The sequence below is a fragment of the Felis catus genome, chromosome A1, assembly GCF_018350175.1.
Source record: "Felis catus isolate Fca126 chromosome A1, F.catus_Fca126_mat1.0, whole genome shotgun sequence".
NCBI classification, from domain to species: Eukaryota; Metazoa; Chordata; class Mammalia; order Carnivora; family Felidae; genus Felis; species Felis catus.
Window position 1 is genome coordinate 175,318,325 of NC_058368.1, and position 139,683 is coordinate 175,458,007.

General features: G+C 48.1%; 1 protein-coding gene and 1 long non-coding RNA gene across 2 annotated transcripts; one reads left to right on the forward strand and one right to left on the reverse strand.

The window, feature by feature from the left end:
* Positions 1-55,582: 55,582 nt before the first annotated feature.
* LOC123385109 lies at positions 55,583-57,005 on the forward strand. Its single transcript, XR_006597213.1, has 2 exons — positions 55,583-56,008; positions 56,693-57,005. It is a non-coding gene; the product is annotated as an uncharacterized LOC123385109 (long non-coding RNA).
* An 8,878-nt stretch (positions 57,006-65,883) lies between these two features.
* Positions 65,884-121,081, reverse strand: NSG2 (neuronal vesicle trafficking associated 2). Its single transcript, XM_003981254.6, has 5 exons — positions 120,922-121,081; positions 119,869-120,019; positions 103,097-103,180; positions 67,107-67,217; positions 65,884-66,187 (listed from the first exon to the last, which is right to left on the reverse strand). Exons 2-5 carry the CDS (start codon positions 119,995-119,997, stop codon positions 65,996-65,998), a joined length of 516 nt encoding a protein of 171 aa, XP_003981303.1. The 5' UTR covers positions 119,998-120,019; positions 120,922-121,081; the 3' UTR covers positions 65,884-65,995.
* Positions 121,082-139,683: the final 18,602 nt, after the last annotated feature.

The window sequence follows — 139,683 nt, forward strand, 5'->3', positions numbered from 1 at the left end:
CTGGCAGCTGATACTTTCGGGCTCTGCGAGTGAATCGTGGGCACGAGGGACAACGGCGTGGCGGGGCCCACGGTGTGGTAGGCTTGGGGGCTTCAGGGAGCTAATCCACTCGCCCCCCACACACCCGGCCCTCCAGGTTGCATGCAGATAAGACGGGGCGACATGTGGAAGCATTTCATGACCCGCAAGGCCCTGTGCAAACGGCGGAGACCTGTGGAACCTGGGGCTTCCTCCCCCACCCGTGGGCCCACGGTCCCTCTTCTTCGCTCTGGTTTCCATCGGTGCAACAGAGGCGATAATCTTGAAGTGACCTCAGGAGGTTGGTGAGGGACAGAGGAAGCAAAGTGATAGGGCTGTGGAAAAAAAAAAAATTCGTTAAATGCCAACACGTCATCTCATGGTCACTCTCCAGGTTAAAAGCCTCCGGTCGCTGCATCGCTCTACAACAGAAGCCAAAATCCCTTCTGCGGGGACCCCGGGACCCAGCTCAGGCCCTTGCCACTCGGCTGGAGCTGACTCCTCCAACTCCCTTCCTCACCACCCCCCAAGGCCTCCTTCTCACATGCCCCCCTTCTCTCTGTTCCCTCAATACCCCAACACGCCCGCCTTAGGCTAGAATTTATAAAGATTTCCAGTACACACGACCTCATTGTTTCTTTCCGTGGTGCCCCCACGTGTGAGCTGACATTTCCTCATTTTATTTTATTTTTTTATTTAAATTTTTTTTTTAACGTTTATTTATTTTTGAGACAGAGAGAGACAGAGCATGAACGGGGGAGGGGCAGAGAGAGAGGGAGACACAGAATCGGAAACAGGCTCCAGGCTCTGAGCTGTCAGCACAGGGCCCGACGCGGGGCTCGAACTCACGGACCGCGAGATCGTGACCTGAGCCGCAGTCGGACGCACAACCGACTGAGCCACCCAGGCGCCCCTGATATTTCCTCATTTTCACGGAGGCACAGAGAGGCTCAGACTTGCCTGAAGGCACACAGCTCAGTCATGGTGGCCCCAAGCTCCTAGGGAAAACTATGTAAATACCCTACTCCGGGCCCCTGTCTCTAAGAACACTGATATCGGTCTTTTGTTCCGCAAAAAGTTTCTTATTAACACACTCCCTTGGTCCTTCCACATTCGGTGGAACCAAATCCTGTGCTTGGTGCCTAGGCTCAGGCACAGCCTCATTCACGGCTGGACGGGGGAAGCGAACTCTGAGGGGCACCTCGTTGTCACGGTTGCTACTGGTGTTCCGTTCTGTTCTAGCAAACCCACCCTCCTTCCTTTGGTCACTGCCCTCGATTTCCCGTTGAGAAATCTCCCTGGGGTCGGCATGTGTCCTTTGCCTGGCCGGTTCGAGGCATGGTGACTGAGTCCGCTGAGGCACCTGACCCAAGCCAGGACAGCAAGCACACAGTGCTTGGGAATTTTCTGGAAGGTTTAGGAAAAAGAGTTTTCTTTTCCCAAAGGCACTGCTTATCTGATGAAATATAAGCTGAAGGTCACTGATGGTTAGGTGAGAATGGGCCCAACACGATGAAGCGATTTCTCATCCGTTTCCCATCAGTACCTGGATCGAGCCATGCCTGAAGGTACAACTTTCTTGTTAAGGCCAGTCAGAGCTGGGCTTCTGATGCCGGCAACGGAAAGAATCCTGGCGAATACAAGATGTGTGAATCATTACCATCCCATGCAGGAGGAACACACAGCACCAAGGCTCACCATTTGGTGGCCAGGGAAAGTCTCTTGAAGAGGGGACATTTGAGATGGAACTTGAAGGAAGGGTAGGCGTTCTTGGGCAGAGCTCTAGGTGATGGGAATAGTATACACAACATTATGGTCATGGGATCAGGCAGGCCCAGTGTTGCTGGACCACAGAACGAGAGGGTAGTGTGGGGAAGGGCAGAGCGGGGATCTGGAGCCCCCCTCACAAAGGGCTTGGAATGCCACCCCAGAGTTTGAACTTGATTCTGGGGGCAGTAAGTTCTCATCTAAGAACGTTCAAAAGGGGAGGCTGGGTTTCTGAATGAGCAGACTGTTCAGAAACGCTCCCGGAACAGGGGACCCCGGCCTCCTCCTTCCCAGAATCCTGTCTTCTCTTCTGTGGGTGGATTAGCCACCCCCGGGCCCACTGCACTTCAACAGCTGAACGGCGTAATTAAGCCATGCTGGGCATAATTCCAGAAGGGACCCAGCCAAGGCCAACGAAAGCTGTGATTCTCTTAGAGTCTCAGATTTCTTTCAGACTCAGAAATTCTGCTTTTTCTCATGTTCGCCTCAGAAACAAACCACAGTCAGCCTGTAAGTGCGCTGGGCGTGTCGTGGGGTGTGGGGTTCTCAGGGGCTACAATGACTTCTCCGGTAGCTTCCTTGCAGGATGCCGCCTGAATGCTTTAAAGAGAGGGTGCCTCCCCCCTCCCCCAGCTGTCCCCTCTTTCCAAAGGAAGACTCTGGACAGAGGACGAAGTAGGCAGTGGGCAGGAATGGGGAGGAGGGCTCAGGCCAGATTCCCCTCAAGGCAAACGATGTCTTCCTTAGCATCTTAATGGTGCATGATGGGCAGAGAGAATGAGGGTTCAGCCTCCTGATCTGCCCTTGGGTCAAAGGCCTGGGCTAGCCTTGGCTTCTGCGGGTGGAGGAGACTACCAGTGGGGAGAGTCCCCCTGGATCCTCTGAGGGTGTCAGGATAACCTCAGCCTCTTTGAGCATGATGTCCGCAAAGAGATGCCTGGGAGTTACTTGGCGGGGTCATGATGGCAAAGCCGGAAGCAGGGTGATAATGCGATGCTACCCGGATCCCCCACCTACCTGCTGTTGCCCACCCTTGCTCCCACCGTGCAGGTCCACTGCCCCCTTCACCACCTCTCTGTGCTGCTCTCTGCACCTGCCAGGGCCCACAGGCTGGCTGGGGGCCCAAGCAGCCACTGAGCTTGCGAAGGAAATTACCCAGGATGCTGGGGCTGGATGTAGCCCCGGGGGCTTGGAGACGGTGCAGGAGGGTCCGGGGAAGATTCCAATCCAATCTGTCAAACCTGGCTACACTACCGTTTCTCAGCTTACTGTTCTCTCTGCCCCAGACCATTCCCTCCCAGAAATCCACACACTTCCTCCTCCTCTCCTCCCCCTCTCCTTCCCCATTCCCCATCCTCCCCATTCCTTCCCCTTCTCATTCTTCTTCCCTCCCCTCCTCCTCCTCCTCCTCCCCTTCATTCCTCCTGCTCCACTTCCTCTACTCTCCTTCTCTTTCAGATCATGACGCAAATGTTCCCTGATAAAATGACCACCCTACTCAAAAATGAACACCCCCCCCCACCAAAAAAATGGACACCCCCTTCACTCACACACACACACACGCACACACAAGCATGCACACGCTCCCAAGAACTCTCTATCACTGCCTTTCCTGCTTTAGTTTTCTTCTTGTTCTTGGCACTTATTGGCAATATATAGACACACATATATCATGTATATTTCGTGACAAGTATCATGTATATTTCTAGCCCCTTTAGGGAGCACTCTGTGTGCAGATTGTCCCCCTAACAACCTCAAGAGGTAGCTACCGTGACTGCATTAGCTGTCCACTGCTACATCCCGAATTATTTACAAGTCTGTAGGGCAGAGGTCGGGCCCAGCCTAGCTGGAGATTCTGCTCGGGGTCTCCGTGTAAGCTGGGGTCTGATCAGAGGCCTGTGGCTGTTAAGGCAATTCATTTCCTTGTGACCGTGGGACCAAGGTCCCCATTTCCTTGCTGGCCATTGGCTGGAGGCTGCTCTCAGCTCCTAGGGGCCATTCTCACATCCTTGCCACATGACCCTCCACAGACGCTCTCACAACACGAACATAAACATTGTCAAATGCACTCATGAATGCTACCCACTCCCCCCAACTCCCAGGACACAGATTCTGTGGGGGCAAAGATTTGTGTTGGTTTTGCTCGCTGCCATATTCCCTAGCACTTAATACAGCACCTGATACAAGCTTAACGCATGTTGATTGAATAAATGGCCGCAGGGATAAAGAATGTAGGCTCTAGTGACAGGCGGGGTTCAAGTTCTAGCCAAAGTGTTTACTAGTTGCCTGGCGAGGGTCAGCATGCTTAACCTCTCTGGGCTCAGCTTTCCCATCTATAGAACAGGGGCAGTTGTAATAACAGTCCTTTCCCCCCAGAATTGGTGAGAGGATTTGAGCACACGACAGGTGCCTTACCCCAAGTGAGCATGGAGTAAGTGTTAACCACTTACTTGTTGTTATGATTTCCTTCTAGAGTGTTGGATAACTGGCCGTTCTCTTATCGGAGCTCTCAACATGTAGACAAGGAAAGCAGTACTTCAGAAAGGTCCAGAAGTTTGCTGAAGGTGGGCGAGTGCCCCAAAGAACTTGAACCCAGGACTGTGTTGCTCAGGGAAAGACACCAAGAAGTAGGGACAGTAGGGAGGTAGGGTGTGAGGGACAATGGGAAACAGTGAGGCTGTCGCAAGAGACTGGGGAGGAGAGGCGACCTTGGTCCCACAGGCATGGTTCAGGGGATCATGTGGGACCCAAGCTTGGAAGGTGGGCTCTTCCCTCACATCCTCAGTGGGAGAAAGTACACTCCAGAATGTTCTTGCACAATTGTCTACACGTGTAACTAACTGCACCAATTCTGCTTCCATGCACTGTGTGAACGTCCTTCTCTGCCTGCCCAGTGTCCACTCCCTTCTCCTCCAGTCCCAGGGCCCTGATTTTACTTTGGAAACCAGCCCTGCCCCGTCCTCAGTCCATGTGGTTCTTGTGACACTGACCACACCTCTCTGCTCTAAGAGTGGACCTTGACAGTGATTGGGTCAAAGACAGGTATGTGATCCAGCCAGTGCAGTGAAAGTCAGTCCTGGGGCTTTTGGCTTGGAGTTTTGAAAAACAGGCTCTCTTAGGGTTGCTAAGCCAACAGGATGTGAGCAGGAGATGTGCAGGGTCCCCATATGGAAAGAATGTAAATGGGAAACCAAAAAAAGCTAAGACAGAAGAAAAACAATAGGGAGACAAGAAGAGAAAGGACAAGTAGGAGAAAGGAAACAACTTGGTGATAGCATTTGAGTCCCTGGATCCAGCTGTGCCTGAAGCTAGCCCTACCCCTGTGCTTTTCATTGCATAAGTCAATACATTTCTTCTTTGCTACATCCGTCGGCATTGAGCTGCTATCCCTTACTGCCAAGAACCTTCTGATGAATGCACCTTCTCCTCACCCTGACTTAGCTATTGAGCAGCTTGTAGTGTTTCAGAGGTTTAAGAAGACTAGGGAGAAGAAAACTACCATCTCACCTTTCCCAAACCCTAGGAGCGAGAAATTATCATCCCAACATTACCGACGGAGGGACTGAGGCTCAGGACAGTGATTTCCAGAGCCAGGCTGCAAAGCAGAGCTTCAAATCTTGCACTTTTCCTCTTTCCAATGCAGGCTTCCATGGATCAGGGAGGAAGAGCCTTTAAAAGATGGACTTTAAAGGCTGGTCATAAAGAATGAACGTGGTCCTATTAGGCCAAGACTGAGTAGGAAGGGAGATCTAAGCAGAGGGAGCAACATAAGCCAAGCTCAGAAGCAGGGCCACTGAGAGATGTTTTAGAAAACAGCATGGAGTCCAAATGGAGCTGGAGCTCACCTAGGGACCAGGCGGGAGAAGAGATCTGAGAGACGGGCAGTGACCTCATTGTAGAGGCCTGGAATGTTACCTTAGAGCATTTGATTGTAAGATTGTAAAGAAAAACACATCCAGGGGCGCCTGGGTGGCACAGTTGGTTAAGCGTCCGACTTCAGCCAGGTCACGATCTCGTGGTCCGTGAGTTCGAGCCCCGCGTCAGGCTCTAGGCTGATGGCTCGGAGCCTGGAGCCTGTTTCCGATTCTGTGTCTCCCTCTCTCTCTGCCCCTCCCCCGTTCATGCTCTGTCTCTCTCTGTCCCCCAAAAAATAAAATAAAATAAAACGTTGAAGAAAAACACATCCATACATCTGACAACTGATGGGCTGGAAAGAGGAAACAGAGAGACCTCAAGTTTGGAGTTATTTACAGGAAACACAATGAGGTTTTTTCAGACATCAGGAAGTCAGGTACGATCAGGCAGCAAAGACGGTGATCTCCGTACCCCCCACCCCCACCCGCCGGCAGGGCTAAGAGTCTGGGAGTCAGACTGTCAGGCTAGTCGTGGGATGGGTAGCTGGTGAACAGCTGGACCCAGGAAGGAAGGTCAAGGGCCATGGAGACAGTCCCGGGAGACCAATGACATAAACGTGCTCTCATGTCCCCTCCCCCATCCCACGTCACTGGCAGACTGAAGAAGACAGGGTCGAGAGAGGAACCCGGGGGTACCCTGTCCTCAGGGTCAGGTAGCAGGGAAAGGCTCCAGCCCTCCCACTAGTGAGCACATCTCAATTCCGGTCCTACTGTGTGGTGTCCTCCCAGCTGTAGGATTCTGGACAAGTCACTTCCCCTCTGTGAGTCTCAGTTTCCTCCTCTGCAAAATGGGAATCGGAGCCGCCACCTCCAAGGGTTGCTCTAAAAAGAGACGAGCACCGAGTGCCTTCACAGCTCTTCGAAGAGAGTTGCTCTTTCACCATTGTCCCTGAGGAAGGAAGGGATGTTTATTCAGGGTCTGAAATTTACCTGCAGACTTAGTCTGTCCGGAACAGCATTTTTATGGCCTCATTCCTCTTGCCGCCGGGACAGGAAAGGCGTTTTATGGTGCAAGAACATTTTTGCTCAGTTCTTTTAAATCTTCCTTGCAACGCTCTGCACAAAATCACTCAGACCGTAAACAGAACGGGACAAATGACTGAGGTGATTTCCTCTGACACCCTGGGCCTCCCACCTACCTCTGCACGGCGTTCACATTTCTCTGACAGCCCATGGAGTACTGTTTCTGGAAGCCCGAGGTCCTGGATGGTCCATCCCGTGGGGACTGATGCATATCTGGTAAGAAAAAAAAAAATCACCAATAATTTGCACAGGGTTTGTTTCTTTTGTCTTTTATTTTATTTTAAGATTTATTTATTTTTGAGAGACAGAGAGAGGCAGAGCACAAGCAGGGGAGGGGCAGAGAGAGAGGGAGACACGGAATCCGAAGCCGGCTCCAGGCTCCGAGCTGTCAGCACAGAGCCCGACGAGGGGCTCGAACCCATGAACCGCAAGATCATGACCTGAGCTGAAGTCAGACACTTCACCCAGGCCCCCCGCACAGGGTTTGTTTCTGACCAAATAGTTATCGGTCAGTGTGGCTTTAACCTTCCAAGGAGCTGCTGTATGTGGCCAGCTCTGCCCACTTAATATGTCAATTTCAAAATACGTTTCTTATTGTCGTTGCGATTTAAGCCCTGAAACAGGAGTCATAAATTCCAATTTCCGTGGCGACCACGCGGGGAAGTGAATAGTGAAGCTTGCTGGGTGTGAGACGATAGGGCAGAGTGGGGCCTCTGGTGAAGTACTGAGCCCAGGCCTCCCTAAAGGGCCCGGCTGCCCTTTGGCATCACCTTATCACCACGTGCAAAAGTACTTCCAGTGTCGCCAGGGGGTTCCAGTTTTCCAGAGAAACTGGAAACGGGTGTTTTCAGTTGACTGTGTGCGGCTCGGTTCTGTGTCAGGTTAAATTCATGCTTATAACAGCCCTAGGAAGTGACTGCTATCATTAAGCCCATTGGACAGGTAAGGAAACTGAGGCTTAAGGAAGTGAAGTGACTGGACTCGCCCACCGGGAAGCAGAGGGACCAGGATTCAAACCTAGGATGTCTGGTTAAAGGGTGGGGGGGTGCTCTCAGCCACCACATTTGACAGACTCCCAGGACCAAGGCCTAAGCCAGAGGAGACCGGAATAGTCCTGGGAGGCCTGCAGAAGAGCAACAGTGTGGCTCTGATGTCAGCAGATCTGTGTTTGAGTCCCCGGGGTGGGGCCTCGCGCCGGTCACTACACCTCTCTGATGTTCAGGGGTCTCCTCTAAGAGATGGGAAAACGCTGTCAATGCTGTTTGAGAGATTCAGCCAGTCAGGGCGCACCTAGTCCCATTTCTGGAACACAGGACGCCCCCAGAAAAGGGCAGCCGTCGTCACACATCGTGAGAATGTAGCCATTCAGCCTGTGTGACTTGAGTAAGTCCTTCCTTCCCAGGTAGGAAGTCGGCCTTCAGATCTTTCACTGAGAGCCACCCCGATCTTTTAGAGCCTTGGAAGGACGTTAGATAGATCCTCTGCCGCGCGGGGGTCGTCTGTCAGCCGTGAAAGGTCTTTCTTTCCTCCTGACTTTGTGCTTGCAGGACGGACAGCTGGCGAGGAGCTGGGTCTGTCAGATGTAAGCCGTTCAAGTGAAAGCCTTGTCTACCCTAAACCCGAATCCCTGTCCTCATCCGGGGATGCCTGCGCCAGGGAGCTACCGAAAGTAAATTCGCAGAACGCGTTTTCTTTTCATCCTATAGCTGTTTCCTTTTGGCTTCCGTCGGAGTTGGCAGCATCGCCTCGGGTTTCCGGGCCAGAATCGTAGAGCAGTTATCACGCACGAGCATACACATATACGGCTTTAGCTGCTGGATCGTTTTAACCACTCTGCTTATAAGTGTCCCCTCCTCTTAACTCTGTACCGCCTGCTCCCTTCCCACCCACAAGTAAGCTCTGAGTCCAGTTGAGTTCAATGGACGCTCCGAGCACCTATCCAAACGTGGTCTCTGGGTGGCACAGGCAATTTCGGGGGCGTCTCTCAACAAGCCCGCCCTTGAGGAGTGACCAGTTCTGGGGGGAGGGGGACAGGTCAGATCCGGTCACTCCTCTGCTTGAAACCTCCCAGGGTGTAATGGAGGCAGCTGACTGTGGACCAAGCCAGTTTCTTGGTTTTGCGGGCACACAACTGAACCACATTTCCCAGCCTCCTTTGCAATTAGGTATTACTTTGTGCTAAGTGCTGAACTGCATCCCAGAAAAATTCATATGTGGAAGTCTTAACTCCCAGTATCTCGGAGTGTGACCTTATTTGGAAATAGGGTCTTTACAGGGGCGCCTGGGTGGCTCAGTCGGTTGAGCGTCTGACTTCAGCTCAGGTCATGATCTCGTGGTTTGTGAGTTCGAGCCCCGCGTCGGGTGCTGTGCTGACAGCTCAGGGCCTGGAGCCTGTTTTGGATTCTGTGTCTCCCTCTGTCTCTGCCCCTCCCCCGTTCATGTGGCGTCTCTCCCTTTCTCTCTCTCTTAAAACAAAATAAACATTAAAAAAAAATTTTTTTTTAGGAAATAGGGTCCTTACTGATGTAAGTAGTTAAAATGATGAAGTCAGATTGAAGTAGGGGGGGTCCCTAACCCAATCTGACAGACGTCCTTATGAAAAGGGGAAATTTGGACACATCACGCTTGGGGAGAAGGCCACATAGAGATGAGGGCAGGGACTGGGTGGTGCTTCCACAGGGAAGGCAATGTCAAGGATGCCGGTGAACCACCGGAAGCTACGAAATAGGAGCTGTGGCCCACAAATCATGGAACATGGACAGGGGCATGGAAGACATCCTCCACGAGAGCCTGAGGAAGACCCAACATGCCAGCCCCTTGGCCTTGGACTTCCAGGCTCTGCGAGACAGTACTCTTCCTCCTCCTCCTCCTCCTTCTTCTTCTTCTTCTTTTAATTTTTTAATGTTTATTTTTGAGAGAGAGAGACAGATAGACAGAGCGTGAGTGGGGAAGGGGCAGAGAGAGAGGGAGACACCGAATCCGAAGCAGGCTCCAGGCTCCGAGCTGTCAGCACAGAGCCTGACGCGGGGCTCGAGCTCATGAACCGCGAGGTCACGACCTGAGCTGAAGTCAGGTGCTTAACCGACTGAGCCACCCAGGCGCCCCCAAAATATCTTGTACTTTCGATTCTATCCCATACTACGTGTTTTTAAATGTGGATCTCAGGACACCTGGCTGGCTTAATCGGTTGGGCCTCCTACTTCGGCTCAGATCATGATCTCCCCCTTCGTCGATTCCAGCCCCGTGGCGGGCTCTGTGCTGACAGCTGGGAGCCGGGAGCCTGCTTCGGATTCTGTGTCTCCCTCTGTCTCTGCCCCTCCCCTGCTCACGCTCTGTCTCTCTCTCTCTTTCAAAAATGAATAAACATTTAAAAACATAAAAATAAACTGCTGATCTCTTATGCTAAATGGATTTCATAGTAACTGTTGGGTTGTGACCTAGAACTTGAACATCTCTGCTGCAGGGCATGCCATTCAGAGCCAGGGAGGGGGCCGTCGAGAGGACGGAGCAGGAGAGGGAGGGCAGGGCAGCCAGCGTCACAGCAGAGGGCAGCGGCCCAGGCCAGGGGGGCTCTGCACAGGGCAGTGGTTATAGCAGGTGGGATGGCGGGTGAGATCCCATAAGCAGCTGGGTGCTTGGGTATTGGCAGGAACCCAAGTACAGGAGACGGCACTAACTCTTTCCAAGGGCTTGGCGGAGCACTGAGGAGTGAGTCCCAGCCCAGGGTGGGGGCCTTGCTGGCTGATGCTTGGACGGCTTATTTGGAGGGGAGGGTCTTCAGAGGGGCTGGGAGTTAGAGCCAGAGGGGCACGGAGAAAGGAGGGTGTCCGGGGGGTGTGGGCGCATACGAACCTCAAGAGTGGCCGGGAGGCCTCAGTGCCACCGTCAGCACCACGGGCAACCCAAACAGGGCTGCGTGTGTGAGTGGGTGAGCGAGGTGTGCATGAGCGTGAGTATGTATGTGCAAGAGCGCTGTGAGAGTTGTATGTGAGCGTGTAGGAGTGCACACGTATGAACGTGTGTGTGTGTGCGTGTGCGTGCATGAGAGAGCATGAGAGTGTATGAGAGTGTGCGTGAGAGACAGAGTGCTGGCGTGCAGGGGTCCCCTCCGGTCACAGGGTGTCAGCCTCGGGTCTCCCCTCTTTGTCCCTCGGGTGGAGGCCTAACCCAGGGTGTAGAGTCAGACAGAACCCTCAGTCACATCCGGACTGCTCCTGCTCCCAGGTTCCGTGAGCCAAATTGCTTCTCTGGGCCTCAGTTCCCACCCCTGTAAAGTGGGTATAGAAAACCCATCCCTGGGGCTCCTGGGTGGCTCAGTCGGTTAAGCGTCCGACTTCGGCTCAGGTCACGATCTCGCGGTCCGTGAGTTCGAGCCCCGCGTCGGGCTCTGGGCTGACGGCTCAGAGCCTGGAGCCTGTTTCCGATTCTGTGTCTCCCTCTCTCTCTGCCCCTCCCCCGTTCATGCTCTGTCTCTCTCTGTCTCAAAAATAAATAAACGTTAAAAAAAAAAAAAGAAAGAAAGAATACCCATCCCTGCCAGGTGGTTTTGTGAGGCCTTTCAAGGTGACATATGGAGACTTCCCGGCACGGGACTCGCATCCTAGATGCAAAGCATAATCGCTCATTTCAGGTGGCGGAGCGTTCCGGGCTTTACTTCATCTCCCCTGGGAACTTCTGGTCAAATACCCGAGGCAATTTGCCTCCTTCTGAACCTCTCTCACTGTGGAGGCTGCTGCGTTATTTGCTACCTTATAAGCCTCTCTCCGCTCTCCCTGTGGCCCCCACCTCCCTACCCTGGAGACTGATGGATCCCTGAGCGACCGGGACTAAGGGCTCACCTCTGCGTTCCTGAGCAAGGCTTCTCTAAGCCTTCCCGTCTATCTGTGCAATGGGCGCACGACTCAACCCTCCCTTTGCGGGGCTGTTTTGAAAAGCTGATGAATTACACATTTGAAAGGGCTTTGTCAACTGCGAAGACGCTTAGGTGGTGATGAGATAATCGGCGATCGTGGGGATGTTGGCATCTCAGACAAGCCCCTGGCAAAGTCCCCGTGGAGAGCTGGGAGCCCAGAACAATCCGGGTCTGCTCAGGATGCCGGGTGTGGGTGCAGGCTGCCAGAGGCTGTACAGAGAATTCCCTCCTTCCTCCCCTCCTCCCTGCTCCTCCCCCATCTCCTGCTTATATTTGGGTTTGGATGTGATTCAAAGGAAGGGGAGCAGAGATGGCTCCGAAGAGGGTCCTGGGTCCTCCCAGACTACAGCTTGGGCCTCCTAGTACCTCCTCTGCCCCCCGGGGGCCCTGTGGAAAGACCTAAAGCATCATCTCCACCGCCCCCACCCCCGATCTTCGCAGCCAGCCCTGCTTCCTGGGCAACAGGGATAAATGTGCAGCCTTCAAGGGCTGGAATTCTCGGGTTCTCGCTGGCACCCGGTTCCCATGGCAACCCGAAGCTCTCCTTTGCCACCCTCAGGAATGCGATGAGGCTGCGAGGGGGAGCAGCAAACAAAGGGAGACGTGTCAGGCTTCCACTGCGTCTGCGAGGGCCCTGCTGCTGAGCACAAGCCCTTTGTGTAACAGGGGCGTTTTCTTCCCTCGCAAATAAAACACACACACCGTTTCGTGACATCAAATCCACGAAGGCTTTGCTTTTCTAAGGGGAAAAGGCAACAAAACTAATAAAACGGCCCTCACGGCCTAGGCGGAGAATTGGAAGATGGATACCGATGCTCGAACCACAACGCCAGCGCGGTAACAGTAAGGACTTCACGTTCAACCCACCGAACCGCCTCTTGGCAGATGGGGAAACTGAGCTCAAGACAGGCAAACAGCCCCGTAAGGGGAGGGAGGGGCAGGGATGCAGGCCCCGTCTGGGGAGGGGCCCTGCTCAGCACTACGCGACTCGCCCGAGCAAGCCCTCCTGGGCCACAGCGATTATGTCATCAGCATCTGTTTTAGGAGCCAGGGGGCTGTGGCGGAAGGGAAGGGTTGGAGGATGCCTTCTTTGCTCTCCACCCCCAGGGGTGCTGATGCAAACCTGGCATTAGCCCAGATTCCAGATGTCTCTGGAGTCCACTTTCCTGCCCTCTTCCAGCTGGGCCACTTGAGTGCTTTGGTCAACCTAACTTCCGCCTCTTCATCCCGATCCCCCCTTCCCCGAGGCCTCAGAATCTATGCAAACACGCTCGGGCCTTGTCCTCCCACCTCTGCCCAGACAGCACAAGATGAAATCCAATCTCCTTAGCGTCAGCCTGTGGGTCCAGTATCAGCCCTCTGAAATGAGCCCAATGCTCCAGCCAGACTGACTCCGTCTGGCTGACCAAACAGTCCCTGTTCCTTTTGACCTCTTTTCCCCTACGTACGTTGACTCCTCTGCCTGGAACAGTATCCTTCCCTGTGAACCGCATGAACTCCTGTTTGAATATGCAGTTTCAGCCTGTGTCATCTCCCCCTCCCCCGGAAGGTCTTTCCTAATTTCTGGTCTCCTCCCCCTCCATGAAGACTGAAGTCCATCCCCTCCACTGAGCCCTTAAAATATTTAGACTTCTAGCACTTTCTTCGTTTGCTGAGATTACCTACTCAGATATCTACCCCCTTCCCCCTGGACTGTGAACACTTCGAGGACAGGGACTATAGCCGGTGCGTGACTGTGATCTCAGCACGCGGGACCTGCTCAGGGATTTTTAAGTGGCTCACTGGCTCGTGCACACACAAACACACAGACGGACGGTGGAAAGAGGCGAGTGTGCAGGTGTGACTAAAACGTGTTTTGAACTAAACCAGCAAGAGGCGGTCCTGGAATGAGCTACTTTCCCGTATGAAACTCTCTTTGGAGTTGTTGGAACACGATTTGCGTGACATAAACAAGTCTGATCTAATGTTGGACCAATGATCAGGCTCCCGGCATGGTTATCCAGTCAGGCTCAAAAATTAACAGGATTAGTCTTATCTTGTTTGGGATCATTGACATCTCTGGCCAGTCCACCCACTTAAAGAAAAATCTATGGCTAAAGCACTTTTATTAAGAACCACAAATGATGGGGCGCCTGGGTGGCTCGGTCGGTTGGGCGGCCGACTTCGGCTCAGGTCACGATCTCGCGGTCTGTGAGTTCGAGCCCCGCGTCGGGCTCTGGGCTGACGGCTCAGAGCCTGGAGCCTGCTTCAGATTCTGTGTCTCCCTCTCTCTGTCTCTGCCCCACTCATGCTCTCTCTCTCTCTCTCTCTCTCTCTTTCAAAAATAAACATTAAAAAAAATGAATACTAGGAAAACTTCATGGCAATGAAGGTAAGTATCTCCATGAAATGAATGACTTTTTAGGAAAATATAGATTATTAAAATTGATTCAAGAAGAGTTAGAAACCCTAAATAGATCAATAAACAGAAGAAACTTTTAATGTAACCAAAGATCTGTCCCTTAAAAAGAAAATAAACTCAAGTGGTTTATGATGAGTATTGCCAAATTTTCAAAAAAACAAAAATTATCTATGATATATAAACTGTTCCAAAACATAGACTAAGATAGAAATTATTTCTCCTTAGTCTCTGAGCAAATCCTGACAATATTAAAAAAAGAAATAGTAGGCCGTGCTGAATACATATAGACGTGCTGAATGAAATATTAACAAATCAAAACTAGTATATTAGTATCATAATTCCAAGGATACTTTTACTGTTCGATACTTACTCAATGCTAGAAAAATCTGTTAATATATTTTACCAGTTTAACAGATAAGAGAAGAAAAGCATTTATGACTATTTTAATAGGTGCCACAAAAGCACGACAAAATTAAATACCTGTTTCTGCTGAAATAAAACAATAACGGAATAGTTGATATTTAACAAACATCAAAATTCTAAACAAAGAAAATTGTCATCATCTGTAGGCAATATTATTATCTCCCTAGAAAATTAGCTAACAAAATGAGAGAACTAACAAGACGCATCAATGAAGGAGGAGTAGGTAGAGATTAGGCAACACTTAAAAATTAAGAATTTCCTTTACTTACATAAAAATCAACTCTAAAATGGAACTAAGGTTTCCAATCGTAACGAAAAAGCCAAAAAAATATACATACAACATCTAAGAATAAACCTGACAAGACTGTGCAAAACCTACATGAAGAAAATTATTAACCCTACTTAAATGAATGCCAGCAACTGCGAAATGTCCTATATGATGGAGATTCATGCCATAATCCTGGACAGCAGACAAATGATAAGATGTCTTTTGTCTCCACATAATCTTCGGATGTAATGTAATCTCAATCATAAATTCAGCCTGATGTTTAATGAAACTTGGGAAGTAGATTCTGAACTTGACATCAAAACTGTCATAAGAATTCTAAGGAACCTTTCAAAAAGAACAATGAGATAGAACTTTTGCCAAACCACACATTAAAACATACTGTAAAGCTGCAGTAGTTAAAACAATGAGTTCGGCACCTCTGAAATAGACAACCCATTACTACAACAAAATAGAGAATATGAAAACCAACAAATAGAGCCTCTAGAATTTATTTCATGATAACACGTGGACGACTCAATAAAAAAGAGGTCTTTCTCTGTAGGTGAAAGGGAGGATGGTATTTAAAAATTTATGGAAATAAATTATTATGAATATAATATATATTCATAATTATATGAATTATAAATAATTTATAAATATATATATATAAATTATAAATAATTTATGAAAAAATTATTTCATTAAAAAATAATGAAAAACATACTCACAAACATGGAGGATTTCCGATACATATTGTAAAGTGAAACAAGGTAAGTCATGGAACAATATGCCTAGTGTAATTCCATTTCTGATTTAAGGTGCAGGACATTTTGGAACATAAAGGCACAGCAGAGTTCAGAAGATGGATGTGAGCCTGTTCACAGTGGATACTCCAGGGGAGGAAATTAGAACGGGGAGGGCGGGTGAGAAATTTTCCCATTTTGTTCTGTATTCTAGATTACTTTAATCTTTCTTTTTTTTTTTTATTTTTTAAAAAATTTTTTTTCAACGTTTATTTTTTGGGGGGACGGAGAGAGACAGAGCATGAACGGGGGAGGGGCAGCGAGAGAGGGAGACACAGAATCGGAAACAGGCTCCAGGCTCTGAGCCATCAGCCCAGAGCCTGACGTGAGGCTCAAACTCCCGGACCGCGAGATCGTGACCTGGCTGAAGTCGGACGCGTAACCGACTGCGCCACCCAGGCGCCCCAAGATTACTTTAATCTTTCATGCTGAAAATGTGTTTGTGCGTTTCTTGATTTTACGCATTCAATAATAATTGTTCAGGAAAAAAAAAAAAAGGAAGAATTCCATCGTCCACCATAGAAAAGACCTTGGATGCCAGCAAAATAGATGTGGAGCTATGGGGAGTTAAACAAGCTGTCCCCACCCCTGCCTGTCTGTTGTCCCCAGGCACAGTCCACTCCCTCAGGAGACAGTTCCAAGTCTCTGTCTGGCCCCCTTGAACTTGGTCCTCACTCCGATGACCCCCGTCTCTGGGATAGCCTTCACCTCTGGGCTCTAGTCTTCTGATATTCCTTAGCTGTATTTACCACTGCTTCTGATTCATCCAGCCCAACTGGGGAATCAGAACACCCCCCCATCTAAAGTGTGTGCAAAGTGCATACCGAGGCCACCATCCCCCCCAAGGAAAAGCAAAAAGGCACACAGCAAGCTCTGAGCACCCATTTACTGTGTCCTTCCCGCTCCTCGGTTCTTATGGCGTTATTTTATACACCAAACTCTCTGTCTGCTGCTGGAATGGGGGAGGGCAAGGACCACACTTTGTTCCCTGTCGGTCCTGTCCGCAGCACCCAGAAGCCTGCCTGGCCCCACAGGCACTCAGTAGTCACCGGATAACTATTCCTGGCAAGATGTCAGTTGTGGACACTTCCTTCTGATCTGTGACCTCCCAGGGTCAGGGGCAGACTCCCTTCTCCCTCCTGTGAGACAAAGTCTCATTTCTTCTCCCCGGAAGTTTTCAACAATTCAACCACCTTGCTGGTGGGCCTTGGGCCGTTTTTCTCCTCTGGGCCTTCAGTTGGCATTTCCTGAATAATGTAATCCGCCAATTGCCATGTCAAGGACAAGTCAGGCCTCTTCCGCCAGCACCGTTTGTGGCTTCTGGGACAGCAGTCACGGAATTTGCATTTTTTTCCGCAAGCTTGATCTCATAAATTCCCCCTGCCCACCCTTGGCCGAAGATCCGTCAGACTAAAGATTTTCTCTATCTCCGTTCCACAACCAAACTCAAGGAGAATTTCTAATTTCCTGCAGAGTTCCAGGGCTCAGGGAGTTTCTTCCCCGGGGTTTGGTCTCACCAAAAGTATTGATTTTGATTTCTTGAGGAAAAGCCACGGTTGCTCCAGCCTTCCCAAAGGTGCTAATGAGAAACGCTTCTGCCAACCTGAGTCACTGTCATTCTGTGTCCCAGCAGGAATTTTGGAGAACTTTGTCACAGGATCTGACCAAATACAGTCGCCCAGGAGGGAGACTGATTAATTGGCCCCCTTTGCACTGAGGTGACAACTCTGGTCAAGGCGGCTTTGAAGCATGGAAAACAAAGTGTGTGTAAGAAGAAGAAAGTAAAGCAGTCCCTGCGTGATCCGTGGGATCCAGGGAACAAGAACTAACTTTCCCGGGCCTCGGTCTCCTCATCTTTGAAATGGCCATAACCACGCTCTGCGGCTGCACTTCTGGGATGGTGAGGAGACATGAGCCAGCATGCCCAGCAGAGCCCGGGTGCCCATCAACCGTCCTTTCCCTCTGGACTTCTAGAACCCTGTAACTAATCCCTCCACGAAGGAAACAAGCCTCGCCGACAGTTTTTGGTAATTGTGTGGAAACATCAATGCAAAGGCTCGTTTTGAGCATGGGTTTTGTGCTTAGTACTAGGTCAAAGCAGCTTGGGGATGATAAAGACGTGCTTGGGAGAGTCTATCATTTGCCTGATGATTTAAAAAGGGGAATATTTGCTGGAGATGGACGCCCCAGTCGAGGCCCCAGTTTGGCTTTCAGGCCAAAGCCCTGGGGACAGAGACCCGGGGAGACCAGCACCCAGGCCCACGGCCACCAGCTGTGCCACGTGGACCCTTACTTAGTGCCACGGAGCCTCCTCCTATATCTGTACAATTGGCTCTTTAACATCCACCTTCTGAGGTTGTTGTGGGATTTTACAAAAGCAGACATTTTTTTAACATTTTTTTTTTTTTTTTGAGACAGAGAGAGACAGAGCATGAACAGGGGAGGGTCAGAGAGAGGGAGACACAGAATCGGAAACAGGCTCCAGGCTCTGAGCCATCAGCCCAGAGCCCGACGCGGGGCTCGAACTCACGGACCGCGAGATCATGACCTGAGCCGAGGTCGGCCGCTTAACCGACGGAGCCACCCAGGCGCCCCCTAAAGCAGACGTTAAACGAGGTAGGTAAAACGTTTAGTATCGTGCCAGGCGTGTCGCCGACACTCCGAAAATGCTTTTTGAATTTTACAACCGGCTAATCAGGGAATAATGAAGTGCGATGCAGCCGACATCCGGTGGAGCTGCCGGAGATGAAAGGGAATGGAAAACGGTTGAGTCACTATGGACAGCGGTTCCCATGTCTTGATTCGCTGTGGCTGTGACTGTGGCCCTAGATTCCTTCCCAGCCGGGAGGCAGGGTGCATGGGTAAGCAGGTGGATGTGTGCTGGGGGCAGGACAGGTTCAAAGTCACCTGCTGGGCAACCCTGGCTACGTCTTCCTAGAAATAGATCTCCTAGATCTCAGTCTTCCATGTCTGTAGGCTGGCAGTGATGTCCGTCCCTCCCGCACAGGGTGGAACAGGATGAAACAGTGCAGGCTGCACGGGACTGGACCATGGTGAGGGACAGCAGATGTGAGCCAGTCCCAATCCCAGGAGAGGCTCCGATCCTGTCTCTCTTTGGGGTTGGGGCTTCCTGGGGTGCTGGGGAGGAGCAGGGGAGAAAGGCAGGGAGGGAAGGAAGGGAGAGAGATACAGGACCCTTGCACATGCAGTATGAAAGGGTCTGGGAAGGGAGTCAGCATCACACCAGGAAGAGGGAGAAGGGGAATGAGGTCCTGTGAGCCCCAGAGACCCCTCAGTCCCAGATAAGCCAGGGCAGTTGGTCACCCTAAAAGTGTGACTGAAGGAGTGGCACAGGGAGAAGCTGGGCCCAGCCAAGAGGATGGTACAGGAGAAAAAGGGGAGCCCTCCGGGGGTCCAGGCATGAGGGCTAAGCCCCAAGGAGAGCGTTTCGCAGATGCCCCAGCCACGGCTCAGAGCAGGAGCTCAACAGAGGAATATTCACCTGTAAGGACACCTTGTCAAGTACCTCCCTTGCCCTACACACCCCCCAGCACCCCACCTGCTGGCCGGCTTGCATGGACATTGTTTCCCCAAATGGTGGACGCCCTTCATGGCACTGTCAGCACGAGAGGAGGACGCTGGAAAAGCCACTGGCCTTTTAGCCCAACTTGTGAGAGGCTGAAGGAAAACGGACACGGAGAAGAAGGCCAGGCGCTACGATTAGAGGACAGAATGAGGAGGCTGAGGCATGCACCCAGCCCCCAGGCAAGGAGCACTGATGGCTGAAATCTTCCGAGGGGTTCGTAAGAACCTACGTGCGTCTAACAGTTTCACGAATAGGCCTTAATTTCATAAACCGTGATGAGCGGTAATAATCACGATCATAGCTACCATTTCTGAGCATTTGCTGCATGCCGGACGTTGACGGGTTTTATCATTCTTAGCCCTCCCAGTAGTTCTGCTGTGCGGGCATGATGACCTTGCCCACTGCACGGAGTCAGAACCTGAGGCCAGCTTGCTTGCCCAGATCACCTGCTATGTCCCAGGCTCTTCACACGCAAAGAACTTTGAGTAGGGGAGGGGTGTGCCCCCACACGAAGCTCTATTACCTGAAGAAGGTGGGGCACCTGCGGGGGAGAGCAGCACCCGGGTCCCCGAGCCACAGTGTAACCCAACGCCTGCCTTTAGCACCAACTGGATTCGGTGAAATCCAATCTAAAATTAAGCCTCGCCCAAGCCTTTTTGTGTTTCAGTTATAGTCACTAAACGTGAAAAAAACCAAACCAAAAAAACCCCAGCAACGACACAGAAAACCACCTTCTAGATGTAAAATCATTAGCCACACGCTCCCGGTACTCCAGCCCTCGAAGGCATATTTTCACATTTTGCATCTTCCCAGTTTGGTTAAAATAGTTGTTTCTGACAATGGGTGAAGGGCTTTCCCTCAGCCTAAGAGACCCATTTTTTCCCCTTTGTATCTCCGTGAAAACAGGGTGTGTAATTACAGCAACGTAATTATCAGCTCTTTTCAAAAAGTGGGGCTGCTTGGGCTGTGTTTATGGTGTCGGACTTGACGGCCCTGAAAACTTAACTTGCACAATATTATAATTATCATAATCAATACTCTCGAAGCACTAAGTGGGGAGGGACCTCTTTCTGGAAGAAAACAAAGCAAAGTCTTTCTCAGCCACAAATATGTTGCAGGACCAGAGGCAGCAGCCTAGAGGTCTGGGTCACCCAGATGACAGTTCCAGTCCAGTCCTGTCCTGCCCAGCTTTGTGTGACCTCGGACAAGTCACCTAGCATCTGAGTCTCAGTTTCCTCATCTGTAGGATGGGGATGAAATGGCTTCCCTCCCGCCATCCGATGAGGTTAACGACCACAACAAAATAAAAATGCCCGGCAAAGCAGGTCCCAGAGAGTGTGGCACAAAATAGACAGTCACTAAATGGTAGCATGATTTCAATTTCATGCCTTTGTATTTGTATTATTTCATCAAATTAAGATGATAAATTATGCATGCTCTTAGTCCATTGTCAACTCCTCTCCGTGTGTTCTTTCGCTCATTGTCCAGATAGGAAGGTCACCCCCTCAGGCCTGGAAGTCACTCCCCTTGCCTGGGAGAAGCCCAGATCAGAAAGCTCAAAGAGATACGAAAAGACCATCAGCCTAGGCTCCCGGGCCTCAGTTTTCCATCCGTAAAATTGGCCGGTCGTCTCTACCTCACTGGTTTGTCGTGCCTATTGAGGAAAGTATATGAAATGTCCTCCCCGATGCCCAGCACATGGTAACTGCTCCATAAATGAATTTTCTCCCTTCCGGTCCCCACTAAGCCACGCACTGTGCACTTCTAGGAGGGAAGCAGGGGAAGGATCTGCGTTCCCACTGGAGCAGAGAGAGAAACTGGCCTGTGTGAGGTCATTCGGCCAGAGAAGGCTGGAGTCTCTGGTTCCACTCCGGTGCTCTTTCCAATGTTCCACATTGAGCCATCGCATTCATTCACCCAATAAAAGTCTGCTGAGAGCTTCCCCTGGGCCAGGCCGTGGGCTGGGCTACTGCACCAGTCCAGGCTTGACGTAAACAGGGCCTGCCCGAGGCCAGAGCAGGAGAGAAGGATGGGGGGGATGGGCCACTTCTGTGCCTCTCCACTTCTCTTTTCCTCGTTTATTCCCCTCTTATTTTCTTCTCTCCAGGGATTCGCCACCCACACAGGCAGCCACATTCTGATGAAGTTAATAATCAGGGTGTCAGCTTTAAATACCAGTTAACTCAAGGGAGAGAGCCTACTTGCCAGAAAAAAAAAAAAAATCCAAAAACTTAACAAGAGGAAAATTCCGGTTAAGCTAACCCATTACCACAGTCCATGGTGCCCAAGCTATAGGATATGGTTATATTGCATTCATTCATTCATTCTTTTTTTTTTATTTTTTTAGTGTTTATTTATTTCTGAGACAGAGAGAGACAGAGCATGAGTGGGGGAGGGGCAGAGAGAGAGGGAGACACAGATTCAGAAGCAGGCTCCAGGCTCTGAGCCATCAGCCCAGAGCCTGACGCGGGGCTCGAACTCATGAACCGCGAGATCGTGACCTGAGCCGAAGTCGGCCGCTCAACCGACTGAGCCACCCAGGCGCCCCCATTAATTCTTTTTTTTAATATTTTTTATGTTGATTTTTATTTTTGGGAGAGAGAGAGAGAGAGAGAGAGAGGGAAGTGGGGAGAGAGGGGAAGAGAGAGGGAGACACAGAATCCGAAGCAGGCTCCAGGCTCTGAGCCGTCAGCGCAGAGCCCGACGCGGGGCTCGAACCCACGGAATGCGAGATCATGACCCGAGCCAAAAAGTAGGACGCCCAGCCAACTGAGCCACCCAGGCGCCCCCATTTATTCATTCTTGAAAAGTATTTACGAGCACCTAGCTATTAGGTGTTAGCATTGTTCTGGGACAGAAGTCAGCAAACTTTTCCCGTAAATGGCAAGACCGTGAATAATATTTAAGGCTTTGTGGGTCGTACGGTTTCTGCTGCAACTACTCAATGCTGCTGTTGTGGCAGAGACAACACATACACAAACGGGGGTGGCCGTGTTCCGGTGAAACTTTATTTGTAGAAACCGGAGGCAGGCTGGAGAGTGTTCCCTCCTGCTCCGGACATTGGGCCACGATGCAGAAGACCCAGGTACCCTCATGGGGGCCCGGGTGTGGACGTGAAGACCGAAGGTGGTAACACACCGTGGGAAGAAGGAGCCCAAAGGAGGCGATCGTAATAACGAGGACCGGTCCATTACATATGGAGCACCTACCGTGTGCCAGAAACTTTGCCCACCTTATATCATTTCTTTCCCAACAGCCCCGAGAAGGAGGCGTTTGTGCGTGGTCAGCCGCACAAAACGAGGCTCTGATGGGCGGGACCACAGGGCGCTGACCAAGCAGGGGGCCAAGAATTGAAGGCAAACCCACCTGACTCCCAAGCTGGCACTCCTGGGTGCTGCCTTTCTGTGGAGGGTCCAAGGAGAGAGGAAGCTGCTTGATTTGGGGAGGTCATGGGAAGCTCAGCCAGAGAGGTGATGCTTCACATTTTCAAGGACTTGTTGAATGTCCCCAGACAGGAGGGCACAGTGGGTAGGGAGAGTGGACAGGGCCTCCAATACTGAGGTATTTTTCTCAATGTCACCTACACGTACCAGGCATTGTTCAAAGGACAATACAGCAGTGAGCCAGACAAAGTCCCTGCCCTCGTGGAGCTAATGCTCTTGTGGGGAGAGACATACAATGACCAAATAAAAATAAAATAGGTCACAGGTTGACAAGCGCTTGGAAGGCGAAACAAAACTGGGAAGGAGGGAGAAAGTAGTCAGGAGAGGGCCTCCATGAAGAGCTGACACTGGAGAGATGAGATGAGAGGATGAGACTCCTAATCCAAGGCAGTGAAAACAGCATGTGCAAATGTCCTGAGGTAGAAGCATGCTTGGGTACTTGCGTGGCCAAGAAGCGTCAGAGATGAGCCTGACCTTCACAGCCCAGAGTGTTACCACTAAACAATGCCGCATCCACCTCACAGACCCGGGGACACGCTGGCTGAAATGGACACAGCCAGGAACGGCACGTGGCCCCAACACCTCCATGCCCATCCCTCCACTGCCCACAGGGTGCCGAGAGGGGAGCAGCCTCCACGGAAGCCCACGGAGTACCCTGTGTACCCTGCCTTCAGGGCCGAAGGCCACATGCTGGGCTCCTGTTGAGAGAGAGAGGCCAGGAGCCGGGCACGCAACCTATGTAGGTCTCTGCAGTCTTAGCACCAGCTGTCATAGGAAGAGGTTAGGGAGGGAAAGGAGACACACACACACACACACACACACACACGCACGCACACCCCACTCATCTCCTAGTAAATCCTAACTGGTGAAAGCAAAGTGAGCCAACACTTCCATAAATAAAACATCCCGTTCGTCTTCTGTGAAGCCATTCTGACTTCACTCGTCCCCGATACTACAGGCGGATGTGTGTGGAGTGGAAACAACCCGCTAGGTTTACTTCTTCCTTTACTTTAAAAAAAATGAGCAGAAAGAGTAACCCATTTTTTTTTCCTTAGCCATTAAAAATTTAGCCTTCAGAAGTATTTTCACGAAGGTCAGAAATGCATGAGTCAGGTGAAATTAACTGGTTTTTTTTATTTCTGCTTTTCACTCTGCCGTGGCACGTTGGCGAGCTTTCTGGGGATGAAATATAACAGCCTCTGGTCACATTTCCAGCCCACGGCATCGATTACGGGGGAGACCGCTTTCCCGAGGCGGGTGCCAGGTTGGGGTGGGTGGAGAGATGTGGGGGGGGGGTGGTCCAAAGAGGGCCGCATTTTCATCTCAATCATTGACTTTGAGCTTGCCGCCATCCTGTTTCTGGATAAACGCGTGTATATGTCACGGAAGTCTGCAAGGAATTTTATTTTATTTTTTTTATTTTTATTTTTTTTTTAAATTTTTTTTTCAACGTTTATTTATTTTTTGGAACAGAGAGAGACAGAGCATGAACGGGGGAGGGGCAGAGAGAGAGGGAGACACAGAATCGGAAACAGGCTCCAGGCTCTGAGCCATCAGCCCAGAGCCTGACGCGGGGCTCGAACTCACGGACCGCGAGATCGTGACCTGGCTGAAGTCGGCCGCTTAACCGACTGCGCCACCCAGGCGCCCCAGCAAGGAATTTTAAAGAGACAGAAAACGATGTATTCCTTTTGATAGTATCCGGGTGCCAGAAATAAATTTCTGGACCTTGTCTCAAGCGATGGGCCCGGAACGTGTCATTACCCTGCAGGGCTCCCGGCTAACGGACTGTGCCCAAGAGCGTGCGTGCGATGGAATGCGGAAGAATTTAATGCATTCATTATCTCAATTCTTCTTTCTAGGGGAAAAGCAGGCTGTAGTGATGCCAAAACCTAGCTGTATCTGCTTGGGAGCCTTTTCTCTCGTATGCGGATCCAAGGAAAGCTGTTGTAGGGGAGACCTGAGCCCGTCACATTTGCTACCTCCGTCCCTTTGTACCCGCGGACGCTTTTCCCTTCGATGTCCTTTCCCTCTACTTGTCCATAAGGAACTTTTTCTTTCCCTTTAAAACGCAGCTCATTAGTCTGTTTAGAGTATGGTGAGTTAATTGCTAGCGGACATCAGTCCTCTGGCTCAGTCGGTTAAGCGTCCAACTTCGGCTCAGGTCACGAACTTGCGGTTCAGGAGTTCGAGCCCCACGTCGGGCTCTGTGCTGACAGCTCGGAGCCTGGAGCCTGCTGCGGGTTCTGTGTCTCCCTCGCTCTGTTCCTCCCCCCGCTCGCACTCTGTCTCTCTCTGTCTAAAAAATAAATAAAGAACGGGGCGCCTGGGTGGCGCAGTCGGTTAAGCGTCCGACTTCAGCCAGGTCACGATCTCGCGGTCTGTGAGTTCGAGCCCCGCGTCGGGCTCTGGGCTGATGGCTCGGAGCCTGGAGCCTGTTTCCGATTCTGTGTCTCCCTCTCTCTCTGCCCCTCCCCCGTTCATGCTCTGTCTCTCTCTGTCCCAAAAAATAAATAAAAACGTTGAAAAAAAATTAAAAAAAAAATAAAGATTTAAAAAAAATTAAAAAGAAAAGAAACAACAAGGGACACAAGGCAAAAGGGACTCTCCGCTGAAGGTATAGCCCCTCCCAGGACTCTGGAGGTGGGGCGGGGGGGGGGGGGTCAAGGCAGCCAGTTTGGGAGGGAGCCAAACCGTAGAAAGGACTAGCACCCCGTGAAATCCTCACGTCTGCAGCTTTGGTCTGAAGACGGGCTGTGAACTTGGAGTGGTCTGAGGTAACCATAGCTCTGATTCAAAGAAGCAAACAAATAAAAAACACCGTCTTCATGGCCTGAGGAACAAGAGGGCAGAACCCAGGGCAGCCACAGCCACCAGGAAGTGAGGGGAAAAGGCTAGGAATGCAGGGAGCCAGGGAAGGGGGGTGGGTCCCAGGTTCCGTGTGTAACTGGAATCAACCAAGTGCCCACCCAACCCCGTGGGAGCACAGGGAAGAGTTGAAGCAGCCCAGATGAGGATCGAATCCTAACCCGAGGATCCAGCAACCGCTGCCCCAGACAAGCCCCCCTCCGAATCTCCCCCACACCCCCGTGTGTGTGTGTGTGTGTGTGTGTGTGTGCGCGCGCACATGTATGCACAGGTCAGAGGCCTTGCCTCAGCTTGGCAAGACCAGAGGCACGAGCTGGTGAGGACACCTGCAGCTGCCTGGGCTGGAATCTTCCAGACTCACCAGGGCTGGATGCGTAGACCACAAGCCACTCCTGTCGTTCCCTGAGGCAGAGGGGCTGGGCCACTTGTGAGGAGACTCTTGGGGGCCATCAGAAGCCCACTTAAGGCAGAGCAGGGCCAGGGAACGGACCTATCTCAGCCACAGAGCAAGGGGAGCGAAGGGACGAGAAGAGTGGACGGGCGCTGAAGCCGTCCCGTGGCCGGAGCGCGCTGCATAGACTTTCTCGTTGTACCCTCACTACGACTGCGGGAGGCGATGCTGTTTTTGTCAATGTCCCCGTGCACAGGTGAGGAGTCCGGGGCTCCGAGAGCTATGTCATGCTTCCCACCAAGTGGCCCAGGTGGGGTCGGGGTGTGCCGAGACGGCACCCACGCCCTCAGTGCTGGCGATAGCCCGAGTCCGTGACCGGCCGCAAACTCATCTGTCCTCTCCAGGATGACAGACACATCGGAGCTTTCTCTGCGTGGCCTCGCTGCGGAAACGGTGGGAAGAGGCAGTTTGCTCATCCGAGGCCGCTCACTGGGCAGTGGTGGAGGGGATTCAAACCCTGCAGCTGGGCTCCCAGGTCCCCCCTCCAGGTGCACACCCCCAACCCCGGGCTCTCCCCCCACGACCACCCAAGTCTCCTCGCCTCCCACAGGATACGGTCAGCCACGACCCCCTCAACCCTCCCACAGGCAGCAGATATGAGCCCCCCAACTTCACAGACAAGGAAACTGGGGTGAGGGCATCCCCTCTTTCCACATGTAGAACCTTGTCCTGTGCCTTCTCTGCCTCCCTGGGGCAGGGGCGGTGGGGTTGGGTAGCGGATGCTTGGTTCCAGAACTTTCTGGGGCCTTCAGGCAGCAGCTCCTTTGTCGTCGGTGACCACCTCCTCACCCAGTCTTCCAGGTGAGGCTCAAATGTCACCCCTTTGTCCCACCCCAGAAAGAGCTAGTCAGTCTCTCCTCATGCCCACAGGCCCCCTCCCAGCAGCTCCTCCTGGAGTCACAGCTGGCTCACCCCCTCGAAGGAACTTTGGAGGGAAAGGCCTGCAGGACGGGGGCCGTGCGCAGGGCTGGGCTTTACTGGGAGGCAGAGTGCCCAGAATGTGGAGACGGAGTAGACGCAGGACGCTGGAGGAAGGAGGCGTGAATGCTCCCAGCTCTCTGCTCTCTTCCAAGGTGCAAGATGCTGCCATTTGCTCAGATGAGATGGAAGAAGGCAGCTGGGACGTCATGGAGGGAGGGGATGATTAGAAGTCCCCTGAAAGCAGGAGCCTAGCATCAGTGCCGACAATCTCACCGCAGAGAGAACCTCACGAGTCCTTGTAGCCTTTGGAGGCAGAGTCACGTAACTGTCCTCTTTCTCTTAAGTGCCAGCTCTTACCTTTGGAGGACCCTTATGTAAATGGTGGAAACCCCTGGAAAGAAATGGAAACAGGGCTTATGAGAGCCCTCAGCAGGGCTCAAATCGCTGGAAAATCACCCCCCTTTTGATCCCCGCCGATGTCTGATGAGGGCCCAGGAGGGTGGGGAGATGCATATTTAAAGCACCCGGGGTCCTGGGCGAAGCAAACGGCCGGCCTGGACGTCTAATGATGGTCACTTCTAATGATGGTCACTACCCCGGAGCTAACTTCTCCAGGCCCGTCCCCTGGGGGGCCACCAGCTCACCTGGAGGCTCTGCTCGTTTTGAGGCCATTTTCTGCCACTCTTGTCCTACTCTGGGCAGAGGTGGACATTTTCCTGGTCGCTCCTCAGCTTGTTCCTCGGTTACAGCAACTGCCACGGTTAATTGTGCTCACTTCCGGTCAGCACCACAAAGGAGGAGGAAGTAGGAGATCAGACAATCTGGGGCTCCCTTTCCTAATGCTACCGCTCACTATGCATGACCTTGGGCAAGTCCCCTTCCCTCTTTGGGTCTCTGTCCCCAGTGCCGTGAGGTTTCAAGCATGAGAAGAAAATGCACATCCGCTGCCGCCTGTCATCATGATGGGCACGTGCAAACTCCACAGTCAAGATTAGTCCCCCCCCCCCCCCCGAGACGATGGCGAGCTCTGTGAGGACAGTGACCCTCTAGCTTGTGCGTTTCGAAGGACCAGGACTGCCACCAGATTGAAGTCTGTTCGTGTCCTGGCTCTGTCCTTTATTAGACAGCTGGCCTTTTTTTTTTTTTTAATCCTTTATTTATTTATTTATTTAAATATAATTTATTGTCAAGTTGGCTAACATACAGTGTGTAAAGCATGCTCTTGGTTTTTGGGGTAGATTTCCGTGGCTCATCGCTTACAGACATCACCCAGTGCTCATCCCGACAAGCTCCCCCCTCAATGCCCATCACCCCTGGTCCCCTCTCCCCCACCCCTCACCAACCCTCAGTTTGTTCTCCGTATTTAAGCGTCTCTTATGGTTTGCCTCCCTCCCTCTCTGTTTGTGACTATTTTTTCCCTTTCCCCTCCCCCACGGTCTCCTGTTAAGTTTCCCAAGTTCCACATATGAATGATAGGTGACCTTAAAGCGGACCATCTGACTTCTCTGAGCCTCAGTTTCTTAATCTGTAAGGCAGTGGATTCTGTTAAGAAAAATGTGGTTTATAAATGTGAACTGTCTGTTAGTGACCGGCACTTACTATTATAAAAGGCTCTGCTTGTTGAAATCGGCCCCTTAAACTGGAGGGTCTTTGAGATCGGGAACTATTTCTTTCTTGTTCACTAGCATATATCCCCAGGGCTGCCAAATACAATTGCCTAAGTTGTGCACTGCACTATTCCAGAGCATCCTTCCTATAGACTGTGATGGGACTCATGCTCCCTGAGGTTATAGAGTACATCAGCCTTGCCAGCATAGTGCCTGACGTTGTCCTAGGTGCTGTAACCAGGACCTATTCCTACTCTCAGAGAGCTTATATCATAGTTGGGAGGGGGGACAGTAAAGACAATAAGGAAGATTCTAATAAATAGGGAAAGTCCTCACGGCTACCATGACACGCGTTGAGGCATGAATGTCACCTGTGCAAAGACTGGGTGGGGTGTTACAGGAAGAATCCAAAAGCAAGGGCCCTGGGGCAGGCATGAGTGTGCCAAGAAGTACCTGGAAGGCAAACCATCGTGGACAGACAGCCCCTCTAAGTGCTCTGCCTCAGAGCCCTCCGGATGCTTCGCCAGGCTCCAGGCAGCTCCTGCTCCACATTCTGAGAATGCCTGCTGCAGCCCAGGGCTGGCTGAGGCCCCTTCTCGGCCGGGGAGGCCCTGCCCCGCTGCTAGGGTGGCAGGGTCGGAGTGCCCGGAGCCGCTGAGGGTGCAGAGGCAAGGACAGCGGCACCAGGCCCATTGACCCATCGTTGCTCAGCGCGTTTTGGTTGGGATCCCGCTGAGCACGGTGGGTGGGAGGCGCAGGGTGTTCCCGGTGTCCCCGGGGAGGGCCGGGCCGGATGCGGGGCAAGGCTGCCCTCGCTGTGTTTTGCCCGTAGGCCCTCACCCCGCTATTCTCCACGCTCCTCTGCTCCCACCCTCCGTTGGCCTTTTCATTCTCTGGCAGGTGTCGTCTCCGAACGGAAGATGTCCGCGAGCACCGTGGATGTGTGGAAACGTCAGGGCTCATCTTTCTGTGCCGCTTCTTCAGGGACCCGGAACCTCACAGCAGAGCTGTGAGACCAGATCAACTCGAGCTGGGATCCCGGCGCTGCGAGTTCCAAGCTGTGCTGTCTTGGGCAAGTTGCTTCCTGTCTCTGAGCCTCTGGTTCCTTATCTGCAAAACGGGCCACTCGTGAGGCGTGAGTGTTTACCTAGGGACGGAGTCTGGCGCAAAACAGAGGCAGATTAACGTCAATGCTCTGCTTTCCCCCAAATGAACGTGAGACCAAAGACCCCAGGAATGTGGCTTCACAGATTCAAGTCTACCTTTCAGATATTCATTCATTCGGAACCTACGTAGTCGAGTCAGGTGTTAGAGTCGCCAAAGTGGGGAGGAAGCTAGGAAATCCCAGGGCCTGCTGGAGAAGAGTCACGCGAGTGGCAGAGAGGGGTAAGCAGGGTGACCTGGGAGCAAAAGGGCCCTGCACTTGGCCGTGGGGAAGGCCGCTGGGGAGGGGAGAGGGTTCAAGCTAACACCCGAAGGAGGAAGAACTCCCGAGGTCTGGAGGGGGGATGTCACCTGCTCTGAGGCAACAGAACATGAAGCTTCGAGAAGAGGCACGCACAAAGAAGAAGGAGCAGGAGGCGTGAGTGGGCAGGGGAAGCGATGCCGTGGGAGGGCTGGGCCACGTGAGGCCACACACAGCAATACTATTTCATGTCAGGGGTGTGGTGGGGGCCCTGGGCAGCACGGGGGGACCGTAGCAGGAGCACTTGTGATTTCTGGCTGCTTCGCAGAGAAGGAATTGCAGGGACGGTGGATGAAGCAGGGAGTGCTGAAAATAAGTCAGGTGAGAAATCAAAGCTGAATCTCACGTCCTCTCTTGAGCGCTGGAATCAGACGGACCCGGGTTCAAATCTCAGCCCCGCCGCTGAGCATTTGGGTGGATTCGAGCAAGCCGCTCTCCCTCTCTAACTTTTGGGTTTCTCATCTGTAAAGTGGGACTGGTTAGAACCTGCATCCTGGGGCTGTTATACAAATTAAATGAGCTACTTCGTGGACAGAGGCGAGCATAGGACAAGCATTCGATAAACGGAAACTGTTTCCCGTCGCTGCCTTTTTTGTCCCTACCGTGCACATAAACACCCACTGCGCTGACATACCCTTGGACTTGCGGGTGAGCCCCTCCCCGTCCTTACAGCCAGTTGCAAATTAGCCACCGTCAGCAGCTCTGGGTTGAGGGGTGAGGGGCACAGCGGCCTCAGAGGATTTGCGCCGCAGCTCGGTTGCCTAGCGACAGCATCAGCATCTGCATCATTGCATCGCAAGGGATACGCCCAGAATCTGGCTCTAGGCGGGGCCCAGCCCCCAATTCTAGCTCCCTCCTTCTCTCCGCGGAGACCTGCCCCCTCACAATCCCCCCCGGGGCCTTCCGGAGCAAGGAGGGGGCTTGGAGTTGGCTGTGTGCCAACCGTATGCCAGAACACTCTGCCGTGCGATGCGTGTTCACAGTCTTGAGGGCAGTGTTTGTCCCCCACTCACGGCTGAGGACACAGAGGCCCCGAGAGGACTACCATCCAAAGTTCAAGCCTGTGTCCTCAAGATCGTGCCCTTGGCTATGTCACAGAGGGACTCCTAGATCCTGCGCGCCACCCTCCCCTCACCTTTCCACAGGGCTCCAGAGCCAAATGGGCAAGCGTTCCTGGCCCACCCGTAGGTGAGCTGTGGGCCCCTCACTCGGGATGATCAGGGCTGGCCTCCTCATTCTCTCTCATCCAGCTCTTTTTCCTCCTGGGCCTTCTTCTCAGTGATGACACAGATGCCCCCAGGGAGTGTCTAATAAAGTAACTGCCATCCTGGGCCCTTCCCATCCCGCCCCCTCCTCCGACCTCCAGGCCAACGGGTCACAAAATCCCAGCAACCTTTCCCTTCCCTTGCTGTCCTCCCAACTCTTCTGTCCAGCCCAGTCCTGGCCATGGCTTCCTCACCCCAGCGTAGCCCACACTCCCCCACGCAGTTCCTTCCAAAGGCCCCATGGGACCTCGGCACGGCACTCTTGGCTTTGACCCCTATATGGCTCCACCTACCAAAGCCGAAGCCCAAACTCAGCCAGGGCCTGCAAGGCCTCACACAATCTAGTCCCCGTGTTTGCTGCTCGTCACATGCACGCACACACACACACACACACACATACACTACACCCTCACCCCCAAAGACACATGCACGCACACAGGCACACCCTTCCCTCTTGACTGAGGGTGACGGAGCTTCTCCCCACTCGCTGGTGACAGATGAGCCGAGCACAGCTGGGCACCTTAGTGACTGCAACCCAGCAGTCTTCCAGGAAAAACACGTCCTGGGTTTTAGGTCAGAGGCAGCCCTTCCCTGATTCTGGACCCTCCAGTCACGTTCAGATCACTCAGTCCTCAATTATCCCAGTGACCCCGACCACCAGCGTCACGTTAGTCCTGAAGGGGTGGACGTGACCCGAAGAGGAAGAAAGACCCCAGGCTTGCGGACCGTGATGACTTAGGCTCGCGTCCCAGTGAAGCAACTTAGCCAGTGAGGTGACTGCGGTGGTTTTAAGGCATGGGCACAAATTCTTTGACGGTCCCTCTCAAGCTGGAACCAAATGCCCCTTTTCCAGCACGTGGGCGGTACCTGGTGACTTGCTCTAAGAAATAGGGGAATAAAAATAAAGGGGAAATGACAAGGCGTGGCTTCTGAGACCAGGTCCTAAGAGGTGCCCCAGCTTTGCCTTGTCCTCTGTCTTGGGTCACTCATTCTGGAGAAAGACCGCTGTCACGTGATGAGGATGCTCGCGTGTCCTAGCACAGGTCCTGTGACGAGGCAATGAGGCCACCTACCAGCAGCCATGTGAGTGAGCCATCGTGGAAGTGGGTCCCCTGCTCCGCCGTTCCCTCAGATGCTGGAAGCACCTGCCAACACCTTGATCATGGCCTCGGGAGAGACCCGACCTAGAACCAGCCAGCTAATCCAGTCTGGGCTTCCTGCCCCACAGACACTGAGATAGTAGACATTTGTTTTCAGCCATCAAGTCGGGACAAGGGGAGGCAATTTGTCACACAGCGATGGATAACTAATCCAGTATCCTGGAGGCAATCTCTCCACCTCACTCTGCCGCCGTTTCCTCGGCTAGAAGATGGTTCGATCCCAACAGGTGCATGGTGTCGTTGAAAAGATGAAATGAGTTCATGATTAAAAACTGTTTAGCACAAGGCCTGGCATGTACTAAGCATTCAGTACATAGCAGCTATTTATTATTATTATTATTATATTATTATTTTATTTATCATAAAAGGTTTCCTTTTCATTTCCAAAACCTTGAAGTGAGACCCAAACATCAAAGGCTTGCCCCGTACCCAGCTGATTACGCCTACCACAAGAAGCTGGATGCTGGGATCACTGAAAGTCAATGCCATTGCTTTGTTAGGGAGGCTTTTCAGCCTAGTGATCCCCAGCCTTTTCCTTCTAAGTGATACGGTCCGGAATCACAATAATCATAAAGAACGTCAGTAATAATAACAGGCAGCCCCTCTCAGGACCAAGCTTTTATTCTGCTGAGTGCCTAACGTACACAGATCCTCACGTGTAGGAATGCTGGGTCCGGTGACAGATAAGGAACCGAAGCCCAGAGGGCAGAGTGCTATGGCCAAGGTCCCCAGTGAGCCAGCAGTGGGGTCAGGACACAAACCCGCTCTGTCTGACGTAACAGCCGCTGCGACGAGGAGCTTTGAGAGTGGACACCCTCCTCCCACCTCCCACCTCAGAAGCTTCCAGAAGGGCGAACGCTGGCTGTGGCAGGAACTGAACGCCTGCCCTAAAGTCGGAGGCACTCCTTTTGGACATCTTGAGAACACTCTCCTACCTGCACTTCAGGGACATGGGGACTCAAGGATCCCGCAGAAGCCAGGGGTCCCGTTTTGCTGTGGGATGCTAGCACATGGGGCGGCTGACAAGCTCCCCGATCCCCACACCGTCCACTGCCCTGTATTTGTGGTAAGGCCTCCCGATCAGAGCAAGGTCAAAGACCCCGGAGTGAGAGAGAGTGCCACTCAGTTATCTCGGGGGGCACTGGTGCCCACCTCGCTGAGATGTCACCTCACTGAGATGTCACGATGGTCCGCGGTACTGGGAAGCCAAAGAGGGGCCGCCTCCGTGGCTCTGCTTTCCCGATTCAAAGTACCGCCCCCAACACCCTCCTTGGACACGTCTGTTTGACCAGTTCCTGCGCCAACACCATTCCAGATGTCCCAAGAGGTGGCCGTCTGTGGCTGGGACCCAAATAGTGGCCTCTCAAATGGTCACCAAGACACCCGTCTCTTCTGGCCCTTTGTCCTGGGTCTTATCAGTGCAACATTCCATTATCTGTGTGAGGCACATCAAACTGGAAAATTCAAAGGGTTCAGCTGCCAAAATGTGGGCTACTTTTCACAGACGTTCCTCCTAACCCCACAGAGGGCTCAAGTACCCCTCAGTTAGGGCAGGCTTGCTTTTTGGTTGATCTCCAGGAGGCAAGGAAGGGGGGCTATGCTTTAAGTGCCTGGTGATACATTCTCGGTGCTGTCTTAGGCTGAAAAGATCAGCATCTGAGCAGGGGCACAGGAAGCCACATGTCCCACCTCTTCTGTCTCCTCGCCGAGGAGCTCAGCCTCTCTTTGCATACCTCTCCTGGCGGAGAGCTTACCACTTCCCAAGACGGCCCTTTCTGGAACCCAGATTTTGGGATTAGAGCCCTGGGTTGGACATCCAGTTCAGCATATGACCCTGGGAAGGTTGCTTCCCTCCTCTGGGTTTCAGCTTCCTTTTCCATAAATAGGGCTTGTGATCTCACAGGTCTGCGGAGAGATCCAAATATGATATCGGCTGTGGATGTAATTTTGAAATGGCAAGCTGCATGTGGATGGTGAGGGTTATTTTTATCATAATTGCCATTATGATGAGGATGTCACGCTAACCGTTCCGGAGCTTTCTCTGAAATTGAGCCCACATTTGCTCCCCTCCAGCACCTGTGCCTCGGTCTTCCCACCCGGGGGTTAATCACAGTGGTTATGGTGAGAAAGAGAAGGTTCCGTCAGCTTTATTACGACTCAGGTCCAACCTGAGAATTTTCTTTTTCTTTTTTTTTTTTTTTCAACGTTTATTTATTGTTGGGACAGAGAGAGACAGAGCACGAACGGGGGAGGGGCAGAGAGAGAGGGAGACACAGAATCGGAAACAGGCTCCAGGCTCTGAGCCATCAGCCCAGAGCCCGACGCGGGGCTCGAACCCACGGACCGCGAGATCGTGACCTGGCTGAAGTCGGACGCTTAACCGACTGCGCCACCCAGGCGCCCCGAGAATTTTCATTCTGGAAAAATATTGAGCAGGAGCACACTTGGAGCCCATGACTCCCCACTAAGGAACTTGCCACTAGTCACGAGGCCACGTGCATCAGAAAGAGGGACGTGCTCCCATCCTCCCTCCCCATTCTCCTTGTGTCTGTCAACAAGCATTCCAGTGCCTTCTATGAGGGATACTGAGGAACAACCAGGTCTCTCAACACACCCCACCCCTCTACTCTGTCTCCTGCCGAAATATTTCTTTCTCCAGTGCGTATCACCATCAGACGCTTCTCACTCACCCACTTGTCTACTATCCGTCCTTTCCTGCTAGAACGGGCACCTTGTCGGTCTTGTTCCCACCCGGTTCTCGGTGCCAGCCTGGGGCCTGGGCTATGAGAGATTGAATACACGTCTATTGACTGAATTTATAAATAAATGGTGAGTAAGTGCAGCTTCTTATTTATTTATTTTTTAATTTTTTTTTTTAATGTTTACTTATTTCTGAGACAGAGAGAGACAGAGCATGAACAGGGGAGGGGCAGAGGGAGAGGGAGACACAGAATCCGAAGCAGGCTCCAGGCTCTGAGCTGTCAGCACGGAACCCGACGCGGGGCTCGAACGCACGGGCTGTGAGATCGTGACCTGGGCCAAAGTCGGTCACTCAACCGACTGAGCCACCCAGGCACCCCGCGTGCAGCTTCCTATTGGTGGGGAACAACAGACGAGTCTGGGCGTGGTCCCAGTTCAGTGCTCTCAGTGCCGTGACAACAGGTGAACAGGGAATAGTAAGGACAAAACAAGAGGAGGTAAGAATGCTGCTTCAGTGGTGTCGAGGAAGGCTTCCCTCGGGAGAGATTTGAAATGGGCTTTGAGGGATGAGTAGGAGTTAGCCAGGTGGACGAGGAAGCTGTGGGTACAAAGGACCCGAGTGTTGAATGACAGGTTGCCTTTGTAGTAGGATACGTTCTAGAGCACGGGGTTCCCGGGGTTCCACCGGGAGAGGCAGGTGGGGCTGGGGAGGGAGAGCGGTATCTGAAATCAGGTCAGGACCCGTGTATTTCATTGTCAGAGCAGTGGGGAGCCCTGAGAGCTTCTGGGTGGAAGGGTGAAGGGGTCGGATGGCAGGAAGGCCACTTCTGTGAAACATCTATAGAAGTTTTCACATGTAAGGCAAAGCCAGGAATCAATCCCGGTCCTTCTGACATCAAAAGCCAATTTCCTTGCCTTATATCACCGACCTCCCAGAAGCCTCAAGGGGAACAGGTACTCAGAGGAGGGGAAGAGCAGAAAATAGCAAAGGGCAAAATCATGCTGCCTGCTGTGGTCTGAATGTGTTCCCCCAAATTCATACGTTGAATTCCTGACCCCCCCAAAACAATAGCATTAGAAAGTGAGGCCTTTTGCCTACGTCAAGTGGGTGGAGCCCTCAGGAACGAGACAGGTGCCTTATAAAAGCTCCAGAAAGATCCCTGTCTCTTCCACCGCATGAGAACATAACAAAAAGGCACACGCTATGCACCTTTGCCAAAAAGTGACCATACCAGCACCTTGAACTTGGCCTTCTAGCCTTCAGAACTGTCAGTAGTAAGTCACTGTTGCTAATAAGCCACCCCCGCTCAGTGATATTTCAGTAGTGCAACTCAGAAGGACCAAGCTTGGAGCTCACCTTCTGGCTCAGAAGGACCAAGACACTGCCCTTGGAGCTCACCTTCTGGGGTTCTTTTTTCTCATGGCCAAATCCAATTTTGCCTACATGTCAATAGTAAAGAGAACAAGGCGTCCTTTTTCTTCCATACTGATTATGTTAACATCAAAGATCTTAAATCCTTCTTCAGTCCTAGGTTCAGACACTGTTTCCCTTTTTGTGAATGCAAAATGAGTTTGTGGACACCTAAACTCTGACCCGCTTTGCTCCCTCTCTTGTGGTTTGCTGCAAAACCTTGGGATTTCAAACGAGAATTCCAGAGCAGATAGTCTAAACTCTTAAATGAAAGGGAAAGCCCAGGAACTGAACACCCAAGAGACAGATACTACTCTAGGGGCCTTTGCGTGCAAGATTGCTGAATCGTGACGTATGATTATCTTCATTTTACAGATGAGAGAGCTGAGAGTCAGAGGGGACGTTTTCACACAAGCGTCACGCTAGGAAGTGAAGACTGAGCTTATCGTATCCATCGTTTGGGCTCATGCCACCATGTGGGTGGCCCGTGGCCATTTCTTCATCACTGGGCGCAGCATGGATACCCAACAAATGTTCGCAAGACGCATGTTGGTAGATGGGATCCTGTTCACTGTGACGTCAACTTCTAGACTTGTATTTTCATTCCAAGTTTAGTGTCTGATTACCTCATGTTTGTTCCGTCTCAGTTTGTTGACCAATCATGCCCTCACAGTGAGCCCCGTGCTTGCATTCAAAAATATACCCAGAAAACAGAGTTGTCCCCACCCAGCAGGACACAGAGGGTCAACGCTGTGAAGGTGGGTTGGCATAAGGCCACCATGAAGAAGACAGGCTCGTATGCTCACCAGACCCTCCCCGGGCACATACGGAGATTCTATTTGCACCGAGGCAGGGTCATGTGACTGGACGAGAGGGCGACAGGGACAAAGATCTTGAGGCAGACATTAGCAAGAGGTCTGAGGTACAACAAGATGGAAAGTGTGGCCGGAGTCTGCCATGTAGACGTGATTTTTTTTTTTTTGCCTGACCAGGCTTTTGTGAGGGTCATACAGAGGCAGAAAAGAGAAAAACTAGCAGGTTTCTCTTTGCTTCCTTCTTGGACCTTGGAAGGATGGGCTGGCTATAAGGACGGACAAGAACTTGAGCCTAATGAGAAGTTGAAGATGATGCCACTCAAGATCACTCACAACGAGCGTGCAACTGGGTGGCCTTCAGCCGAAGTGACAGAAAAGCCCATTGGCTGTGACTCCCACACAAAGACCATTTATTTCTGTCGCATTGGAAGACGTCAGGAGGTAAGTGGCTCAGGGTTGGTGTATCAACTCCACAACGTGAGCGAGCTACATCACTCTCCTGTCCTTCTTTGACTCTCTTGTCCTTCTCATGGTTGCAAGATGGCTGCCACAGCACCAGGCATCATGGCCTCACTTGACCACGTTCATAGACAGAGGGCAGAGAGCAGCGGTGGGAGGGAGCAAAGAGTTTACCGCCACATGCCTCCTTCTTACCGTGGAAAATACACTTCCCAGGAACTCCCCAGCAGATTGAAAAGGTCTGGACCACCGGTCAGACACAGGGAAGGGGTAAGGCGAAGCTGCAGTGGTCACCATGCCCATGAGGTCACTGCTCAGCCTCTAAAGTAATTGGTTGATCCAGGAGAAGCAAACAAATGAACACATCGAACTAATCAATCCGTTCTCAGGAGCAATGACTCACCTTTGAATGGCACCTTCCAATTACAAAGGGTTGCAAGCATTGGCTCATTATACCCTCACAGCTGACTTTTCAAGGAGAGAGTTTTATCCCCATTTTACAGGTGAGAATACAGAGGCTCATAGAGACAGAGTGACTAGCATGTGGCAGGGCTAGGTTAGTCTGTTTCCCAATTCCCCCACAGAATCTCCCCTTCCTGGGGCCAAGCCAACTTGGCCCTGATTGACTAAAGGAAGCTCACGTTCCCCAGAAATCTCCTTTGGAAAGAAGGGGAAGGGGAAGGGATCACCGGCTGGCGGTGTGCAGGCAGCAGGTACGCTAGGATCAGAGTGACATGTCTAAATGGTCATTTGGGGGGTAGCACAGACTCGGGTCTCTACTGACCCTCCCCTAGACAGGGAGACGCCTCCACGTTGCTCCAGGGGAATCGGGATTGTAGAGGAGGACACAGCTGGCATGCACTTGTCTGACTCCCAAAATAGGCTCCGGGGAACCAACCGGGTGGCCCTTTCAGGAAGCTTGGTGCAGAGTTTACGGACCGAGATTGGGGGCAGAGAAAGGAGAGACAGCTAAGCCTCTGGTGCCTCTGCCTGCGCCCCAAGCACAGAGGGAAGGCGGCCGGGGTGTGGAAGTCAAGGTCAAGGGAGGTATTAAAAGGCTCCAAAAGAGGGAAGATACCGAGGCTCGTCTGTTAAGTTTTCTTCCCTCAAAAAGCCTGTTCTCAGATCATCCATTTTACACATTTACCATTGTTTCCATCAATTATATATTATTGCTACTACAGCCTTTTCACTTTACAGAGTATCATTCTTCCCGCAGGAATTCGGATACTCCAAAAAAGGAAAGATACGAGGGACAATGAACCAGCCTGCCTGCCTTCACCCTAAATAAGCTCTCAATCCTCAGCCCCGTAGACCTCTGTCTACGGCCGCCTCACCATTTGATTCCTGCCCTTTTCAACCTCTTCCTCCAAGGCAGCGGCATGAACAGTCTATTTTCTTCCAAAACAGAAAAGCACAACAGCCTCGTGGCAAAACGCTGGAGGGTATTTTATCCAATAACCAAGTGGATGAGCATAGCCGCTTCAGAACGTGCGTGCTCAGATCCAAACCAGACTCCTCCTCTTGCTTCCGAGCGGGATAAGCTTTGGAAACTCTGTAGCTGATATCCGCCCCTCCACCCCCACCTCCCTCCACCCCCCACCCCTGTCACTTTCCCTGCTCCCCGCCCTCCCCTCCCCTCCCCCGCCTCAAGAACAGAACAGCGTGCCTAAAGCAGAGAAAAGGGGCTTTCTGCTGGTTTTTAGCTTCCAACTTTTGACAACCTAAACCCTCAGGAGAAGGAAGTGTCACCCACCGACGAAATATTTAGGAGGAAACATGAGGCTGCAGGAACAAGGTCTCCCCTTCCTTTGCAGCTTGCTACCCCTCGGATCAGAACCGATTTCCTCAGACTGGGCATGTGTCTCCCTGGTGAGAGGATCTGAGAGGAGAAACAAGATACCTTGGCTGGGTCCTAAAGAAAGAGCCCTGATCTCTCTCCAGGCTGAGCCCGCCCCCCTCCCCCCCATAAGGATGACAAAATCCCTAAGAGGTTTGTGGATCCCAGAGATAGAACACCCACCCCTGGCTTCCCACAGGGAGCCCAGGAAAGGGATGCATGTGTCCTGGAAACAAGGCTGTGGACAGCCTCACACGGACGTGCTGGTGAACCGGGGGCTGCGGAAGCAATGAAATAATTTTTAGGCATCCGATGAGGAGACACCAAATGAAGGGTCTGGCAGATTCATCACAACTGAAAGAAAGCAGCCTTAACTCCCTCTTTCTCCCTCCCTTATCTCTCCCTTCCTCTCTCTCTCTCTCTCTCTCTCTTATACACACACACACACACACACACACACACACACACGCCCCATCAGTAAATCTTGCATTGATCTTTCAAAACATGAGTACGAAAGGGATTGCCTCACCTGGATTCCTATTTCTGTTACTTCTCTCACCCTCCTCACACCCTGGATCCAACCACTCCCATCTCTTACCTGACCTACTACAATAGTCTCCTAACTGACTTCCATCCTTACCCCACCATAGTTCTTTCTGCCCACGGCGGCCAGGGTGATCCCTTAAAAACACAGTCCCCTTCTACTCACAATCCTAAAGCAAGCGCTCAGTTCACCTGGTGCCGAATGCAGATTCCCTCTGTGACCTGCAAGGTCTTACCTGTGCCCCTCTTGGACCTCATCCCCCCATCATTTCCTTCTGGCTGTTCCTCCGACCTCACAGGCCACCTCAAAGCCTTTGCGCATGACTGGGAATGTTTCCAGCTGACATGGGACCTACTCCTTTCATTCATTCCAGCTCCAACACTATCTGAGTACCTGATGTGAGAGTATGACTTTGTTTCTTTCATGTCTGTATCTCCAGTACTTAGGACAGCACCTGACATTTCACGTATGATGGCTGGATATTTATTGAATAAATAAATTTCCCATGCTGGCAGCTAACCAAGGGTCCATTGAGGGGAATCCTGAGTCCTGATGGCTGTTAGCAAAGACCAGACGAGTATCTCCTTTATCCTTGTGCAATATCTGAGTTCTCCAGACCTTCGGTACCGCCCTAGGAAAACGTGAGGGAAGATTGATTGCGCCTACCACTCTAGAAAGGAGTCTCAAAATAGGATTGATACAAACGACAAAGCGAGGCTGTATTTTTTTGCACCAGGTTTGTGGACTGGGATTCACAGTAGGCACACGGTCCTGAAAGCAGAAACCCCCGCTCGTCGGAGGTGACCTTTCAATGGCTTTACTGCTGGCCCAGCTTGCCTGCTTCCTTCGTTCCTGGGCATTCTTAAACGGCATTTCATCCTTTGTCTGTGTCGCACCTGGGCGGGCAGACGCTTGGTTACCATCCATAATAACAACTAACTTTCATTGAGCATTTACGAGTTCCAGACACTGTGCTACAGGCTTCATATGGATGATATCCTTAATCTCCCCAACGACCCTGTGTGGTTTGTAAGGCTTGCAACTATTACCAAGCCCATGTTACAGATGGTCCCTGACCTAGAGGCACTCCGAGGGCCGTGGGGCGGGAGGGTGGGGGGAGCGGACAGAGACACGAAAGAGACCTGAGTCAATAATTACCATATGGCACAAACTCGAACCGAAGCAAGCACAATGCTGTGGGAACACAGATGGAGAGCTGGTTAATTCTCTTTCGGCTGGGGGCGGGGGGGGGGGTCAATGAATTCTGCCTTCTGCAGCTACCAGAACCCTCTCAGCCTCTTCTTGTTGGGGACCTCCAAACCTGTGGTTCCCCTGTCTGAAACGCCCTGCCCTTAGCTCTTCACATGGCTGGTCCCTCCTCCTCCAGCTCCAGGCACCCTCTAATACCTCCTCCAAAAGTCGAGTCCCCTTTCCCCCTGCTAGAATGTAAGCTCCCTGAGGGCAGGAACCCAGTCTGTCTTGTTCATGGCTGCATGCCCAAACGTGGGTGAACCTTGACGCAGCAGAGGTGCTCGGTAGATCTTTATTGAACAAATGCCTGTATGAGCGTGTGAGCGAATTAAGTAACTGAAATTGAAAGAGGCTCAGGCTGGAAGGGAGGAAGGGAGAAAAAGAGCATTCCAGACAGAAGACATGTCACGGGCAAAGCCGGAGGGGGGTTGCCGGAACCCGTGGCAGGGAGGAGCACAGAGACCATCAGAGACGTCCTCTGCCTCACTCTGCTTAGGGAAGCTCATGGTCAGGATCTCTTGAACCCTTTCCTGCACCCCCCCCATATCACCCCCGCCCCAGCAGAGTTCTTCGAGCACACTGGGAATCACCCCCGCTGTGCAAATATGTAGCTGTGCCTGCGGTACTGCCTCTCCCTGCTGTCCCATCCTCAGAGGGCTGGGGCCAGGTCACCGTTTATCTCAAGGGCCCATTCATTGAAAGTGCTCATGTCAAGCAGACCTGGATTGGAACCCCACCTCCACCACCCTGGATGAGCTTCTAAGCCCCCGAACCCTCGCGTCTGCACCTGTAAATGGAGATACCGATGCCTACCAGCGGGCTGTGAGGACTGCACGAGATGACGTCTCCAAAGCCCTCTGTATGACGGCCGGTACACAGTAAGTGCTCAATAAATAACCGATCGACGAGCGAGTGACTTAGCGGATGAGTGAATGAATGAATGACTGACAGAACAAACAGGTATGTTTGGTGAGATCTTGGAACTTCATAAATTTCGTGAATTGGAGACAGCTGGGTGCAAGAGAGGCTGAAAATTCTCTTCTCCAAACATCCAGAGAATTCACGACGCGAGCCCTGCTGGAGCCTGACTCCTTTCACCCACCCCAGCAGTGGCTTGGAGGGTGTGGACCAGAGATGCTTGTGTGATGGTCTCCATTGACCTGTCCTGTCCTGTCCCATGCCCAGGCAGGAATAGCCAATACAGCCGGAGGGCTTCCCCTGGTACGTGGAGAAAGGGCCCCCACAGAGGGGGCTGGGGGCTTGAGACAGGTCCCAGACAGCTTGTTACACCTTTGCAAACACAGCTCAGTAGCTTCGAGCGTGGGCTCTGGAACCCAACTGTCCGGGTTCAAAAGTCAACCCTGCTTCTCATTAATCGAGTGGCCCTAGGCAAGTCCCATGGCCTCTGCATGGCTCGGTTTCTGAATCCACAAGCCGAAAATGGTAACAGCACCTGCCTCCCTGGGCTGTGGCGAGGGTGACAGAGTTCCAACTGGAACAGTCCTGGTCAGACAGAGGCAGTTGGCCATCCTGCTTTCTAGCTGTGTCGCGCTGGGGGCGTGGTTTCCCTTTTCTGAGCCTTGTCTCAAAACCCTTTCCTGAGCCACTATCTGAGTCACCCCTCCCTGACCACTTGCCACCATACTAGACTTTTTTTTTGGTTTCTAGCCTAGCACTCACCCCTAGCACGCGTTTCCTCGTTCATTTGTTTGTATACTCACTGCCCGTCTTCCCCCACCAGAATGCAGGATGGGTGCCTTACACTTTCTTCCCTTAGAAAGTGAGCCGTAGCCCTATACGCTCTGCCTTACGGATACGTGACGAGCAATCCAAGGAGGTCGTGACAAGGAAAGTCTTCGTAAAGGACGGCGCACATGGGAGTGAATTTTGGACACAGCTGTAGCCCGCAGAAGATTGGGGTACAGCAGAAAGGGCTGGAGTCAAGTGTTGAACAGGCTCATCCCGTATATGAGGCAACATGAGACTCAGGGACAGTAGGTGGGAGGTGCCTGGCCCCAGGCCCCCCCGGGGGTTTGTGGCAGAACTGGAACCTGGGCCTCTTAGCAGCGAGCTCAGCCCCCTTCCCCTCCTTCTCACGCAACTTCCTCTCTGCTACCCGCCAACATCTAGCAAGACCCTTGTGGAGTCCAGGATATCACCCAAGGATGAATCCTCCTCAAAGCCATTCTTGCGGGGGGGGGGGGGGGGATTCCTTGCAAACGGTCAAATTCATGTCCCCCCCGAGCCCTCATCCCCAGCTGCTGCCAACTTCCTCATGGCTTGGGAATTTGGGAACTGAACTTTTGATCACCGGCATGAGCATTTATTTCCTTCAGTAAACTCAGGCATTACACTATGAAAGCTCTAAAATATTATTCTTCACGATTTGGAGTCCGCGGGGAATGAAATATTTTGCACAAGTCTCAAACCCTGAGATTTAAAAATGAGCCCTGGCATTTTGGTTTCAACTTCAAATGAAAATCTCCTATTCGGTCTGGGCCTGTCCAATTTCCAACCTTCACCGGAGTATAAATATTATTTTCTTTCTTCTCGAGTCCAGAAATTTGTTTTACTAAGTCATCCTAAACATTTTTTTTTTTTAAGGCTAATTTAGTACGGCAACATGTGTAGTATTAGGCAGGGAATCTGTTCAAATGTGCTGCCCAAATGTTTAGCCATAATAAAACATTTAGACACTTCGTCGTGGACCATCATGTATTGACAACCAGAAAGGAACTCGTTATTTTCACTCCAAACCTGGTTCGCCTTCTGGTTTCCCTGTCCTAGTAAGGCCAGGGTAGTTCACTTAGGTGTCTGGAAACAAAGAACTATTCTAGACTCTTCCCTCTCTCTCATCCCCCACGTCCAATTTGTCACACGCCCCATCATTTCTGCCTCCTCCCATATCTCTCTTAAATCAGTTGCCATAAATGAGAAAGAGTGAAATCATGCCACTTGCAACAACGTGGATGGAACTGGAAGGTATTATGCTGAGTGAAATAAGTCAGCCAGAGAAGGACAGATATCATATGTTTCCGCTCCTGTGTGGATCTTGAGAAACTTAACAGAAGACCATGGGGGAGGGGAAGAGGGAAAAATAGTTACAAACAGAGAGGGAGGAAGGCAAACCACAGGAGACTCTTAAATACAGAGAACTGAGGGTGGATGGGGGGGTGGGGGAGAGGGGAAAGTGAGGGATGGGCATTGGGGAGGGCACTTGTTGGGATGAGCACTGGGTTTTGTATGGAACCCAACTTGACAATAAATTAAACTTTTTTTTTTTTTAACGTTTATTTATTTTTGGGACAGAGAGAGACAGAGCATGAACAGGGGAGGGGCAGAGAGAGAGGGAGACACAGAATCTGAAACAGGCTCCAGGCTCTGAGCCATCAGCCTAGAGCCCGACGCGGGGCTGGAACTCACGGACCGCGAGATTGTGACCTGAGCCGAAGTCGGACGCTCAACCGACTGAGCCACCCAGGTGCCCCTCATCAGTTTTTTTTTTTTTCAACGTTTATTTATTTTTTTGGACAGAGAGAGACAGAGCATGAACGGGGGAGGGGCAGAGAGAGAAGGAGACACAGAATCGGAAACAGGCTCCAGGCTCTGAGCCATCAGCCCAGAGCCTGACGTGGGGCTCGAACCCACGGACCACGAGATCGTGACCTGGCTGAAGTCGGACGCTTAACCGACTGCGCCACCCAGGCGCCCCGACAATAAATTACATTCATAAAAAGTCAGTTGCCATTGCTCCAGCCTTAGTATTTACTTAGTTCAAGGCTTCTTTTCCTTCATCTGGACTATTATCATGGTGCCCTAACTGGGTCCTCTGTCCCAGCCGTCTCCCATACACCACCTAACTTAAACACCACCCAGGCCAGTGGTCAGACATCTTGCTGATTTACTTTTTCTTTATTTTACATTTCTCTCTTTCCTCCCGATTCTTTGTTAACATTACTCCTCTTGGCCCCCAGTCTGATGTGTCTCATATGGCCTTAACTGTGGATTGATTCTTGCCAGCCAAGTCATGTTGCTTTGGAGGGAACGTGTTTCAACTTAAATTAATAGTATTGTGCTGGGGCGCCTGGGTGGCTCAGTCGGTTAAGCGGCTGACCTTGGCTCAGGACATGATCTCGCGGTCCGTGAGGTCGAGCCCCACGTCGGGCTCTGTGCTGACAGCTCGGAGCCTGGAGCCTGTTTCAGATTCTGTGTCTCCCTGTCTCTGACCCTCCCCCATTCATGCTCTGTCTCTCTCTGTCTCAAAAATAAATAAACGTTAAAAAAAATAGTATTGTGCTGTGAACCCCATCGGGTTTCCCTTCTCTCTCTCTCAGTTTCACTGCAGGGAGATCTTTCCATGCAGTGGGATATGCACCTGTCGTGCGGCACCTGGCTCCTGTGTAGTATTTCGCAGTGTGCGCCCACCGCACTTCTGACTTGTGTTTGCCCCTAATGGGCACCCAGGTTGCCTTAGATCCTCGCCTCCCCTTCCACACAGATCCTAGCAAATGACTATCCTAGTACATGTTTCCCCTGCAGACCTTGGAAAGAAGCAAGCTGAGCTATATACCCAGCTCAATTAGCCAACACATGGCACATGCATCCTTAACTTTGCCACGTGCTACAGATCACTCTCCGGGACTCCGCCCGAGCTGGGCTCTTGTTTCTAAGCCCATGTGCTCTGGTCGCCCACATCCTCACCAGCACTTGGAATTATTCGCTCACCGATGTTCGCCGCACTAATTCATACAAATTGATCGTCATAGTGTTGTTCTCACTTCCGTTTCCCCCATTGATGGTGAGACTGAGCCCTTCTTCGCATATGGCTCGGCCATTGGGATTCCCCGTGTATGAAGAAAATGTTCATCTCATTGCCCTATATCCTGAGTTCTGTATTTTCTTTAATTGGTTTGTAGGATTTCTTTACATAGCACATGTTCCAGTGATTGGTTGAAATGGAATACGGCAAAAAATCTTTACTCAGCCTGTCGTTTGTTTGTTTTTTATTGTTTGTTTTTTAATGTTTTATTCATTTTTAAGAGAGAGAGAGACAGACAGAGTACAAGCGGGAAGGGCAGAGAGAGAGAGAGGGAAATACAGAACTCAAAGCAGGCTCCAGGCTCTGAGATGTCAGCACAGAGCCCAATGAGGGGCTCGAACTCATGAACCATAAGATGATAACCTGAACCGAAGTCGGACACTCAACCGACAGAGCCACCCAGGCACCCCAAGACTTCCTGATTAATGTAATCAGGATTTATAGAGATATACAAAAACAGTAACCTTTTCTTAGTGTGATTCAATGTTATTTAATACCTTTTCTCCAATCTCCTAAAACACCTCCCTGTATCAGCGGTATTTTTAAAAGCCAGAGTTCTAATGAATCCCTTCTCTGTCCCCTGATAGGCTTTTTATGTTCTTTCCCCTTCACCTATGTCTGATAATAGGTTTCTGATCATTGCAACTAAAAGCATCATAACAAAGTGAAGTACCTGCAAGTTAAGGGACAGTTGTTCTAATTTATTAAGAACTGAGCTTACACTGATGGACATAGGGAAAGGGAAGAAAAATAGGACAAAGCCAGAGAGGGAGGCAAACCATAAGAGACTCTTCAATACGGAGAACAAACAATGTTGCTGGTAGGGAGGCGGGTGGGGGGATGGGCTAAATGGGTGATGGGTGTTAAGGAGGTTACTTGGTGGGATCAGCACTGGGTGTTTTTTTTTTTAATTTTTTTTTCAACGTTTATTTATTTTTGGGACACAGAGAGACAGAGCATGAACGGGAGAGGGGCAGAGAGAGAGGGAGACACAGAATCGGAAACAGGCTCCAGGTTCTGAGCCATCAGCCCAGAGCCTGACGCGGGGCTCGAACTCCCGGACCACGAGATCGTGACCTGGCTGAAGTCGGATGCTTAACCGACTGCGCCACCCAGGCGCCCCATTGCTGGGTGTTTTTGTAAGTGATGGATCACTAAACTCTACTCCTGAAACCAATACTACACCACATATTAACTAACTTAAATTTAAATAAAATAAAATAAAATAAAATAAATAAAATACAATAAAATACAATAAAATAAATAAAATAAAATAAAATAAAATAAAATAAATAAAATAAATAAAATAAATAAAATAAAATAAATAAAATAAAATAAAATAAAATAAAATAAAATAAAATAAAATTAGAACCGAGCTCACAGGAAATTGGCATACATCACTTCCTCCCATATTCTGGTGTCCAGAACTCAATCATATGAACCCTTCCTAGAAACAAGGGGGTCTGGGAAATGTAGTCCAGAGCTCAATGCCTGCTTTCTTGCACCAGGGAATGGATACATGAATCTTGTGTGGACAGTCTTCCATATACCGTCACGAGCAGCTAGCACAGGGCTGGACATGTTAGAGGAGCTGGGCTGAGGAAGGGAAAGAAGGAAGCAAAAGAGGACAGAGGAAAAGAATGTGACTTATCCTTTCCCTTTAGGTGGGGGGGAAAAATGCCATTCACCCTTTAAGCCTCACTCTTTTAAATGAGCATGAACTACTTTTTCCACAGACATGTTGATATGTAGCATAATGTAGAGATACTTTTGTAGTTTTATTAAGCAGCTTCATTTTCAGTCCCAGCAACTTTCTGGGAGGACATGATATACAGATGGATGCCTGAAAGGTCACCTGGAAAATACATCTCCATAAATGAAATCTGGTCTTCCCTTGGCCCTCATTATGCTATCAGTCAAGTTTCTCCGGGAGCATATTTCTAAGCCATATCGTCTTTTTTTTTTATTTAATTTTTTTAACGTTTATTTATTTTTGAGATAGGGAGAGACAGAGCATGAACAGGGGAGGGGCAGAGAGAGAGAGGGAGGCACAGAATCTGAAACGGGCTCCAGGCTCTGAGCTGTCAGCACAGAGCCCGAAGCGGGGCTTGAACTCACGAACTGTGAGATCATGACCTGAGCCGAAGTCGGACGCCTAACCGACTGAGCCACCCAGGGGCCCCTAAGCCATATCGTCTTTAAGGACTCAGCTAAACGTACAGTATTGCACCCTGGAGTGCGTGTGAGAGATGGCTCTCAAAACAAGTCACAGAATAAAATGGCCTGGGACTAAGAATGCGATGTGAGTTTGCTAAGGCTGCTGTAACCGCATACCACAGGAGGGTGGCTTAAACCACAGAAATTTATTGTCTTGTAGTTCCGGAGGCCAGAAGTCTGAGGTCAAGGCGGGTGGGTTCCCTCTGTCGACACTGAGGAAGAACGTATTCCCCGCCTCTCTCCCGGCTTCTGGGCGATTTGCCGGTGATCTTCGGCATTCCTATACTTGTAGGTGCATCTTTCTGATCTCTGTTGCACGTTCACGTGGCGATCTTCCTGTGGCCATGTCTGTCTCTGTGTCCGCATTTCCCACTTTTACTGGGAAACCAGTCACCTTGGATTAGAGCCCACCTTAATGACCTCCTTGTAAGTTGGTCATTGGTAAAGACCCTATTTCCCAATAAGGTCCCATTCTGAGATTCTCAGCGTTAGGACTTAAACCCATGAACTCGTGGGGGACACGAGTCAATCCGTTAGAGTCACTGTCTGAAAGTCAAAATGTTTAGGAGAGAAAGAGCAGGTGGCAGGTCAGGGCGCAAAGCATACTACACCAAAGTCAGCCAGCCTCTGTGAAGTCCTCGTGGTCTGTGGCTGCAGAACAGGAAACACTTTTGGACGTGGCCAGCAGAACTTAAAATAGCTACTGCCCTCTGAAAGAATGGGCTCGGGGAGATGATTAGAATATGCATGCTGGGGGCGGAGCCCCGGGCTGCAACCCAGGCTTACCTCTAACCAACGATCTGACTTGACAGGTGAAACTTTGTTTTCTCATCTGTAACCTCGGGTGACCCATGCCTCATCAGATTGTTATGGTGACCCAATGAGCAAAATGCCTGAGAAGCCGCTCAAAGCAGGCGCTGTGCTGAGCCCTGGGCATAGAATGTGACGTTGGAGACAAACCTACCTTAAAGGACCCATACAGGGAGGAGCCACGCCCACCACCCAGACGTAACCAGCGCTTGGCTGCGTTTCCTTAATCACGTATCTCTCCACCCTTCATCCGGTCCCTATCCTACCTCAGCTTTCATGCATTTCAAAGTACACTCCCTCCCAAACGTTTCAGCATGCGTGTCATCAACCAGTGTTCAATATCCATTTACAGTTCTTTTATGTATTGCGAGGTAGAATTTCATATGGCGAAATGCACAAATCTTCCAAGTACCTGCTGACGGGTTTTGACAAATGACGCCCCTGTGAAACGCAAGCAGGCGTCAAGACAGAACACTCACATCACTCCAGAACCTTCCTCGTGCTCCTTGCCCCTCGATCTCCACACCCACCCACCCTCAGGGGCAGCCACTGTCTTTTTGTTTTGTTTTGTTTTTTCACTATTTGTATATTTATTAATATATTGCCCATTAATTGATATAAATAGAAAAATCACATGTTTATTTCTATGAGTGCTGTAAAGGGTTTTTTTTCTTTTCTTTTCTTTTCTTCCTCCCCCCCCCCCCCCCCCCCCCACTGTCTTAACTTCTATCGTTACAGATTAGTTTGGGCTGTTGAAAAACTTTATGTAAATGAATCTGATAGTCTGCACCCTTTTTTTTTTTTTTTGAGGGAGAGAGAGGGCACAGGTGAGTGGGGGGACAGGCAGAGAGAGCGAGAATCCCAAACAGGCTATGTGCTAATGGTGTTGGAACTCGCAAACTGTGAGATCATGACTTGAGCCAACATCAAGAGCGGGACACTTAACTGACTGAGCCACCCAGGTGCCCCATATAGCCTGTACTCTCGGAGGCAAGCTACTTTCACACACTATCATGCTTCCAGTTTCCATCGACGTTATTGTATAGACCAGCGTTCCTTCCTTTGGTTTCCTAGTGGTGTTCCATCATGGGGAGACGTCACGGTTCCGCTACCCAGTCTCCCACTGACGCACACCTGGGCTCTTTCCCGTGTTTTGGCCATTGTGGAAAATGCTGCTATGGAGAGTCTTACACGAGTCTTTGTGTAGACATGTGCCTTCATATTGAAGAGTGCCATTGCTGACCGCGCAGTAGGGTTATGTTTCGTGTCATTAAAAAAAAAAAAAACAAAAAAAAAAAACTCCCATAACTTTTTCCAAAGTAGTTGCATCAGTGTATATTCCCCCCAACAATTTCTTAAGATTCCAAAAAAGGAAGATCGCTCTGGTGGCCTCTGAGGAAGACCCGCTGGAAGAAGAAAACGAGACCGACCGGAGGCAGGTGACTGACTGGGAGGACTTTGCAATATTCTGGGGCAGGGCGACAGAGGCTGGACAATTACCTCCCAAATCACAAACATATCTCTTCTAAGAAAAATTATAATGCAGCCTAAACTTGATCCTCCGTGTCTGTCTCGAATAACCCGAAACTCTGACCAGGACACAAGACGGAGCTCGGAGAGAGAGGGCTCCATTCTTTAGACAGTCATTTCTTGGAACCAAAAAGACTTACAAATGTGGACTATTTTAACGGTCATGCCAGTGCATTCTTTTCTTAACTCTGAAAATGTCTGAACTCTTTCATACCGGGGTGGGGGTGGGGGGGATAGCACGGGCTGAGAGAGGAGACTCTTACAACACTGCTTCTCCGTTCCTTCCCTGCCCTACAGCTGTTGCCGTGAATGGAGTCCTTGCATTTGGCCTCCTTATCGGGACTCCCTTCAACATGGTTTTGAGCGCTGGCCAGGGAGCTAAGCCCGGAGTTGGGGTCTCCAGCCCTCTCCATGCGTCTGTGAACCTCTTCGCAAATTGTCATCAATCCCTTTTTCTCCTTATACTATCTGGGAATCTTCCAACTGGGGGAGCGGAGCCCTGGGAGTGCACAAAGACTTGGATGTGCTTTAGGGAACCGGTTGCCAGATTTTCGGCTTGCAAAAGCACAACCTTCCAAAATGCGCTCCCCACCAGCTTGTAGGGTCTCTGTTCTCCTTTCCCACCTCCCCTTTTACAAAACCCTGTCCTGCACCTAACAGAAGAAAGGCTTGCTTCCCTTCCATCATAATTAGTACTCTAATGCTTTGCCACAGGGGGCCAAGGTTGCCAGGCCCAAATAGAGGGAAAGATTTGAGACAACAGCTCTAGGGGGAGAGTCCCTTAGCAAAGCAAAGACCTTCAGTGAAGAAATTCCTTGCGGGGCTTCCTTCTGGCTTTATTCAACTGTGTATTGGTCTATTTCCGTCTGTATATCTACCTGTCTGTCTTTCTCTCTGTGTGTCTGTCTGTCCAACTTAGAACTGGAGTTCAGAAGGGCGATCGTGTCAGGGTTCAGTTTTTTCAACCAAGCGGTGAAGTCAGATGCTTCCTGACCGTTTGATTTGGCTGATAGTTTAAATAAATGGCCTTGCCATTTAGACAAGGCAGCAGACGGGTTTTCAAAACTGAAAAAGCTTAAATGTGCAGCTTCAACGTTCCAAAGGAAATGTATTTAAAGCAGGTACTTAGCATACAATAAATAGTAAGCAGCATCTCTTACGACTATTTAAACTTGTGATTTACATATCAACCTGAAAAGGTACAGGGGAAAACGAAGCTGTTTAAATGATTGTTGTTTTCAGGGGACTTGGAGTGAAATATTTTGAAGCCCTGTGTCTTGGAATGTCACCTGTCATCCATCCAAACTGCTTTCTCAAGGTGTTTCTTCCACATAAACACCATGCCCTTCTGAGAAGGAAATCTGGCGTGTTGACTTCTCCCTGCTTCATTGTTGCAGGGAAAAAAAAAAATGAAATAAAACTAACAAAACTGTCCCTTCGCTTTGGGAAAAAGAAATGTATTTGCAAAAGACTCAATCGGCCACAGTAAAGCAGTCTAATAGGCCTGGATCAAAGACAGACCTATCACAGAGGAGCAGACTCTCAGGCCCACCTCTCGGGCATACAAAACTTCCAGGCCTCAGTTGAAAGAGGCTTTCTTCCCAGAGCTGTAAGAAGGTGCTGCAGGCCGAAGCCCAAGCCAGTGGCAAATGCTGAGTCCCCAACGCCCTTGTCGTCCTTCCCTTGGAAGGCCTGCTCTCCCCCTACGGCAGCAGCCAGCCGGGCATCGCCGGGCAAGGGCGGAGGAGACCGGCCCGGCCTAGGGCTGGCCTGAACCGGGCCCCCACCGGGCTTCCCCCGGGGTTGCTGAGAAAGGGGTCAGAGAACAACTAATGAAAAGCACCACCTCTCACTCAGGAGAAAATGACAACAATGACTTCTTTAAAAGCTTTCCTTCCATGTCCCTTCCAAAGGCAATTACGTGCCAAGTACCTTTGCTGATGCCAAGCCCAAATTGCTGATGCCAAGCCCAAATTGCTGATGCTATTCTATCTAGCTCCTGATTGCAAAGGCGTTGGAGAGCTAACAGCAAAGTCGTGAGCGAGAGAGTTTGTTTCCAGCTCATCCAGTCCAAATGAAGTTTCGTTTCGCTCCTAGGTTCTCTCTCCTGGCCAGTTCAGGGCTGGCGGCCGTGGATGTGTGCCTGTGGACGCGAGGGGGTCGTTAGTATCTGGGGGTGCTTGTCCCCACCACCACGCTGTGAAACCCCTGACACCAGAGGCTGTGGCGGAGGCCGGGGGCTCCCCTCTGCAAGTCCCCAGCAGCCACTCCAGGCCTGGGCACTGCCCCAGTGGTTGCGGGAAATTTAAAAGAATGGAGGGCATCGCTTTGGAGCTGTGCTTGGCATCCGTCGCCATCACCTTGAAGGTGGTAGGGGTCTGCATTTCGGGAGTCACTGGCTCCCCAGTTCCTAGCAGAGACCTGGCACGTGGCTCAGGGGACTGACGCTGAATCGGATAGATTTACTCAAACCCGTGTTCGTTTATTAGAACAAGCACACAGCGAACGGTTGTGGCGTGCAGCTTAGAGAAAGAGCACAGCCTCCGGGGCTTCGATGAGTCGGCCAGGGCCGCTGTTGACCCAAACCGCAGGCCGAGGGGCTGAAAATCACCGCTCTGGAGCTAGAAGTCTAAGGTCAAGGAGCTGGCGAGGTCGTTGCCTTCTGAGGGCCATGAGAGAGAAGGTGCCCAGGCCTCTCTCTGGCTTCTGCCGCTTTGCGGGCAGCTTTGGTTTCCAGATGCATGACTCTGTTCCTCTGTCTTCACCAGGTGTTTTCCCGGCGCCCATGTTTCTGCATCTAAATTTCCCCCTTTTTAGAAGGACACCAGTCATACAGGATCAGGGCCCGCTTTTTTCTATTTTTAATATTTATTTATTTTTGAGACAGAGACAGAGACAGAGACAGAGCATGAGTGGGGGGAGGGGAAGAGAGCGAGGGAGACACAGAATCCGAAGCAGGTTCCAGGCTCTGAGCTGTCAGCACAGAGCCCCACGCGGGACTCGAACTCACAGACCGCGAGATCATGACCTGAGCTGAAGTCAGACGCTTAACCGACGGAGCTACCCAGGCACCCCCTAATGACCTCATTTGAACTTGATTACCTCTGTACGGACCCTATTTCCTAATAAGGCATCCTGAGGTGCCAAGGGCTGAGATTTCAGCATACCTTTTTGGTGGCGGACACACTTCAGCCGCAGCAGAGTCTACGAGACCTGAGTATAGTCATGACTCCCTGAGTTTCCGGCGGTGTTGACTGTGTGCTCTACAGACTTGAAGAGAATGCAAAGACCCCTGACGGGCTTTTCTGCAATTGCATGTCAAGAACTTTTCCCTCCCTGGGGCGCCTGGGTGGCGCAGTCGGTTAAGCGTCCAACTTCAGCCAGGTCACGATCTCGCGGTCCGGGAGTTCGAGCCCCACGTCGGGCTCTGGGCTGATGGCTCAGAGCCTGGAGCCTGTTTCCGATTCTGTGTCTCCCTCTCTCTCTGCCCCTCCCCTGTTCATGCTCTGTCTCTCTCTGTCCCAAAAATAAATAAACGTTGAAAAAAAAATTGAAAAAAAAAATTAAAAAAAAAATTAAAAAAATAAAAAATAAAAAAATAAATTAAAAAAAAGAACTTTTACCCCCCATACTGCTCCTTCTGTAGCATCTTGGAGTTCCCAAACCATTTGGATACTTTCTTAAATGACCTTCCCAGCAGCCCTGTGAAGTAGGGACCAGCACGCTCCCTTCCTAGATGAGGAAAGTGAGACTCAGACTGGCGATATGACCTGCCCGAGGTCCCAAGAGCAGAAGCCAGTGGAGCTGGGATTCAGACTCAAGCCCAGGACTATTTGGATGCCACTGATTTGCTCTTTCATTTTCTCTTTCAAAAGCTCACTGGTCCGAATTGCATTGTTTTTTCTTTATCAATTAGTTGGACAATTTGCATAGAAGGGAATAAATTGCCAACATGAAGAGATACATCCTCCTAATCACATGTGTTTGTTTAAAGCTGCAGGGGGAGGGATGCCTGGGTGGCTCTGTCCGTTAAGTGTCTGATTCCCGGTCTCAGCTCAGGTCTTGATCTCACAGTCGCGAGGTCAAACCCCGTGTTGCGCTCCGAGCTGGACGTGACGTCTATTTAAAAACATAAAAATAAAAAATAAAAAAAAGCTGCCAGGGAAAAAGCTCAGCCCCACAGACAGTCAGCAGATGCTCTCTGTCCTGCAGGAGAGGAGGACCCGGGAGCCTCCAAGCCAGAGGGCAGAGGCTGTGAGGAGGGGGGAGGACGGCGGATGGCGAGGGCAGACACAAACGACAGCACACAGCGGTTCAAAGGTCCGAACCCAGGAGCTGGAGCAGCAGGGCAGGTTCAAACCCCATCTTTACCTCTCTGAGCCTCCATTTCTTCATCCGTAAACTGAAATGATAATGATAACACCTAGCACATATTCTACGGAGTGAATCAATAAGTCTAAAATAAGTAATACACTAGAAGGATAGACGAGAGGCAGTGAGGGCCCAGGAGACGGGCTAACTCGGAGACAATCTCCTGCAGAGTGAGCACATAAACACTGAAGAGATGGAAATGGTGAGAAGGGCAGAAGGAGCGCGAACCTTGGGGCACCTGAGTGGCTCAGCTGGTTTAGCGTCTGGCTCCTGATTTCGGCTCAGGTCATGATCTCATGGTTCGTGGGTACAAGCCCCACGCTGGGCTCTGTGCTGGCAGCATGGGGCCTGCTTGAGATTCTCTCTCTCTCTCTCTCTCTCTCTCTCTCTCTCTGTGTCTTCCCTGCTTGCTGTCTTTCAAAATAAATCAATAACTATTTTTAAAAATTGTTTAAAAAGAGTGTGAACCTCACTCTGTAAATTCAAGTGGACAAGATCTCCCTCTTTTTTTCCCCCAAACTCAGTTACATTCTTATCTGAGCCCCCAGTCTGCTAGGCTAGCAAGAGACATAACCTCAGTCCTTTGAGGCATTTGGTTCTGGAATCTTAGGCATCTCTTAGCAACAAGTGTGCCTGTCTCCATGGCCTCTTTCAGGCGTCTTCTGAGCTGCCTCCAGTCTTTGGAGGCCCATCCATCCTCTTGGACATGCCACCATAGCCATTCCTCTGGGAGGGGGTCACCCTTGGTGGGGGTAAGCGGTATGCAGGGCTCCCTCCTCTCCATGACCCACAGAACTATCTCTTCTATCGTGTGCTCCCTTCAGCTCAGAGGATCCTTTTTTCTGGACTAAGACAAATCTCTCTCCATGTTTCTTCAAGACACTTCATCTGTATGCAGGAACTATCTCCCCTCGGTGGTATAGATTTTGCAAACAAAAGCAAGAAGGTCAGGAAGGCACTTTCTGCTTTACTCCCTGCCATATCCCTTTCCCACACAATGAACACAAAGACATTTGCCTATTTCACTCAGGCGCGGTGAGGAGGATGGAGAAAGGGGAACAAATCAAATCAAAACATCATCCCAGATGAAAGGGCATTTGAGGCTGTGGGTGCCATCCATGAAGGGCCAGTTTGGTGGGATTGAGTGTGGGTAGGAAGGGCGGGTCATCCACAGAAGACACGAGGGGGTAGGAGGAGCCAGGGTTAAGACTGCGATGGGCTTTCGGAGCCTGGATTTGATCCTGAGGACCAGGAAGAGCCCAAAAGAGACTGGAGGCAGGTGAACGATAGGGTCAAGGCAAGCTCTTGAGAGGGTGGAGGGAGACAGTGAGGCTGTGCGACAAGAGGTGAAGTTCTGGCAGGTGAAGGGGCATACTCGAGCCATACTTTGAAAGTGGAATGGGCAGAACTTAGCAGCTGACCAAATGTTGGTTGATTTGGGCGGCGGCGGAGGCGGGGTGGGGAGGACGCATCTAAAGTGATACCTCGGTTTCCATGTGCACCGGGGACGGACACTTAGAGGAGTTATTGACACAGAGACTTTTTCAATCCATTGATTTAATCATCCGCCCAGGAGTTCACAGACAAGTCATTTGATCATAAAAATAGATTGTGTACCTCTGTGATGCAGGGGAGGATTCAACCCAGTTTGGGAGAGATGGGAAGACTTCACAGAACAAGTGATGCCTGAACTGCATCCTGACGCATGAACTAGAATGTGCGTGATGGGTGAGAGAGGTCGGAGGCTGAGGAGTTTTCTGGAGACTGCTCATCTGAAGGATCACGGAGCTGGTCATGAGCCCAGCCCCGTGTAAGGCCTCACCACTGTTACAATCAACCTGAAACAAGAGATGGGGTCCAGATGGAAAATGGACTTCTTTGGGTATTGGTCTGGACAATGCTGTCTATAATGAAACCTAAAATTCCATTAATAACATCGTAAAAGTTGTTTTTCGTTCATGTAATAACCCGGTAGAGGCAGGTGGCTCTCCTCCCCATGGAGATTCAGGAATCCAGGCTCCTTCCATTATTCCAAAGCCCGAGAGTCCTTGGCTTCAAGATGTTGCAGAGGAGGGGGGAACGGGAGGGAAGAGAGTAGAGAAGCCCCATCACCTGCTTCTACGTGCCAACCTAGAAGTGGCACACATCGCTTTCACTCACATTTGAATGGTGAACACTAGTCTGCCATCAAGCTTGGAAACCAGGTGGGCTGGGACAGACGATCCCTCATCAGTCCGTCAGGGCCCTCTTAGGGATAACTCCATGCTCTACCATGGGGTCAGGGCATGTTTTAGAGAGCCCAGCAATGTCCGTCACCAACAATAACAAATTGAGCAATAGAGGAAGTATGGAAAACTGGTATAAGGAGAGATTCCTTGGCTGCAACAGGATCCAGGGAGAAAGAGAGATGCAATTGATTGACAGCCTGCCATAGGTGCAGATAGGAGGAGTTAGGGTGGCGGTCATCTCCTTCCCACCCAAGCATGTTACTCCCATTTGTCTTTCAGTGCAATCCCTGTGGATTCACACGGTGGTCCCATGTAAGGCACAGAGGAGGTAGGAATGCTGAGGGTACAATAAAGGAATAAAGAAAGCTCTATAGGGCTCTAGAGGCACAAGCAGTCGTGCGCTGGGCCCCTGGTAATAGAGAGAAATTCAAAGGAACACTGTCTTCCCTTACTTCACCAGAGCCTGAGGAAACGAAACCACATGGACTCTAAGGTATCTGTGACATTGTCCAGCAGTGTCTAAGAACGTCTGGGGCATCCGTGGGGCTCAGCAGACCAGCAGAACCCAGCAGGTTCACATCTGGTCTCAAGCACATGTGAGACTCCACCTGGGCCAGGGAGGAAGGTCTTTAAGAGGAGCTGGAATCCTCCATGAGCAGATGGAGGCATGTGTTCAGGACATTTAATGTATTGTCGTTAATAAGACCCCATCGTTACTCTCACTGATGAGGCCTTGGGAAACCGAGCTTCACTATAACACAAGGCATTGACCTCCAAAAGTGTTAACGTTCAGAAAACAAATGGCTCTATCTGTGAGTCTCTACAATTAAACACAAAGGAAAGTGACAGACTCTCAAACACAAAGTTAACGATTCAAAAACTCTCTAGTGATGTTAGAAATGCTAAGTGTCAAAAAAAATGCATGTATCTAAAATGAATTTACCTGTATACTAGAGACAAATAAATAAGTAAATACATAGGAGATAATGACATCATATTTTCCACGGTCAGAGATAGCGAGCAAGCAAGCGGCGGGGGGGGGGGGGGGGGGTGCGGGGGGGCATGCTAGAATGAACCCTTTGGTTCTGCATGAGAAACAGAGTTAGCAAAATAAATTTATGCGTGTTTGATTTTTATAGATGGACAAATGGTAGGCGATAGATAGACAAAAAGAGAGACAGAGGTGTATACATGATTTATGATACATTTATGATTTCCAAACCCTGCCTGCTGAGAAGGTCTGGAAACAATGACACCCCTCTAGCAATAAGCTCACACAATACCCAGATCTTGGTTTCTAAACACCGTACCAAAAAAAAAATGTTTTTTTTTAATTTTTTTTCAACGTTTATTTATTTTTGGGGACAGAGAGAGACAGAGCATGAACGGGGGAGGGGCAGAGAGAGAGGGAGACACAGAATCGGAAACAGGCTCCAGGCTCTGAGCCATCAGCCCAGAGCCCGACGCGGGGCTCGAACTCCCGGACCGCGAGATCGCGACCTGGCTGAAGTCGGACGCTTAACCGACTGCGCCACCCAGGCGCCCCCAAAAAAATGTATTTAAAGAACATGGGAGCTAACCTGAAAGCACTCCCAAAGACAAACCTGAAACAATTTGAGCGGTAAAATAAATAATGATAGTATTTGATGATAACCCAAAGTATAAATAAATATCTGAGTCCATAATAATATAAATAAATGATGGAATCAGCAAATCAATGAGAAGAAGGGACAACAACCCTTTCTTACAGAAGAATCCCAATTCATAAATGTAGAAGAAATGAGGGAAATAAAAAATGACTATTAGAACACTCCAGTAGCAATTGCTGCAGGCGGGATCTACTGATGAATGCTAAAAATAGTTCGTGCAAGTTTAAGGAGATACGGGGTATTTGTATATTCTCCAAGTGCCTTCCCCAAATTTTTACTAATTAAAGAGAAAAATAGTAACATCACAATGGAGAAACCTGCCCAACAAATACCACCTAAACTTGAAGATCAAGGTTAACATCACCAGGAGTGAGATCACTATCACCCACCCCCTGAGGTGATGCTCTGAAAACAGGAGATTTCGTCTGTGTCATCCTTCCCCCAAATCCGTATTCTCCATGTAACCATGGAAAACATCAGACAAACCCAAACTGAAGGACAATCTACAAAATACCTGACCCGCAGTCTTCAAAGTATCAAGGTTGTGAAAGACAGTAAGATTGAGGAACTGTCACAAATCGACGGAGGCTAAGGTACAACTAAATACCACATGGGGTCCTGGAACATATCCTGGCACAGAAAAAGAATTTTAGTAGAAAACTTGTGAAATCTGAATAAAATCTGTAGGATGGTTATTTTTTTTTTTTTTGATACATGTAAAGAGTTTGATCAAAATTGCCTAAATTGGGGCGCCTGGGTGGCGCAGTCGGTTAAGCGTCCGACTTCAGCCAGGTCACGATCTCGTGGTCCGGGAGTTCGAGCCCCGCGTCGGGCTCTGGGCTGATGGCTCGGAGCCTGGAGCCTGTTTCCGATTCTGTGTCTCCCTCTCTCTCTGCCTGTCCCCCGTTCATGCTCTGTCTCTCTCTGTCCCAAAAATAAATAAATAAATAAATAAATAAATAAATAAATAAATAAAAACGTTGAAAAAAATTTAAAAAAATTGCCTAAATTAATGTTATCATTAAAATGATATATTTGTGTAACTGAATTTATAAATTAAAAGTTATCGGAGGGGCACCTGGGTGGCTCATTCGGTTAAGCATCAGCTCAGGTCATGGTCTCACGGTTCATGAGTTCAAGCCCTGCATCAGGCTCTGTGCTGACATTTTAGAGCCTGGAGGCTGTTTGGGATTCTGTGTCTCCCTTTCTCTCTGCTCCTCCCCCACTTGCTCTCTCTCTCTCTCTCTCTCTCTCCCTCTCTCTCAAAAATAAACATTAAAAATCATTTTAATAAGGGGCGCCTGGGTGGCGCAGTCGGTTAAGCGTCCGACTTCAGCCAGGTCGCGATCTTGCGGTCCGTGAGTTCGAGCCCCGCGTCGGGCTCTGGGCTGATGGCTCAGAGCCTGGAGCCTGTTTCCGATTCTGTGTCTCCCTCTCTCTCTGCCCCTCCCCCGTTCATGCTCTGTCTCTCTCTGTCCCAAAAATAAATAAACGTTGAAAAAAAATTTTTTTTAAATAAATAAATAAAAATCATTTTAATAAAAAAAAATTATTGGAAGACATGAGGAAAATGAGGACATGTGGTCTGTGTTAAGGCATCTGGGGTGATCATGTAAAGGATGCCTGGAAGGAGGGGGCGGTGCCCATGAACTTCCTAAGGCAGGTGGGAGGTAACCAATTTCTGTGTTACGGGCACTTTACAGAACTGCCTTATTTTAAGCCATAGCAATCTTATTAGGGGGAGGGGTTATTTATAAATATTTCCAATTTACAAATGAGGGAACTGAGGCTGAGTGGGGAGGTTATTCCAGATAAAGTAGCTATAATTTGTTGAATGCAAATAGGTAAATCTTTAAATATTTCATTGAGTTCTGGCAAAGTAAGTTAGGTACCATTATTGTCTCCATTTTAAAGGTGGGGAGGCTGAAGCTGAGAGGGAGGAAGGCCACAGATCCAGGAAGTGCAGCGCCCCTCCCAGGGACTCCATTTCCCCTCTGCCACACGCCCACCCACACCCAACACAGCACTCACCAGGGGCCTTGAGTTGAAATATAAATTACAGCAATTCAGTCCACAGCCTCTGGACATCCTTCCCTTGGAAGGAGACAGAGAGGCAGAGACAGAGAAAGACAAAGAGAGAAGAGAGAGAGAGGTAGAGAGTGTCTGGAGAGGGGGTGGCCATCTTTGAGGGCAACTTTGACTAATGAACTCTGGGTCTGGATTCTCAGAAACAGACCATTTCTGACAAAAGGGCAGAATCAGATAAACACCCGGCTGTGCCAGATCTGAGTCTGATCTATGGGGAACAACACTGATGTTGCCATGGAAACCAGTCTTTTTTTTTTTTTTTTTTTTCCGCCTCAACTGTTCAGGAGCTCTATTTTTCTAAAGAGATGGTGATGTGTGCTTCTTGGAAAAATTGTCAGGGATTTCTTTCTTCTTCTTCTCCTTCCCTTTCTCCTCCTCCTCCTTTTTCTTCTTCTTCTTCTTTTTTCTCTCTTCCTCCTCCTCCTCCTCCTCCTCCTCCTCCTCCTCCTTTTCCTTCCACGTGATGCCCCAGTCAGATTAGAACACAATGTAGGGGTGAGGGGAGCAGGATAAGTTGATCAACAGCAGTTCTGACAGGTAGTCTTTCGATTTTCCAGAAAAATGTATGTCTCCCTAAATGTCTCCTGAAGTGACTGACAGCTGGGAATATCCTGGTGCCATCACTGCCTCTCCCCAAGGTGCGGCAATTGTCTCTTCATGCCTGTCCCTTCCCCTCCCCCCCCCACCCCCCGCCCCAGCCTGGGTCGGGAGCCCCAGGGGAGCAGCCCCTACTTCCTGTGCGTGTTTAATCTTTGCATCCGGCACAGGCAAGGAGGAGACATCCCAGGAGCATTTGTGAGGAGCAGCCCAGAGCTGTCTCTCCCCTACACCTCTGTGGTGCTCTTCCTGCTACTGGGGAGCACTCTGCTCAGTGGTGTCTTCTCTCCACGCTCATAAATTCTCACCATCAAAATGCAACTCGTCCTTCAAGGCTTACTTCTAAAGCCAGTTCCCCCAGGGACCCCTGACTGACGCCCACACTGTCACGCTCTCCCCTCCACCCTTCCTTCACACCTTCCCTTCTGTCTCATCTCCCTGTCAACTGTGTGCCTCTCCAGGGAGCGGTTCCCAATGTCGGGGAGTAGGTTAAAAAGTGTGCAAAAGCCGCAAACGGAGCCTATTCTGTGAACCAAGGTGCTGTTTTATCACGACTTCCTGTCTTCCCCTAACTCTCCATCAGCTAGCAGTGCTCAAAACCCCCTCCTCCAAAACCCAGAGCTCCTTTTCCCTGACAAACCCCTCTGGTTAACTGTTCTAGAACTAATCTCCCCATTCCTTAGGTATTGTGGGAGGAGTTAGGTAGCCTCCTTTTTGTTCTGCTGGGGAAGCTGTGACTCCACCAAGAATAGCACATGGCCCCAGGGTTGCCCCTAAAACCAGAAGTGTCCGTCCCCCGTCTCCTATCTCTCATCCTCTCCCTTCTTTCCGGTCACCCACTCACAGGCTCTTCATTCCAGAGAAAAGATGACTTTGGCTGATTTTTTGAGGCGATGGAGTGGCAAATCCATTTATGACAGACTGTTTGAACGTGCGTTCGTTAAGTCTTCGGTTGACTTTGTGTAATTGAAGAAAATAGCCGGGGGGTTACACGTTGGCCACATGGTCAGCCTGCCTCGATGAGTGGGATGCCAGCCCAGATCCCTGCCCTGGCTTCACGGTGCCCTGAACAGAGGCTGAATTCCAGGGCTCTGTGGGTGCGGGCAGGGTTGTCTAATGCCGGAGCTCAGCAGCCTGTGCAACCCCAAAGGCAGGAGGCCTGCTATCTTCCTTCTCCTTCCCACCAGGCGTGCATGAATGGCCCCAATCCCCCGTGTTAGCAATGGGCTTGGAGCCTCAGCTTCCAGCTCTGCCCAGAGTCAATCCCGGTCTCTCCCTCCAATATCTGGCCATCCAAGTTTGAGAAGAGCCGTGAACACAAACCACGAACCACCAAGCAAAGTACAGGGATGAGCAGTTACTGCCGAGGGGCACCGTGGTTAAGACCCCGGTGCAGGGGCGCCTGGGTGGCGCAGTCGGTTAAGCGTCCGACTTCAGCCAGGTCACGATCTCGCGGTCCGGGAGTTCGAGCCCCGCGTCAGGCTCTGGGCTGATGGCTCGGAGCTTGGAGCCTGTTTCCCATTCTGTGTCTCCCTCTCTCTCTGCCCCTCCCCCGTTCATGCTCTGTCTCTCTCTGTCCCAAAAATAAAATAAAAACGTTGAAAAAAAAATAAAAATAATAAAAAAGACCCCGGTACCAAAACCTGTGGGTCAGAAGCGTGGCCCGGCCATTTCTTAACCGCATGGCCTGGCACAGGGTGCGGCACGGCTCCGTGCCTCCACATTCCTCCATCCCAAAGTGGGGAGGACGATGTCAGCATGGCGACAGTGACGTCAACGATGGGGGGGGGGGTCCTTACCTCATGGAGCTGGTGGAGGGTTATATGACATGCTTAGCACCCGGCACGCAGCAAGGGGCATCCATGTGCTGGCTATTCTTTTGTTTTTCCTTAAGATTCTTCGTTTTTAAGTAATCTCGACACCCTACGTGGGGCTCCAACTGACAGCCCTGACTCCAAGATTTGCATGTTCTACCAGGTGAACCAGCCGGACGCCCCACGTGTTGGCTGTTCTTAACCTTACCCACTGATGCCAAGCCCCAGCGGAGAATTGCTTTTGTGATAGCTGTGACTCGACTTGGGGGGGAATGAACTATAACCTTGACAGGGCTGCTCAAGGTCTTACAAAAGCGGGCTGGGGGGGGGGGGGGCGGACAAAGGAATCACACGCACCTGGGTTCGGATCCCAGCTCATCTGCTATGGCCCCAGGGTCTTTATCCCTCTGAGCGAGCCTCAGTCGCTTTCTCTGTAAAATAGGGGGTCACCAGCTCCTCCCTGCCGTGGTTATAATAAACCCTACAGCTAATTAGGCAAAGGACCCCAGTGATCACCCATCACCTCCTTCCTCAAGCTGTTGGCTCACAGCCAATGGTATTATCTCAGTGCATCCTCAAACTTGCCTTGTGCCATATCTGTGCCCATATCCGGGTCTGTCTCCAGATTGAATGCCCCGTGCCCGGCACAGCCTGGCCCTCCACGGGTGCTCAGCTGATACTGAAGGGGTGAAGGACGCTGCACTGTAAGACAAGGGACCAGGTGTATCTCTTAGCCCCAGCTTCTGACCATAGCATCATTTCCGGGCCCGCCTGCCCGAGATTTCCCCCCACAGCCCATTTCCAGCCCCAGCCTAACAGGATACTCTGCCCCCAGAGCCCACTCTGGCCCCAGCATCTTCCCTCCCCCACCAGGCTCACCGAGCCAGAGGACAAAGAAAGTTGCAAAGGGAGGTCAAGACTTTTCAGACACATCTATCTTTATTTGTTTCCTGTCAGAAAAGTTCAAGAGTTAACACCAAAAAATACTTCAGCCTCTGCTGCCTACTGACAAAAATACGCCACAAAATTATAAAGCGCTCAGCGGTGTTGCTAGGGACAATTTGCTATTCCGCTTCGATGACAAATGAATTTACAGGTGACTGGAGGGGATGTGGTGGGAGGAGGAACGTCAGATGATCGCGTTTGGCAGGATAGTTTGAGCTATGCCAGTCTTATTACCCGGCTGTTGGGCACGAAGATTTCGGCAACATAGCAAGCCAGGAGAAAATGCCCCTTAAACGGCCTGTCACCGCTTCATGGGGAAACGGCACTGCATCTCGAATAACCAACTCTCCCAGCCCGTTCTGGCCCCGGAGCCACCTCCCACAGCAGGGGCCTCTCGGAACCCTTTGCAAGGAGAGCTGGGTGGGAGTAGGCACAGGCTGATGTGGTCCCAGGCAGCAGGAGGCCCGGCCAATGCCGGATGCTGCCCCCCTAGCCAGGAGCTTCTGAAACTAGATTGGGGACTTTGGGTGCTTGTCCAACGGCTGTCAGTGCAACAGGTGGGCAAAAGACGGTCCACAGTTTTCAGCTTCTCTGAGGACTGATTTGGCATTGCTGCAGCCCCTATCTTTAAGTCTCCCTGGCTGTCACCTGAGGCTCCTGGTTATGACCCTTATCATAAGAAGAACAAACACGAATTTTAAAATGTGGTCTAGCTTGGCCGAATGTTATATCTGCCTGTCCTGTGCCTTCCTTCTTCCCGCAGCCTCGCCTCGCCTCTCCTCTCCTCTCCTCTCCTCTCCTCTCCTCTCCTCTCCTCTCTCTCCACCCTTGCTGTCTCTTAAACATAGGCAGTACCCACGTGTAGATCTAGAAACACCAGAAAAAGACAGAGAACGTCTGCCTGCTGCTCAGAGTTTGCTTGTATCCATCCCCGGGCTCCCTGGGTCAGCCCGAGCCCTAGCTTAGATTCCCATATGGACAGTTTGTGCTAATTTGGCCAAACACACCGGTGGTGGGAGCTCCTCACTTTGGGTCGTGTGTGTTCCGGGCTTACCAATGCCGAAATCAGCCCTTCTCTCCAGCTAGGCCGGTCCTAACTTCCCATAGTCCTCTCCTGCAGACCAGAGGCCAGCCACACAGCCCCAGCCTGCATCACTCACATTTTCGGTACCTTCCAAACCCCATGCTGAAACTACAGTTTCTCTGCTAAGAAGCCCAGAGGCTGTGCTCTTTACGGCCCGTCAGCGTCTTCCAGATCCAGCCAGTTGACTCTTTTTCTGTTCATTTTGTTTCCCTTCCTGTTTTTAAATTTTCCTAACAAGTAATAAGCAGTGGCTTTGAAAATATCTTACATGGGAACAATCAACACGAAACATGCCTTTGTACATAATCCTGACTTGGGGACGAATCAACAATACCAAAAGACAAAAAGAAATATCGATTCAGACAACTCCAGTGCACGATATTTTCGGTGAGTTCCCTCCCCCTACCCACCCCGGCCCCGCCCCCACCCCCATATCCCAGGAGTACAGTGGTGTCTTGGAACTGGAGCTTGGCTTAGCCAATGAGGGGGTCCCCCTCCGCACCCCCCATTCTGGCTGGGGGTGGGCCTCTAATGGCCCTGGGTCTTGGGCGGCTTGGGCTCATGGATGACAGCAGCCGCCGACAGCCACGGCCCGATGGCCCGAGCAGTGCTCTGCTTGGCCACACTGTAGTGGCTGATGACCGTGTAGAAGCGGCTTCTGGAATTGGGGTCCTGGGATGAGTAGTAAGCATCCAGAGAGGCCGGGATACAGCGCTTGTGCTGAGGACGAGAGACACAGAGTCAGGGGGAGCTCAGCAGACTGCTTCCAACCCAACCTACGCCGGGGCCCCGCCGTCTGGGGGCCACCGCCACATAGGGTTCTCAGCCAGAGGCCAGGCGATGTCACCTGGCCTGGGCCAGGCCACATTACAACTCAGGTAATGTTTATGCAAATAGCTAAGAAAGGGTGTGACTTATAATAGGTACTCGGTAAATGGCAATTTATAAATTTTTCTATCACCTGATTTTGCTGTAAAGCAGATTCTGTCTTTAGCGCAACTAATATTGGTCGAGAGCCCATCATCTAACAGGTCCTTTGCTAACTGGTTTTAGCTAAGTTCTCTCCTTTAAGGCCTCACAAAAATCCTGGGGGCAGGTATTCCCGGAGCCCATTTTGCAGGCAAGAGAACTGAGGCTCAGAGGGGCGAGGAGATGCCCTGAAGCCACGTAGCTGGTTCGGTTTTTCAAGGGAAGGAGCCCAGAGCGGGGTGCAGGGCAAAGGGCCCACGAGTAGGACTCAGGGAGACCTCAAAAGCACCCGCCCCCTGTGCTCACATCTCTACGGGGCCACCACAGGACCTGGGAATCAGACATCAAACCGGGAAGACTGGTGCCCAGGGCCGAGCTTTCTGTAGAGGGACCAGCCTATCTCAAGCAAGAGTGAGCTCTCCCTGACCGCCGGCCTGCACCCCAAAGTGGGACCACCTCCGGACTCCTGACTCTGGAGAGCACTATCTGGGAGGAAGAACTCTACGGCCTGCCGGAAGGAAGCCAAGTCCTTCGTGAAACTCCTTGCGTGACGCAGCTTCCATTTTAAACAGTCTGCAGGGAGGTTGCCTGAATTTGGGTGAGCTTGATTAACCCTCTGACTGAGGCTGGCAGTCACCTGGGGGCCACTCACCTGCCAGAAGTCCCTTACCTTATACACAAATCCCTCTGGGCAGCTGTGGTCATAGGTGAAGGCTTTGTAAACCACCAGGAACACGATGCAGGCGAGGAAAGCGAGGGCCAGGCTGACGAGAATGGTGACCTGGAGGAACACAAAACTGGGAGTCATCCAGCCTCAGCCCACCCTGCCTTCCGTCCGCCGCACAGCCGCCTTCGAATTCCGGAGCTGTAGGCCACGTGGTGCGTCAGAAAGAGCGGGGGCCTGGGGCCCAGAGAACGCGCTCTGTCTCACTCCGTCACTAACCTGCAGGGTGACCTGGAGAAAAGCGCCTGTACTCTTTGGGCCTCAGTTTCCCCCATCTGCTAGATACTCTCTCCGAAGCCCCTTCTCGGCCCAGGCGTGATTCTCCCCGTTTACGTTTCCTGTTAATCGTGTGCAGGTGCACGGAGGGTAGGGGGGTGGTGATCCTTAAGCCACCTGTCCCTTCCGGCGCTCCCGCCTTCCTCCACCACCACCCACCCTACCACTACTGAATTCCCACCCCAGACACAACGGCCTCTTCCGCCTCCACTTGGACATGCCATAGGCACCGCAGACACACCGTGGACGCGTTACCAAACCAACCCCCTGCTCCTCCTGCCTTTTTTCCCCAGCTCCACCCAGGCCAAAACCCTGGGAGTCATCCTTGACTCCTTTTCTCATATTCGACATCCAATCTACAGCGGAACTTACTGTTTCTCCCTTCCGACATATCCGTAATCCGACAGCTTCTTACCACCCCGGCCATCTCCAACCCGGCCAAGCCAGCAACAATTCTCTTGTGTGCAGTTCCGAAGCAGCCCCTGACTAGCAGCCTCCTCGACCCAGGCAACGCAGTCACGCACAGCAGCCTGAGAGGTCCTTTCAAAATCTAAGTCAGGGCACGTCCCTTCTCTGCTCAGAAGCATCTAATGGTCTCTAAATTACTCACGCTGAAAGCCCAGCTCCTAACCATTATCTACAAGCAAGCTTTAAAAAAATAACACAACGCTCAACAGACTGAGGGCACCATGAGGGTTTATCAGAAAGGAGTAAATGTCTACTTTCGGGGTTCCCTCCAGGCTTGCGCTGACCCCATCCCACTCCGTGTACAAAGTGGTAGGGTAACCCCCACGACATTGGGTGCCTCGGGTCACAAGCAGAATGTTTTTTCATGTTATTTTTAAAAGCTGGTGGCCTTTTGAGTCGGTTGGCCCAGAAATAGGGCAGAATTCCTCTCACGGAGAGAAGATTTCTTTGATTCAGGATAAAAATCAAATCAACCTAGGGGGTCCCCAAGCCTATCTTCTTCCCAAACCAGGAAGGACAGAGGGGATGGAAGTCTATGTGGCTGCATGTGTATATAAAGTTTTAGGACAGTGTGCTACGATGATATAAGAAAAATATATAGTTGGGTCTTGTTCCCAGTTTCTGGCACAGAACTCCTAAAACCCTTGTAATTTCCTAAATGATAGAGTACTAGAAGCATCTTTTGTTCCAATATTTGGGTTTTGTGCCCAGTTCCTGAAATAGCCCAGATCCATAAAGATGAAAGGAGTGTTTTTTAGGATTCATAACAAGTCCCTTTTGACCACACCTGAGTTTATGTTAATGACGGGACTTTTGGAAAATCCCGACGGATAGGGGTCAGTTGCCAGGGAGTCAACCAAGTGATTAGAGGGTTGGAACTTTTGACCCCATCCCCTCGCCCCCCGGGGGAGGGGAGAGATTGAGTTCAATCGCTGATGGCCAGTGATTTCATCAATCACGCCTATGTAACGAAACCTCTATAAAAGTCTCAACTGAAGAGATTCAGAGAACGTCCATGTTGGTGAACAAGAACGCGTCCAAATGGGGGGAGTGCGACTCATCCTGTACTCCACGCGGGGACAGATGCCCTGTGCTCAGGACCCTTCCAGACTTTGCCCTGTGTATCTCCTCTGGGGGCTGTTCGTTTGTATCCTTCGTAACAAATCAGTAATACTAAGTAAAGCACTTTACTGAGTTCTGGAAGCCGTTCTAGCAAATTATCAAAACCGGAGAGGAGGTTGTAGGAGCCCCCAGTGAACGGCGAGTCGGTGAGGAGTACAGATGCAACCTGGGACTTGGGACCCGCATCTGAATTGGGGCAGGCTTGTGGGACTGAGCCCTTAACCTTGGGGGGGGGCGGTTTGCACTAACTCCAGCGGCCAGCGTCAGAGTCCAGCTAAATTCTAGGACGTCTACTCAGCGTCCACCGAGAATTGGAGGATTACTTGGTGTGGGAACACCACCGCACATCTGATGTCAGAAGTGGCGAAAGGATGGAGGAAAAGGTAGCCCTAGATGGTGACATGTGAAAGTCACTTCTAAACTCTTGTCAGCACAGTGCACTGTGCACCCCCTCCGGGTGCACGCTGAACCCTCAGCAGCCTCCTGCCCAAGGTTGGCGTGGGGGAGCGCAGAGATCAGACCAGAATCACTCGGGTAAGATGTGGAGAGAGCTGGAGATACCAGCAGAGGCTGGAACCTGGAGCAAGGGAGAGATGCCCCAAACCCGCATACACCCCCTTATACACTCTGAAGATAGTACTTGATGAGTACAAGGCCACTAGCTAATGTTAAGGACCTAGGAATACCTGGTCAGCGGATGTGTGAAGTAGACGGAAAGAATTTTCAATGCCCAGATTTCCCAATAGCCAAAGGCAGAAACAGCCCCAATGTCCATCAAGTGATGGATGAAGAAGCACATCGTCTGTCCATACGCATAGAGACGGAATGCAGATCGGTGGTTGCCAGGGCCTGGGGGTAAGGGGAGTGGCAAGTGACAGCTCATGGGAACCGAGTTTCCTTCTGGGGTGACGAAAATGTTTTGGAACTAGGGAGAGGTGGTAGTTTGCCCAATACTGTGAATGCGTTGAATGGCCCCGAGTTCTTTGCTTCAGTTAATATTGTATGCGAATTTTACCCCGATTGAAAGACACGTGCCCAGAGTTCAGGTTGATTCTGTCCCTCAAAAGGACCTTAAGGTCCTGTTAGCATCCCCTCACCAGAGCTGCGCGTGAGACAGACCCAGACATGCTTGCAGACGCAGCCACCCACAAAGGGCAACTGTAGATCTCATGCATGGCAAGGTGCAGCACCCCCCCCCACCACCACTGCTGACCCGATGCGGGGTCTTAGGGAGCCCCCAGAAAGCCCCCATCCTAACGTGACCATGTGCGATCCCAAGCCCTGACTGGGCAGAGACAGTCTCTTTGCCTAGCCCAGCATGCGCGTCCCCAAGTCAGCAGCAGGTCGGTGAGGAGGAGGAAGCACCGGGAGCTGGAGCAGGGCCCAGCACACCTGCCCATGGGACACGTTCCCCTTAAGGGGACGGAGGCCCTTCCCTTCCTAATGTCCCTGAGTGAACAGCCCCCATCTAGGAGGGGCAGGGTGTGATTTACCATAGCGGTCCCAGAGCTGGACCGGTTAAGCACAAGTGTTTCTAGAACAAGAAGAGAGAAGGAGAGAGGGGAGGAGGGCGGGAGGGAAGGTCCTGTAGGAATCAGTGCTGAGGCCAGGATTCTGATGTTTTGGGTCAGGGACGGTGGGTCCAGGACATGGGCAATCTTATGAACTCTCTGGGTGATTGTAACGCACAACCAGGGACGAGGACCGCCACCGTAGCATGACTAGGTGTGAGTGGTTCTCAAGCTGGCTACCCATTCTTAGAATCACTTGGGCAGTGTTTGAAATAATGCTGATGCTCTGGACCTGCCCCAGACCAATCACCCCAGCATCTCTGATGGTCGAGTCCAAGCCCCAAGGTGGCTGTCGTGCACAAGAAGTGTAGGGAAGAGTGTGGCACGTGGGCGCTGGGCAAGGTGCCCTATGTCACTGCCAGAGACAAGGGTCTGGCGCTGAGAAGGACGCCAGAAGTGCCACCCGCCCGAGGGGCTTTGCTGAGCGAGTCTAACTCCTTCCACATGTTCCGTAGCCCCGGAACTAGGGTGAGAAGAGGTCATTTGAACCAAAGAAGAGTGTGTGTCCCTGTCCTGAATCTTGGTAACTTCTGCAGCTGGAAGCCAGTCATTTCCTAAAAGCCTGTCAGGGAACACAGGGCTGTGAATGAAGCACAGGCCCTCCCTCAGAGCCTCACAGCCTACTGGGTGAGGGAGAGGTGGACAGATGGGGGCGGGCACGTGCAACACAAGGGCTGGCACCGTGAGGGCAGCAGCACAGGGGACTCCTGGGCCTAACCAGTCTGGGAGTGGGGGGCCGGGGAGTGGATCAGGGAAGGCCTCCTGGAGGAGGCAACATTGGAAGTGACTCCGGGGAGGAACGCCAGGATAGGGAAGGAAGAAGGTTCTGAGCAGAGAAGTCGTATCTGCCACGGGGTGGAAGCTGGGACTGTTCTGGAAGCATCACATGGTTCACCGTGGCTGGCCCAGAGGATGCAAATGAGGGAGAGAGGGGTCTGGCGCAACGGGGTGGCGGCCAGAGAACAGATAAGGAAGGGCCAGGCTACAACTTGGGCTTTATCTCCAGGGGAACAGGGAGCCCCTGAAGGTCTTAAGGAGGGAAGTGACAGGATACAAATTATGTTTTGGAACGATGCCTCTGTGAGCAACACGGAGGCAGGTTTGCAGGGGCAGGAGGCAGAGAGGCCAGCGAGAGCTGATGCGTGAGGCCATGCCCCCAGCGCTGAGACCGGGCCTGGGGCCATGAGGGTGGAGGGGTGGATATTTTGAGAAGCTCCTGGGAGGTAAGCAGAGTGAGGTGAAAGGGAAGGAGGGAGGGGACTCTGGGGACGAAGGGTGACATTTGGGCTGGTCTGGATTCGTGTGAGCTGAGCAGCATTGGTTGTCGGAAGGGAAATGGGGAGGAGGAGTAGACCAAGGTTCCCGTTGTGGTACTTGGATGAGCTACTCCCTGAGGAGGGGTCTCCACGGGGCATCCGGGGGAGCCGGCCGTCCTCAGCTGGCCTATCCCTTTCTGGCAGATTCGTTAGTGCTTTGGTCCCTACAGTAAAACTCCCAGCACAGAGGCGGATCCCCAGAGAGGACTCCAGAGAGAAGCTCCCACCTCCCCACGAGCACCTCGGAATGTGAAGACCTAACTACACGCCAGGAATCACTGACTCGATCATCTAGCCTCAGAGAGGCCCCAAAGCCCTCGGCCCCACTTCTCAATGCAACAACCTAGGACTAGAAATAAATCCAGGCTAGATTTGGGTTTCTGCAGGGATGGCATCCTCACCGCTGGGAATACCCGCCGCTCCCCGTCTCCGGGCCCGCCCCTCGCGCGTTCATCCGAGCATCCGCTCAACACACATTGATGCAGGGCCCACAGCGGGCCAGCTGCTGCCATACGGTCATCGCCTCCAGAGCTTACGGCAGAGACGGGATCAGATGCTGAACAAGCGAATCACAAAGAAACAATTATGAAACGAGCCCTGGGCAGGACCCGGAACTGTGCGGACCAGGGATAGGGTGGGCCAGGGTGGGAGAAGGGGCTCCACCTAAGAGAGTGGCCCAGGATGAGGTGCCAGCCCAAAGACCCACAGAGAGAGTCTAGGGTCCCAGTGGGCCTGGAAGAAGCAGTGTAGCTGACACAGGGGACAAGAGGAGAGGCCGCTGAGATGAGGCACCATAGGGCTTTGAGACCAAGGTCACCCTTGTCCTGTCCAGGAGAGGCACTTCCCACGACATCCATCCCCGTGCTTGCAGCTAACAACCTGCTCAGCCTCGCCTCCCGGGGCCAGTCTGGCCCGTCTCTGCCAGCCTCCAGCTCCGGCCACCACTCCCTGGCTCCACACGGTCCCCTCCAGCCATGCCCAGCCCCACAGAGTTCTCCTGTCCTTGTGCTTTTCAGCCCGGAACTCCCGGGCTGACGAGGTGTGTCCTTCCTCGTCAGGGAGAATGGCTCCTCAGCCTTTCCATCCAACCCCACTGTCCCCTCTCTGCCCGGCTCTGGACAGGGTCTTCCAAGGCTGCTCTGAGGGTGCTTACTCTGTCATCATGACCTCTTCATACCTCTGAACCCTCCGTTTCCCAGGGAACACTTCAGGCAGTGAGTATATCTCATCTTTTCCTCTGTGCCCAGCACCATGACTCCTACACAGGGGGACGAGTAAACATCTCCTGAACTGGAATGCTGAATCGAATGAAGACCGTGCAATGCACACGTGCACGCACGCACACACATGCACACACACACACACACACTCTTCCCCAGACATACACAAGCAGGCAGACGTTGCAACCTGGTCCAAACCACGCTGCGTGTATCCTGGATGGAGCGCTGAATTACCTGCACTTGGCCTTCTGGTCTTTTCCATCCCCTATTCTCAATCCCATCCACTACAGCCCCCCAACACGCGCTCAAACGAAAGCACCTTAACCTTGAAAAGGATCAGGATTTGGGTTGGAATCTGCTAAGACCTGCCTGAGATTTCTCCTCAAACTTTCGAGCGTAGGTCAGAGAGAGAGAAGACAAAGAACTCAACACGGGGTATGCAGCTCGCAGTTCTGGCAAAGCCGTGCCAAGACAGGGGCCATAACGACCACCCACCATGAGCCATATGTCCATACAATGACAGTAACAGTGGTAGGAATAGCAATACTAATCATAGGTGCTAAGAGTTGTTGGGAACTCACTGTATATGAATATTGGCACAATTGTAGGCAACAGGTAGCATTATTATCCCCACTTAGCCAACGGATAAACTGAGGCTCGGAGAGGTTAAGTGACTTGCCCGAGTTCCCACAGTTGGCAGCAGCTAGGTGCAGACAATACACTGAGGCGCCTAAACGGCACCTTGACCTCTCCATTCCAGAACCAGCCCCGTATCTTCCACCTCAGTCAGAAGACAAGGCCTTTCCTGATTTGTCTTCAACATCCCCCCTGGGGCTCAGCCCCTTCCTCCCACTGCCTGATGCACCCTGACTCCCCCACCTCTACGTTCTTGCACCTGCTGGCCCTGTATGACCCGGATCAGGTAGCTCCTCTTCCCCAAAGTCTTCCCCAAAAGTCTTCTTAGCCCCTCCCCTGGCTGCTCACAGCTCTCTGGCACTTTTCTCAGTGCGCCATAATTAACCACCCCTGGTCTGCTTCCCCTCTTGAGCGGCAGTGTGGAATAACACTTCACATTTCTATTTGCTAAGCACTGGTTATGTGCCAGGCACTGTTTTGGGCACTGGATATGGATTTATCCTTGTAAGCCGCCCAACAGCCCTATGAGGTAGATACATCTTCATTTTTTTGGATGAGGAAACTAAGGCACAGAGAGGCTACCTCATTGTCGGACTCATACAGTTAATTAAACAATACAGTCTGGAGTCTAACTCAATAAAGTATTGGCCCGGGCTCTTCGGCCCATGCGATATTCCCCATAAGGCATTTATTCGCTAAATATCAGCTGAGCACCTACAATGTGCCAAAAATAATTCTACACATTGGGCATCCAACGCCAAGGACAGGGGAGGTCCCTGCTCTCATAAAGGTTACCCTTTTAGCGAGTTTCCTCTTGCGTAAAAGGGGGACAACAATAGTCTCTGCCTCTCAGAGTCTGGAGGATTACATCAGATAACGTGAAGCCTTGGAGTGAGTTGAGCAGTGGCCCCCCCAAGAGATACGTGCATGTCCTAATCTCTGGAACCTGTGAATGTGACCTTATTCGGAAATGAAGTCTTTGTAGGTACAATTAAGTCAAAGATCTTAAGATGAAATCATCCTGGACTATGCGGGCCGGCTCTAAATCCAAGAGTAAGTGCCCTTCTACGGGACACACAGAGGAAGACGAACACCCAAGGAGAAGAGGGGTCATTTGAATACAGAGGCAGAAACTGGAATGATACCCTGGTGAGCCGAGGGACAGCTGAAGCCACCAGAATCCAGAAGAGGCAGGGAAAGACCCTTCAGAGGGTGCGCAAGCCTGCCTTGATCTTGGACTTCTGGTCTCCAGAACCGTGAGCCTAAATTTCTATTGCATTAAGCCACACGGTTTGCGGTAATGTGTTCTGCCACGGCCACTGTAGTGCCCTCCCACAGTGGCCGGCCATCCTGCACCTGGGAGAGCTCCTTGATTTCTCCCTGTCACCTGACACGTTCCTCGGCATGTTCTTCAGAAGCACCGACCACTCGGGAAGACCGTCACTTTTCTCAACGTGTGTGGCTCTGGTGCGCTTTCTCAGCCCTTCCCCCTTTAGTGAACTCCTAGTCATGCTTCAAAACCCAGCTCACAGCACGTTGCCTTTGCTGGCAAGCCTTCCCTTGCCTACTTGTGCCCTCACTACATTTTTTTTTTCCTGCACCACTTAGCACTCAGCTCCCGTACTGTACCACGGTTGTCTGTTCTCTTGAGTGTGTGTCACGGGGGCAGGGACCTGATCTTGTTTGTCTCTTTGGCCCCGGCTTCCCGCTCACGAGCTGGCACGGGGTAGGGGGCCAGGTGGACGCGAATGCATATCCCACATTCCCTACCCCACACCCCCTTTCTCATTTTTTGGCACAAAGCGCCGCCAGCAGCGAATTTCCAGGGCCCTTCTTAACTGTTCCGCAGCCTTGCAGGGTGACCGGATACAATCACTGCACGAGGTCGTCTGCAGTCTTTTGCCTGCTGCTGGAAGAATTCTTGGTTGCCCCTGAAGTGATTTCCTTGCCTGTCTGCTGTGCCGGTCAAAGATGAGAGGCTTCCTTCAGATGGCTGGGAGGACAGACCCGCCATTCTGGGCAGTGTCCACGAAGTTCTTTGGAGGGGGTGGGGGACCCCCAACCCAATAGGGTTCTCCCCCTGCGTCTGTCTCTGGTGAGCTGTGTGATCTGGGGCAAACACTTCACCTCTCTGAGCCCGTTTCCTCATCTGTTAAATGGGGGCAAACATCCCAGCCCACAGGACCGCTGGGAGGATTAAATGAGATGATGCCTGTAACGTTGCCTGGGGCTGTCCCGGTGCTCGGGGAGGGTAGGGAGGGGGGGCGGAGCTTAACCAATAACAGCAATCACTTACCGCCTGTGCAGTACTGTGCTGGGTACTGTGTCGAGCACTTTTTGTGTGTTATCTTTTAAAATCTTTCACGGTAAACCTACAAGCCCAATTATTACCCACACTTGACAGCTGTGCAAACAAAGGCACAGAGGCACAACGTAGCCGGCCCCAGGCCACCTGGTTATTGAGTAGCGGAGCCGGATTGGAAGTCTGGAATATTTGATCCTGCAGTTCCCCCCGCCCTAACCACTGCCTTTTGGTAAACATGTTTCTGTCCTGCTGCTGCCTTGGCTTGGAATAGTGCAACGAAACAAGACAGCGTGGACTCTAAACTTGCTAGGGGTATGTCACCTAGACGTGGAAATCCCAGGAGTTAGGAAGACAGAGGAGAAAAACAGAACCCTTCCACCGACTGCCAAGGATCTAAGATCCTCATTATGGCAGGAACCATGAATTTCATTAACATTCATGTACTAGAGCCGCGCGGCATCACAATGCCCAATAAACCGCCCTTTTTATGAAAAATGCAAACCCTGGAAACCTCAAAGCAATCCAACCACTCACATCGGGGAAATTAAACTTTGTGGGGACATAAAAACGGAGCTGCCCGACACACATTCATCTTTTTGCGTGTGACAGCTGGAACCTCCAGAGACGGAATTAGGCCACCCGGTGCCTTGCTCCTGGCTCGGTCCCAAAGATCCTGACAATAGGCCTTGAGTGGAAAGTGCGAGGGGATGGTAGCTTCCATAAATTCTGCCCCGGTGACATTCTGGTTCCCCTAGCCCTCTCCCTAGCACCAAGCTCGTAACTGGAGTAGAGCTTTAGAGCCAGATTGTCTGGACCGAAAGCCCAGCTCTGTCACTAACCTGCTGTGTGACCCTGGGCAAGTTGCTTGCCCTTGGGAATCCCTGACCTACTTCTCTCTAAAATGGGGGTGATACTGATGGCTACCTCATACTGGCTATTGTAAGACAGCATGTGGTAATGCATGAAGCCTTCGGGATGGGCCCCGCCTGTGATAATGACCTTAGTTAGCACCCATGGAGCACGTACATTTCATGTCCTCAAAACTCGGTGGCGAAGGTATTATCAATGTGCCCATTTCACAGATGGCAATGACTTTACATATGTGAAGGCAGAGGGAAGAGTTAAACTCAGGTCTGCCTAACTCAGAAACACAGCTGCCTTACCATATGTTATACTGCTGATAAATCTATAACTTTGTTACAGTTTATTTTTATTCAAAGCGCATGGCACCATTATAATAAGAACAACATTGGAAATCCAAGAGGAAAACACCCATTATAATCGCGCCATCATCTCAAGTCTGTTTTTACACACTTGCTATTTATTCTTATCAACACGCATCCCCGCATAAATCTCGATTCCTTCCACTTCTTCCCATTTTACCCATTTGTGGCCCATCCAGCTTCCTGTGATCACATAGAAAGCATCCTCACATACCGAGTCTGACTCCTCCTTGCCCAAGGCAGACCTCCACTGTATCACCTGCCGAAGGGCTCTGAGTCATTACCCTAATCCACACAAAACCGTCACGAGGTACAACCAAGGTGAATAATGCAAAAGGCAAAAGCACCGTGTAAATGCTAACACTCCTTGTGGCCGTCACTGTTGCTGTTATAATCGTGCAGGATTAGAGCTGATTTCGGTCCGGGTGTTTCTTCGACGTGAGGACCATCGGGTGTTCCCCTGGGCTGCCCTCACCCGTGGCCTGTCCTCCCTGACTGACAGGGCAATGGCATCTGTCTTTGGGCTTCCAAGGGCCTGAGGGTCCTACTGGTGATTCTTGTCACTGGGGCAGAAAGGCACCTCTGATGGGGGGCATCCCTTCTCTGGTTTTTCCTGCCTTCCCCTCCCAATCCACCATCCCTGCTGGCCCCCAAAAGGCCCCCTAAATTATTCCTCAGCGCATTTTATCGTGGGGCTGAAGATCCCATCTCGGCCTCGGTGGGCCTGACCTCCTGTCCTGACACAGTGCGTCTACGATTTACTGAGCAACAGAACCGTCTAAGGAGACTGACCGGCTGCAGGCTTCTGGGCCTCACACCCAGAGACTCTGGTTCCCTCCATCTGCCCTGACACCCAGAAACCAGCATTTCCACGCAAGTCCAACAGGTTGGGACGCAGATGGCCTGGAAACTGTAGTTAGAGCAAGGCAAAGACCAAAACTTTGTCCGGCTTCTAGGAGAAGAAAGCAAGAAGCTCACATCCTCGATTGGCAAGTACTCGACACGTTACGCATACGAGCTCGCTCAGTCCCAGCCGGCATCCCAGAGAGTGCGTATGGTTGATGCTCCTGCTTTTCAGACGATGAGCCTGAGCATTGCAGGCACTGGGTAAGTTGCCAGAATTTTCCAGCCCATCAGTAGTGGAGCGAGATCTAGAAGCCGGATCTGTTGAGATCCAAAACACATTTTCTTTCTTCAGCACTGCCCTGGCCCCTGTGTTCCTGGCCCACATCACCAACTGCTATGGCCCCAGGAACCCTCACACACACATGCACATGCACACACTGACGCACGCAGGCAAACACACACACACACCAACACAGACACACATATGCACACCAACACAGAGATTCACAGAGACCTACACACGGACACACACACACTCCCTCTCTCCCCCTCTCTCTCGCCCTCCCCATTTCCCTCCCTACTTCCTGAAAGTTTTAGACTTCCTGCTACTGGCATGACTTTCTACTCCCTTCCCCCTGGAGGGTATCTCACAACACACACCAGGAAGCCTTCCTGGACCTATCCCTCCAGAGGGACACCTCTCTGAAGCTCCATGTGCTGGGTCCTGGCCACAGTCACTTACTGCTCTGTGTTTGCACAACTTCTTGTCCCAACAGCCCACCCCACCGGAACCACGAGCTTCTCCAGGGCAGGGGCTGTGCCTCAGTGACCTGCCCAGTTCTTGTTCCGGCCCTGCCACAAAGGACATACGCGTCAGCTTTGAAGGACTCACACCCATTTGCTTCAGCCACAGCCAGAGCCAGACCCCAGAGCAGGGCGGGTCTCCTCCACCCAGGAAGCCCTCCGTGCACATCACGGCCACCCTCAGATGCACACAGCTGTCTCCCTGCATCGCAGCCGACCGCGTCTAGATGCAGCCTGCAGCCGTATCTCCATGGAAACACCAGCCCTGCAGCCCAAATAGCCCATTCCATTAAGCTACTTTCATTCCTCAATCCCCTTTCTTGGCGGAAGAGTTGATTTTTAAAAAAAGGAGAGAGAGAATCAGGTCAGCAAAACTGGTTTGGGAAATTAGAAATCCTCCTCCGAGCTCCGAAGTGTGGCATTGCTGGGAACGCCAGTAGGGCGTTTCTAAGCCACATAAGCTACCCCACGTCTTCCCATAAATCTTGCAAGGGTGCGAAAGCAGGCCTGCCATTGCTACAACAGCCACAGGGCAGAGGGTCCTGGGGGGGGGGTCAGCTGTGCTTGGGGGAGGCAGCAGCTCGGCTCCTCTCCTCCATTTGCCACCTCGGTCCACAAGGAGGACGGAATCCGTACCCCATCTTCTACCTGTTCGCCCTTCCCGCCCCCCACACATAACACATGTACCCATCCAGCCCGGAGGAGTCTTGGAGGAATCTTTACAGAGACCGTCACCCTTGGAAAGGTCTACTTTCAAGGCTGGTGCTTGGCTGGTGTCTGGGAGCCTGCGCATCAGGAGGGCCCTGCCATTCCCAGAGCTGAGAAGAGTGGCTCACTGTGCCTTAACTGGACACATCACATGGGTTGTGCTGAACACCGGCCTTCCTTCGGGGGCTCTGGAACTTGGGTACGTGCGGGGCGAGGGGTGCCGACGCGACCAGCTCCTAGGAAAAACCCCGGGCGCTGAGTCTCTAACGAGTTGCCTGGTAGACACCAGCTCACGCATGTCACAGCTCATTGTTGGGGGAATTGGGTGTGTCCAGTGTGACTCCGAGAGGAGAGGACTCTGGAAGCTCGTGCTCGGCTTTGGACTTTGGGCTTTATCCCATGCACCTCCTTCCTTTACCAACAGCGTTTTGTATCTTTTTGCTATAATAAAGCATAGTGCCGAAGACAGCCATACCCTGGGCCCTGCGAGCCCTTCAAATGAATCTAGAGGTGGTCCCGGGGACCTCTGATACAGCGCCCCTCACTGTCCCCCTTTCTGGTTCCCCTAAAGGAGAGGCATCGTGGATCTTATTTTTCAGAGCCCAGCAGGCAAATCTATGGACGCTATGTCTTCAAAGACGGGCCCCAGGTTCCAGCCCGTAATCTTGCCCTCCCTGCCCCTCTGAGTTCAGGCCCCACGAATATCTCTTCTTTTCTTGCTTCGTGGATCATGACAGGGTAAGGGTCTCCTCCTTCCTGCACAGGAGGAGTCTGAGCCATCTCTTCTCCGGTCTGTACCTCCTCTCCCTGTGGGTGATCACTGGGTCAGCCTGACGTTAGGATTTGGGAGCAAACGCTCTCTCTCTCCTATCTCCCAGCTCATGTGTTTCCTCCCTCTGGTGAAGCATCTTCCCTCAGATGCTTTCGACTGCCTTTCCTCCAACCGTAGTATGAGATCCCTCTTTGGGGTGAGGGTGGGCAAACCAAGAGGAGAAGCCAGTGACTCTCTAGGCCTCCCACCAATAGATACAAGCCCACTCTGCTCATGGAAGAAGCTGTCTCTCAGGTTATCGGGTGTTCACCAGGAGTACTTTGCCTCCTAATGTACGGACATCCGTGGCAGGGAGCCTCGGAAGGAAAGAATGGAAAGATTCTGGCACCCAAAACTCTTCCTAGCTCTGGTCAATCTACAGACGTGGGTATGTGGACTGACTCCACAGCCTCTCGGCCCATTCAAGATGCTCACCATTGTCAACTTCAGGTAATACCTAGAAGCTGAGCCTTCCCTCAAGGCCCAAATATTCTCGGGTCAGCCGGATATGTTTCAGTGTGGCCTCAGGTGGAATATTTTTCCATCAGTCTGTTCTGTCCTGATGAAGAGAGAAGAGTGGAATGGTGGTCCCATTTACACGTCCCCGGCCTCAGCTTTCTCATCTGGAAACTGGGATCATAATAACTACCTTGAAGCCCCGGGGTAAGGGTGAAATGAGATCACTATGTGAAAATACTGAGTACAGTGCCGGTCACGGAGTCAGTGCCCAGAGATGTCCATCCCATTCTTAGTCCTCACCAAGGATCTGGGAGGAATAAACATACCTCAGGATCTAAAATCTTATTTCCTCTGTCCCACAGTTCCACGCTTTGGATGATGGTTTGTCTGTTTGTTTTTCATGCCAAACAAAGTGCACTCATTGAATGCTAATGAATTCATTCTCTTATTTTTAGATTCCTTGGACTGAAGGACAGACCTGTGAAGGAGAGGGAACCAGAGTGACCCAAACAAAGACCCCATGATGTTTTTGTAGGTCTGTTTGCCTAGTCAGAAGGAAAGAAAGTGTTTGGGTCTTAGGAAATACCTGGCCAAGACTGAAGACAGCCATCACTACAGGCCAGGGCTGGTCTGAAGCCGGTGCAGACTCAGAACAGACGTGCTCTCTACTTTCAGCTCCCCCCCCCCCTCGCTTTTTTGCATGACTTTGGACAAGTTCTGCGACGTCTCTAAGCCTCAGTTTCTTCATCTCTAAGACGGGCGTTACAATGATTCCTAGCCCACAGAAGCCCTGAAAGGTGCCGTGAGGTGACCCAGATCGGATTAGCTTTGCTCTGAAGCAGGACACGTTCAGCAAATGGCAGAAGGATTTCTGTCACGTTACCTCTTGGACGGAACTGCTGACCCTAAAATGGCGTGATAGGCCTCGAGAGTGAGCATTCGTTTTGTTCACGCCCATATTCTGTTTAATGCCTCTGCCGGGGTCAGTTCCTGGAGAAGGAGTTGCCTTTGTTTATAGGCTGTGCTTCCATATCCAAGATGATTGCATTGCAAAGGTTTAAGAGGGACAGTAAGAATTATTAAACACAGTATAGTTGTTTTAACTTTATTTCTTATTTGTAATTTTTTTCAACGTTTATTTATTTTTTGGGGGTACAGAGAGAGACAGAGCACGAACGGGGGAGGGGCAGAGAGAGAGGGAGACACAGAATCGGAAACAGGCTCCAGGCTCCGAGCCATCAGCCCAGAGCCCGACGCGGGGCTCGAACTCACAGACCGCGAGATCGTGACCTGGCTGAAGTCGGACACTTAACCGACTGTGCCACCCAGGCGCCCCTCTTATTTGTAATTTTTAAAACCAACCCTATAAGGTAGGTCTTATCATTTATAAATGAGGAACATAACGGGCTCCTGGGTGGCTCAGTCGGTTGAGCATCCGACTTTGGCTCAGGTCATGATCTTGCATTTCATGGGTTCGAACCCTGCGTCGGGCTCTGTGCTGACAGCTCAGAGCCTGGAGCCTGCTTCGGATTCTGTGTCTCCCTGTCTCTCTGGGCCTCCCCCACTCATGCTCTGTCTCTCTCTCATGCTCTCTCAAAAATAAATAAACATTTAAAAAAATTTTTTAAATAAAATACATGAGGAACATAAGACCCAAAGACATTAAGTCACTCTCCTAAGTAAACTCAAATAATGAACTGAGAAGCAGAATTTGAACTCAGGTATGATCCCAAAGGCTGGGATCTTCCACTCATTCTACTTCCTCTGGAATGGCTACTATTAGAGTGGCTGTTTGGAATACAAAGGTCTTCTCCATCCCTAAACCAAAAGGATTGTATTATTACACTATTTGGCCAGCTCCCCATGGAAGCCCCCAAAAACCCATTAAAGAAGCCTATTCTCCAGAGCCCCAATGAATCCCACTAAGTAAATTGCTTTTTGAAAGGAAAAGGAAAATGAAACATCTGTGGCCTGAAACTTTATATGAACAATAATTCAAGGGTCTTTCTCAGAACCCGGAAAGGGAAACCCCCTATGGAAGGGGTGTAGAAGTGTGGACCCAAGTAGAGCCAGGAATTCATTAACGTTTGTAGAGCCCTTGAAAGAGAAAAAGCACAATTTAAACTGGAACATTCCAAAGCAATTCTTTTCTCAGCTTAATTTGCTATTGGCATAATCATGAGAAAGAAGAAATGAGGGTCTGGGGGCCCAGCTTATGTGGGAGACAAACCTCTGGCCTCCTGAAGTATTTTTCATTTCCAAAGTACGAACCATTGTTCGACTTGGGCCAGAGGACGTGAAGACCTCTGACAGGGAGGCTGTTACAGGATGGAGAGGCTGAGGGCTTACTTCACAAGGTTGTGCCTTTCTGAGTTGACGAATGAAACACAAACACAGAATAGAGATATAAGCAAGTGCATCCTTGATCCAAACAACCTATTAAGATGCAAGGAGTCAGCATTTCCTGGTCACCTACTATGTGCAAGTATAGAACAGCCAAGCAACATAAATGAGAGAAGAGGGTTGGTGGTGAGGCAATAGGACTGGGGTAACTGAGGTGGGGGGGAAAGGCCACATCTACAGGGGACAGCGGCAGCTCAGACCCAGGCAAATGCCGCCAAGGACAGGAATGAGGACCTATTACAGCTGATTTTCTGCTTTTTCAAGAAAAGACGGAGATTCTGAACTTCAAGTGAAACATCCCACTTTTCAAATTAGGGGCCGCAGGTGCAAAATTATGTTTTCTTTCATTACTCATCTTAAATGTTTCAAAGACCTTATAAAATTGGTCTTTGCAGCCCTACTTTATAGGAAATAAGTTTCCAAAAGTGGTTGGGTCGGGGTCAGGTAGCGACAAAGGTTGAAACGAGGACTTGGGCCCTGGAAGGATTCTAGGAGGGAAGGGATGAGGTCCAAGGTGAGGCGACGCACGTGAGCGGTTTGGAGATGGGTGGAAAGCCAGCTCCCAGGTGGCACCATGAGCACGTATGACCAATTACTGGACAGGGCAGGGGGGTGTTATTAAAGGGCTCTGGAGCATGTGTCCACAAAACATCTCCAAAGAGGCCTAGCACCTTCTACCACAGTGGATGCGGGGGATGTGGGGGTGTGGAGAAGAAGGACCTGACATTTATTGAGTATCTGCTATGAGCCAGGCACTGGGTTTTGCACGCATCACTCCACTGAGTAGACACAACGACTGTTTGATGAAGATATGACTGTCCCTGTTTTACCGAGGTGAGGTGAGGGGACTTACCCGGGTCACACGGCAAGGCCAGGTCAAGGCCTTCTTTCTAACATGTGCTGGGCTGGGCCTTCTTCCTGCCTGGGCTGCTGAGCAAGGTGAGTCCTGGAGCAACCTTGTCACTCACCAGCATTTTGTAAATATGGTCCAGACAAGGAGACGCTCACAAATCTGGCCAGGGCTCTTTTGCACAAGGTGAAACTCAGTAAATTAAGATGTCACACAAGCCTTGCTGTTTCCACAAGGAGTGACTGTAGCTACAAATCTGACCCAACATGCAGGCAAAATGCGCTGTGGGCAGGTAGGTAGGTCAGGCGCTTTATTTACTGCTGCCACGATTATGATTTTAATTTGGTGTGAAGGAAACAAAAGGCTTCTGAGGGATCAACATACAGGTGGCGCGGAAGTTCAGTGTTGGCTTCGCAGAGACGGGGAAGCAGGGACTTAAAAGGGAAGCAGTGGGAGGTGGGAGGAGGAGGTAGGCTCAAGCACCAGACTGGCCTGGGATCCAGTCTCTGCTCCACCATCCCCTGGCTGTGTGACCTTAACCAAGTAGCGCCACCTCTCAGAGCCTCAGTCTCCCATCTGCAAAAATGGGATTATCATGCCAGCTGCCTACCAGCCACATTGGAAGGACTCGCAAAGACACCGGAGGTAAAGCTTCCAACAACGCTGAGTATCATCACTGTCGTTATTACTGAAATACATTCCCGAAGCGGTCACCCGTAGAAGCAACTGCTTCACTTCCTGTCACTGAAATGGTCGACGCTTAGCTGTACCTCTTAATTTCATCAGAAATGGTCTGGTGAGTCAGAGCCTTAATTAACTTTTGCACGGTGTTTTTGGGGGCAGGGATCGCGCCCTTGCACTTTGCCCGTTCTCCCTGGCTCCCAATAATGGAAGTGTATGTCCCTCATAAATTGTTCTGACTCTACAAACACGAGCCCAATCACCCAGTAGACACACAAAGTAGTGCACACAGCCAGCCTGCAAGGCCGCAGAGAGACCTCTCCCCAGCAGCACACTAAAGCAAGGGCTTGGAACCTAATGAAATTACCTTCCCTCTGCCGAGTTCCCTGCAGGGATTGCAGTCTGGGCTCCTGTTTTTGTCCTCATTCGGCTGTGACCTCAGGCTTTCCCCTCTCGGCAGTCCCTCCCCGGTAGGATGAGTTGGGCATTGTGACCCAGAGTGAAGGGTCATGTCCTTTCCTATCCGCCGCTGTTTGCAGGATTGCAGAAAACCAAAGGGTTGGGAGTGAGGTTCAGGTCAGGGCTGCTTCCCAGACGTGGAAATCAAGCAGGGCAAAAGACGCAGAGAGTAGAACGTTGTTAACAACAGGCTCCGTGGCTGAGATAGTCAGCGCGACATTCGCCTGTGCCGTCTTCTGGAGAGTCCCCAGCCTTGAGGATTCATCTTGGCAGCCCCTGTATCTGGCCAGGGCTTGGCTGCAGTAGGTGTTCAATAAATCCGTATGGAGTAAGTAAATGCCACCTAACTAGTTTCATTCGTCTTATTTTTATGACACCCCTCCCCCGCCCATCTTTTCCCAGAAGTGATCGAAAGCAACCTACATGCTACGTGATCTAGTAATCACTAACATTCACTGAGGGCTCACAGCGTGCCAAGTTCTGCCCTGAGTCCCTGACAGGGCTTCTCCCCTGTGTCTTCATAACAATCCTTTGTGACAGGTATTGTTAGGATTACCCACATTTCACAGATGAGGAAAATAGTAAGGAAGTAAGTGGAAGGAACAAAGATGGGATAAATGGGAGGCCGGTGTTATCACAGTGCCCATACTTGGAGCAGAGGGGCAAAAATCGACTCAGGGTTTATAGCAGCCCGACCAAAGAAAGAAGGAGATCTCTTAGAGTCCAGAAGATGAAAACAAACCGCTCGGAAGATGCACAAATAAATGGTTTTCGTCTGACTTGTGTGGCCTTGGGCAAATCAGCTCTGTCTCACCCTCTGTGTTTTCCTCTGTACAAAGGCAGTGCTTACAGTACTGTCCCCCTACCGGGGCAGTTATGAAGGTCCAGGCGACGATAAAGACGGCAAGCCCAGTGCCTGGAGCCCAGAAGACACTCCATCAATATTCGCCCTCCTATATTTTCTCTGGCCTTTCTCCCCATCCACTTATTGAAGGAGGCATCTGGGAGTGTGGGTGTTTGACTGTAAAATCATCGGCAAGGCTGCCCAGCCAGCTCATTATTACTTAAAAAGAAGAAAGGAGCTGTGCAAGGCGTCTCGGGGCTTTTCAAACACGCCTGCTCCTGAATTTCACGAGCAGCGGGTGGCTGAACGGTTTGGTGAGTTCCAGCCTGGGCCCTGCTTGAGATCCACGTTAAATGAAAGGTGCCTCCCACTCCCCATTATGGTGCCGTGCCCTGGGAGGCTCGGGAAAGTCACGCTTTTCCGACATCTCCTGCAGCCGAGAAAGGCAATTGATTTTCCTGGCCTCATTTTTCGTGTTTTAAAGAACTATGTCCCCAGGGCTCCTCTGAGAGCTGAAACGGAGAAAAATCTCATTCATATGTTACCATGTAACCTAAAGACTAATCATGCACCTGACAACAGATATGGGCGGAACACCTAGTCCACGGCAGATCCAGGGCCAGGCGCACGGGCCGCAGGGACGTGGGCAGCTACACGGTCTCTACCGTCAAAAGAGCCCTTTAGAAGGAAAGCAGTGAGGAAGACAGCACCACGCAACGAAGCCAGCCTGGAAGGAGAGCGGGAAGAGTGACGTGGGCAGAGAGAACAGCGTGTGTAAAGGCGTGGGGATGTGGATGTTACCAGACGGTGAAAGAGGAAGCTTGATGGGTAAATAGAGGCAAGCTCAAGAAGGAGTATGGGGTCAGACTAGAGTTTATTGGGACGACAGGAGAGCTAACATGTGTGTGATATCTGGGGTCCACTGACATGCTTCCATTTGAACATTAAATATTGCTCTGGCAGTTTGGATGGAGATTCAGTTGGAGGGGGTAAAATTCGGAGGTGGGAAGACCAGTCAAGGGCTCTAAAAATAGTCCAGCCCTGAACACATATTCCACGGGTGGCTTCTTCAGGGCCTAGCACGGAGCTAGGTATCTGGGGAAGTAAACCTAGGTCTGCTGGGTGCCCACTGCATTTTGATGCTTTACAGATGTTTTCTCATCTAAGTATTACTAAACAAGATTGGTGTCTCCATTTCACAGATAAAAAAAAAAAAAAAAAAAAAAAAAAAAAACCTAGCTCAGGGAAGTACAGAGAGGTGAATCACACTGGGAGCTCCACGGCTGAAAATAAGTGTGGCCCTACTCTGCAGACCAGCGTCAGAGATGACAGCAGGCTCCAACATGAAAGGAGAGACAATTTGCTGTCTCTTTGGAGTGAGATGCTGTAAACTAGAGCCAAAAATAATTCATGTGTGCCTAAAGGGTAAACTGTAAATACAGAGCCCCGAGCTCTATTGATATTCAATGATAAGTGATGTTGCTTTAAAATCAAATAAATATACACACATGGAGGTTTTAGCTGTATGCCATCATCTCCGGAACATTAGATTGTGGGCCAGGTCTGGTACTTCCATGAATCACCCATACCACCTACCCCAAGGCTTGGGTCACGGTGGCTATTTGGTAAATACTTATTGACTGAATGGGGTCACTTAGAAAAAAAATGCTGAAGGGGGTTACAATTAAGAGAATGACAATGGGTGCGTTTCAAAAAAAAAAAAAAAGCTTTCAAAGCTTTAGAGAGGCATCGGGGAAATACAAAACAAAACCACATTCAGATATCACCTCACGCCAGTCAGAGTGGCCAAAATGAACAAATCAGGAGACTATAGATGCTGGAGAGGATGTGGAGAAACGGGAACCCTCTTGCACTATTGGTGGGAATGCAAACTGCTGCAGCCACTCTGGAAAACAGTGTGGAGGTTCCTCAAAAAATTAAAAATGGACCTACCCTATGACCCAGCAGTAACACTGCTAGGGATTTACTCAAGGGATACAGGAGTACTGATGCATAGGGGCACTTGTACCCCAATGTTTATAGCAGCACTCTCAACAACAGCCAAATTATGGAAAGAGCCTAAATATCCATCAACGGATGAATGGATAAAGAAATTGTGGTTTATATATTCAATGAAGTATTATGTGGCAATGAGAAAGAATGAAATATGGTCCTTTGTAGCAACGTGGATGGAACTGGAGAGTGTTATGCTAAGTGAAATAAGCCATACAGAGAAAGACAGATACCATATGTTTTCACTCTTATGTGGATCCTGAGAGACTTAACAGAAGACCATGGGAGAGGGGAAGGAAAAAAAAAAAAAAAGAGGTTAGAGTGGGAGAGAGCCAAAGCATAAGAGACTCTTAAAAACTGAGAACAAACTGAGGGTTGATGGGGGGTGGGAGGGAGGGGAGGGTGGGTGATGGGTATTGAGGAGGGCCCCTTTTGGGATGAGCACTGGGTGTTGTATGGAAACCAATTTGACAATAAATTTCATATATTGAAATAAAAGCTTTAGAGAGGTAGTTGGGTACAAATAAATTTTGTTTATTAATTTTTCACATATTTACTGAAAACTACCTACACCCTCCTAATAATACTAAGCCAGATGACTTTATGTTTTAATTTTTTTAAAAAAAAAGTTCAAAGAAACAGATGATTTCTCTATTCTTTCAAATTTTTTAGAGCACTGAGAAAGAAAAAGGCATGTTCATTCTCTTTACAAAGACAACATAATAATAACACCATACCTGACAAAGACAGCACACACACAAAATCACTCAACGTAACCTCACAACATTATTAAAGCCAAATTTCCAAATAATATATTATCAGACAGAATTCAGGAGTATACCGTGACCAAATGTGGACATGTGAGAATGGCTTAGTATTTAAAAATCTGTTTGCATAATTTACCATAATGCCAAGCCAAAGAAGACAAACCATACATGCAGAAAAGGCATTTGGGGGAAAAAAAATCCATGAAAATATAAATGGCGAAATGTTAGGAATAGCAGACCTGAAGGTACTGGCCAATGCAATTAGACAAGAAAATGATATGAGGAGTCTAAAAACAAACTACAGGGGAAAGAGCACAAGGAGACTAAATATCAGATAGGAGAGCAATATTAGCATTAGTGGTAGATGGTACAATTACATATGTAGAGAACACAAAGGGTTACATTTTTACACAAAGTATTAAAAACAGGAGAAGTTAGTAACAACTACCCGGTGGGCAAAGAAATGTACAAAATTCAAAAGGATTTTTATTAAATGTAAATAACAACCAGTTAGCAAATATAATGGAAGGAAAGGTCCCTTTTACAATATCAACAAAAAAATAGATAAAATACTTTGGAATAAACTTAATCAGAACTGTAAAGATGATTTTAAAGTTCAGCTAGAACCTCTAAAAAAGACTTTGGCAGATGCAAGGTTAAATGTGTAGCTACATAGACCCAATACTTTACAGATGTAGCTTCTCCTCAAATGAATCTATTAATTCTTGTAACTAATATGAAAAAGTAGCATGAGTTTTTTTGGAACCTAAAAATTATATTAGTATTTATCTGGAAAAGGAAACGCACTAGAAGGGGGTAAGGTGTTTCTGAAAAATCAAAGGAATGAGGGAAGCACAGTTTACACAGATTGTAAGATGTGTCATAAAATTATGTAATGGAGACAACTTGGTATTGTCTCAACTTTCAATACCAAACAATTATAAGATCAATGAAAGAAGAGAGAGCCCAGCAGTAAATTCAAATATATACGGGAATACAATATCTAAAAACAGTGGCATGACAAGTCCGGGAGAGGAAAGGTTAACTAATGAATGTGGAACGAGTGGCAAACTGCCATTCACAAAGAGAGAAAGCTGGATTCCTACCTTACTCATTGCAAATTCCAGATGGATCAAGATTCTAACATAGAAAATAAAATCATAAAAGTATCAGAAGAAAACATGAGTTCAGGGTGGGAGAAGGCCTTGATTTTTATAGAATCAAATGTATCAGTATTTTCCCTTATGCCTTCTGGGGTTGGTGATTAATTTAAGTTAAAGCAAAAGTAGGAAATCTTGCAGGCTTAATAAATAAGTTACACCATACGCAAAACCAAAAGGCAAAGGTCAACTCAGAAAGTACCAAATAAGTGAGAATGACTAAGTTCTCAGCTTTGGGAAGAGGCCACACCCATCAGTAGGAAGGAACAGCAAGTGGTCCAACCAAATAGGATGTTTTCCAGGAAGGAAACAAAGGTCAAACAGTCAATTAGTAAACAGAAAGGGGCTCCATCCCCCTGATAATGAAAGATACACAAACCTAAACAAAGGTGAGGTGCCATTTACTATGTATCAGATTGGTAAAGCTTTTAAAGATTGTTAAAATCAGCAATGTGGGGAAGAACACACTTTCAGGCATGATGGAGGAAGAACACACTGGTGGAAACATTTTAGTAGATAACTTGGCCAAACTTATTAAAATTGAAGACCCAAAGACTCTTTGGCAAAGCTTGTAAGATAAAGATTCTCATATTCTACAAATATACTTGAAAAATATATGAAAGATGTGTGTGTGTGTGTGTGTGTGTGTGTGTGTGTGTGTGTGGACACGCACACTAGGAGGTTCACTGCAGCAGAGTTTCTCACGACAAAAGACTGAAAGCTGGAACAACAATAGGGCACTGATTTTGAAAGATTATGAAAACCCTCAGTCGACAGTCATTAACAAGAACAAAAAAGGATCTCAATGTGCTGATGTGGAAAGATCTCTGAGACATATTATTAAGAGAAATCAAGCAAGGTGCTGGAGAATATATATAAAATGGTCCCATTTGAGAAAACAAAAAGGATATCAAATGTATATATGCATATGTAAATCTATATATGCTGACATGTAGAAAATGTCTCTAGATGGGAACATAAACCATTCCTGGACCATCCAATAGAGCTTTCTGCAATGATGGAAATGTCCGATAAATTTGAGCCATCCAATATGGTAGCCACTAGACTCCTGTGGCTATTAAACACTTGAAATGTAGCTTGTGTGACTGAGGAATTAAATTTCGAATTTTATTTCATTTTGATTAATTTCAGTGAGTATAGCCACATCTGGCTAGAGGCTTCCAATTTGGACAGCATAGACATAGACAATGGCTAGTTGAGGTGGGAAGGATTAGGAAGGGAGAGAAAAGGAGACATTTTTCAGTTTATGCTTCTTATACTGTAGGAACTTTGCACATGTAGATGTGTTACTCTTATTTAAAGAGAAAAGTTACGGACCACCTATTGTTTTCAAGGCCACAGGGGATGTAGAACTCAGGCAGGGGTGACGTCTGTCTTCAAGAGCCCAGGCTTTCACAGGGCATTGGAAAATTGTAGTTAAGAAAATAGCTGCACAAAGGAGGTGAAGTTGACCGGCTCTCTCCAGTGAGGAAAATCCCAGAGGAAACAGTTCCACATCTGACAGAGGGGAAGGGAGGACAAGCTACTAGGATGGTCTTCATCCAGGAGGTGATGTTTGAGCCAGGTCAATGAGATAAATAGGTGGGCCCTAGACCCTGGGGGAGAGAAAAGTATTCAGGGTGCAGGAAACAGCTAAGCCAAGGAGTGGAGGAGATAGGCCAGAGTGTGCCCAGGATCCTGTGAGTAATATAGGTTGGCGGGAGGAACTTGAAGGCAGGAAGGAGGGGAGATTGAAGAGATGAGCAAAAGACAGGTCATGAGGACCGCGTGCAATGAACTAAGCAGTTCAGATATCACTGTGAAGGCCAGGGAAAGCCCCAAAATGATTTCAAGCAAGAGTAAAAAGTGATCACAATGATTTTGAGAAGAGACACACATTGGCTGTGACATGGAAAGTCAAAATCAAAGGTTGAAGCTGGAAGTGAGGGTGCAGTTGAAATATATACGAGACTTATTTTTAGCCTCTACAGAGAAATAATAAGAAAGCTATTTATGGGTCTTAAATTGCATTCTGCTCATGAAACAATCACATTTGGTCTGTTTAGAGTTAGGCAGTACCAAGGGAAAAGAGAATTCAAAGGGCAGTATTTTTCCCAGCTCCCAAGGCCATCTCATTTTTATTGAACCCCTAGGACCTTGAGAAGTCTTTTGTCTTTACCTTAACTAATTTTTCCAGGGCTTCAAATCTCCAGGAGATGGCTAGGATAAGAAACTGAATAACTCAACAAATCTGACATATCTCAGTGGGGCAAGAGTGGCGTGATTCTTGTTTTTCGACCAAGAAACATGGTGGCAAATCCTAGACCAATGCTTCTTCTCCTTGGCACCCATGACATTTGGTGCAGGATAATACTTTGTAGGGGTCATCCAATGCGATACAGGCTGTTTAGCAGCATCCCTGGCCTCTACCTACTAAATGCCAATAGTATACACACACGGGTGCACACACAAACACACGCACAGGCCACAGCCGAGACAGCCATAAATGTCTCGCATTGCCAAGTGTCCCCCGGATGCAAAATCACCCCTGGTCGAGAACCACTGTAAGAACATCAAAGACAGAGGAGCCCTTGGAGACAATCCTACCCAACTTCCTCATTTTACAGATGGGAAAACTGAGGTCCAGAGACTGAGCCTAGAAGTCAGGCATCCTCACCCAGGTTAGAGGTTTTTTTTGGACACTAGAGATCTTTTTCTTAGCTTCAAAGAAATGCAGTTAAAAACAAATCGGCAGAATTTTCATTCAAGTCAGCTTCATCTACGTGTGTATTCATTTATACTTTCTCTCTCTCCTCTCTCTGCCTTCTCTCTTTCTTTCCCTGATATACATGATTCAGCCTAGAATTTCTATTTACTGATTTGGTTTTCTAGCCACAAATGCGACCAAAATTATTATTATTATTGTTGTTGTTGTTGTTGTTATCTAAAAAAATGTTAAGTTTGTTTATTTATTTATGGAAAGAGAGAGCGAGAGAATGCAAGCAGGGGAGGGGAAGAGAGAGAGAGAGAATCCCAAGCAGTCTTGGTGCTGTCGGTACAGAACCCAACCTGGGGCTCAAGCTCACGAACTGTGAAATCACGACCTGAATCAAAATCAAGAGTCAGACGTTCAACCGACTGAGCCATCCAGGTGCCCCTATTATAATTATGTTATTAGTAAAACATCCACTCTCTCTAATTCGGCATTTTGTTTGTTTGTTTTCCCCTTGTTCACAGTGAAGAGGGTAAGCGGAAGATATCTAATATATACCAGGGGCTACTGTGTGCCAGAGCCTCTGACAGGCACATCACAAACATAATCAGGGGGGCCTGGGTGGCTCAGTCGGTTGAGCGTCCGACTTCGGCTCAGGGCATGATCTCGCGGTTTGTGAGTTCGAGCCCCGCGTCGGGCGCTGTGCTGATAGCTCAGAGCCTGTTTCAGATTCTGTGTCTTCCTCTCTCTCTGCCCCTCCCCTGCTGGTGCCCTGTCTCTCTCTCCCTCAAAATAAACACTAAAAATACAAAAATTAAAAAAAAAAAAAAAAAAAAACGTAAACGTTACAACAATCCTTGGAAGTGGGCATGGGTATCCAGCACCCGTCAGATTGCATAACGCGACTGAGTTCAAGTTGTGGAGAATTAGAATGAGCTCACAATTAACACCCAAGTAAGAGTTGACTGTTTCCAGAGAACTGAATTCCCTCCCAGTTTCTCAAATCGTGGAGCTGAGGGGCTTGTCAGCACCTCCAGGAGGAAGCTAGGCCTGTGTGGCAGTTGCTATGACAACTAATTTTCTTATAATTATAGAACATGGTGGTGACACATGAGCTGCACACACAGTCACTTTGTTAGGACCTGTCTACCTCTGACAGTTCCAGGAGCTTAAACATCACAAATTTTTTTTAAATCACATTTAATATAATCACGCATTGTGGCAACGGAGGCCCAGAGAGCAAGAAAGTCAGGAGACGAACCCTCCCACCGTGTGATGGGACCGAGAGGCAAAGCCACGTGACAAGCAGTGAGGAAAATGGCATTTCTCCCTTGGGAACTTCTGCTTCTCTTTTTCCTTCTTGGATCAATGCATTTCAGGGCTTGGCCAAACAGTGTATTCAAAGAAAAGAAAGAAGAAAAGAGCCAAAGCAAAATTAGACTAATGCTTGGCAAACAGCAAGGATAGGCAGCAAAATTTAGCATTCTAACAGAACAACACTTCTCAGTTTAGTTTAATTTAGCCAATTCCCAAAATGTGTAGGTTTTCCCAATTTGGAAGATGGGTATAGACAAAAGACCACATATAGACACTCACACATACACTCAAGAACACCCATAGAGGGGTGCCTGGGTGGCTCAGTCAGTTAAGCGTCTGACTCTTGATTTTGGCTCAGGTCATGATCTCAGGGTCGTGAGATTGAGCCCCGACTTGGGTTCTGCATTGGGCGTGGAGCCTACTTAAGATTCTCTCTCTCTCTCTCTCTCTCTCTCTCTCTCTCTCTCTCTCCCTCTGCCCCTCCCCCACTTTCTCTCTCTCTCAAAACAAAAAAAAGAAAGAAGGAAAACATCCATAGACACACACATCACAGTGGGTCAGAAAAGCCTGATTCTACCCTTTACTGGCTGTGTGATCTTGAGTATCTTAACTAACATCTCTGATCCTCACTTTTCTCCTCTGTACATTGAAAACTGATCTCTCCTTCATGAGTTATTGTGAAGATAGCATGGAAAGTGACTAGCAAACTACCTGACACATACAGAAGCTCAATAAAATGGAAGTTATTGTTATTAATTAATTCATTGCAAACAATAATTTTTAAATACTGTTTTACTTTCCACGAACACCTTCCTCTTAGGACCCCAATGTGGGACTGGAGAAAACTTCATGAAGTCCTGCCTTCGGTGGCACGTTCAGCAACCTAGCCAGGTAGCAAGAGATCTCTGCCGAAGCAGAGACGGGCACAGGGGCCGAGGGAAATGTTGGGACCGTGGGGCTCCCAGGTGAAGAATTAACGTGGGGGATCGAGGACTGGTTTCTGGAGGAGGTGACAGTTGAGCTGGGCCACAAGGCAGAGCACGTGGGGTAGAGTGGAGTGAAAAGTTCACGGGCAAAGACCTGGAGGTGAGAACGGGCATACATACGGCAGACTTGCAGAATTATGTGAAAGTTGAAGCCCTGGGCGTGCAGGAGGTCAGTGGCAGAGGGACAGGAACTAGCAGCAAGGACCACCTCTGGACAAGCCTGCAATGCCATGCTGTTGGCCTGTAGGAAGTAGGGAGCCACCGAAGATTCCTCAAGCAAGATAGAGTGATCTGATGCGATTTTGCTCGTGCTGGGCGGAAGGGGGTGAGATGGAGACAGAAGTTCAAAAGCCGGCACTGTGGACAGGGTGAGTGAGGAGGGACAGGTGTACCAAGACAACGTCAGTTGAGACGGAGGGCCGACCGAGACGGAACGAGGCACGGCTTTGCCTTGGAGGCCCAGCCTAGGCGGATGCAGCCCATCGGGTCACGTGACCGACTCCCCAGAAATATATTATTGCGTAAGTACAAGGGCGCCCATGGTACTGTGTTAGTTTACATTAACTCCGTCCTTAGACGCCCTAAGCCACCAGGCTTAGACTGTGGACATCACTAGCCCATTTTGCAGATAGGGAAACAGAGGTTCAGAAAGGTGAAGTGACCTGCTTTAGTCACACAAATCCCCAACCCATGTATTCCCCCTTCTTCCGTGTGGCCTTTCGTCACGCTCTTGGGGACGGGGCGTGATTCGTCATGTTTGCCCATTTCCATGGTTCGTTACGAGCTTCCAACAGTTTAACAACTGGTTTGCAGGCTTTTCATAACTGGCTCTCAGGACAGGGCGTGAGCCAGCTCCAGCCCACCCTGCAGGAGTCCCATAGGAAAGAAGAATGTTCACAACACTCTAGCAGTCTTCTTGGCCATCAGATGTATTCACCCAGTCACTTGCTTTCTTGTAGCACTTACTTACCAAGGCTTGTTTGCATCGACGAGAATGTGAAGCCAGCACTAAAAGCAGCTCCAGTTATTTGACTATGGAGTGGTCACTGAGTCGCCCCGGCCCTCCCTGAAACCCTGAGCACATTCCTTCTGAGACAGCACCATGGACGTTTTTGTTAAAAACAAAACAAAACAGAAAAGCCACGTTTGGTTTTCAACGATCAATTAACAACAACACGCATTTCTGAAAGCTGCCCTGACAGTACAATTCCATCAGGCTCCCAGAAAGTGCCCAGACAAAAGCATAGGCCAGCATCTTTATTCTGATTTTCAGTAACACCCTAGCCAAAAATGCAAGCATAAACATCAAATACTATCATGGCCTTTCTCCACCGGGTACTCATATGCAGATTCTACCCCCGCCAGATAATGACTCTGCTCTTAACCCAGCAGGCAATGTTTTTAATAACTCACCTGTGACATTCCTCACAATAAAAAAATAGGAGAGCCATAAAAACCAAGACAACAGATAATAAAGTAAAGCATCTTATCTCCATTTGCCCCTGTCAGCAAAGATTAGAATCCCTCCCGAGGAAAGCAGCCCCTGGGGTTTTGATGAAAAATTGGCAGAAGCAAATGGCAAAGGTAGAAATGGGGTCTCACCTCCCTCGGAATGTGGCGTCAAAAAGAGACATTTATAAGAATGTGTCATTGTCAAGGAGCTGAGAAGCAAAGATGAGGCCCTGATTTTAAATAAAGATATTGAAGATGAGGCAGGCAGAGCTCTGGTGTTATTAATAAAGGCAGAATTTCTCGGTCAGCCAGGGGGATTTTTTTTTTTTTTTTTTTGGTCTACTCATTCATCTGTTCACTCAGTTATCGAAGCCATCTTTTGGTTCCTAAGGTGGCCAGACACTGGCTAGGCTCTTGGGGTCCGAAGATGAAGAAGATACCATTGTGGCCCCCAGTGAGTGCAAGACGCGGCAGGTAAACTCGATGACGTCCACACCATGTTACTGGTGCTAGAACAGAGGCTCGTACAGCAGGTGCAGGAAACCCAAAAGGAAGGATAGACCATGCGGGCAAGCTGGCAGAACCACACGGGCCAGGGGCCACTCGGGGGGGGGGGGGTGTTGAGGGATGAGTAGGGAATGTGTGCAATGGTGAAGGCAGCAAAGGCATTCTGGCTGGAAGGGACAGCACGAACAGACAGGAAGGCAGGCAGTGGGGGGAGTGCTTTGGGCAGTCGGAGCTTGTGGGAGAGGCAGGCGAGCAGCGGAACTGCAGACGGGTTTTTAAGGTGGCAAAGCCCTCATGGGATGGGCTCCTTCGGAAGAGTCCTTCTCAGGGGCGGTGAGGACAGGTGTCTGAGAAAGGAGGCAGGGGGACCCAGGACGAGGCCGGGCCTTGAGAGGATGGGTGAACGGAGAAGAGAGTACAGTTATTGGAGACTTTCAGGAGGGAAAGAGGCCTGGACTCTTCCAGCTTTTAGACGTGGCCACCGACCCTGGCAGGCGGGTCCTGCCACGGCACTATGTCCTTTCTTATGTTGGTGCACGAGCGGAGCAGAGGCCTGAGACAGAGGGCCGAGACCCCGTCCCTTGGTCACACAGAAGAGAAGGAGAAGGAGGAAAGGAAAACCTGGCAGGCAAATTGGCTTAGCAGCGTCCCCGGGGAGCTACTCACTCGTAGCTCAGTTCCCTTCCACTGTAAGCAGCCTTGAGAACTGAGTGGGTCAAAGAATTGAGTGGATCAGTGGATGGATTTTTGTTTATTTTGTGTTGTTTCTTTGTTGTTGCTTGCTTTTAGTAATAACCCACAGGCCCCTGTTCTCTAAGAATTACTAGCCCTCCCACTCCCAGTGCTCCCCCACCCTACTTCCTGTTAATGTGTCCATTTGTCTGACAGGAACGTTGAGTTCTGGTCCCTTTGCACTAATGCATTCCTCCCATTCCGTCTTCTCCCACTGATCGTGCTCTGGGTGTCCTCCAGACATCCCCAGGATCTTTCCCCACGCACTTGGACGGCCCCCAATCTGCGCTTGCCTAGGCCATGGCCACCAGAGTCAGACTTTCTGGACCCTGAATCAGGATGTGGTCAGACACGAATACTGAGGCAGTTCCAAAAGACTGGGATTCCAGTTGCCACACACCAGACCCCCAGTCTATGCCAGGCCCTGTGCTGGGAACGGGAGACGTGTGGGTAGGCCCTCCAGGGATCAGAGGCTGGGGGCCAGGCTGCGGATGCGAGAGCAGCCAATTACCCTACAGCGGCATTCAAGGCCCCCACGTTACTTGCAGAACCAAGAGGAGGCACCAAACCCAGCTGAGAGGATCAGGGGAAGCAGCCCAGGGTTGCTGATCTGACAGGGACAATACAGTTGAGAAGGTGGCCAGAATGTTCTCGACTAATCCACATTTGTGGGCTCCTTCCAGAGCGAGAGAATTCTGTCTCATGCACTCTTCGTCTCCCGGCAATGGGCCTTTGGCCCCAGCTCGGAGCAAATACTGATAAAGACAAAAAAAAGGGCGGGGGGGAGGAAGAACAAGGAAGGAAAGAAGGCGAGCCAGCCACAGAATTGGCAAGGGCAATCCCAGGGTGGCACGAAGGTGTGGCAGAGGGAGTGGGATAGGGTTGGGTTCTTATTTTGTTCTAACACAACCAGGCTGAATGGCCTTTGGAGCCACTTCACTTCTCTGACCATCAGTTTCCTCATCTGCAAAATGGGGATAACAATAGGAGTACCTCTTGGTTGTTATTAGGCTGAAAAGTGGATTAAAAGCATATTTTAACAAATACTAGGATTATTCCTATTATACCCGATCTATTGAGGAACAGCCTACCAAAAAATCTGCCTGCACTCCTCAGTAGGCAAAAAGGTGGCTCCAGAGGTCACTGTAGATAGCCAGAGAGACTGCCCATGAATCCAGACATTGAACTGGCTTCTCCTTGAACAATTCCTGCACTTTCCCAAGGGGGAAAGCTGGAAGGGGAGGCCCAGATTTGCCTCCAGCCAGCAGACAAAAGCTGGCTAATTAGGCAGGAAGCTAAGAACCCAGGAGGAAGAAAGGGGATCTGAACAGGAAGGAGATAAAATGATCATTCATTAAGACCTAGAGGGTACCAAGGACTTACACTATTTGTTATGTCAACTGTGTGGCCTGGTTTATTACTGAGGAATCAGGAGCTCAGAAAGGTGAAGGGACTTTCCCAAGGTCACGGAGCCAAGAGGTGACAGGGACGTGATCTCAGTTGCCCAGGTCATCCTAGCCCCAAAGACCCAGAACACCTCTCATTCACCTGACACGCTGGCCTCCAAATGCAACACTCAGTTCCTTCTCACACCGGCCTGGGGGACAAGCGGGTCTGACAGCATGGCCAGATGCACCAGCACTTTCCACAACACCAACATCCTCCCCAGCACCAGCACCTTGCACGGTGCCAGCACCCTCCATAGCACCTTTCATGGCAAAATCAGCTTTAGAAGGACACCTAGGTCTCAGGACTAAGAAAGAAGGAAGGGCTCCTCTCTGCATGCTCCTGTTGTCTCAAATAGCCTGATGAACAGTTTGTCAAGCCTGTGACCCCTGGCAAGAGCCTTCTTGGTTTTAGAAAAGGCAAACATTCCAGGTGATTCTCTCAGCCAGTCTTTTTCGGTTCATCTCCCCCGCCCGGTCCTGTCCTCTCATTCTCTCATGTTGCCCCCAGCTGCTCCGTCCGGGTCAGTTTTGAAATGTGAAGCAGTGAGCTGTTCCTCCCCCGTGAAGGTCCTGGAATGAGGGGCAGGTGTCTCCTGGCCAGCCCCACAGTCACCCCTGCCGGTGAGCAAGACCGCGGGGAGGCAGCCCAGCCACTGTTTACCAGCACCACACTCTCTAAGACTAGCTGGGAACTCTCTGACTTCCGGTGCTGGTTCTCCACCACAAAACTCCATCCTGAGTTCCAGGCCATTTACACCCAAGGGCAACCAGACCACCATCCTTGGCCATCTCCCCCAGGCACCTCTCACTCCAGGCATCCCCCCAGCCTAGATCTCCCAGCTCCTGCTCCAGTGGACAGCATGCCCCTGCCCAGCCAGCCAAACGAGACACCAAGGAATGTCCCCAATAGCCCTTTGTTCTACCAGGAAAAAGTCCTATAAATCCCATCTTCAGAACAGCCCACCGGATCCCTGAGCCCTGCTGCAGCCAACAGCTCAGACCCTAGACTCTTCCTAATTGCCTTCAAAGCCTCCTCCCAGGCCCCTGAGATACAGGCCCCCTCACCCCTACAGATATACCCTCCACACCGCCCAGGGGCAGCTCTCTTTGAGAAAGCAGAGAGGCTTGTGAATGCTCACTGCTTTACGTAAACAAACGGGGCTCCCGCCCACACCCGACAGTCAGTGCTGATGAAGGACAGGTGCCCCCAAACCCAATACCTTCCTTCCTGACTCCCAGGATCAATCGAGTCAAGCTGCATCGGGAGCTTCCGCAGGCCCAGACCCTGACTGAGCCCCTCCTTTTCTCTTAGTTGACCCACTTCTGTTTGAGCGGGAAGTGACCACTGTGGGCAACCTGGCTGAACAGAAAGGCCAGTCTGGCCCAGCTCTGAGCCCTGACCCTGCTACCTGCTGGCTAGAGGAGCAGGTCACCGTCACTGTCCTGAGCCATGGTTCCCCTTTGAGACACGGAGGGATGCATCAGTCTCTCGGGGGCTTGTGGACGTTAAATAGGATTAAATGGCAACATACCAAAAGTGCTCAGAGAAGAGGAAAAAAAAAATCATCCAGCACCACCCCAGATAACACGGCCACAGACGGCATATGTTGATACATTTCCTTCCACGTTTTCCCCCCCTCTGTTTACTTGTGTGTGTGTGTGTGTGTGTGTGTGTGTGTTTCCATAGTTCCAATCCTGGAAAACACACAATTTTAATCTCTGCTTTTTTCACTGAACTTTCTCTCTGAAGTATTTGCCCAAATTGTTGTGTGTCTTCATCACCATCATTTTAAAATGACTGCCAAATAAAGAATAATTCCACCAGAAGCTTGTAACACTCTATTTGGTAAAAATAAATAAATAAATAAATAAATAAATAAATAAATAAATAATTCTACTTCTTTTCTGATTACTGAAATAATGCATGCTCATACCAAATTTGGAAAGCAGGGGAAAGTCAAAAGAAGACGACAATATCTCATGGGTAATTCAGAGTAAACTAACTACTCTCTCAGAAAAAGGAAACCTTGAGAAACTGCCAAACTAGCCCATCATAGGGACACGGGGCTTGTTTACAGAATCCTGAGGAAGTTGGTGACAATGTAGCGTTGCTTCAAATATTTTGATTTTATAAATAACACTGCAGTGCACATTGTGGTTCGTGAATCGGGGCATATTTCTGATGGTCTCCGCTGCGGGGGGCGGGGGGGGGGTCACAGGTCAGCTCACTCTCTGGCCCAGTGCGTCCTTATGCTCCAGGATGGCCCCGGCCTCCCCTGGAAGCTCAGTGCTCATTCTTTTAAGGTCTGCAGTTCAGGCCACGCCCATATTCACCGGGCCCACGCTGAGCCAGACAGGAAAGCTACAGCCCAAAGTAAGAGAACCCGGCCCTCAGAGGTGGGGGAGGTGGTCAGCATCCAAGGAATTCTCACCCTCCCGAGGGATGCATGCAGAGGGACCGCATTCCCTCCCTCCCGGGCTCACACACCCAGCTGCGCTAACACAGATTTAGCAGGGAGATGGGGAACGGCTTGTTTACCATATATACACACTCGAGTCCCAGATAACCAACCAAGAGCTGATTTTTACTTTCAAAATCCCCAGTCACGGTTGACACTAAATGGCTACGGTTTGTTGGGTACTTACCATGAACAGATCCAAGGGCTCTGCATGTCTTCTGTACTTCACCCTCCCAGCAACCCTAGTATCACCTCCATTCGACAAATGAGGTTTGCTGGCTGGGCGCAGCCCCTTGACTGGTCCGAGGTGGAGACAGGGCTCCTACCCAGTCAGACTGCTCCCATATCCATTGTCAGAACCACTGGTTCTAGTAAAATCATGGCTGATTTTGCTTCTTAGATATCTTTTAGGTCTTCCCGTGTCTCTCTATCTGCTTGCTATCCTTGTTCAAGCCACCGTCTCTTTCTACTCGGACGATTGCAGTAGCCTCATAGTCTCCCCACGCTCCCTCATGCCTGCTGCAGTCCATCAGCCACATAAAAGCCAGCGTGCTTTATTTAAAACCCACTTAAATCATGTCTCTCCCCTCCTTGAAGTCCTTCAGAGGCTTCCTTTATGCTTCTAGCATAAAACCCAAATTCCCGCATATAGTCTACAAGGCCTAGAACTGTCTGCCTTCTGCCCACTTCTCCTGTCTCATATCTGCCTGATCCCTACCCACTGCCGACAGTCTCGCCTTGTTGCCCTTATTCCTATTCGAGAGTTGGGACCAACCTCAGGGCCTTTGCACAAGCTGTGCTCGTCCCAGCTACCTAAGTGACTTCTCCAGGTTATTTCCCTGAGGTCTTCCTTGCACAGCGTGCTTCATGGCTCCTTCACGCAACTTATCACAGTGATATATACTTATCAGTCCTCCGAGTGAGGAGGACCAAGAAATAGAAAGTCATCCATTTGGTTTTTTCCACTAAGAAGTCAGCTTTTCTTTCCTTTTGTCTTTTTTGCATTTTGTTGCAACCATCCGCTGACTGAAATTTGAGGGTTTTGTAAAAATACATTTCCATCATATTTCCCGGGGATTGTGATGGAAAGACAGAGACAGGGACAGGCGGAGAAAGAGGAAAGGAGACACATGTATCAATTATCAAATTATCTGAGCATTCCAGGGCAGAAGAGAGCGTAAGTAGTGTTCGAGAGGCAGAGCTTTTGTTATTTGATTAGACTCTGTGCCCCCGGACAGTGTGGCCTCGAGAAATCCTCTAGAAAAAGCCTATGCCATTTCCCACTCTTCAGTAGCAGCTAGTCTACTGGCACGAAGAAACTTGAGCTGGCGGAAGCCAGCCTTACCTTTACAGTTTGTGTCACCCCGTCAAGAAACTAACCGTAAATTCAGCGATTTTCGGCACCCGGAACTTTCCTTTGTTCTTCTGTTCAGGCTGATATTCCGTTCTTGTCTTCACAATCACCTGAAATGTTCAGCCAGTGTTAGCACACGTGGAGACTTCAAACACTTCTCTGCTTTCCTTTTTCTCAGTAACTAGAATTTGTTTTTTTAATTTTTTTTTCAACGTTTTTTATTTATTTTTGGGACAGAGAGAGACAGAGCATGAACGGGGGAGGGGCAGAGAGAGAGGGAGACACAGAATCGGAAACAGGCTCCAGGCTCCGAGCCATCAGCCCAGAGCCCGACGCGGGGCTCGAACTCACGGACCGCGAGATCGTGACCTGGCTGAAGTCGGACGCTTAACCGACTACGCCACCCAGGCGCCCCTCAGTAACTAGAATTTTTATACATCGCACAAAGAACAGAAAATAAAGAACTTCCCTCTCAAACACACAAGAGCGTAGAAAATTCAAATTATCCGTACTTCTCCATTGCAACAGAGGCAACCATAGGTGATGATTTTGGTCATACCTTTCCAGGTGTATTTATACGTGTCTATAGGCGTCTATGATGTATATGTGTGCTATTATGCAAACATATATATTTTTATGTAACGGGTTCGTGCTTTGTGAATCATAACCTACTTTTATCATACAACAATATACTAACATCTTTTAATGTAGACAAATACGCAATTGTATTTTGCCTTTTGATGCAGCATAATATGTCACGGACGCGTACTCTACAATTAGTCCGATGGGTCTCTATTGTTGAACATTTAGGTGGTTTCCACAGTTTGGGTGATGTAAATAAGTTACGATGAACAACCTGAAGCTCAACCTTTCTACATACACTTCAGTGCAATTTGATTTAAGGGCTTGCACCAAGAAAAACATAAAGGCCTTTGAATCTCCTGGCTCATATTTTTCTGAAGTCTGAATACTTTGCAGAGGTGGTTAATATCTTATCAAGGTACGCTGTCAACCTGCCAAGGCATTTATGGAACTGCGTCCCACTGTGTAGGCAAAGTGGAAGAAAAAAGAACCTGACAGATAATCAATAACAATGGCCGAGTGCCATGGCATCAGGAAGAACACCGAAGCTGTCCGAGACTCAGGGCCTCACCTGTAAAACGTGGGCAATAGCCATAATCGTCACCCCTGTTGAACAAGGTTGTTTTGAGGGTTAAATGAGATGATAGTGGGTAATATTTCTGGAATTATTTATTATGTGCCAGAACTGGATCGAGCACTTCATATGCATTTATCTACATACCACTACTGTTTCCATTCTTCTGACAAGGAAACTGAAGCTCAGAGATACTAAGTCACTTGCCCAAGGTCACGCAGCTAAAAGGAAGCTGTCTTCTAACCATGATCACTCTTACTTCTCGCTGGAGCTTAGATTAACTGAATCTTCACTGAAAACTCCCACCACGTTTTCCCGGAGACAGCAGTCAATTGTACTGACTCGAGCAAAAATTTCTCCTGTGAAGCATGTTAAGTCTGTGAGGCATGCCATTGACTAAATGTAGCTCAAAAAAGAAAAGGTGGGGAAAGGACGACTTTACTGAACATCTCCCGTGTGGATAACTTCAATATGTTAGTTAAGGAGGCTCGGGGCCCTGCCCATCTAGCCCCTCTCTTCCTCCCCATCATCGAGAACCCATTGACAGATGTCAGTTCTCCTCTTGTATCTCACCTCTCTCCAAACAACAGAAGCAAGCCCTGGCTCCTTCAGATAGGGAAGTGGGGCAGCCAAATAAAGGTGAGGGCTACTGGGGAGATGGAGTGGATCGTTGTGTTAATTTTTTATTTTCTTTCAGCCTCCTATTCCAAAGGACAGGAAAGCAGATGCCTCTTTGCCTGCAGGTAATAAAAGCAGGTCTCCTTCTTTGCAAATTGACTATATAGCAGATAGCGGGCACTGAATATTTGACGTCTGTATCTCAATTCTATCCTGTGGGGTAGATACTGGTACTGTCGGTATTGTAGGGAGGTGTAAGGGTATGAATACCCTTTGAATACTAGCTCCGCTAAGCCTTCTGTATCTTTGTTTTCTCACATATAAAATGGGGCAATGACCATAAATACCTCATTAGGTTGTTATAAGGTTTAAATGAGTTAGTAGAGGATAAGCACTCAGACCATTCATTCAATAACAAATGTTTATTTGAACCCTGCCTCTGAGTGCTGACAAATTTTCTTCCCTAGATGTTTGAAGCAGATGTGGAATTGAGCTGTCCTGTACCTGTCAGCCCGTAGGTCCTCCCTACCCAGCCCATCAAGAGCAATGCAAGGACTTCTCAAGAGGAATGCTGTTCAAGCATGCTCCTCCTGACCTCCTTGTCTGGAAAAGAAAAAAAAAAAAAAGGTAGGGGGTGATAGATGAACAGAAGTTTACTGGGTGAGCAAGCCAAGGAAAGACATTTTCTGCAAAGTGAACCATGTGGCCAGAGAAAGAAAAGTGTGGAATACCACGTGGTCTACACAGTTTGCTGTTTGCTTTCATGTGAACTTCAATGGATACATGAGAGTCGGGAGCTAATGTAACTAAGGAAGCAACTGCTTAAAGCATAGCTCATATGCTAGGTGCTTCTATTATTACCTAACTCAATGTTCTGGGTATGTGCAGGTGCTTTGTGAACTTAGAGGCTATTCTACAAATGTTAATGATTCAAAATATTTTGGATATCACTAGACCAACTGTCAGGTTATAAAGTGGTGTGGAAAACGTAGATGTCTGCTCATTCTGATCCATGTTGTTAGATATATTCACAAGCTGGGAATTATAATGTCTTTTCCCTATTTTCATGTTGTATGTACGTATATATACATACGTGTGTGTGTGTGTGTGTGTGTGTGTGTGTGTATTATAATGCATCTTGGTATCTATTTCTAGACATAGTGAATTTCCTGGTCGTTGTGTCATGTGAACCATAAGGCTTGGGGCAATAAATGCCTTTGCCTTTTCTGGTAAGTAGTATTCTCAGATGGCCCTCTAGCTTCCTAACCCCACCCTTCCCCACCCCAGTGTATGTGTGCAGGATAGTCTCCTCCCTCAAGAGTGTGGATAGGATGATGGCCTCTGATGGCATAGTTACTCCCTGGTGATATTCTGCTGTTATAAAACTCCATCACAGCAGACTGGAGAGAGATTCTCCTGCTGGCCTTGAAGAAGTAAGCTGACATGTTACAGGAAGGCCATGCAGCTGGAACCTGAGGGCAGATTCTAGATGCTGAAAGTGACCCAGGCTGACAGCCAGGTCATTCAAGAAGATGGGGACTTCAGTCCTACAAGTACAAGTAACTAAATTCTGCCAACAACCTCAGGGGGCTTGGAAGGGGATCCCAAACTCCAGACAAGAAGGCAGAGTGGCAAACACCTTGACTTCAGACCGGTGGGACCCCAAGCAGAGAGCCCAGCTGACCTGTGCCTGGACTTCTGACATACAAAAACTGTGAGATAATAAAATGGTGTTGTTTTAAGCCATTTCCTTTGTTGTCTGACACTAGAAAACTGATGTGCCTTCCCACATGGCCAAGTCCATCTCAACAATCAACCATCTCTTGGGTTGATCCCTTTGCTGCTAGATTTTTAGCCATCAGATCTCGGCCATCTACACATCACACATCAAACGTGAAGAAGCATTTGCTTCTTCAACCTTTCTTCTGCCCCACTATTTCTACAAACATCTTTTCCAAAGCTCAAAAAGCCCAAAACCATTTTCATCATTCCACATTAATTTAAAAGACCCTATGCATAGCTGACATCTTGAGAAAGATGCCTTCTGATACCTCAAGATGGGTGACAGAACCTTAAAAATATTACCGTTGGACTGAGATAATGAATAATCATCATAGGCCCTGTCATTCTAATTATCATAATAAACATTTTGTGGTTGCATCTCTGGCATCCATTTAGATCAAAAGTTTCCAGATATCCTTTTGGGAACTCACCCTTGCCCCAGTGCGTGGCAGCCATGTGGTCTGGTCGGGCCGATGCCTCCCTCATGGTAGGAACGGTCCCTTAATTGGGTTAAGCCAATCAGGGCATACCATCCTATTGATCATAGACTTTGATTGGCTCAGAAGTGGTCATGTTACCCAATTTGGACCAATAGTATAGGAGGCAGTATTGACCAGGGACTTGGGGAAAGAAGCCTCCTTGCTCTTTATGGGTGTTCCTCAAAGAGCATGCTCTTCCTCTGGTTGGTGTATTGAGGCCTTGAGTTCTGAAACTTCTGTAGAGATTATTGTCCCAACGAGGAGGACCCAAGATGAAGACAAAGGTAGCAGGTGAAGGAGGGCGGAGCCCGGAGGAACCTAGGGAAACGGAGATGGGCCCTGATCACATGCTGCCCTCTGGATCATACCTTGCCTGAAGTCCACTTTGGACTCTGCAGTTATAGGGACAAATATATACTCCTTGGACCTTAATCCAATGTGGGTTAGGTTTTCTGTTACTTGAGGTAAAAAGCTCTATCTGATAAAAATGTGTTCCAAGAAAAATGAACTGAAAACTGTTAGAATTTAGCAAGATGACCAAATAAGCATCACAAAATCAATAGGGTTTTTTTTTGGGGGGGGGGGGCACCAGCAAAAAAAAATCACCTCAAAATATAATGCGTCCACCAAAAGATACAGTAAAAATGTTCATGGCCACTTTTTTCATAATATCTCCAAACTGAAAGCAATCTAAAGGTCCATTAATAGGAGAATGCATAAAGTGCGGTTTATTCATAATAAAATGGAATGCCACACACGTGGGTGAATCTTAGAGACATTACATTGAACAAAAGAAATCAGACACAAATGTTTTCTATATATTATACGACTGATTTCACGTATATCAAGTTCAAAATATATATTAAAAATTTATATATTATTTATTTATATAATTTGTATATAATATTTACAATAAATACACAAATAATAATAGTATTTATAATTATATACCATATTTCTTCTTAAAGTATCTCATTTACCACTTGCAGTAATGGGAGGTACCGAGTTTGACAGAGTGGGGGTCATAGGCCTCCTTAAAAACCGTGTCCTGCTTTTTCCCTGAACCTCTATGACTGGCTACTTATGCCCTGAATGACTTTCTTTTTTTGTTTTTAATTTTTTAAATGTTTGTTCATTTTTGACAGAGAGAGACAGAGCATGAGCAGAGAGAGAGAGGGAGTCACAGAATCCGAAGCAGGCTCCAGGCTCTGAGCTGTCAGCACAGAGCCTGACGCGGGGCTCGAACTCACAAACCGTGAGATCATGACCTGAGCTGTAGCTGGATGCTTAACTGACTAAGACACCCAGGCACCCCTGCTCTGAGTGGCTTGCTAATGTAAACAGTTATTTTGGTTTTGGAATCCCATTCCTCAAGCCACTGAGTTCAAACACAGGCCAAGGGTCACACTGGTGACCCATGCTGGTCCTCAGTCATCTCCTCTCTTTAACTAAGCTACATTTTCTCTAAAAGTAACCCAGATTACCGTGTAATATTTTACCTCGGCCCCTAAGGAAGCGTTAGCTCATTAGAACTCCATATCCACATCAAAAGCAGGTCTTTGCCCATGTACCTAGAACAAATAGTCCTCTGCTCTCTTCTTTGACCTCTCAGTATTCTCGTTCACTCCTTCCCCCTTGAAACGCCCTTCTCTTTTGGGATCATGGCGGTATCGCTCTTGGTTTTTTTCCCATTCACTGACCAGTTCTCCTCAGTTCCCTCTTCAAGATCCTCCCCCTCTGCTTGACCTGTCAGTGTTAGAATCTCTCAGGGTGAGGTCACGGCCGTGCTTCCCTCCTACAAGTCCCCTCTGAGTATTTGCTCTCCTATTACTTCCAAGCCCATCCGTATCCTTATAACTTAATCCAGACCTCATCTAGAACTCAGCTTACCCTACTGGACATTTGCCCTTGGACCAACATGCCTAAACGTACCACGTCCACAGCAAAGCTCTTTGTGGATCCACCTGCCTCTCAACATTTCTTCCTCAAGTCATCTCCCCCGAACCGCAGTATTATCCAGGCTAGTGCTCATGTCCAACCAAATACAGGAATTCTCCCATGACTCCTCCCTTGCCTTCACTCCCCGAATCCATTTCAGCGCCAGCTCCGGCTTCTCAAGCATCTCTCTCAAATCAATCCACCTGTCCAGTTACATTGCCGCCACCCTAGTCCAGAGCATCATCATCTCTCCGTGAATGGTTTCTCTGGCCAGCTTCTTGTTCCCATGCTTGCCTCCCCAAACTTAGGGAAAAGAGTTTTCTAGATCGAGGGAACAGAAGATACCACTACACATTCAGAAAACCCTCAGGAGGCTGGCACCCGGAGCAGCCACCATGAGCGGTTTTGAGTGGCCAGAACATAGAGCAGGGGAAGTGAGGGGGAAACAGAGCTCTGAATGCCACCAAGCATCTTGAAGGTTAACTTGAAAGCAGTGAAAAGCCAAGGAAGGATTATAAACCAGAGAGTGGCTTTCCAGCTGTGTCATACAAATAATGGAGAAGCCTCTGGCCACAGTGAGATACACTAACAAGATGTGGAGAACAAGAGAAATACAACCCTACAGAGTTATTGGAATCAACTGGCTATTGGGCGTGTCATGAAATTTGATGTTCTGTTCCCGTGGAGGGAAGCCAGAAACACTTCCCTTCTATAAAAGAAGATATGGCAACAGTCACCTTTTTTTTTTTTAGTACTATGAAGGGGAAAGCATAAGAAATGTGAGCCAATCATTAATTGTACCTTGGAGGAATCAGCTTACATAAGCAAAGAAAGAGAGAAGAGAAAATAAATTTGCAAAGAAAGGCTCTATTCTCTGCAGTTGAAAAAAAAAAATGGTAAAAAAAAAACCCGGAGCCCTGAGCTCCTTGATTAATAACAGAAATGGGGAGGGGAGGGTGGGGGAAATGGAGAGAGAAGAGGACACATTCTTTCTTATTATTTAAAGTAGGGTTTTACAAATATTTGGGAAAAAATGAACCTCCAGATTTTCAAATACCCTTGTGGATTTGGGCACCGATACAAGTTTGTTTTCTTTTCATATTTTACATCAGTCCCCATTGTCCTGTCAGCGGCTGATATGAAGAACATAATTTAACATAATTGGCATTGTGAAAACGGGATAAATTATTCATCCCGAAAGGACCCCTCGTCTGGATATATTCCCCCTTCACTGGCAAGGCCAGATAATACATGGTGGTTCAGATGGCACAAAGTACAGATCATAAAAATTTAAAATACTACTTCCTGGGATTATCAATAATGAAGAGGTTCCCACATGGAGAGGCCCCAGGATTGGCAAGAACAATAAATAAAAGTGCAGAAGTGTTGACAAGGAGCAAGATTGTATTTTTATGAGCTGGACTTGCACGGGCTGAAAATAGATCGAAGCTGCACCCTGAAGCTCGTCTCTGCAGCTAAGAGAGAGGTTCAGAGCAGGACAATGAATCTTCTGAGCACCTACCGTGTGCCGGGCACTATTGCTAGGGGCCCTGGTGATGTGTAGTTGGTTCATTCTCCTAACTCTCCTTACAACGTTCTCCCCAATCTTCATGCAACCCCTTTAAAATCATTAGTGGTCCCATTTCTTTTCAGATGAGAGAATTTAGCCTCAGAGACGTCAGCCACTTGCCTATGACCAAATGACTGGTAAGTGGCTGAACTGGTGGTTCAAACTCAAGATCCCCGTACTCTTTCCTATCGTTGACTTAAAGTGGGTACCCTCTGCCACTGCGCCAAAAGTGTTACAGCCTGTTTCTCAGGAAAGCCTCTCAGTGAGTCTGAAGTAGGAGTGATTATCCCCCCTTCTACAGATGAGGGACCTGAGTCCTGAAGAGCAGAAATGACCTCAGCACCTCACACACGGCTACTAAAAAGCAGGGCCTGGGGCGCCTGGGTGGCGCAGTCGGTTAAGCGTCCGACTTCAGCCAGGTCACGATCTCGCGGTCCGGGAGTTCGAGCCCCGCGTCAGGCTCTGGGCTTGATGGCTCGGAGCCTGGAGCCTGTTTCCGATTCTGTGTCTCCCTCTCTCTCTGCCCCTCCCCTGCTCATGCTCTATCTCTCTCTGTCCCAAAAATAAATAAAAAACGTTGAAAAAAAAAATTTTTTTTAAATAAAAAATAAATAAATAAATAAATAAAAAGCAGGGCCAGACCTTGAACGTAAGCTTTTGGCTCAGCTCCAAGTACCACCCGCTAAGAACGCCACCATTCAAGAATTATCACCTTCCGATTCTGCTTTCATGGCACCTGACACCACATTAGGAGCTCCATGAATTACTGTTGAATGAATGAGTCCTATCTCTAAAGAGACAAGGTGAAGTTGATCAGATGGGGCCTGAGTACTTCGCTGGGAACCTTTTCCCAGCTCCCCCCCGCTCACCTCTTAACCCATACTCCGTCTTCTGGGGTTTGAGTCTCTTTTTCTGGGCCCTCAAAGCTTGGCGAGGGCTCAGAACAGAGTAAAATGTTAGTGCTCAGAGGACATTAGCGGTAGTATTGTCCAACCCCCTCTCTCACAGGGGAGATGGGAGCCCAGAGGGGGGAAAGGGATTTGCTGCCCCTTCCGACACAGAAAGATTGGGTCAGAAGCAGGACTCTAGTATGGGTCTCGTCACTCCCAGTCTAGGGCTCTTTCCACAGGATCAGGTCTCCTTTCTTGCTCAGAGGCAGAATGGAGGCTGGGCCACTTTGGCCTCAGATGCACCAGCTGTAGTCCAATAAGACTACGTGTGTCCAACTCCGTGGCAGTGCATAGCACGTGGCCAGATGACGGACCCTCCACCCAGTCCTCTGCGGGGAAAGGGGAGGCTTCCAGCTCCTGTTATGAGCAGAAACTAGCTGCCTGGGCCAGAATCCTTAGAGTAGAGGTCCGCAGGTCTGCCTCTGAGCCTGTCCTCTGTGGTCCAGAGGCCCAGCCCACTTCACCGCTCAGCACTGCTTGTGGTCTGAGGCCAGCCCTGTGCTCTCCACGATGATCTTGATTCTGGGACTCAGCTGCTGAGAACGGTAAGAATAGCAACAGCAACAAGAACAATAGCCTTGCATTCGCATTTACTCCGCGCTGGACAGCCGGGTGAACATTCGACTTACATTGGCTCATTTCGCCCTTAAAACAGTTCTCACGGGAAGAGATGATTGTCCTCATTTTTAACAGCGAGGAAACAAAGGTACGGAGTGGCTAATAAACTTGCCCAGGGTCGCACAGCAAGTAGGTGACAGAGTTAGGGTTCAGATTCAAAGCACACTGCTATAATGCCTTCCGCCACATGCTGGGACACCGGTTTGCTCCTTGTGTGAGTGTGCGAGTCACTTCCATGCTCCAAGACCGTCTCACCATCTGGGAGAATGGGGGTGACTTTTTAGAAGCGGAAAATCTGGTACATGCTCATGGTAAAAAAAAAAAAAAAAGAGTATGAAAAATAGAGAATGAAAGCCTTCAAACGGGCCACCTTCCAACCCCTATCCCTACTCCCTCAACATTGAATGGTGTCTTGTGAGTCTCTCCAAACCTGTTTTGTGAAATTAAGGGCAAAACATACACACAGATGTGTTTCCACAAATAGGATGACTCCATACTGTGCTCCTTAAAGCTGTTTTAACGGAGCGATGTCTGTCACTCCTTCCACATCACACAAGCAAGGATGCTTCGTTCTCACAACAGCCACTTAGCCTTCCACAGCCGTGCACTCAAGTTCATCCCACCCGTCCAAGCGCGTGGAACATTCCAGTTGTTCACAGGCCTTTTTTTTAATACATAAGCCTTGGCGTACTTGAAAAAAATATACCCCTAAGGTCACTACCTTCCGGTAAGAAGCATACCAATCAAGTGGTATCTATAGTTTAAATTTTATAAGCGATGTCAACACACCCTCTGCAGAATACTGCACCATATTATGTAACCAACAAGAGTGTGCCGAGAAGCTCTGCTTAGCCCCGTGCTAAGAGCACCAGACGTTACCAAACGTTGTCATTTGGGGATTTTTTTCTTTTTTGCCAATCTAATAGGTAAAAAGTTATATTTTGCTTTAAATTCTATTTTTTTCGTTTTTTAATGTTTATTTTTGAGAGACAGAGCACGAGTGGGGGAGGGGCAGAGAGCCAGGGAGACAGAGAATCCCAAGCAGGCTCCAGGCTTCGAGCTGTCAGCATAGAGTCCGACGCGGGGCTCGAACCCACGGACCGTGAGATCATGACCTGAGCCGGAGTCGGCCGCTTAACCGACGGAGCCACCCAGGCGCCCCTAAAATTATATTTTTAAATTGTAATTTTAAATATGCTTAGTGGTCATTTTATATCTATTTGATGGAATTGCCTGGTCAGAGCCTTTGCCCCAATTTGGGACAACTGTTTCTTGAGAGTGTCTGAAGAATAGAATAAGGGGGCTCTGTGAATCTCAAATCTGCAGAGACGTGCACTTCTGCTGCTCTCTAAGGAAAGGCTGATGGTTCCGTGATCCTGTGTTGCAGAGAGAAGAAGAACCCTCTGGTAAAGCCACAAGAGAGGCCAAGAAAGCACACAGGACTCAGTGACAGGAGAGGCATTTTCTTTGGCCACATTCGTCCAGGTCCACCCTGTTGGGCCCCCCTGTACCCTCACCTTGAAAACCCCATCCTTCTCGGCATCTTTTATTTTTATAGTCACCGTCCAAAAATGTGAACTTCAGGAAACACAGTCAGGATGCCCAGTGAAAGGTAGGAAGCTATCTGTGTGCCATTAGACCATTTTCATGCTTTTTCCCCACAATAGCCCTGTTAGGTAGGAATTATACTCATTTTACTATAGGACACACACAAACACACACACACACACACACACACACACACACACACACACAGCCCAGAGATCCTAAGCAACTTGCCTAAAGCCACACAGTAAGTAAATAGCTTAGCTGAGACCCAAACCCAGGCCTCTGGGGCTACAAAGCACCTGTGGTTCACCACGCAAAATACAAAGTGTACCAAACATCAATACTGGATCTCCAAAAGTCTGCATTCCTTTCCTCCCACAAGCAGGTGATCCAGCCTCGTCCAGGACATATAAAGACTACTGATTACTAAATCAGTAGAAAGGAAAGGAACGTTTGCCCACAGCCTGGTTGCTAGCTTGCCAAATACATGATTCATCTGGGGCTTTGCCAAGGTGGAGCTGTGTTCGTTTGTGGCTCGCTTTCTGCAGACCTGCCGCCCATTCGTTGGCATCTCTTAGCACACCTGTGTGCAGGTCTTGGTGCATTGATCCTTTGGGTGTCCTAGGACAGCATTTCACCTCTCTGAGTCTGTTTTTGCCTCTGTAAAATGGCCATAATGCTTGCAACCTCACAGATGGGTTGTGGGGACATCCAAGTTACTGTGGTCACTTAGATACACCAAAGGCGGCAGGGCCCTAAAGGCATGTCCTACAATATGGTATCTGCAGACGGATGTTCCAGCCTCTAGAAAGCTTGTGCTCATGGGCTGCAGAAGCCACCCAACTGCTTGGATTCAAGTCTATTCCTACATCTGTCAAGTGGAGAAACTAAAGCCCAGCTTTAGGCTATGCAAGGGACAGGGGACCTTACTCAGCCAGCATTTCCCACTGCCCGTTGCATGCCAGGCTGCACGATGAGGCAGAGCCAGGGCCCTCAGGCCCTAGTGGGCAAATACCCTCAGTGCCAACCAGACACCAAGTCAACCTAAGTCCGCCCCCCTCCCCATTCCCACTGCCACTGCCCTAGTGCGTGCCACCACCACCTCCCTCATGAACATGGCAGTGGCCTTCTAGCTGACTTCCTGCCTGCCACTCACTTCTCTTCTTCCACCACTCATGGGAGAGGCATGGTGCAGGAAACCCAGTCACCTCTGTCTTGGGAAAACTACTCTGGTTTTGTAAGAGGGATCCATGACAAGGGACAAGGAAGAGGAGACCAGGAGACCCAGCATGGGTCCCTCGTCCTTAGGGTGGCCCACAGCAGCCAGAGGAATCTTCCTCAAATAGAAACCTGATCCTATTATTCTCCTACTTTAAACCCCTTCAGAAAATACGCTGAGCCCCCCATGAACTTGGGCCCACCTCACCTCATCTCTCAAATCTCTCTCCCTCACTCAGAATGCCCAGCCAACCTGGCCTCCTGCCTATTCCCCCAACTCCCTCAGTGCCTATCCACATGCATGACCCTCTGCCTCTACTCCCCTTACCACCCATCCCCCAGGTGTCAAGCAGGGACCTTCCCCAGGAGGACCTCCCTTGACCAGCCTGCATCACAATCAGGTCTCTTGCGCCTTATCCTTTCTCACATCACAGTCCCATATTCCTTCCTTAGAGCCCTTCCTGCAGCTTGCGTCCCTGTACAGCTGTTTGTATGATGGCTTGCTTGAAGTCTGCCCCATTGGACTGGAAACTCCGTGAAAGCAGTGGTCCCGCCTGACTTCTCATGGCTGGCTATGCGTAGCTTAGCACAGTGCCTGGCACATGGAAGGAGCCCAAGAAGATGTGCTGGACGAGGGAGTGACTGAGTGAGTGAATACCTTCCATGTTGATAAGTAAAACCATAGCTATAAGTATGGGTGGCTAGGCAAGGTGCCCAGAAGAGCTGCCATCTGAGCTGGGTTTAGGAAGATGAGTTCTGGCTTATTAGGCAAAGGGGTGAGAAGGGCATTCTGGGCAGAAAGAATGGCCTGTGCAAGGAGGAGGAAGCAGGAACCACTCTGGAGAGTGTGGAAAACTCGAGGGTAGTGTTTCTCAACCCTGCCACTGTTGACATTTGGGGGGTGCATCGTATGCACTGTAGGATACTTAGCAGCAGTCTTGGCCTCCACCCACTAGATGCCAATAGTGTCCCCCCACCTACAGTTTTCACAACCAAAAATGTCTCCAGACATGGCCAAATGTCCCACTGAGGGGAAAATCACCCTCCACTGCTCTAGGTAGGTCTGACCTGCTGGTGTTCAAAGTACAAAGTAGGAGTGGTGGGAATGGAAGCCAGTGGGCAGAGGAGGATTTGCCAAGGCCAGGACTTGAGGACTGTAGACAGTGCAGATGACTGAAAAGGGTTTCCGTGGGAGAAGGGCCCGGTCCCATCTCCAGGGAGGCTCCCTCAGGCGCAGTGTGGAGATGGGATGCTGGCCCATCTCCCCTCCTGAGGCAGGCACCAATCCCTCCAGTATTGGGCAGGGAGGGAGCACTGGAGGCCGGGATGTTCTCTCTGGAGGATGGTGCCCAGGCCTCACCTGCTGATCCAGGGAGCTCAAGGAGGAGCAGGGCCACAGATGAGAGTTTGAGGAAGCATTCTTGGGGGTGGGAGGCTTCTTGTTATTGAGGGCAGCACAGTGCAGAGGGAAAAATCGGGGTTTCAGGTGCACTGGGATTCCAACCCCAGCTCTCCCACTCCGTCTTTGAGGCTTGGGCAAGTCACTCTATTGACCTAACCTCAGTTTCCCCATCAGTGTAATGGGTGCACTATCCACCCCCCAACAGAGCCATTGAGAAGATTAACTGAAATAATGGATGTGAATGCCTTGTGAGGCCCATTCCCAGCCCAGAGACAGGGCTTCAGACATGCTCATTTCTCCAGTTAGCCTCCGAAAGGTTTCCGCCTGAAACTCCGTCTTCATACTAAAGCACATTTAGTGAACAAACCTAAAGACGATTGTCACTATCACACACCAAGCACACTCTACATTTCACATTTTCAAAAAAAAAAAAAAAAACAACAACATTATTCAACATGAGGGTTAAATATACTTCCTTCTGATGTGCCTATTTTCGAACACTCACCATCTGACTGGAACCTAACCAAAGAACTAAAAACTGCATCAGGACTCACTTCACCTTCCCTACAGTCCTGTGACTTGAGCCCCGATACCCGTATCCCCACTTTACAATGAAGAGGCTGACGGAGCTTAAGAAACTTGCTGCAAGACATCAGCCAGGGCAAAATAGTAAAAGGTGGGGCAGGGCCGGGCTTCAGCATCTCTGCTGCCAGCCCAGCACGTGTTGGACCCCAAGTGCAATTTCACTTCTAAGGCATCCGTCGTCACTTCGGGGGGAAATGTGTTTACTCCTGCGAATACTATAAAATCAAAGCGCTAGCATGGAAAACCGCTACGATAATTTCCTGCTCAGAGAAGAGAAGACAGAGGTCTAAGGGAGGAGAAAAAAGTCACATGAGTCACATTGTTAGATTGGCAACTGAGCTCAAGCCAAAGCCCAAGTTGGTGGACTCTCAGGCCAGCTGGCTCCTGGTTTCTGCTGAAGTGGAAGCTTCTGGAACAACACTGCTTGGGTTCTGGGTTCTCTAGACATTGCCAGGATGCTCCCTTAACTATGTGCTTTGGGAAGTTACTTTACCACTCCATGATTGAATTTTGTCATCTTCAGAAATTAAAGTAACAATTCCCTTATTCAGTTCTATGAACTATTGAAAGCGTGAAAGAAAAGTGTGTGTTTGTGTGTGTGTGTGTGTGTGTGTGTGTGTGTGTGTTAGTGTGTTTACATACAGCTTAGAACAGAACCTAGTATTTAGGATTTAGGAAGCACTTGAAAATTATTATTATTATTCTTGTATAGTTACTTTTATGCCAGGTACTTTATATATGAGGCCATATCTAACTTTGTTCTGACAATTGTGAGGTAGGGATGATCCTCCCCACTTCACAAAGGAGGAAATTGAGGTGCCTGGTAGGAAAACTTTGTCATGAATGTCTGTGACGAGCCCCTGTTAGGATGTGTCCCTCTAGGGATTTGCATCTTCCAGAATGCATTGCCTTCCCTTTCCATGCATTCAGGTCCCCAATGTATTTGTCCTTCAGGCTTTGGGACAGCTTTTCGGTACATCTGGATTGGACACTCAATGGTTATTATGCCTTTTCCTCTCTAAACCAGAGAAGAAAGCCCCCGAAAGTGAGAGGATGGAATGGTGTTGGAGTAAAGGGAGACAGAGGCCATGGTATCTCTGGATGATTTGCAGGTGTTTATAGGCATTGGGGGAGGGGTGGCCTCACCACAATCCGTTTTCCTTGCACACCTTTAAGGGACATACAGGTCTTCCAGGCTATAGCTGTTGGCAGAAGGGTAAAGATTCTTCCTGAAGCCTCATAAAACCTTGAGAAAATATCTCCTTTTCCCTCTCCAATTTCCATTATATCTGGGTTCGGATTCCAGCATTGCTGCTTACTCCTGTCTGTAAGGTCGGATAACTAACCAAATTTCTCTGAGCCTTCGCCTTTTCACCTATAAATTTGTGTGCATAATCCCTGACTCCCATGGGGAGATGTGCACCTACCACAGTGATGCTCAACTTTGGCTGCACACAGGAGTCACTTGGGGAGATTTCATTAATACTGATGCCTGGGTCTCACGCCCAGAGCTTCTGATATAATTGTTCTGGTATGTAGCCCAGGTATCAGGATTTTCAAAGCCCCCCCCCCTCCAGATGATTCTAATACGCAGTCAAAAACTGAGAACCTCTGCTATACCTGCAGCAGATACCTAGCTAATACTGTTCTTTCACATTTCTTTCGTGTTAAGTGCCTGTTCACATTTTATTTTTAAAAGCCTTATCAGTCTCTCATGATGGCTCAAGGATCCTTTATCTCTGCCACCCCCATGTACATTCTCAGATTGACAACCTCTGCACTTTCAAAACAGATGACTCAACCCCCAGCCAATCAGCCAGGCCCTCTATCTAGCTTTGGCTCCTCTTCTGTTCATTGGCTAGAGCCAATTGGTTAAGACACACAATGCCCTCCTGGAGATGCCAATGAGAAAATCAAACAGATGGAATGATCCATTGTTTGCTCTTCAGCCAGGGAACTATATCATTTACCTCCAAATCTAACTCTCACAGTGTGCAAAAGCTCACATTGCAAAACCCCAAGTTCTCTCAACTGGATCTTAAACAATAATGTTTCTCCCACCTCTGTCCACGGAATGACTTTTGTATCAGTGCCCACCTTTGTACAAATGCCCACCTCCATTCTTCATGGACTACTCCCATGTCAGGAGATGTGCCATCAGCCAGTCATTCATTTCCAGCCACGCCTCCCCCAAAGAGGCTCTACTCTAGTCACGCTATTTCTCCAAAGCTCTCCATGCTTTGCCTATGTCTTAAATGTCTTTTCCTCCTGTAGTCTATCTGGAAGATTTTTACTCACCTTTACAAGCCAAATTCAAATGTTCTCCTCTGCAGTTTACCTAATCTGTCCTTCCAGCCCCCTTCCTCCCCAACAGAATTTAATTGTTTCCGCCCCTGTGCTCTCACAACCTGTGAAATTCTCAGGTATAGCATTTACCCTGATGCATTATATCAAGTATTTTACTAGATGGGGATTTTGTAATTTGTCTTTTCGTAACCAACTTGTAGCGCAGGGATAGGGCCTCAGCAGGTGCAAACTAAATGCTTGTTGGACTGCATCCAATTCTCTGTCCTCAAATCTATACCAGTGAATTTTTGAAACACCTCCCCCAAATAATCAAGACAATTTTCTCTGTCACCATCTACAAGCTTATTAGCACTCATCTGCTACGACAAAACTTTAAAAAAGAAAGATTAATTTTCTTGCCCATGTATGCATATGTGAACAAAAAATGAGTAAACACTTACCATAAACCTGAAATAACATGAGAAATGTCATGTCTCTGAAAGGAATAACTACCTTTTACAAGAAAGGGGACATATTTGGCTGAGGGAATGAAAGGTTTGGAGAGGTGGGATTTTTTTTTTTTGCTGCTTTATTTCCTGAGGTGGGGGAAGCATGAGGGACTGATGGAGAGAGGAGTATCTGCTTTACCTTTTCCGGAGCAGGCAGCTGTAAGTGGTTAACCTCCAAGGGAGTGATGAGAGGGACGGTCTGGAAGCCATCCTCCACCGAAGGCGGCTTGGTTCCCTTCTCACTGGGGTTACTGTTCAGCTTCACCATCCTTACACCTTTCTTCCCAGACCTAAGGCAAGCAGGGGGTTCTAGTTACAGTAGGAGGTGAGGCAGGGAAAAAGAGGGCTGACGACAGAGAAAAAGCGCTGTCCTCAACAGCTCCACTCGGCTTTCAATATAGAGATCAGTCATCTATCTATCTTTTGCTAGATTTCCTGACATGATTCTCATTATCCAGTAAAACTTCTTTAATCATCAAAATATGCCACCCACCCATGGGGTTCAACAGCCTTAAAATTCGGGAAACTCAAGGAAAATCCCAGACTTACACAAACAATATACAAGCTTTAAAAAAAAAATCCAAGACACTAGAGCTAATACAGTCATATAATCTCAGTGAAAAGCTTATTTGTACTGCAAAATTAAATCCCATAATTCTGGGTCACTCTGCAGTATGATAAATTTCACCTTACCACCACACCTTACCACCTTGCTATTTTATTATGTTGGCTTTGCTTCAGCAATCTCCCTAAAATACAATAAGTACATTCAATGTCTCTATGTATACTGCACCCTTTCACATGATATGTAGGTTGTACAGGAGGTGCAATTTCCTAAAACAAAAAAGGACTGGCTTGAACCTGATCCTCTATTCAGCCATGGAATGCCTCCATTTCCTCAATAGCGAAGGGCCATTTTTTTTTTTTTTTTTGCTTCCATGGAAAGTTAGCAACCCCCACATTGCAAGATTGCCAACTAAATAAACAAATCGCATATATTTCTCTCAAGCTCCTTTGGAAGTCAAACGGTACTCCCACCCCAACCCTAGAAGCCCAGACAACTGAATTTCTCTTGTCAATCCTGATGATGGAACATTATTAGACAAAATAGGGTTGTTGTGGAGGTGAAAGGGATGGCAAAGGGTCGGAGGATATTGAGCAGTGGTTATAGCAAAAACAAATGCCTACTTACTGTGATGCACTCTTGGGGGGTCAGAGCAGATTCAAGCCAATTTGAAGAGGAGGAGGACGGCCAGGAGTCCTCCCTCCTCAGCCCGAGCTCGTGGTGCTGAAAGGACAGCGCCTTGCCTGTGTCTGGATTGGGAGTTTCTGAGAGCGAGGCTCGAGCGAGAGGGGAAGAGCTCCTGGCAGCTGCCTGCCTGCTCCCTCACTCGCGCCCCCTCCCACCGGGGAACGGGCTCCCACACCATCTGTCATCTGGCACCACCTGCTGTTTCTCATGCATGGCCACAACCAGGGCATGGGACAAAATGGTTTCAAGAAGTGGGAGGGATTCTGGCTATAATAATGGTAGTAATAATAATAATAACCATATAACAAGCAATCCTTGAGTCTTTAGAAAAACGAAAGGAGACATATTCATTAGGAGGAGGGACCACCTTTTAAAATCTTCCAGAGCAATATTCTGAAAACCCAAATGGTACAGGACCTACACTGTGCTCTGACCTGGGGTAAGGAGTGAAGGGGAACTAATATTTATTGGGTATTTCCCATGCAGTGGGCACTTTTCCAGTCTCTTTCAGACTATTTCCCTCATTTGCAAAACATGATGGGGTTAGTATGAGGTGTGAATGTGATAACAACAGGAAGGGAGCTCAGAGCAGGTAACATGGTGAGCACTGCATGTGAGAAGCTACTATACTCACAATGCCACTATAAACACACAGGTCAGCTAAGGTCGCATAGCTGGTATAGTACCAGGAACTGAAAGTTGAGCCCTGATCCGTGGCCACAGATGTTTGTATGCAGTCCACACGTATACTTTCCAGGTTGGTGTCTGGAATCAGGGAAGGAAAAGTCCTAGACTTCAAGGTCTCTAAAGTTCTGACTGTGAGGATCTTGGACATTTGGATTCACTCCCCGCCTCCATTTCTTTATCTTGGATGTGGGAATAATAATTCCTCCCTTGCAGAGTGGTTGTGAATAAGACAAGATTGTGCTCAAGGAAACCCTTTAATATAACTCTATTAGTCTATAGACTATAGACTATTACTGTAATAGTCTATAGACTATTATTCTCCTATTGAGTCCTGAAAAATATGTTTGACAGTTGAAAACAAAAATATGACATCTTTATGAGGTTTTCCATATGTATAGATGTAATATATAGGATAAATGCAACATAAAGAGGGGAGGATAAAGGGACCACTATGGTGGTAATGTTTCTATACTCTAAGTGGTAAAGTATTGATCCCCACTAAACAGTGAAGTTAGCTATGTCTATTTTAATCCCCAGCGTTACCAAAAATATACAAAGATAAGGTCAAAACTGCAATAAGGAAATTTAAATGGAATACTAAAAAGTTCAAATAACCCCAAAAAAGGCAGGAAAGAAAAAAAGAGGAACAACAACAACAAAAACAAAGAAAACAAGAAACAAATAATGAAACAATAGTCTTAAATCCAAACTTAGCATTGTCATCCAGAGTTGACAGTTTAGAGTTTAATCTTGGTGTTATATATTCTATGGATTTGGACAAATGTGTAATGACATGTATCTACCATCAAACTATCATACAGAATAGTTTCACTGCCCTAAAAATTCTCTGTGCTACACCTATTTATCCCTCCCTCTCCCCTAATGCTTGGCAACCACTGATCTTTTTACTGTCTCCGTGATTTTGCCTTTCCAGAATGTCATATAGTTGGAATCAATAAGTTGACTTTTTAGATTGGTCCTTTCACATCATAAAATGCATTTGTGTGTCTTCCATGTCTTTTCATGGCTAGGTAGATCATCTTTTTTTTTTTTTTTTTTTTTTTTTTTTTTTTGGCACTGTGTAAGATTCCACTGTCTGGATGTACCACAGTTTATCCATTCACCTACTAAAGGACATCATGGTTGCCTCCGCATTTTAGCAATTATGAATGTGGCTGCTCTACACGCTTCTGTGTGGGCATAAGTTTTCAACTCCTTTAGGTAAAAACCAACAAGTGCAATTCCTGGATCATATGATAAGAGTACGTTTAGTTTGGTAAGAAACTGCCAAACTAACTTCCAAAGTGTCTGTACCATTGTGCATTCCCAGGAGGAATGAATGAGAGTTTTCCTATTGTTCAGTTTTTTTTTTGTTTGTTTTCTTATTGTTGAGTTTTCTTTTCTTATTTCTTACTGTTGTTATTCTTATTCTATTGTCATTCTTATTCTATTGTTATTCTTATTGTTTTTATTTCTTATTGTTGTTTTCTTATTGTTGAGTTTTGAGAATTCCTGTATATATTGGATAACAGTTCCTTATCAAATATGTCTTTTGCAAATATTTTCTCCCAGTCTGTGGCCTATCTTTTCATTCTCGACAGTATCCTCTGCAAAGCAGAATTTTTTAGTTTTGCTGATGTCCAGCTTATCAATTATTTCTTCCATGGTTCATGCCTTTGGTGTTGTATTTAAAACATTACCACCAAATCCAACGTCATCTGGATTTTCTCCTATGCTAACTCCCAGAGATTTTATAGTTTTGCGTTTTACATTTACGTCTGTGATCCATTTTGAGTTCATCTTTGGGAAGTGTGTAAGGTCTTCATCTAGATTAATTATTTTGCATATGGACATCCAGTTGTTCCAGCACCATTATCAAAGATCAGTTGACTATATTTATTTAGGCTTACTTCTGGGCTCTCTATTTTGTTTTATTGGTCTATTTGCCTATTCTTTCTCCAGTAAAACACTGTTTAGATTACTGTAGATTTATAGTAAGTCTTGAAGTCATATAGTGTCAGTCTTCCAACTTTGTTCTTCTTTTTCAATATTGTATTGGCTATTCTGGATCTTTTGCCTCTCCACGCAAACTTAAGAGTTAGTTCATTAATATCCAGAAAATAACTTGCTAGGATTTTGACTGAGATTGCATTGAACCTATAGATCAATAGAAAATCTGGCATCTTGGGAAAAACTGAAACATTTATAATATTGAGTCTTTCTATCCATAAACATGGAATATCTCTCCATTTATTTAGATCTCCTTTGATTTCATTCATTATATTTTTATTTTTCTCATACATTCCATATATTTTGTTAGTTTATACCTAAGCATTTCATTTTTTGGTGATACTCTAAATGATATTGTGGGTTTCTTTAAAAATGCTTATTTTGAGAGAGAGAGAGAGAGAAAGAAAGGGAGAGAGAGAGCACAAGTGGGGAAGGGGCAGAGAGAGAGAATCTCGAGTAGGCTTCATGCTGTCAGCACAGAGCCTGATGAGTGGCTCGATCTCATGAACCGTGAGATCATGACCTGAACCAAAACCAAGAGGTGGATGCTAAATCAACTGAGCCACCCAGGCACCCTGGTATTGTGTTTTTAATTTCAAATTCTACTTGTTAGTTGGTGGTGTATAGGAAAACTTTGTACACTAACCTTGTATCCTGCAACTTTGCTGTAACTGCTTATTAGGTCTAGGAGTTTTGTTGCTGATTCTCTCAGGTTTTCTACGGAGACTATCAAGTCATCTATAAATAAATACAGTTTTATTTCTTCCTTCCCAATCTGTATACCTTTTATTGCCTTTCATGCCTTATTGCATTTTATAGGACTTATAGTATGATGTTGAAAACACAGTAATAAGACATCCTTGCCTTGTTCTTGGTCTTAGTGGGCAGTTTTCTAACATTAGGTATGATATTACCTGTAGGTTTTTGTGATGATGTTCTTTATGAAGTTAAGAAGTTCCCTCCCCTCTAAAAGTTTTTATCATAAATGAATGATGGATTTTGTCAAATGCTTTTTCTGCATCTGTTGAAATGAACATGCAATTTTTCCTCTTTAGCCTGTTGATTTCCAAATGTTGAACCAGTTTTGCATACCTGGGATAAATGGCTGTGTGTATAATTGGTTGTGTGTATAATTATTTTTATACATTATTGGATTCAATCTGCTAATAATTTGTTGAGGATTTTTACATCTATGTTCATGAAAGATATTCATCTGTAGTTTTCTTCTTTTGGAAACTCTTTGTCTGATTTTGGTATTAGGGCAATGTTGGACTCACAGAATAAGTTAGGAAGTATTCTCTCTGTTCCTATCTTCTGGAAAAGATTGCAGTTAATTGGTATAATTTCTTGTTTACTGTTTGGTAGAAACCACCATTGAATCCATCTGGGCCTGGTGCTTTCTGTTTTGAAAGGGATGGGCTACATGGGCGATGGGCATTAAGGAAGGCACTTGTTGGGATGAGCCCTGGGTGTAATATGTAAGTGATGAATCACTGAATTCTGCTCCTGAAATCAATACTGCAGTATATGTTAACTAACTTGAATTTAAATTTAAAAAAAGGTTATTATTGATTCTATGTCTTTAAGAGATATAGATCACTTAGACTATTCCTTCTTGTGTGAATTTTGGTAGAGTGTGTCTTTCAAGGAATTGGTCCATTTTATCTACATGATTAAATTTGCGGGCATATCATAGTATGTTTTATTATACTTTTAGGGTATATGGAATTGTAATGATGTCTCCTTTTTTATTTCTGATATTAGTAATTTGTGTCCTTCATTTTCTTTTCAGGTAGCCTGGTCAGAAGCTTATTAATTTTATTAATCTTTTCAAGAAGCAGCTTTTGGTTTTGTTGATTTTCTCTATTGATTTCCTTTTACTTACTTCTTCAGATATGTATTGACCCTGTTTTCCTTCTTCTTATTTTCTGGGATGCCAATTACATGTATGTCAGACCTTGTCCCAACATCTCTTAAGGGAATGTGTCCATGTGTTTTCTCTATTGTCATGTGTTTTTCTTTTTCCTCTTCATGCTTTAATCTAGATATTTTCTGTTTGAACTATCTTCCACTTTTCTAATTGGCTCATAGGATTTTTATGGGTTTTTTTGTTTAACTTGCCCAATTTCCTGGCAAATTGTCTATTGAGTTTTAATTTTAGTTATTTAAAGATAGTCTTTATAGTTCCTTTTGTAGATGTCAGGTCTTTGACATTTTGCATTTTATCACCTGTTTTCTTAATTACACTATTCACAAATATTTCAAAGTCCATGTTTGATCATTCTAGTATCCAGATCACATATGGACCTGGGTCTATTACCTTTTTATTATCCCTTGGTTGACCCTGACATGCCTATTAATTTTTTATTGATTATTTCACACTGTGTATGAAAAATACATGGAGGCTGTAGATTCTATTATTTTCCTAAAAAGACCATTTAATTTTATTCTGACAGGTAGTTAAATAGGGGCAAATTCATTTGGATCCAATTAGGGATTGAGTTAGAGGCCAGGTTTCAGTTCTTGTAAAATCTGATCTACTTTTGGTTTGAACAGTCCCTTGGGGGTCTCAAATGATAACCCAGGGTGTTCATCAAAACTCCTCCTCCATGGCAGACACTGAACTCCAATTGTTGTTTCTCTGTGGCACCATGAAACATCAAAGGTTCAATTCAAGTCTCTTCATATCCATTCCCTATTTGGGTTATCAGCTTTAAGGACGACGTTGAAATCAGAAAACACCTTGAGGGAAAATATGGTAGAGAAGTTTGGGCTCACTTTCCAGCAGTTCCCTTTTCTCTAGGGTCTTGTCCCTTCCAGTCCTGGATAGCTTGGTAGCCATGAATTCCAAAGTTTGGCTCTCTAGCCCCAAGAGACTGATGAAAGTTCTTGGCCACGTCTTTCTGCTAAGTTTCTAGGCATATCATTAAGCACTGGCGGTGTGAAGGGGAAAAGCAGTGAGAATTGAGCGTCTGCCCCAGTCCATTATTAATTTCTTTTCAGAACCTTAGCTCCCTGGGTCCTTGCTTCACCGGTTCTTCTCCTTCAAACAGCTGTTTTGTTTGTTTCAGTTTTAATTAACAAAGTTTTTTTTCTAATATTTATTTAATTGGGGCTACAGTGTGAGCAGGGGAGATGCAGAGAGAGGGGGACAGAGGATCCTAAGAGGGCTCTGTGCTGACAGGCTAACAGCAGTGAGCCTGATGTGGGGCTTGAACTCACAAACTGTGAGATCACGACCTGAGCCAAAGTTGGACACTCAACCAGTTGAGCCACCCAGGTGCTCCAACAAACTTTATTTTTTTTTTTCCAACGTTTATTTATTTTTGGGACAGAGAGAGACAGAGCATGAACGGGGGAGGGGCAGAGAGAGAGGGAGACACAGAATCGGAAACAGGCTCCAGGCTCCGAGCCATCAGCCCAGAGCCCGACGCGGGGCTCGAACTCCCGGACCGCGAGATCGTGACCTGGCTGAAGTCGGACACTTAACCGACTGCGCCACCCAGGCGCCCCAAACTTTACTTTTTTTAAAGCAGGTTCAGGTTTACAGAAAAATTGAGCAGGAAGTATACAGAGTTCCCACATACACCCTCTCCTGCCACCACCCACCCTGTGCAAACACACATCCAGTTTCTCCTGTTACTGACATCTGACATTAGTGTGGAACGTGTATCACAATTGATAAATTGGTTCAAATTGGATGAGCCGATATTGATACATTATTATTATTAACTAAAATCCATTATTTAAATTAGGATTTACTTTGTATTGTACACTCTGTGAGTTTTGCCAAATGTATAATGTATCTACCATTACATGTATATAATACATTCATCATTACAGCATCATACAGAAGAGTTTCACTGCCCTAAAAACCCCTTGTACTCTGCCTTTTCATCTCTCCCTCCTTCCCCCCAAACCCCTCACAAGGACTGACTATAAATTTGCCTTTTTCAGAATGTCATATAGTTGGAATCATACAGTATGTTCACCTTTTCAGATTGGCTCCTTTCACTTAGCAATATGCATTTGAGGGTCCTCTATGTCTTTTCATGGCTTAATAGCTCATTAGTTTTTACCACTGAATAGTATTCCATTATTTGGATATACCACAATGTATTTATCCATTCACGCAGGGAAAGACATCTTGATCACTTCCAAGTTTTAGCAACTATGAATAAGGCTACATTAAACATTTGTGTGCAGGTTTTTATGTAAACGTAAGTTTTCAACTCATTTGGGTAAATACCAAGAAAAGGGAATGCTAGATCATATGGTAAGCGTATGTTTAGTTTTGTAAAAGACTGCCACACTCTTCCAAAGTATTTGTATTATTTTGCCGCCCCAATAGCAGTGAATGAGAGTTCCTGCTGCTCCACACCTTACTAGCATTTAGCGTTGTCAGTGTTTTGGATTTCAGCCAATCCAAAGCTGTATCTCATTGTTTCAAATAGCTGTTTCTATTTTAGCCAAAACTTTAGTTGTTCTCAGTTTAGAAGTATTGCCAAGCTTCTCCATCATGCCAAACAAGAATTTGGGACTTACCCTCTCAGGTCCTAAGTTCAAAATTCCCAGAGAAGGGCTCTGATGGGCCCTAGTTGAGTCCAGTGACCACTTTTGACAAGGGAAACAAAATTTGAAAAAGATCACAACTTCCATTCAAACCACACGGTTGAAGTGGACAAAAGCACTTCTTGGAAAAAAAGGAAGGGGGTGTTTCCAAAAAGTGGGAAGGAGGGTTGATCACTCAAAATAACAGATATCTAAATACCACAGTAGTGGGGTGCCTGGGTGGCTCAGTCGGTTAAGCGTCCGACTTCGGCTCAAGTCATGATCTTACAGTTTGTGGGTTCGAGCCTCGCGTCGAGCTTTGTGCTGACAGCTCGGAACCCGGAGCCTGCTTCAAATTCTCTGTCTCCCTCTCTCTTTGCCCCTCCCTTGCTTGCGCTCTGTCTGTCTCTGTCTCTCAAAGGTGAATAAATGCTTTAAATAAATAAATAAATAAATAAATACCACAGTAGCATGCTGAAAAGTTTAAACTTTATCAACATCACCCTTAACTAATAGTATACTCTTAAGACGATGTATTGGCATTCCTGGATGAAACAGAAATAATTATTCTTTAAATATTATCTGACAATTGTAGGTGGCTTGCACCATAAATTACTTACAAAGAATATTTTTAAATCACCTTACTAGCTAGTAAGAATATTTTTAAATCATGTGTTTAGCATGTCATAGGCATTTTTTCACTTATAAATTTTTAAGTTGTTATTCATTGTTTCTATGAGTTTTCAATCATTTTCCTTAATAATTGTGTGCATATTATGGAAATTAAAGATACAGTCTTTAGAGCCAGACTGTCTGGGGTCAAAACCCAGCCTTGCCACTTGCTAGACTTCTGGTCTCGGGTAAGTTTCTTAACCTCTTTGTGCCTCAGTTTCCTTATCATAAATACAGGACACTACTAATACTTACTGTGTAGGGTCACTATAAGGAGTTAATATCTGTAAGATGCTTAGAACAACACTTGCAAGTATTTACTCAACTTATTCAATAATTAGATACACATTGTTTTAGACCTAGCTCCTATATTAATCAGTTTTATTTTTAGTTTTCTAATTTATACTTCTTAAATGTTTTCTTCTTGATTTCCTTAAGTGTATTTTATTTTTCTCTTTTGAACTTCCTGGAACAAATATCTAGTTTATTGGTTTGCTTTCTTCCTGTTTGAAAATGAGAAATTAATGTTATTATTTTAATTTACCTCTGGTTATTGCTGTTCTTTCATTATCATTCTTCAACTATTTCATAACTAAAGATTTGTTTCTCTGACGCAAGAGTCACTCAGTAAATAGCTTTATTTTTATTTATAAATGCTTACGTTTCTTTTTTTATTTTTGAGGGAGAGAGAGAAAGAATCTTAAGCAGGCTCCGTGTTCACACAGAGTGTAACTTGGGGCTCTATCCCACAACCCTGGGATCATGACCTGAGCCAAAATCAAAAGTCAGATGCTCAACTGACTGAGCCACCCAGATGCTCCATTTCAAATGCTTACTTTTCATTGTTGCTAATTTGTATATTTTGAGATCCATTTCCAGTTTTATGGTTTGTAGTCCAAGCGTGTTTTCTGTAAATTTTCTGATTTGCAGAATGTATTAAGTTTTCTTTGTGGCCTAACATATGAACTATTTCTGTTAAAATTTTCTGAGCATAAGAAAATAAATCATTTTCTGTCCCAATACAGATTTTTTTATATATAACTATTAAGTCAAATCTGTTACATAAAACATTTAAATCTTCTGTACCCCAACTGGTTTCTCACTTGCTTGATCTATCAGGAAATTAGAGATAGGTGATGCTTTTTGATCACTGTCGTGGTATTTCTCCTTGCAGTAAAGTTATGTTATCTGACATACAGCTTCATGATGTCACATCTTCTTGTAAATTTTGCTTTTATGGATGTAAAATGACCTATTATTCCTTTTCAGTGCTTTGTGATTTTAATTCCTCTCTATCTAAACTACAAATACAAACTCCTCTTTCTATGGTTTGTATTTGTTCTTCCCAGTTTTTGGATTGAACTTGGACTTTATTTCTTGCCTAGGTCATTACAAGTAGTCTTTTTAATATGGGAACTTAACTCCTTAAAATGAACTCTTATGAAGACATGTATTGTCTTATACTTGTCGTAATCTTCATGGTTCCTTGCTATTTCTTTCATGGTTTTCTACATACATTTTTTTTTCTTTACTAATTTGAAAGGCACACATAATGTTTTAAAATTATGTCTTCAGTTATTTTTTAGTATACCAAAAACATTTGAATCAACATTCATCTCCCAGCTTCAAGAATAGAACAAAATCCTTTGATCTCCTCCCATGTAAAGTGAGATGATTAGCATACATTTTTTTTCTCCTCCTTTTCCTGCCTCTCATTTCTCCCACATTTATCAGATATTAAACCCAAGTCTTTACTTTCCCTGATGCACATTTTCCCATTGTATTTCCATTTCCTGAGACACGCTTGTCAAGATTCAGAGTGGGAGAAAAGTGAATACAGTGTGAGTCTTTTCCCAAAGCGCTCAATGAGACTGTATCTGAAAATAATTATGTTACATACATAAGTTTCAAAGGATCTGTGAGCTTCTGTGATAGGTTTTCATTACATCTTAGCATTTAATGTTTTGTTTTGTTTCCATGTATAAGATATATCTCCAATGAAAGAGATGATAAAAGCAATTTAAATGTCTCATTATAAATCTTGTTAAGTTGTCAGTTTAAGAATGTTATTCAAAATTTAATGGTGTGGTAGGAATATAAGCTTTTTAGAAATCTGTTCTAAGAATCTCCCAGAGGCCAGCATAAAAGGAAGCTATGCTCATACTATTGCTAGGAGCTCTATATTTAAATTTCAAACAACAGCAGTCAGAAAGCTATGAAAAGCATGAGATTCTCTTTCTTCTTAAAAAAGGGAAGAGGGCATTGCCTACTTTTGATTTAAAGGAAAAATGGACAATAGAGAGGCAGAAAGGCAAATGACAGAAAGGCCAGTCCACATTTCCTCTCGGATTGGCTAGAAATAGACACAGAAGAAGGATTTCTAAATAAAGAAGGCGAGTCTTGGGGGTGGAAATTGACATCAGCTTAACTCAAGCAGGATGACTTATGAAGAACCCTTCCAATTAAGTCTGGGGATCCGCCTAGAGATAAGTTGATAAGAATAAAACTTTTTAAAAGTTTCAAATTTTGTCTAGAAGTATATGTCTTTAAGATGCATTCCAAGGAAATTTTTCCTGTTAAATGATCCATTCACCTGTGCCTTCCAACAAAAGTTTTCTCAGTCTATGTTGTAAAATGAGTCACAGTTGAGTGGAAAGTTTTGGTTGTAGAAGAGGCTCCCCCAAAATCCAATTCTGAGAGCTCTGACTGCATGAAACATTTTAGAGAATGTTCTCACAATGAAGAAGGGAAGGGGGAAGGAAGCAGGACCAGGGGGAGAACCTGAACTGTGATACAATCTCAACAAAGCCCTCAGACAATCTCACAAGTACCTATGATGGCCTTTCTCAGTTGTCCTGAGTTCAGATGCAGATGGGCACCTTTCTCCGAGAGGGCAAGACCTTGGGCAATGTGGCTTTCTTCAGCCAAGGGCAGTTCTTGGAGAGGGCTAGAAGCTAAGGCTGTCAGCCAACACCTGAGGGGCAAAAGATTCTGAGTCCCGAAGGGGGATCTAACTGCGCAGCATGGCATCCACCACAGGCTCTGTCCTAGGCTGTCCTCGCGTTCCCTCATTCGACAGTCACAACCTGGGACTTCAAATATCCTTCACAAACCAATAACTCCTAAATGTTTGTCTCAAGCAGAGAGATTTCTTCTGGACTCCAGACGCATACATACAACTCTTTTCCTTGACATTTCCATTTCAATGGTTCACAGGCACTTGAACCACAACATGTCCGAAACGAAACTCCTGATCTCTCCCCTCAAACCTGTTCCTCCCGTGTTGCCTCGTGGTGAATTGCACCATCATTCATCCATTATCCGACCAAAAAAACGAGGATTTCCTGACATCTTATTCCTCATTCCTACATCCAGTCACCGGCTCCTGATCATCCTCCCGCCAAAATACATCTCACATCGGCCCACCCTTCTGTTTCCATGACTCCTGAATCCATCCTGTCTCCCCATCTAACAAGTCTTGTGGCAACTGTATTTTCCTCCCCACCAATCTACTGTAGTCCAAGCCATTTCTGTAAAATGAAAGTCTAGTAATTTTATTTCCTTACTTAGAACCCTTCAGAGGCTTTTCTTCTTCATCTCCTGCTCCTCCCCCCGACTCCTCCCTCTCCTCCTCCTCCTTAAAGATAAAGTCCAACATCTCAAACTTAGCCTGAAAGGCTCTTTATGGTTTGTCCTCTGTGTATTCCACAAGTTTCACCCCTGCCACTCTTCCCCTTACAGCTATGCTCCAGCTTCCCTGACTCCCCAAACACACTCCTTCCCAATCCAGAGACTTTCCACATGATGTATCTTCTGTGGCTTCCTCTTCAGGGAGTGCTCTTTCCCATTCCTGTAATAATTTCATAAAATTCTTCAGAGTCACTTAAATATGACTTCATCAGAGAAGTCTCCCCTGAGACCTCAGACTATACTTGACTCCTCGTGGCTCCCATAAGACTGTTTTTTATGTTGAAATACCTACTGTTCTTAAAACATTTTATGATTATTTGTGTAAATATGGCTTAATGAGAGTAGGGATTGAGTTCTTCCAATCTAAATATTAATAACCAGGAGGTAGATGGTCCACATCATATGATGAAATATTGTTATGCAGTCATTAAAATGATGTCATAGAATATTAAGTAACATGGGAAATGTTTATAATGTTGAATAAGAAGAGTGCTCAAAATTATAGAGACATTATGATTTTGACTCTGTGAAAATATAAAGGCTGAATACCAACTACTAAAAAGAAAGAATATGGGGTGCCAGGGTGGCTCAGTCAGTTAAGTGTCCGACTTTGGCTCAGGTCATGATCTCACAGTTTGTGGGTTCAAGCCCCGCATTGGGCTCTGTGCTGACAGCTCAGAACCTGGAGCCTGCTTCAGATTCTGTCTCCGTCGCTCTCTGCCCCTCCCCACTCATGCTCTGTCTCTGTCTCTCTTCAAAAATAAATAAACATTAAGAAAGAATAATTATGAAATGTGACAGAGGTGCTAATCATTGCCATAGTGGCAATCATATTACCATAGGTAAATGTATCAAATTAACATGTTGTACACCTTAAATTTACACAATGTTATGTGTCAAATATATTTCAGTAAAAAAGACTGAAAGATATAAAAATGTTTATGGATATTTTTCTGGATGAAATTTTGGTGGATTTTCATTCTTATCTCAACACTTCTTGGCTCATCTCTCTCAAAACATGTGATTTAGGGGCACCTGGGTGGCTCAGTCAGTTAAGCGGTCGACTTCGGCTCAGGTCATGATCTCCCGGTTCGTGAATTTGAGCCCTGCGTCAGGCTCTGTGCGGAGCCTGCTTCGGATCCTCTGTCCCCCTCTCTCTCTCTGCCCCTCCCCTACTTGCACTCTCTCTCAAAAATAAACATTATAAAATAAAAATAAAATAAATGTTATTTATTTCTAAACCAATGGAGGGAAATGAGTAATTTTCTGTTAGAGAAAACTCTACTGAGTTCTAGGAAACAAACTTTTCTAAACAACAGCATTTTTTTTTTTTTTTAGTAAGGTAAGTCAAGCAACATGGTGAAATCAAATAGTTGAGTGCAAGTTTACTGGGTGTTATGGAACACTTCGTGGAAAATTCTTTGTATTCCTCTCTGACACACCAGAGAGGATTTATAGACTGTAAGTATCTTTTACTATTTTTTCTCCCATCTTTAGTGAGATGTAACTAATAAGTATGGTAAATAGTTAAGGTGTACAATGTGTTAATATGTGTATACATTGTGACATGATCACCACAATCAAACTAACTAACATATCCATCACATCATATAGTTACCGCTCTTCTGTATGTGTGGTGAAGACATTTAAGATCTACTCTCTCAGCAAATTTCAAATATACAGTACAGTATTATTACCAAAGTCACCATGCTATACATTAGATTTGCAGAGCATATTCATTTTGCATAACGGCAAACTGTATCATCTCTCAAATTTCATACCTTTTAACCAGCACCTCTCCATTGCCCCCACTCCCAGCCCCTGGCAACTATCATTCTACTCGTGGCTTCTATGAGTTCAACTCCTTTAGATTTCATATATAAATGAGATTATGCAGTATTCGGCTTTCTGTGCCTGGCTTAATCATTTAGCCTAATGTCCTCCGGGTTTAATCATGTTTCTATAAATGACAGGATTTCCTTCTTTTTAAGACTGAATAATATTCCATGTGTGTGTGATTATACATACGGCTGACCCTCGGACAATGCAGGGATTGGGGCACTGATCCCCCAAGCAGTCCAAAATCTACGTATAACTTTTGACTCCCCCAAAACTAACTACTGTACTAATGGTCTACTATTGACCAGAAGCCTTACTGACAACATAAACAGTCAAGTAGCAATATTTTGTATGTTATTTGTATTACAGACTATATGCTTATGGTAAATAAGCTAGAGAAAAGAAAATGTTAGGAAAATTATGAGGACAAGAAAATACATTTACAGTACTGTACCATATTAATAAAAAAAATCAGTGTGTAAGTGGACCTATGCAGTTCAAAACCATGCTGTTCAAAAATCAACTGTATACATACATATATATACATGTATCACATTATCACATTTTTTTATCCATTCATCCCTTAATGAACAAAGGTTGATTCTATACCTTGGCTATAGTGAGTAATGCTGCAGATATCTCTTTGAGACACCGACTTCATTCCCTTTGGATGTATACCCAGAAGTGGGATTGCAGGGTCATATGGTAGTTCTATTTATAACTTTTTGAGGAACCTTCATACTGTTTTCCATAATCGCTGTATCAATTAACGTTCCCACCAAAAGTGCACAGGGATTACTTTTTCTCCCTATGCTCACCAACAGTTGTTATCTTTTATCGTTTTGAATTTTAGCTATTCTGACAGGTGTGAGGTGATATCTCATTGTGGTTTTGATTTGCATTTCCCTGACGATTAATGATGTGTAGCATTTTTTATATACCTGTTTTTCCTGAACGAAGTGCAACAAAGATGTGAGCGTCCCTCTCAGAATATGAACTCTATACGTCGGCAAGGAATGAAAACTTATGGTATTTGAAAATTTCCCATGAAAAGTTCCTTTTTGCAGAGAAGTTCTACTCGCTTGACTTTTTCATGTTTATATTAAAGAACTGAGGAAAACCCATCCCTCACTGACCCATATAGGGTAAAAGGGCCCTTGCTTCCTCTCAGTCCATGCTCAAAACAGGTGCCAAGGTTGTTCTGTTAAATGTTACTTGGTTCATATCAATCCTCTGCTCAAAACTGTTCACCAGTTTTTCCTCTAACTCTGAAGAAAAGGAAAGTCCTCAAAGTAGCACAATGCAATCTGGCCTCTGTCACCCTCTCACCTTATCTCCTCCTCCTACTCACTCTCACTCACTCCACTGGACCTGTTTTTTGCCCCCCCTGTTCTTCAGCCTTGGGGCACTGGCCTCTATGTAGAATGCTCTTGGGGTCTTTCCTCATATATCTGCATATATTCCTTACTTAGTTTTTTATGTAAATGTTACCTTCTATGTGAGGCCTTCCCTTTAGCTCCCTACCTAACACTGCATCCCTCGACACACACCTTCATCTCCTTTATTCTTCTCCATAGTATTTTTTTGATGTTTATTTTTGTATTTTGTGTATTATCTCTCTTCCCCTGAAGACAGGGATTTTTACATCTTTTGTTTGCTTCTATTCCTCCAGGGCCTAGAAGAGAATCTGGAACATAGGAATTTATCGTAACAAAAAGTGGGAAAATCTAGGCTCAAGTTGTTTTATTTCCAGAAGTGTGGATATTTTTCCACACTTCACTTCACTTTTAAAAAGTGAAGAATAAAATAAACCACAGTGATGGTCAACAATACATATGAATGTTGGCAATATGATACTAAAAATATTAATACAATATTAAAACTCCAAAAAGATTATATGTAGCCTAATGTACTCATTCGAAAATTAAACACAAGTTTTAGGGAGACACGTAATTACAAAAAAACTACATAAAAAGGAAAGTAGAGAAATCATATGCATGATCAGCAGGATGGGTATCTGGAATACAGGAAAGGGAGGGAGGATGGGTTGAAGGTATTAATGTGATTTGATATTGCTTATTCTCAAGATATTGTTTTGGGGATAGGTTCACAGTTGCTTATTGCATTATTAAAAGTCACTAAATAGGGGCACCTGGGTGGCTCAGTCAGTTGAGCGTCTGACTTCGGCTCAGGTCATGATCTCGCGGTTTGTGAGTTCGAGCCCCACGTCGGGCTCTGTGCTGACGGCTCGGAGCCCGGAGCCTGCTTCGGATTCTGCGTCTCCTCCTCTCTCTGCCCCTCCCCTGCTCATGCTCTGTCTCTCTCTGTCTCTCAATGATAAATAAGCATTAAAAAAAAAATTAAAAAAAAAAGTCACTAAATAAAAGCAGACCATGCGCTGATCAATGAGAATGCGATGAACCAAGATTAATGATTAACGAAATCTCTACCCTTGAGATTCATAAGTGTGTCAGGATAGAGATGTGGTGATCAAACTTTCATGATGACATGAAATTAAACATAATCAAGTAATAGTTGATGGCCCAAACTTCTGGATTCAGCTTAGTATGTACCAAACTGGAAGGAGCATCACTCCCATCCTAACAAAAAGAAAGCTGAATATCTGCAGAAATCACAATTTTCCTTTAACCCATCAGAGTACTGAGGTTACAGTGGAACCAACTTACTTGAAATCTAAAGAGAGATAAGCATGCCAGTAACTTTCTTACCTGAGTTAGAACCCAGACACTTAACAAGTTGGTAAGAATAATTCAGCTAAAATTTTAATGGATTGTGAAAAGCTGAATTTGAGGCAGTCTGAGAGTATAGAATCCACAGGAACAACAGACATGAGAATTTTCACCTGTTTACAGGTCTTCTCCACATATTTCACCAGGTGCTCACTAGAAAGATTGAGGACACAGCAAAAGGCCAGAGAAAGCCTTCTTCATGGTGTAGAACTTGCATAGGAGGGGCGCCTGGATGGCGCAGTCGTTAAGCGTCCGACTTCAGCCAGGTCACGATCTCGCGGTCCGTGAGTTCGAGCCCCGCGTCGGGCTCTGGGCTGATGGCTCAGAGCCTGAAGCCTGTTTCCGACTCTGTGTCTCCCTCTCTCTCTGCCCCTCCCCCGTTCATGCTCTGTCTCTCTCTGTCCCAAAAATAAATAAACGTTGAAAAAAAAATTTTTTTAAAAGAACTTGCATAAGAAAATGGCTGCACCACAGGAAAGGCACAAAGCTGCGTTCAGATCCTTCCCTATCTCTAGTGGAAAAGATTGGCAACATACATGACCAGATGAGAAATTTTATCAGAAAAATTAAAAGCATAAGAAAGAATCAAGTGAAAATATTAGGAATTTTAAAAGTGCTGGAATAAAGTTTTAATGCCAGTAAAGAGATGAAAAATATTCTCTGAAGGCTCGCTCATCAGTAGACTTGAAACAGTGGTGGAAAGAATTAACGAACTGGAAGATAAATCAATAAAAATTGCCCAAAATAAAAAACAAAGATAAAGAATGGAACAAAAGAGAACAGAGCATTCACAAGCTGTGAGACAATACCGAATGTCTAACGTATGTGTAACTGGAATACTAGAAGAAGACAGAAAGAATGAAATGGAAGAAATATCTCAAGAGATGGTGGCAAATTTTTCCAAAAGTAATAAAAGATACCAAAGCACACATCCAAAAAGTTCAGAAGATATCAGGAACAAAAACAAAAACAAACAAGCTGCAACAACTTAAACACATCGTATTCAAACTGCTGAAGACCCAAAACAGGGAAACCCTTAAAGGCAGCCAGAGACAAAAGAAACTTGACATACAAAGAAACAAAGACATATGTAACAGCAGACTTCTCATCTGAAACTATGCAAGCTAGAAGACACTGGAGTGTCACCCTTAACATCCTTAAGAAAATTAATCCAGAGTTCTACACAGGGAAAATACTATCCAAAAATAAAGAAAAACATAAAGATTTTTTTTTCAGAGAAGGAAAAATCAGAGTAATCATTACTAGCGGCCATGCACTACAAGAAATGCTAAAGGAAGTTCTCTAATCAGGATGACAGCAGACAGAAACTTAAATTTACACAAATAAGGGAAGATCACTAGAAATGGCATAAATTAAGGTAAATATAGCATTCACTTTTAAATTATTTTTAAAAATTTTTTAATGTTTTTATTTATTTTTGAGACAGAGAGAGACAGAGCATGAGCAGGGGAGGGGTACAGAAAAAGGGAGACACAGAATCCGAAGCAGGCTCCAGGCTCTGAGCTGTCAGCACAGAGCCCGACGCGGGGCTGGAACCCACAAACCGCGAGAGACTGACCTGAGCCGAAGTCAGGCTCTCAACCGACTGAGCCACCCAGGCGCCCCTAAATTATTTTTAATTGCTCTAAAATAGTACTTGAAGGTAGACCAAATAATTTAAGATGTATACTGAAAACCCTAAAGAGACCACTAAATTTTTTTTAAAGAAGTAATAAAGTATAAGCTGTGGTAGGCAGACTTCTAAGATGGCCCCCAATGATACCTTCTTCTGATAATCACTTCTTCATGTAATCACTTCTCCTTGAATATGGGAGGAACCTAGAGACGTGCTTCAAACTAATTTGTCAAAATATAATTTGACAAAAGAGATGGAATATCACTTGTGTGATTAGGCTATAAAAGACCAGACTTCCACATTGTTACAGACTCTCACTATTTTGGAGAGACCCAAAGAGCAAGAAACTGAAGGTGGCCATAAGCCAAGGGCTAGCAAGAAACTTAAGGTTGCCAATAACGAATGAGTGAACTTGAAAGTATATCTTTCTCCAGTTGATACTTCAGATAAGAACAGAGACACTTAGCTGATACTCTGAAGCACTGGGAGAGACCATGAAGCAAAGGGTTCAGTTCAGCTGTGTCTATATTCCTGACCCCTAGAAACTGTGAGATAATAAATGTGTGTGGTTTTAAGCCACTAAGTTTTGGGATAATTTGCTATGTAGCAATAGGTAACTAATGCTTAAACTAATAACTTAGATTCAATGGAGTAATAAAAAATACCCAACATAGAAGAAAACAGAAAAAGAGAACCAAAAGAGACAGAATCAATAGAAAATAGCTACCTAGGTGACAGACTTGAATCCAACCATATCAATAACGGTATTTACTGTAGTCTAAACACGCCAATTAGAAGACAAAACTTACCAAATTGGATTTTAAAAACTATAGGCTTTCTACAAGAAATAGACCTTAAATATAAACA

What these genes read in the sequence shown, in the direction of transcription:
- NSG2 (XM_003981254.6), bottom strand. Translation starts at nt 119,997, where the DNA reads ATGGTGAAGCTGAACAGTAACCCCAGTGAGAAGGGAACCAAGCCGCCT. An exon ending in CGAAAATCGCTGAATTTACG is followed by an intron (nt 67,218 to 103,096) that starts GTTAGTTTCTTG and finishes GTGTTCCTCCAG; the next exon opens with GTCACCATTCTCGTCAGCCT. An exon ending in CAGAGGGATTTGTGTATAAG is followed by an intron (nt 66,188 to 67,106) that starts GTAAGGGACTTC and finishes TCTCGTCCTCAG; the next exon opens with CACAAGCGCTGTATCCCGGC.